This window comes from Podarcis melisellensis (genome assembly GCF_964234715.1).
Source record: "Podarcis melisellensis genome assembly, chromosome: 18".
NCBI classification, from domain to species: Eukaryota; Metazoa; Chordata; class Lepidosauria; order Squamata; family Lacertidae; genus Podarcis; species Podarcis melisellensis.
The window spans coordinates 8,042,440-8,155,203 of NC_138536.1; the positions used below are offsets into that span (position 1 = coordinate 8,042,440).

The following is a 112,764-nucleotide window of genomic DNA, read 5'->3' on the forward strand; positions in this document are numbered from 1 at the left end:
GCTACAGAGATTTGAAGTCCCACATGACCAAAAGCTGCAACACTGGAAGATTGAATTTGGAGAGTGTCTGCAAGATTTTGGAGTTAAGGAAGTTCTTAGCTCTGGTGGGACTGTGAAACAAGTTGATAACTATTTCTGGAACAACTAGCTTTTGGATTACAAAATTAACACAGGGGAGTGGGTTAGTGGGGAATGGGACAATCTGAGGAAAGAAAATGGAGATTATTACTGTATGGAATTCCCCGGAGACTCACTCCCCAAGGAGAAAGGGAAGAAACTACGGAAAAATCCAACAAGGGACAAGGAAGTGTGCAAGTGCAAACAGGAACAAGAAAATATGCAGAGGGGGCATAGAAGAGACCTGAGAGCCTCGGAGATTAGAACACCAGATTGATGGACAGGATATAATGGTTAGAAAGGACTGAAATAATAATAATAATAATAATAATAATAATAATAATAATAATAATAATAATAATAATTTATTATTTATACCCCGCCCATGTGGCTGAGTTTCCCCAGCCACTCTGGGCGGATCCCAATCAGTGTTAAAAACAGTACAGCATTACATATTAAAAACTTCCCTGAACAGGGCTGCCTTAAGATGTCTTCTGAACGTCAGGTAATTCTTTATCTCTTTGACATCTGATGGGAGGGCGTTCCACAGGGCAGGCGCCACTACCGAGAAGGCCCTCTGTCTGGTTCCCTGTAGCCTCACTTCTCGCAATGAGGGAACCGCCAGAAGGCCCTCGGCGCTGGATCTCAGTGTCCGGGCTGAACGATGGGGGTGGACACGCTCCTTCAGGTATACAGGACCGGACCAACCAGACCCAGACTGCCAACCAGACCCAGTCCCCCACCCGGATGTCCTCCCCAACTCTCCTGTGTCTGTCTGCCTGCACTTTGTAAGCTTGTTTTGCTAGCTCTAACTGCCTCCTGAGCTGCTCGTGGACCTCCTGTAACTCCGCTGCCACAGCGTCTGCTCCCTGCGGCTCCCCCTCCCTCACTTTCTCTAAACCCGGGAAGGTTCTGGGGTGCCGCCCATTGTTGGCGAAAAACGGTGTCACCCCCGTGGACACGTGCTTCGTGTTGTTGTAGGCAAACTCGGCCAGCGGTAGATAGTCCACCCAGGTCGAGGGCTGCTGGTTCGCGTAGCATCTCAGGTACTGCTGCATGACGCCGTTGACCCTCTCCGCTTGTCCGTTGGTCTGTGGGTGTCTCGCCGACGACAGGTTGACTTTGACGTTCAGGATGCCCATCAGCTTCTGCCAGAAACTCGAAATGAACTGGCGCCCCCGGTCGGACAGGATGGACCGTGGCAGGCCGTGCACCTTGAACACGTGGTCTATGAACAGTTTGGCCGTCTGTTCCGCCATGGCCACCTTCGCGCAAGGAATGAAGTGGGCCATCTTGGTGAACAGATCTACTACCACGAGTACTGCTGTCTTTCCCCTCGAGCTGGGCAGATCAGTGACAAAGTCCAGAGCCACCCTCTCCCACGGTTCGAACGGTGTCTGTAGTGGTTCCAACAGTCCCGCCGGTGGCCTGTGTACCGGCTTGGCCCTTTGGCAGGTGTCGCACCTATTGACATAATCCGCGACCTCCCCTCTCATCTTGGGCCACCAAAAGTCTCTGGCTACTAATTCCACCGTCTTCTCTTTGCCGAAGTGCCCAGCGCTGGGTGCGTCGTGCAACTGTTGCAGTACTCTCGCTCGTAGGTCGTCTCCCGGCACGTAGAGGGCCCCTTTGCGTATGAGCAGTCCGTCACGTACTTGGAACTTGTCGCCCCCCACCGTGCTGCTGCGCACCTCCTCCATCTTGGCTTGAGCGAAGGGGTCCGTCTGCAGCGCGTGACGTACCGCCTCCAGGTCCACCATGACTGAGGCGCAGGCCCACGCTTCTGGTGCGAAAATGTGCTTGGCCGCCGCCGGTGCCTCTTCCTCTAGATACTGCGGCTTCCTGGATAGCGCATCCGCCATGGTGTTGCTGTCTCCCGGGATGTATTCTATCCTGAAGTCAAAATCCGCAAAGAACTCCGCCCAGCGGATGTGCCTCTGGTTCAGGAACCTCGCCGTGCGCCAGTACTCCAAGTTCTTATGGTCCGTGCGGACCTGCACCGTGTGTTTGGCTCCGATGAGGAAGTGCCGCCACGCCTTGAAGGCTGCATGAATGGCCAGCAACTCCCTGTCCCAGATGGTGTAGTTCTGTTCCGACTTGCTTAGCTTCCTGGAGTAGAAAGCGCACGGCCTCCAGTCCCCCTGGTGGTCTTGCTGCAACAGGACGGCCCCCACGGCCCTGTCTGAGGCATCCGTCTCCACCCTTATGGGCCTGCTGGGGTTCACATGCAGTAGTTGTTCTTCGGACGCGAAGAGACGCTTGAGTTTCTGAAAGGACTGCTCCGCCTGCTCCGTCCAGATGAACTTCTTCTTCTTGGAGCTGAGGGTGTCGGTGATGGCCGCCGTCTGCATAGCGAAACCCTTGATGAACTTGCGATAAAAGTTGGCAAAGCCGACAAACCTCTGGACCTCCTTCCGATTGCGCGGGCTTTTCCAGTCCAGCACCGAATGGACCTTGGCGCTGTCCATGGCGAGTCCCTTGTCGGACAGCTTGTACCCCAGGAAATCCACCTCCGTCTTGTCGAACTGGCACTTCTCCAGCTTGGCGTAAAGCCTGTGGTCCCTCAGCCGCTGCAGGACTTCCTTGACATCGCCCTCGTGAGCCTCCTTCGACTCCGAGAAGATCAGGATGTCGTCCAGGAAGCAGACGCACTTCTTGTAGAGGAGACCCACTAAGACGTGGTGCACGAAGGCTTGAAAACAGTGGGAACCATTCTGTAATCCAAAAGGCATAACTCTATATTCATAGGTGCCTAGCGGCGTAAACATGGCCGTTTTCCACTCGTCGCCTTCCCTCACGCGTATGAGATTGTACGCTCCGCGTAGATCCAACTTGGTAAAGATGCGACCCTTCCTCACCGTCGCCAGCAGGTCGTCGATCTTGGGCATGGGGAAGGCTGAGGGCGTGGTTTTCGAGTTCAAGATTCTGTAATCAACTACCAGCCTCTTCTGGGGCGTGTCCCGCTTCTTCACAAAAAACACGGGACTGCCCCCTACCGCCTTGGATTCTCGGATGAATCCCCGCTTCAAATTGTGATCTATGAACTCTCTGAGTTCCTGCAGTTCATCCTCAGACATGGAATACAGTTTCCCCGTTGGCAGCGTCGCCCCCGGCAGGAGATCAATTTTGCAGTCGTAGGGCCTGTGGGGAGGCAGCTTGTCTGCTTCCTTCTCGCAGAAAACCTCCAAAAACTCTTTGTACTTATTGGGTACTGCTTGCAACATGCCTAAGTTCAGCTGTGGTCCATCCTCTTGCCCCTCCTCTTCCGGGTTAGCGAGGATGCAGTGTTTTGCACAGTAGGAGGAGCCGAAGGTCAGTTGGCGCTGGTACCATGCTAATGCCGGGCTGTGCCTGTCCAGCCAACTCATGCCCAACACTATGGGCGTGTCTGACAGGTGGGTGACATTGAAGCTGATGACTTCGCGGTGATTTCCAATTCGCATCACCATTGGCGGTGTGTGCTGCAGCACTTGCCCCCCCAGTAGCTCTCTGCCGTCCACTGTGACTACGTTCAGGGGCATCGTGGCCGGTAGGAGCGCCACGTTGTGTTGCTTGAGAAAATCCACTCCGATAAAGTCTGCATTGCTCCCAGAGTCAATGGTGATCGGGACTTCCATGGTGAGCCCATGGGGAAGCTGGAGAGATGCGGTGAGTTGCACCACTGGTTTGGGTGGGAGGGGGTCTTTGGGTTGTAAGATCCCTGGGGACTGCTTCATTGACTTGTCTGGCTGGGCCCCAGTGCCTCCGATTCCAGCCAGACCATTCCGTTTCCCTGCTGTGGTGCACTCTGCTGAACTGATTCTGTTACTGTTGCTGAGGCTGCAGTGTGCTTGCGGATCATCTGGGGACACTCTTTCGCCATGTGCTGAGCACTGTCGCAGATGTAACATTTCCTGTTCCCTCTAGGAGGCTTCGTTTTGACTGCTCCCGGCGTTAGGGCTCCGGCTGCTGACCGAGCCTTAGCACCACCTATCTCCATTGGCTCTTCTCCCCCTCCCAGCGGAGGCGTGGATTGAGCGCGCACCGTTTCCCTGGGAAAGGAGGGCGGTGCTCTTGCTGGCGTGCGTCCCCAACGCCCTTCCTCCTTGCTCCAAGGGCGTTCTTCCAGGCGCACCCCAATCGTTAGCGCCCTCTGCACTACATCTTTGGTTGTTTGGGGCCTCTCCCCCCTTGCAATTTCGTCTTTCACAGCCCCGTTCAGCCCCTCCCAGAACAGGTCTCTGACGGCAGCTGACTCTTTCTCCCACCCTAATGCGTTGACCAATGCAAAAAAACGGGAGTGATATTGCCTCACAGTGGCTTTGCCTTGTCTCAGTCCATGAATCTCTCTCCTGGCGATATCTACATCAATCTCTGACAAAAAAACACGCATCCATCGCTTTAATGAAGGCATCCGCATTCCGGAGGGCTGGATCCTTATCTCTCCAGAGATTGCGCAACCATGCTTTAGCTTCTCCATAGAGATGACTGACTATGAAGCCCACTTTCTCCTCCTGATCTCTAAAGTCCTTCTCCAGCAACTTTAGCGCATAAATTACGTCTGTTCTGAAGTTAGGATACTGCTGCAGATTCCCATCGAAATGAGACACAAGGCTCCCTCCTCTCTTCCCCAGCCCAATCCCCTCTGGTCTGGGTCCCGGCAGCCCCTGTGTAGTCAACGCTTCTAACCTGGCTCGCAGATCCTGGCAGGCAGCCGCTGCTTCCGCCTCCTTTTTCCTGGATGCCAAAATCTCCGCGTTAAGTTGCGTCACTGCTTCCCGCAGGCTTGCTATGTGTTCTTCGGTAGTCATTTTGCCCCGTTTTTGTGAGCTTGCGAAGCACCAATCTTCGCCCCTCGCTGCGTTCCCTCACGTCGCGAGGTTTCAAAAAGATCAAGAGGGGACTTACTGTCAGGACTGCCTCCAGGTCCCAGCTCACAGAGGACCAACGCCCAGTTGATTTAATGTACAAAAGTCTTTATTGAAGTTTAGTTTCCATTTCAAACCCCAGAGCGTGCAGCCCTACGTCTTGACTTCAGATCGGCGAAGTCCCCTCTGAATCACTACCCCTTCCACACCAGTTTAAGATCCTGGCCCGGCTCCACCTCCTCCGCTGTTCTTTCCTCCTCTGGGTCCTTCTGCCCCCTGGGGTTTCCTCCCTTCTGGACTCTTCTGACGCTGACCCTCCTGAGTCTTGCCCTTCCTTCCGGCGGGCTTTAGGACCTGGCTCCCCATCCGGGCTACCTGCTGTGCCGCTCGCCTGTACATTTGAACTTGGCGCGCGCGCCCAGCCGGTAACCTTCCTCCTGACCGTTCCCCCGCTCTCCGATGTGGCCGTGGTCAACCCTGACTCATCTCCTCTCGCTGGTGGCGAGAACACTGTTCCCGATTCCTGGGACTCCTCCCCCCTACTGTGCTCTGGTGGGGAAGCTGGTCCTGATTTCCAGCTGCTGCTCAAGGAGTCCCCGCTGGCCCCTTCCTTCTGGGGCTTCCCCTTTGGCACCCCCCTCGCCCTGGCCATGGGCGCTCCCTTCTGTGAGTCTTCCGATTCGCTGGTGAGACTTGTGGAATCTCTCTGACCATTGTCACTGCCTACTCCCCCCTCAGATTCCTCCTCCTCGCTCTCCATTTGCTCCCTCTCCTGTGTCTCTGCTCCTGAACCCCTGACAGCAGCCATCCAACCTCCAACCGCCTCCAGACACTCACACAGGACCTTCACCGCCTTCACTGGTTCTGATTTAAAAGAGAGGTAGAGCTGGGTGTCATCTGCATACTGATGAACACCAAGCCCAAACCGCCTGATGATCTCTCCCAGCGGCTTCATATAGATATTAAAAAGCATGGGGGAGAGGACAGAACCCTGAGTCACCCCACAAGTGAGAGCCCAGGGGTCTGAACACTCACCCCCCACCACCACTTTCTGGACACGGCCCAGGAGGAAGGAGCGGAACCACTGTATGACAGTGCCCCCAGTTCACATAACCTGAAACCAGGAAGAAGGGACGTTGGATAAAACCAGAATGAGAATTTCTTTTTATATATCTTTTTATGTTTGGAATTAGTGTAATAATAATGAAATATAAGAACGTGCTGGAAAGGAATTAATTGGCTTTAGCAGAAAGGTTTGGTAAAACAAGAATATGCAAGAATGGACTGATATCAGACGAAAATTTGAAAATATAATATGTGAGGATTAATAATTAAGGGTAAATTAAGAGAGTATGAATTTGCTGAACAAATTTTTAAATGAAATACAAAAACGGAAGGTATGAGGAAGTCATGAAAATAAGTTAATGAGTGGTAAGATATTAGAAAGAGGGATTTTTGTTTTCTTTTTTCTTTTTTCTACTTTTTATGTTAAATTCTGGTTTTTGTATTTTGTATCTTGTGGTTGTTGTTTTTTTGTTTACTGTTTTGTAACTCTTTTTCTTGTTAAAAATTAATAAATATCATTTTAAAAAATAGAGAAGGGAGGGTGGGGAGTCAAGAAGAAATCGAGTGGGGGTTTTTGTTTGTTTTTTTAAACTGTATACGAAGACAAGTGATTGGAATATCTGTGGAGACTTAATAATTTATTTATTTTTAATCTAATAAAGAAAGCATCCACCCAGATTCTTAGGAAGTCGAGGTAATTTGATTCTTTTTTATTATTTTAACTTTTGGAATGTTCTAAAGTAAGACTGTAAACTTTGTTATGATCATCCTGACTTATCCTGACGTAAAGCTCTCTAGGGGTGATTGGCCAAAATAGTGCATGGGATTTATGAAAGATTAAATAATTAAGTAAGAAAGTAAATAAATAGTAATAAATAAATTCATAAAGAATAACAAAGCTGCTAGAATGCTAACCTGGCTTCTGCGCACCAAATTTGTTTATGAGTAGAGAAGCTTCTGCTCAAAGTTGAGGAGCAAGAAGCTCTCCTTCGGCAGAACATGTCAAAGGGGAAGGGAGAGCCTAAGGCTCAGAGCAAACTTTCTCCCCTCATCCAACCCCAGAGAGCCACCTCTGTTAGAAAAGCTTTTCAAAGAGGGGGTGGAAATTCACTTGAAGTGGCTTCAAAACCACCAACATGCTACTTCCCTTCAGGGGCAGAACCAGAAGAGATTGGCAGGAATCAAATCCACCTAATGTGGCCAACTAGAAGAGGAAGAAGAGTTTGGATTTCATATCCCGCTTTATCACTACCCTAAGGCGTCTCAAAGCGGCTCACGATCTCCTTTTCCTTCCTTCCCCACCACAAACACTCTGTGAGGTGAGTGGGGCTGAGAGACTTCAGAGAAGGGTTACTGCCCAAGGTCACCCAGCAGCTGCATGTGGAGGAGCGGGGAAGTGAACCCGATTCACCAGATTACGAGTCCACCGCTCTTAACCACTACACCACACTGGCTCTCTAAAGCATCCCTAACAGATAGCCATCCAAACTCTGCTTTAAAAACCTCCAAGGAAGGAGAGTCCATGGTCAGATCCAGCTCCTTCTTTGGTCCTTGTGAGCAAAGTTCAGGCCAAACTTCCAATTCCCCAAAACACCTTTTGACTTTTCTCCATTATGTTTTTCTCCAGCTCTGCGCCTGCCACTTGAGCCATTCAAGACTTCGGAAAGTTAATGTGATGTAATTTATTCCACTTGGAATAATCAAAATTATAGTCATCTCATCTTCTAAATGCTCAGGAGATATTTCTGGAGGTTACATCAGCCTCAGAAAGTAGCATGACAATATTAATTGCGCTGTGTCTGGGAAAGAAAAAGTTAGTGCAGAGAATATTTCCTGTGCTAGAGACAGACTGAGTGAAGATGCAGAGCTGGCGAAAGAGGGGTGTGCCTGCCTTGTGCTTCCTAGCTCTGAAGGTATAGTTGAAAACTACCCAGATTGGGAAAGCCCAGGCAGTTTGGTCTTTCAAGAGTCTTTGGGTTCTTCTGCTTTGCCTCCTTGGCAGGTAAGAGGAGGAGGAGGAGGCAGAGCCAGAATGGGATCCCTGCTCCTCCTGTTGCAGCTTCTGCTGCTCACGATGCCCTTTGGAGTCTGCAAGAACCACAAGGCGAAATGCCCCTTGAATCTGGTCAGGGATGAAACGGAAGCTCGCAATTACTACCGGCCTGGACACTTTCTCATCAGTGGGATCATCTCTCCAAAACGCATTTATAAGGAAACTCCATACGTCTTTTCTCAGACACCCTTCGCCAGCACTGAAGAGTATGTACTTCACAGTTTCATGGTCCTTCTAGCAGTTCCTATTTATCAAGGAAAGAGCCCCTTTCTCAGGGCTGGGGAGCCAAGGCCTGATGTTGCAGGAGTACCCTGCCCTGACCATTGGTCTTGCTGGCAGGCCTCATTTGTAACTAAAAGAGGACTGAGGTATTTGGTGCTTCCCCTCCTTCAATAAAAAGGTCTCTTACCTACCTATAGTCTAGCCCCTTGGAAGAAGCCAAAGACCAATGCAGGAAAAGCAGCCTTTGCAGCAACTTCCCAGTATAGCACACATTTTGAGGGGCGCCTTCATTTCTTACTCATAAAACCATAGTAGAAAAGAATCCATGACACATGGTCACCTTCGGAGAGAGTCTGTTCCACTGTTGAACAGCTCTGTGTGCTGTTTGCATCAAAGCTCCGGTCAGGGAGCAGAGATCTCCAAATTTTTGTTCTATGCTAGACAGGAAAAGGTTTGATATTAATGTAAAAGGATAAATAAATACTAATCTTTGTGGATCATTTAATGCTTTCTCCCTCCCATTCATATGAATATCAGTTTCACTCTTTTTAAATAATTCATTTATTGCAGGGACGGAACTAGGTCCTACTGGTACATGTTGTCTTTCCTGTTCACCATCCAAGAGATCAACCAGGATCTCAGGCTCTTACCCAACATCACCCTGGGCTACAGCCTCTATGAGAACTATTGCGATGCAAGGATGACTTCGGACGCCATGCTAGAGCTGCTTGCAGGCAGTGGATGCAATATTCCCAATTATCACTGTGGAGATCAGAATCACCTGCTGGCTGTTCTTGAAAGAAGCAACACTGTCATCTCAAGAGTGATTTCAGCCTTGTCAGGCATCTACAAAATCCCACAGGTAAGTAGTGGGAGAGCATGGAGGGAAAGAGAATTTCAACTGCGTAAAATACCACTAAGCAGGGATATTTTTAAAAATGGGAAAATCCTGAGCTATGGATTCAACATCCCTTTTTCAAAACTGAGCCTTCACCAACTTGACACCTCCAGATGTTTCAGACTAAAACTCCCATCAGCCTCAGCCAGCAGAGATTTAGATATCAGGCATTTCAGATGATTAAATACCCATTATGATGAAAGCAAACTAAATTGCTGATCTTTTGCTTTCCTTGCTAGATCAGTTATGGCTTCACTGCCCAGGTTCTCGAAGATAAAACCCTGTTCCCTTTTGTCTACCGGATGACTCCCAAAGAGGAAAGTCAGTACCAGGGGATTGTTGAATTGCTCCTGCATTTTGGATGGACGTGGATTGGCCTCTTCACTCCAGACAATGACAGTGGAGAAAGATTTGTGAGCGCAGTGAAACCTCTGATGCTCAGCAAAGGGATCTGCATTGCTTTCTCAAAAATTATACCAGAAAATGATCTAGATCAATCTATCAGGCCTGGGGAACCTTTTTTACTATGGAGACAAGTTGGGGTATTTGTTTCCTATATAACCAATGCAATGAGTATCATAATACTCATGGTAATACACGATTCCTGTGAGAAGGAAATAGGGGCGAAAGTCTGGATCACAACAGCTTTGCTAGAAATCAGAATTGGCTTTTACATCCCTCCAAATTTATTCCAGCACCTCCATGGTTCTCTGTCCTTTGCAATTCAGACCGGAATAAAGAGCAGCAAAGGTGACAAATTGCAGACCAATCTTCTGGATTACTTGAATCAAGCATTTCCGTGTTCATATTCAAAGCATCTGTTGTCCGTGAAAGGCAGGGTAAGATGCAGAGAGGAAGAGAAACTGGAGCCGTTGCCCCAAGAGGAGCGTGAGAGAACCCTGTCTCTAGACAGCTATGGCACTCACATCAATGTTCAAGCTGTGGCTCAGGCCTTGCATGCTTCGCTTTCATCTAGATCCCAGAGGAGGCTGAGGGTGGAGGAAGGAGAGCAATGGGGACCCCAAAGGCTACAGCCGTGGCAGGTATTTCCTTCCCCTTTTTGCAAACTGCACTCCACACAGATGCTGATCTTGACTGGGGATAGACCTGTAAAATATCATAGTTGGTATTAGTATTAGTAATAGTAGCATACCGCCCAACATTTCTCTGATGAAAATAGGGACATACCATTCCATAATGAAAATTTTACTGTTGATACCTAGGGCTTTTTTCTGGGGGGTCGGGACTCACTCAAACTCAGTTCTGGCACCTCTCAGGCGGGTACCATTGCCATTCTCAGAGGGAGGTGTTCCAGGTGATTTCCGGCACCCTTTTTGCTAGAAATATATCACTGTTTATATCCCACACATCTTTTTGGCTTGCCTTCAGCACTCTGGGCAGCTCCCAAAATAAAGAAATTCATACTAAAATATAAAACATATTAATATTCCAGATACAGGATTGGATAGCTTGTGGGTTGGATAACTCCACATCTGCCAACTTTTCTCCAATGAAGAAAAGGACAACTGGGACATTCCGGGATCAAATGAAAAACTGTCTCTAATCCAGGGACATCCCTGGAAAATTGGGGCACTTGCAGGGTCTGTAGTAATAAAAATGGCTGAATAGGAAATCCAGTCTACATGAGATACACGCAGGCCCCAAATCAGAAGAGGTTGAAGTGAGTAGGACTGAGATATCCATCTTGGCTTCCCAGTTTCTCAGTGCTGGTGTTTCCCCTGTCATTCCAGCTTCACCCTTTCTTAAGAGAAATCCGGTGTCTGAATACTTCCAGAGGCAGGCTGTGCTTGGATGAGAACTGGGAGCTGCCAGCGGACTTCGATATTATGAACTGGGTGATGTCTCCCAATAAGTCTCATGTCTTTGTGAAAATTGGGAATATAAGGAGAGAGACATCTGCTAGCATAAAGTTCACCATTACCCCAGAAGCCATTGAGTGGCCCAAGAAATTCAACAAGGTAAGGGGAATCACAGAGAGGGGAGGCTAGGAGATCCTGAATATGCTTTTCCTTGAACAACTGCTGCAAAATGACTATATCAGGTTGATCAATGATGTCTTGACCGTCCAATAACAGCTGCAACCACCACTCCTTCTTTCCACAGCAGCTCAGATAGGAGGGGATTTGGGAAGCTCAGAGAAAAGATAGAGCCCAGAGGTCCTCAGAGAAGACACCATCTATTTCCAAGCCAGACAGAGAATTTAAAAATTCTGGACAGAATCTTCGACAGAAAGGACTACGTAGATAAGAAGAAAAAGGAAAACAGCTAGGGAAAAGGGAAAATACCTAGTAAAAGTGAACTATTGGGTTTTCATACATGCAGAAGGATGGAAAGTAATTTATTTTAGAAATGATAATTACTAATTTATTGTGGATTTTTTAATTTGTGGTTTAAGCTCACTTGTAGATGTTGCAAACGTTAAACTATTGTACGTGCAGGAATTGAGAAGTGCACAGCTGTTGGTGAAGAATGAGAAGTTAAAAACAAACAAACCCTATTGTAATATAAGGTTAATGTTAAGAAATGGCACATGAACTAGAAATAACTAGGGAAATAGATCAGCGACAAGAGGAAACCTTGCTTGCCTCAAGAACAGAGTGAGGGAAACCAATATTTGGAAAAGTCATATTAAATGTGTCTTAATTAGCGGTTAAGAGATTATCAGAATCCTGAAATTTGGGGAAATCACATTTCAGACTCTATTGCCACTTTCTTTGAAGATTTATTAAGCAGGGAAGCAGGTAAACGGAGAAGAGGAAACAGAGTACTGTGGTGCAAACTTCAGTTGTCCTGAACGAATTATGAAGAACAAGATATTCTGGTCACCCGAATGGTCAGTGGGGGTTTGAAAGAACCCTGATAAGGGGGTCAAAGGCTGCAGTCCAGAGATCAGTTTAAACTCATCCTATGTGTGAATTGCATACGCACAAATACTCCCAATTGTTCCTCTTTGTTGCACCTTCTTGTCTTCCTGGTTAGGCCGTACCTCGTTCCAGGTGTACAGAAAGATGTCAACCTGGATATGCCAAGATGGTTCTAGAAGGAAAGCCCATTTGCTGCTATGCTTGTGCTGGGTGTGCGGAAGGGACCTTCTCCGCCCAGGAAGGTGGGTGACTCCAAGGAGAGAGTAAACACAGGGCAGAAATCCAGTCTCACCCACTTTTTGTGAGATTTCTGCAGACATTGGGGAATGTGGATTCTTTCTTGACATCCATAGGATTAATCAACTTTATTACATCCAGGAAGGGAGTTGAAAGGAATGATCATAAGGAAGAAATCTCTAGGGTTGAAAGTGGGCAGCTGTGAGAGGAATGCCCATAAAGCATTCTTTCTTTATTTTTTATACCAAGTCACACCAAAAAGGAAATCATGTTGACATTTATAAAGAGTAATGGACAGGTGATGCAAACCAGCAAATTTTTAATAGCAAAAGCACAATAAAAAATGAACAATACTTCATATGAAAATTATTACAATATAATCAATGGACTGTTTTGATCTCACTACTATGAACATTGCATGGAAGCAACAGAAAACTGCATTTCAAATGTCAAGTTAAAGAGCTGTTTCTTCAGGATTAGGCAGGACCAAACAATGCAGTTAACAGAAGTGGAGTGCTCATTGCTACTCAGTTTATCCTACATCTCACAATTTTGCTTTACCTATTTTAACATTCTTATTTCCTGAGGTCCACCACAGAGTTTTTCAATATGTAGCAGAGCACTGATCATTAGGGATGTAACTGATGCTGCAGCCACTCTTTTTCCTCTTCCCCAGATGCAGAACATTGCACCAAATGCTCAGAAGATCAGTATCCAAACAAGGACAGAGATCATTGCGTCCCCAAGATTATCGTCTTCCTGGCTTATGAAGAATATTTGGGAATGGTGTTAGCTTCCGTTGCCCTCTTCTTGTCCTTAACAGCAGGCATTGTGTTGGGAATCTTCATTAAATACAAGGAAACTCCCATAGTCAAAGCCAACAACCGGGACCTCTCCTACATCCTGCTCGTCTCCCTCCTGCTTTCCTTTTTAACCTCCTTCCTCTTCATCGGGCGCCCAAGGAAAGAGACCTGCCTTCTCCGACAAACGGCCTTCAGCATCATCTTCTCAGCTGCTGTTTCTTCTGTCTTGGCAAAGACCATCACGGTGGTGCTGGCCTTCCTGGCCACAAAGCCCGGGAACGGGGTGAGGAGATGGCTGGGCAAGAGTCTGGCCAACTCCATTGTCATCTCCTGTTCTGGGGGGCAAGTTCTCATCTGCACCATCTGGCTGGGCTCTTCTCCCCCATTCCCAGAGCCCGACATGCGCTCCCAGGTGGAAGAGATCATCCTGCAATGCAACGAAGGGTCTGTGGCCATGTTCTACGTTGCCCTCTGCTACCTGGGCTTCTTGGCTGCCACCTGCTTCATGGTGGCTTTCCTAGCCAGGAAGCTGCCCGGCTCCTTCAACGAAGCCAAGCTGATCACCTTCAGCATGCTGGTCTTCTGCAGTGTTTGGGTGTCTTTTGTGCCCACCTACCTGAGCACCAAGGGCAAGTACATGGTGGCCGTGCAGATCTTCTCTATGTTGGCCTCCAGTGCTGGGCTTCTGGGCTGCATCTTCCTTCCCAAGTGCTACATGATTGTGCTGAGACCTGATCTGAACACAAAGGAGCACCTGACAACCAGAAATTAAGGGGACATCTAATTCTTAAAATAGTCCATGTTCCCGATGCCCAGAAGTGCATAAAGGAAACACAGCTACTCCTCCATGTTCCTCCTTTTCCACCTCTGAAAGAGATTGTGTTCATTCTTAGCCCAGGTTTTAGGAAGTCCTGTTGACATGAACCGTAAGATGGGATGAAATGTTTTGCTACCTTGCTTTGCCAATGACTACAATGAGTCCTGATCTATTGCCCTTAGTTTGTAAAGTTTTATCATTTAATCATTTTTTGCTTTGAGAAGTTATATTTATCTCACAACAAGATAGGCTGGAGGGAGAGAGGAGTTAGGTCTTTGAGTGTGATTCCTTTGTCCTAACTACCTATTAACCATATCAATTCTGATATTCAACAATAGTTTCTAGTTATGTCATTTCTATTTATTGAATTTTCTCCATTTTCTACATGCATGCTGTATCATTCATAAGTACGCTTCATCTCATTTTGTTCTCCTAAGCTTTGTATATCAATAAACTGAGAAATTCATTTAAGACCTCTTCCGTAGTTTGTTGGTTTAATTTCTGTATTGTGTTAGCTCTGCTCCCTGTTCCAAAAAGTAGCAACTGACCTTAGCCAAGCCTTGACTGGAGTACAATGGATTTTATTGCGTTGTCCAGGATATGACACACTGTGCACTGATGTTGAGTGGATCACCAGATTATGATTGAGCCAGCAACAAGTTTAGCATTGGAGGAAAGCAATGAGACGATGCCAGATAGTTGTATTCCCTGCCTGCCAAACCTTTTAAGAGGAGGCATCTTATGCTCAGTCAGGAAGGAAGAGCGAGAGGCCTCCTCCTCCTCCAACTCAGGTTCCTCCCATTCAGGTCCCCATTTATAGAGCAAAACCAAGATCAGATGGGAGGTGAAAATAATTGGCAGAACAGCCACTGATAAAGCATTTATATTAAGGATTGCATCCTACTTAATCTTTCATCACTCCAAAATAGTGGAAAGCTTACTAAGCTTTCAGTCTTATAGCAATTCAATATGTAGCATTCCAATGAAGGGTACTTTTGTTGTTCTTTAGTCGTTTAGTCGTGTCCAACTCTTCGTGACCCCCTGGACCAGAGCACACCAGGCCCTCCTGTCTTCCACTGCCTCCTGCAGTTTGGTCAAACTCATGCTGGTAGCTTCAAGAACACTGTCCCACCATCTCATCCTCTGTCTATTCTTCTCATGAGGTGGCCAAAGTACTGGAGCCTCTGCTTCAGGATCTATCCTTCCATCGAGCACTCAGGGCTGATTTCCTTCAGAATGGAGAGGTTTGATCTTCTTGCAGTCCATGGGACTCTCAAGTCTCCTCCAGCACCAGAATTCAAAAGCATCCATTCTTCGGCCATCAGCCTTCTTTATGGTCCAGCTTTCACTTCCATACATCACTACTGGGAAAACCATAGCTTTTACTATACTTTAATAAACAAAGGTCCCGAGGAGAAGAAGAGTTTGGATTTGATACCCCACTTTATCACTACCCTAAGGAGTCTCAAAGCGGCTAACATTCTCCTTTCCCTTCCTCCCCCACAACAAACACTAAACCCAACGCAGCCCTGTCGCAAACCCTAACCCATCCCGAACTTTAACCCTAACCCTAACTCGAACCCAAACCTAAGCCGAACCCGAACCCTAAACCTAATCCTTTCCCTTGCGCACCCTTCCCCTCCCTCTTGACTGGCCCAGGAGAACCATAAGGTGGAGCCACTGCCACCACCACTGTCGAGGGCATAGCGCCCCTCAATCAGGGAGCCTGTCCATGGGGGGGGCTGATTGCGCCCCCTAGAAAAAGGTGCCCGGCACTGCAACCTCACCCATGCTATTCTATTTCTTCTTCTGGGTGGGTGCCTGGGGGGAAGGGCATCACCATCTCATTCCCCAGGCATGGCCAAACGTGGCCCTCCAGTTCTTTTGGGACTACAATTCCCATCATCCCTGACCACTGGTCCTGTTGGCTAGGGATGATGGGAGTTGTAGTCCCAAAAACAGCTGGAGGGCCACGTTTGGCAGTGCCTGCCATTCCCAAAACACAACATTCAGCATCCACCATGGAAACTGCATCGTAGCAAACAGATGGCAATGGCCGCTGGGCACCACTCCCGCCCAAAATGTTGTAGAATTGTCATGCGGGAAGGTTTTATGCGGGAAAGTTTTTCTGTGTCTGGCAGCATTTGTGGGAGTCAGCAGCTAATTGGTATCCAAAGTATTGAAATTAATGTAGTGATAATTAGTATAACTATAAGGTTCATTACTTTTTCTCAGGCTGGATGATTGGAAGTCATCTATATTAGCTATATTAAACAAGTAAGAGGCTCATCAGTAGACTGATACGTACAGGAATAGTCATACGACATCTACAGAATGTCAATATCAGGCGGGGGCTTCAAATCCGAAGTGGTGACTTGTTGTAAAGTGAAATAGGGTTTGTCGAATAAGACAAATAAGGAGAAGAGTTGACCACGGCTGAAGGACCCATGCCGCCCAACCTCTGCTTTAAAACCTTCAAGGAAGGTGAAGTGTAGGTGGGTTCCCACGAGGCAAGACACAGTGATAACAGCAAGAACCTTTATTGAACTGTAGGAGTGCAAATATCCAGAATGTGGGGTCAGGTGGGATTAGTATGAGGAATTAAATTCAAAATCAAAATCCTTTATTAGGCATAGCACACCACACATACATATCATAATACAATATAATATAAAATAATAATACAATGCAACATCATCAGCTACCATTGACACCACTAAGTCTCCTTATCATGGCCCATTCTTTCTTCATGGGCAGCTCTTAGAAATTCGGCCGCTAGTAAAGTAATTTGATTGTCGCTGTCCGCCAGCATGTCCTGAACAGTTGGTTGGATAAAAGTCTGTTTATTGAATTTTAGGGCCTCATACAATTGTATTCTGGCATAACTGCCAAAATCACAGGAGAAGACAATATGTTCTAGAGTATCTAGTTCTTTTTTACTGCATTTGCAGAGACGCTCTGATTCTGGGATAGCTAAATATCTTCCTCCCACTACCGCCGAGGGAAACATGTTAAATCTGGCCAACATAAACAGCCTACATAATTCATGTTTCTTCAGATTTGTCATGTATCCCTTTTGGAAATCTCTACACAAAGGGAGATTTAAGTGGATAGGAGAGCAGGTGCTATGCTTTGCAACTTCAAGCATGGCGAGAACACTTTTTTCTGTGAAGGTCTTCCTAATAATTTCCCATGTATCTTTGGGATCAGAGATTTCAAAATCAGTTAGATTGAGCCCTATAGAATCTAGTTTTCTCTTACATATCAAAGATAGATTGTAAATTGCATTATCACTTAAAACATCGTAAAGTAGAGAATTAGGGGATAGGGCTCTATAATGGAGGAAGATCCAATATTTCAAGGTTCTCAGCCATGCTCTTACTGATAAAGGCAGTATTCCCAGCTCACAACATATTGTTTCATATTTTACTGAGTTTGCAAGTCCTAATAATGACCTCAAAAGGGAAGCGTGAAATTTATCCAACCTCTTGAGGTCGCCTGAAATCCACACTGGTGTGCCGTATAAAAGTTGGGCACAAAGTTTATGAGGAATTATAAAATATGCATCAAGCCATTGTGTCCACGAAGAATGCATTGTGTTGACTGGGTTTGATACATTGACAATAATTTCTGATCAAATCCCACAACCCTCTGCATCTCTGGCCATTTCCTCTACTGCCCATTCCTCTCTCTTCACAAGTCACCTACACAGGCCAACTTCCGGAGGCGGCGCAAAACGGCAATGGCGGTCCTCTTTACTCAGTGAAGAGGGGCTCCGCGAAAAAGGGTCCTCCGCTACGGCGAAGCGGAGACCCATCCAGATAAACCGCAGGCAGAGCGAGCCTGTGGCCGTGGGACTCGGCGGGTGCCAGAAGCCCCCCCAGAAGCGAGGAAGGGACCTCGTAAGAGGCTCCGGATCGTGAACGGGGGAGCGGCGCTGTGAGTTCATCGCTCTTTTCGCGGAAGTGAAGCCGCGCTGCTGTTGCTGATGAGCGCCGACCTTTCTTCTTGAAAAACATCGAGATTGGCTGCAAACTACCCGTGAGTAAGGGGTACCAAAGAACTGATTAAGGATTAACTTAAATTTGTCTATTTCGGCTGAAAACGGGAGGCGAGTAACAGGAAGTCCGCCTTCCGGTCCTGCTAATCGGAGCAAAGCAAAGAACCCGATGCGGGCTGAAGCGTTAAAAAGAGATCTTGAAAGAAGTAAGAAGGGGCATTAATAGACTGTGTGTTTCTAGAAATCGAAAAAGAGTGAAGAAATAAATGTTTTGGTTCAGTGTGCTAGAGAATCTTCCTCCTATCGTGAAGAGATGTGGAATTGAAGGGGATAACCGAGTTATTGGACTGCCAGTGTTGCAAATGAGTACTGTCAGGCTGCTGAAACTTTTCTCTTAACATAAACTGTTGCATTGATGGATACACTATCGCTTTAATACTGTCATCGAAACCTCTCCGTTACCTTGTGGCACTAATTTGAAACAGAACTTTCTGAAATCCTCCTTTCTGAACTTGGGGATTTCAGCTGAAGTAGGAGCTTTGATGGTGGAAAAGAAACTTTCTTTCCTTTGAAAACCCCCCCTAGTGGATTTACGGAGGCATAGTGGCCTGGGAACTGTATCTTATTGGGATTTTTTGTGGTTTAATTGTTTATACTCTGGACTTGCCTTTCTCATGGATTGAAAGACTATTTGACCTTGAACAGCAGCTGGGGAATGAGTGGCCCAGCGAAAACAAGAGCAGCTAAAGCTAAGGAAGCTTTAGCTGAGGAAGCTAAAGAAAAGAAAAAAGACAAGAGAGCTGGACAGCTTGTCCAAACAACCTTGATTCATCATCGTAGATCCTCGGTGCCAACTGTGTTGACGGCGCAGGAGGAGGAAGTTGAAACGCCTGCTACAGAAGAAATGGCAGCTGGAGGAACTGATCCAGTCTTGAAACAAATTTTGGAACAATTGGCACTTTTGAATAAGAAGGTGGACGATCAGTCATCTAAAATTGATAGAGCTACATCTACTATCAGCAAGTTAACAGATCAGGTTTCGCAGCACACTCAGGCTATTGAGAAACTGCAAGGAGCTATGGCGGAGAACTACAAATTAGCTGCGGAAGCCAATCAAAAAGCTGAGCAAGCGTGCAAGAAGGTGGAAGAGATCAAAGGGGAAGTAAGACCTCTGAAAAGACAGGTAGGAGAACAGCAAGCCTACCTGTCAATGGTGGAACTGAAAAGTAAGGAATGTAATCTTAGGCTGAGGGCTGTCCCAGAGTTGGAACAGGGCAACCTAGAGAAATTCTTGACGGAGCTGTTTTCTAAATTTTGGGGGGTTGAAGAAGATAAAGATTTCAAGATTGTGACGGCCTTCAGACTGGGAAGATCGGTTAAAAAAGATAAGTCCAGAGACTGTTTGGTTTGTTTGAGAACAAGAGAGGAAAGAGACAAGATATTAGGCCAACACTTTAAAAAATCCCTGGAAGTCGAAGGTAAAAGGGCAGAAATTTATAGAGACATTCCTAAATATTTGCTGGACCTTAGAGCCACATACACAGACTTGGCCAAATTGTTAAGATACAACGCAATCCCTTATAGGTGGGAATTTCCTCAAGGTCTGTCATTCACCTATAAAGGAAAGAAGGTAAGAATTAAAACACCAGAAGACCACCAGAAGTTCCTACACGACAACGAGGAGGACCTCCAAAAGAGAGCCGTAGATTCTTGGCCTCCACCACCGGGATTACCACCAGGATCCATACCATCTGGAGGCGGCCCGGCACCACAGCTTCCGGAAAAGGACGACAAATTAGATACCCAACTGTGATACCCAAGAAGTAGACCGGGATGTCTCTACAGCTTCTTAGTTGGAATATAAATGGCGGGAATTCTCCAGAAAAACGCAGAAAAGTATTTCATATTTTGAAAAAAGAACAATTGGACATTATTTGCCTGCAAGAAACACATGTGACAAGACTCCATAGAAAAGTGCTAATCAATAAAAGGTTAGGCCAAGAATTTATTTCATCGGATAAAGTTAAGAAAAGAGGAGTGGTGATTTATGCAAAGGAGAACTTGTCCCCAAAATTTGTATTTAAAGACGAACAGGGCAGAATTTTGGCAATTGAAATCCAGACACAAGGAGAAAAGTTTTTAATTCTAGGAATTTACGCCCCAAATGATGGAAAATCGGAATTTTTTAAGAAGCTGCACGAGATTATGCTGGACTATTTGGACTATAACAACATTATCATGTTGGGAGATATGAACGGTGTCGCCTCAGTGAATATGGATAAGTCACAAAGTGCTAATATAACGAAAGATGGCAGACTTCCAAAAACCTTTTTTGAAATGACTGACAATTTGGATTTGATTGACATATGGAGGATCAAGAACCCTCTAGGGAAAGAAGGAACTTTCTTTTCTGAGGCCCATATGACATGGACGCGAATCGACCAAATATGGATAACTAGAGGGCTGGCACCTAAGACCAGAAAAGTGGAAATCTGCCCAAAAACCTGCTCCGACCACAACGCCTTGAGAATGGAATTGAGACTAAATACAACCGGATCGTTCAGATGGAGAATGAATGACGCCTTGTTAAGAGATCAGGAGATTGTTAAGAAGGCCCAAAAAGTTTTAAAGGACTATTTCGAAATAAACTTAAAGACAAATGTGGAAAAAAGAATAATCTGGGACGCAAGCAAAGCAGTGATAAGAGGGTTTCTAATACAACAGAACACGATTAAAAAAAGACTCTGGAATGAAAAGAAGGAGAAGATCTTGGAGAAAATAAGAGAAGGAGAGAGAAAACTGAGATCCAGGCCTAAATCAAAGGAAGTATTGAGAGAAGTGAAGTTTTTCCAGGCACAATATTCGAAACTGATAAATCAAGAGGTGGAATGGAAAATTAAACAAATGAAACAAAGATCCTTTGAATCCGCAAACAAATGTGGAAAATTGTTAGCCTGGCAGCTGAAAAAGAGACAAAAACTTAACACAGTTACAAATCTAGAGATTGAAGGGAGAATGGTTCAGAAACCCGATGAAATTAGAAGGTCCTTCCAGAGATATTTCAAAGAACTCTATTCTCAAAGGCCACAAAAAAGCTCAGAGGTGGACCAATTTGTTATAACTAATGGATTACAAAAAATACCCCAGGAAATGAGAGCAACCCTGAACTGTAATATTACAACCCAAGAAATTGAATGCGCCATTCAGAACCTCCAACTGGGCAAATCTCCGGGACCTGATGGGCTTACTTCCAAATATTATAAGGTACTGAAGGACTCATTGACACAACCATTGCTGGAAGTTTGCAACCAGATTATGGAGGGGAGGAAGGCACCGGAAATGTGGAAAGAAGCCTTCATCACGTTGATCCCAAAACTAGAATCTGAAAAAACTCAACTTAAAAACTACCGTCCTATCTCACTCCTAAATGTGGATTATAAAATTTTTGCAGACATTTTGGCAAGTAGGTTTAAGAAAGTCTTAAATGAAGTGATTCATAAGGACCAAGCAGGCTTTCTCCCTGGTAGGCATTTATTTGACAACACAAGAAACATCATTGACATTTTGGAGTTTTTACAGATTAATTCAAACACAAGAGCGGTGTTGATTTTTATTGATGCGGAGAAGGCCTTTGACAACATTTCTTGGCTGTTTATGAAGAAAAATTTGGAAAGGATGGGAGTAGGGCGGGGGTTTGAAAATGGAATAGAAGCAATTTATTCAGAACAAAAGGCCAAATTGATAGTAAACAACGTGGTGACAGAGGAGTTTAAAATTGAAAAAGGGACACGACAGGGGTGCCCTCTATCTCCTCTGTTGTTTATTTCAGTCCTGGAGGTGCTACTGAACATGATTAGAAATGACCGGTTGACACAGGGAATTGTGGTCGGAGAGAAACAATATAAACTGAAAGCTTTCGCAGACGACTTGGTATTAACATTACAGGAGCCAGCCTCTAGTACTAAAAGAGCGTTAGAATTAATTTCTGATTTTGGTCGGGTGGCGGGATTCAAGCTGAATAAACAAAAAACTAAAGTTTTAGCAAAAAACTTGACAACTACTGAAATAGAGGAGTTCAGAAAAGAAACAGAACTAAATGTGGTTAAAAAAGTAAAGTACCTAGGGGTGCACTTGACCTCCAAAAATTTGAATTTATTTAAGGACAACTATGAGAAATGTTGGTCAGAGATAAAAAGAGATCTGGAAACATGGTCAAGATTAAAACTTTCCTTGTTGGGCAGAATAGCTGCTATAAAGATGAATGTATTGCCGAAAATGCTATTTTTGTTTCAGTCCCTCCAGATCGTGGATAAGGTGGAATGTTTTGGAAAATGGCAGAGGGATTTATCTAAATTTGTCTGGCAGGGCAAAAAGCCCCGAATAAAGTTTAAAATACTAACAGATGCGAAAGAAAGAGGGGGGTTTGCCCTGCCGGACTTGAGGTTATATTACGAAGCTGCAGCCCTCTGCTGGTTGAAGGATTGGATCCTATTGGAGAACACCGACGTCCTTGACCTGGAGGGATTTGATAATGCTTTTGGGTGGCATGCATATTTGTGGTATGACAAGGTTAAAGTTCATAAATTGTTCAAAAACCATATTGTCAGAAGGGCAATTTTCATGGTCTGGTCAAAATACAAAGACTTATTGGAGAGTAAAACTCCGAGGTGGCTCTCACCGATGGAGGCCAAAGCACGTAAAAGACTCAATATGGAGGCCCACTGGCCTAAATATTGGGAAATAATTGAAAAAATTGGAGATAAATGGAGGTTACAGAGTATGGAAAAGTTAAAAAACAAGGTGCGAGATTGGTTGCATTATGCTCAAATCCAGGAAGTTTTTAAAGCAGACAAAAAAGTGGGTTTTCAGGAGGAAAAATCGAAACTAGAAACAGAGTTGCTTGAGCCAAAATCCAAGCTAATTTCGAGAATGTATAACTTGCTGCTTAAATGGAACACACAGGATGAGATTGTCAAATCCTCTATGATAAAGTGGGCACAGGACTTGGGGCATAACATTATGTTTGAAGACTGGGAAAGGTTATGGAACACCGGAATGAAATTCACGGCATGTACTGCCTTGAAGGAAAACATTATGAAAATGATATACCGGTGGTACATGACCCCAGTCAAGCTTGCAAAGATATATCACCTGTCCGATAATAAATGTTGGAAATGTAAGGAAGAGGAAGGGACATTTTTACACCTCTGGTGGACCTGCCCGAAAGTGAAGGCCTTCTGGGAAATGATACATAATGAACTAAAAAAGGTGCTGAGATTCACCTTACCTAAGAAACCGGAGGCCTTCCTTCTGGGCATGGTAGACCAGAGGATGGTCAAGAAAGATAGAACTTTCTTTATGTACGCTACTACAGCAGCGAGGATTCTGTTGGCAAAGCACTGGAAGACACAAAATCTACCCACATTGGAAGAATGGCAGACGCAGCTGATGGACTATATGGAGTTGGCTGAAATGACTGGCAGAATTCGAGACTCGGGAGAAGAAGAAACGGAGGAAGTTTGGAAAAATTTTAAGGACTATTTGAAAAAGCATTATAAGTTGTATGAATGTTAAAAAATGCTCCTTTCTAGGAAGGTATACCTTCAGTATCGGCAAATTTCTGAATTGATAAATAAGACACTATAAGACAGAAGTGAGGTAACGAAATATTTTTATTGTGTGGAAATTAAAAATTAATGTAATTGTATCGAAATGTTTACATCAGATAACACGATAAAATGGAAGATATATTGTTATGTATAAAACAAGTCAACAAATTGCTGAGGTTTTGGTTACACAGGGAATGCAGTGCTCGGGAGATGGGGGAAGTCCACTGGATTCATGGAAGTATGTATTTGAAAGTGGAAATTTGTTTATTAAAAACCTAATAAAATATTTATAAAAAAAAAAAGTCACCTACACAGGCCAGTTGCTTAGACAGGCAGGCGTCCTGGGTCATCAAAGATAGTGCGCAAGTTTCTTTGCTGTAGCTTTTCTGATATGTTAATCCTAGGATGTTAATCTTAGGGCCAGGAAACAGATCTCACATGAAGGTGATAATGATTGCTGTCCTCCTGGCCATCCTTCTTATCATATGTATTGATTGTTTATCACCTCCCAGGGTTGCCAAATGTCCTCCTTTGTAGTTCTGTTATTTGTTTACCCCAGAAATATGTGCGCTTAATTAGTTTAACTTGTCCCCACGTGGGTTTGTTGAAATGCTCAGAAGAAATCTGATTGGTTCTTATGAACACTCTGTAAAAAGTTCTTTTGTGAATAAAACGACCTGGGCCAGGGGCTGGAGGCAGACAGACAGAGAGAATATTATATGCACCCTTCCGGAGTCTTGCTGGTTCAAGTCTCTGTGTGTATTCTTATTAATCAGAGTTCAATCCTTCCTTTACTTTGTGAACGCCTCATTGAACAACATAACTGGGAAACAGGGGCAAAGCAACTGCTCCTATACATTTATGAAAGCCTGGGCCACTCCCACTCCCAACGTGATTGGCTGTTTAAACTTCCAAGCTGCGAATCACGGCTCAAAGTACAAAGGCCAATGGCAGAGACCCAAATCCTGAAATGTTCTGTGATTGGACAACACGTACCAAATCAGAACACAGGAGCTCAGAATCCTTAGTCCAGACTCCAGCTCAGGCAAACACAGATCACTGAATACATAACAGGAGAGTCCAACACCTTTAGGGATGTGTATAGATGCTTTATTAGATATAGCCTTCCTTCCTCATGTTTGTGAGTTCAGCAGGGAAGCTTAGATAGGCTAGTTTTAGCCTTTTAGTTTAAGTTAAACAGGATGCTATAAGGAAAGACTGGGGTCTCCTGGTATTCCCCACCGCTTTTTCCCTCCCTCTTAATATAACAATTGCACACAAAATAGCCTTGTAAAAGGTAAAAAATAGTCTTGCAAAAGGTAAAAAAACCACACATTTACTCACTCGCAATACTTGTTGAAGAGGGACAGATAACAGCAGCTTTCTTCAGGCAGGCTTAAAACGGTAACCCCATTACAAAGACATACTTTAATCCATGGGCAGGCAAACTAAGGCCTGGGGACCGGATCTGGTCCAATCGCCTTCTAAATCCGGTCCACGGACGGTCTGGGAATCAGCGTGTTTTTACATTAGAATGTGTCCTTTTATTTAAAATGCATCTCTGGTTTATTTGTGGGGCATAGGAATTCATTCATTCCCCCCCCCCCCCAATATAGTCCGGCCCTCCACAAGGTCTGAGGGACAGTGGACCCTGCTGAAAAAGTTTGCTGACCCCTGCTTTAATCTATTTTAAGATGGAGGCTCAGGCATAGGTGGTGTTCTACATTGCCGGAATGAGGGCAAAGCGTCCAGGAAGGTGAGATTGTCTTGTTGGTTCGACTGCATTGTAAATATCCTGCAGTCCCTCCCACTGTCCAATAGCGCTTACCTCCAGCAGGGTTCCTCCTAAGATTTTGTTGCAATCTTGCAATTTTCAACCTTTGGATTGGGTTTAAAGCCCTCCCCACCCCGGAACAGCAGCAGCAAACCAGCTTGCTCATCTTCCATGTGACAATGGCCCTTCAGAAATTTGAAAGTGGCTCTCGTCATTGTTTGGTCTCATCTCCAAGGCCCACAACTGTTCCTTGCAAGGCTTCGTTCCCACAACTCTGAAAGCATCGCCAAGACCCCATAAAACGGAGGTGGGGAGAGGGGTTTCCAAGATGCTGTGTCCTTGCCATCCCCATATGGACGAGATGTACGTCATGGTGCGACTCTGGTGCAGATGCTTTGTGTAGGCAGGACTCAGAAACGCCCCACTAAACTCACCAGCTGTCCGACTCTGGGTCTAGCTAAGCCTAATATCATTGATTTCAATGTTGTGTATTTCCACCCTCTTGCCCTTGGATGAACGATGGGCTAGAAATGTGGTAAGTAGATGCATGTGGCAAAACTTTCTCTTCTCCATTTCTTTCCAAGGAAAATACTGACAGTAAAAGGTAAAGGGACCCCTGACCGTTAGGTCCAGTCGCAGACGACTCTGGGGTTGCGGCGCTCATCTCGCTTTATTGGCCGAGGGAGCCAGCGTACAGCTTCCGGGTCATGTGGCCAGCAGGACTAAGCCGCTTCTGGCGAACCAGAGCAGCGCACGGAAATGTCGTTTACCTTCCCACCGGAGCGGTACCTATTTATCTACTTGCACTTTGATGTGCTTTTGAACTGTTAGGTTGGCAGGAGCAGGGACCGAGCAACGGGAGCTCACAAGGACAGAAATCCATGTTTTGAGGGCCCCCCATTTTGGGGGTTGTCGATTTCCTGCTTTCACTGCTGTCAATTTTCCCTGTATTTCTTGCTATTTGTAAAAGGTGTTTTGCATATCTGTGTTTTGGTTGCCTTTAAAAAAAACACCACCCTCATTCTATTGTGTCTGCTACAGTGGTACCTCAGGTTACATACACTTCAGGTTACAAAGTCCGCTAACCCAGAAATAGTGCTTCAGGTTAAGAACTTTGCTTCGGGATGAGAACAGAAATCGTGCGCTGGCGGCACAGCAGCAGCAGGAGGCCCCATTAGCTAAAGTGGTGCTTCAGGTTAAGAACAGTTTCAGGTTAAGTACGAACCTCTGGAACGAATTAAGTACTTAACCTGAGGTTCCACTGTACTAGTTTATATGAATATATTTTTATTGCAATTTGTCTTCTTCTTCTCCTTCTCCTTCTCCTTCATACCCCAACCATCTCTAGCTAGGTTGTCCCCAACACATATAAAAACAATTTTGTACTTGAAATGGGAATGAACAAAGTTAACATGGCTTGCCTATTAGGGTAAGAACTGTGGAGCTTTTAGAAATCCTAGGTATTGTCACTGCTTCTATCCTTTGGTGATGAAGGATGTAAAGTGTGGGGTCCTTTTTTAAAAAAAAAAGAAGAGGGAAAGGTAAAGGAGCAAAGGATGTTTGGGGGACAGAAGTCAGGGAGATAATCTGCCTTGCAAGCAGAAGGTGCCAGGTTCAAATCCTGACGGCATTGCCAGGTAAGGTTGGGAATGTCTCATGCCTGAACTGCCGGAGAGCTGCTTCCAGTCAGTGCAAACACCACTGGGGGGGGGGGCACATCTTTAAAGTTAAATATTACAAATATTATGCCTGAATATATCCTTTCAACTTGACAGCTCAGGGAAGTTACCTAGCTTTAAAAAATAATATAAAATCATCTCCTTTCCCAGTTTCCTCCATTCCAAAGCTATTTTCCCCTTGCAAAAGGACTCCAGGAAGTTCCCAGAGGTGACAATTTCTGGGCTCATTGTTAGCCAAGGGAAGCCAAATCTCATCCCCGGACTCGCCTCAGGCTCCAGACATGCAAAGGAACTTCTATTGTACTTTTGGGTGGTGGGTACTTAAGACATATTTGTCTATGCTCATCTTACACCTGAGTCTTGCCCTGCCATGTCTGCTTATGCTAATCGTGTACCAAGGACTTGTCTGGACATGTTTGCCAAGGTTAACCCCTCTCCTTTTGTGACATGTCAGTGATGTAGCAACGATGCTGTATTAAATGTATTCTGGGATACGGTGGGAGAGTTTTAAAAGTCTTTGTCACCCCATCCTCGGGGTTCAAAATTTGCTCTTTGAACCTATTGCGCAATAAACTTTGGTCTACAGCTATTTGCTCCGGTTGGCTAGACTCCTTCCTTTATTCCGCAGGGACCCACGGGCTCTGCCCGACCAGCTGGGTGACTGAGGAGTCTCGCCCCCAAGATTTTTCCCTAACACCACTGCGCTAGATGGAGCAATGGCCTGGCTTCGTATGGGGCGGCTTGCAATGTTTCTATGTCCCAGAGAAAGAAGCGCAATGTTCAAAAGCCAGAAATGCTACTGGCAGGCTGCCACTTTGCCTGCGGCCAACGGGGGAGGGGGGGACGGACGGGGGACAAAACCACGCCGGGAGAGAAGCGCTGCGCCAATTTCCAATATTTTAATGAGTAACTACATGTTACACCTCATAATTATAAAAGAATAAGAATCCATAAAAATATTTTCTTTTCATAATACGCACTTAAAGATACTTGGGGGGCAAGTTGTTTGTGGTTCGTGGGTTTTTCGTTTCGTTTTAGGCATGTTTCTCCTTGCTTGAAATTCTGCCCCACCCCTGAGAGGCAAGAATGTGTGTTTGGGGGGGGGGAGAGCCCAGAGGGTGTGAGCAAGCAGGCGAGGGGGGGTGTTTCCTCCCACGAGGCGTAAGTTGCGGCGAAGCCTGGCGCACGGGCGCCCCCGCCTTTCTTTACAAACCACCCCAAATCGCGGTTCAGGCTGTGTTGCGGGGATGCCCTAAGACCAGAAGAGGTGGGTCGTGGGGCAGGGGGAAGAGAACCAATCAACGGGCAAGAGGTGTTGCTAGAACAGGGGATGGGTGGGGGGATACAGTCGCTGACCCGCAGAGAACTGAGCATGCCTGTGGGGCTGGAGGCTGGAAGCTCAGGGCTTGGGAGGCGGAGACGAAGGGTTGGCGAGACAGGGGGGCAGTGCCTATAAGCCAGGGAGAGTGGACAGAGGGAGGCGTATTTGCATAAATAAATCTGGCTGCAAAAAAAACCCCCTAAACACCCCTAACCCCCCCCCCCATTTTATATCCAGAAGTGACTGCAGTTTCTGGACATGGTTGCCTTAGGGGAAAGAAGGGAAGGGTGTGTTTCAGACAGGGGAATGACGCAAGGGTTACGGAGAGAGAAGTCAAAACAGCGAAGCCTTCCAAGCGGGGAGCCCAAACACACAAACACCTGCCCAAATCCTTCAGAGAGCCTGGATTTGACAGAGGACACAGCCAGGAAGCCACAGCACCAAGGACAGAGGCATCGTCACCCCCCCTCCACCAGCCTAAGACATCTTGGCAGCACAGCACCAAGTGCTGGTCTGTTTCCGAGCCCCAGAAAAGCTCTCTCGCAGGACTCAGTGGGGAGAGGAAAGGCAAGGAGAGATGGGGGGGGAGTTTAAGAGGGACACAAGACAGTACTGGAGATGTAGGGGGCGGGACACGAGGGCAGAGGAGCGCTTGACTTTTATTCCCGGCCCAAAAAGTAGCAGCAAAACAGAGAAGGGGTCCTGGGGAGGAGAGAGAGAGAGAGAGAGAGGGAGAGAGAGAAGGAAAACTTTAAAAGAGAAGCTGGAGGGACAAGGCAGAGCAGTGCCAATCCAGCTGGGCAGGGGGTGAGGGGTCTCAGTGCCCCTCGTGAATTCAGGGCCCAGGGAGGGCAACACGGAACAGTGCTCTCTGGGTATCGGGAGGCTGCTGGAGGGCAGGGGGAGAAGTTGGGGCAAAAAAGGAGGCCAGAGGAGGAGTGAGTCTTCAGCGTCTACGTCGAGTTGCGGGTGGGCAGGGAGACAGCAGCCCCTGTCCACGCCCCACACCGTGCCGTTCCCCACCCCCCCAGCCCTGTCCTCAGAGGTATTCTTGAAGAAAGTGCAGCAGCGTGATTTCGTAGTGCTCCCCAGACTCAGGGCAGCGAATACTGTGTCGCTCGTTGGGGTAGATCTGCACACAAGAAAGGGGAGAGGGGGGTGGGAAACAGGAAGAGATGAGACACTTCCAGACCTCAGTAGGCAAAATGTAGGTTGAGTGGTCATTGTGAGTTGCTCACATTCACCGGGCCTCGTGGAAAAAGCACATATAATCACAGCATTGTGGGGGTGCAATGCAGGAATCGTTCCTCAAAGAGGAAATCTGCGCAACCTGGAGAACCCAGGAGGGAGGGCCAGCATCTCCACCAGCACATCATCACTACCTGGCAGCCCTGCTGACCTTGAGGCCCGGATTTTGCTAAACTGGAAACACACGCCAGGTCTCATTCACCAAACACAGTGCATTCCCCTAGAACAGTGTTTCCCAACCTTGGGCCTCCAGCTGTTTTTGGACTACAACTCCCATCATCCCTAGCTAGCAAGACCAGTGGTCAGGGATGATGGGAATTGTAGTTCAAAAACAGCTGGAGGCCCAAGGTTGGGAAACACTGCCCTAGAAAATCGTCCCATTAGGCAAGTGTTCGCACGACGAGCCCACAATTTCCACCGATTCCCGTGGGAACGTTTCCAACCTGCAATCTGTCCAGTTGCTTCTGCCCTCTGATGAAAATGGCTGCCGCCAACCAGCAAAGCGCAAAGAAGTAAGGAAGTGGGCGAACTCTGGCTGTTCCCGATATCTAAATCCGAATCCCCATGTGAACAGACCTGGACTGTTCATCATCTGAGGCCCTTCTCCGTGTGGCTCATTCGCAACAGGGCCTTTTCTCCAGTGGCTCCCCCTTTGTGGAATGCTCTCTTCCAAGGAGGCTCGCCTGGCGCCTTTGTTACATATCTTTATCCGCCAAGCAAAAACAAACAACCTATGGCCTTTTAAACTCAGGGGGCATTGCTTTTGTTTATTGTGGTATGAATTTTGTGTTTTTAAAATTGTAAATCACCTTGTGCATGAAGGTGTTATATATATATATATAGAGAGAGAGAGAGAGAGAGTGCAAGGTATGGGCATAATTCTTTATGTTTGGATAACCGAACGGGTGGGTAGCTGGATTTATGCTGTTGTAATTTTTGCTTGTTTATCTTGAGACAGAATCATTCCGTTGTTTCTCGGTCCTGTTACTATGATTTTGTGTATTAATTTCCCCCTTATTTATTTTTATCAGTCTATCCCCCACTCTGGGGTTGAAAATGGACTGAACACAATAAAAAAAACTGATTTTCCCACCAATATGCATAACCTCCGACAGGCCTCCGGGGAATATGCATGCATCAGCTGAAATCTGCACATTCCAGGTATCCAATAAATAAACTTCCCAGAGCAGAATTGGAAATACAGTGGAACCTCGGCTTTTGAATGTAATCCGTTTTGGAAGACAGTTTGACTTCCGAAACGTTCGAAAACTGAAAGCGCAAAGCCGAGAGAAGCCGAAGGAAGTCTAAAAAGAATCAAATTTGTGAAAATTTGGCATAATTGAATTTTTGTGTTGGAAAATAATAAAAATTATTGAAAAAGAAAGCGCAAGCCTCAATACAAAAGGGAAACTCAAAATGGAAGCTGCGTAGCATGTTTGGCTTCCGAAAATAATTTGAAAACGGGAGCAGGTACTTCCGGGTTTTCAGCGTTCAGCTTCCGAATCATTCGGCAGCCAAGATGTTCGAAAAGAGAGGTTCCACTGTACCATTTACTAAATTTAGACCCCACCTTCCCTCTAAGTTTAGAGGTCCCAGGCCCTAAGGAAGTCAAACTATCCTCCACCAGGGCCAGGGCCTTCTCAGTGATGGCTCCGACCTGGTGGAATGCTCTGTCCCAGGAGACCAGGGCCCTGCAGGATTTAACCTCCTTCCATTGGGCCTGTAAGACAGAGCTATTCCGCCTGGCCTTTAATTTGAATTCAACCTGATCTTTTATTTCCCTTCTCTTCCTTCCCCCTCCCCTTTTATGAAGATCACCCGCTCTGAGACCCCACAGCTAATTCTCCCCTGGGCTCCTCGCTGGCCCAAGTAGGACCAATTCAGCCAGCTAGCCCTGGGGATTATCTAACTGATTTTTGATTTTGTTATTCAAGTTTTTATAGTGTATGTTATGCTGCTTTTATAATTAAGCATTTTAAAGTGTTTTAAATTTGTTGTTAGCCACCCTCAGCCCGGTTTTTGAACCAGGAAGGGCGGGGTATAAATATAAATTTATTATTATTCTTAAGGAGCTCAAGGGGGCAAAGAGTGCCCTGCCCTGCCCACGTCTCCACCCTCCTCCCACACTTTATTCAAAGCACCCTGCAAGGTAGGCCAGGCCAGGAGAGAACGACCCCACCTGAAGCCCAGCCCAAGAGGAAAGGGATGGGCTGGATAGTTCGCCAGCTCGACCCACCTGTAGTTGATAAGGTTTCCCAGCTCGGATCAGCTGGGAGATCAGGAAATTGGTGTGGAAAAAGTGCACGTTTTCATCCAGAAATCCATGGAGGATCAGCAGGCGATTGGGCCTAGAAGGAAGGCAAGGAAAGTACCAAACGTGAGAGCCAAGCTGGGCACCAGTGTTTGCGGCTGTTCATGGCAGAGAGGGGTTTGGACCACTTGGGTGTTCAATGACCAGGGCAATGGACACAAAGTGACCAGCAAGCAAAAATCATGCCGTGATTTTTTGAACCCTTGCCCCACTTCAGACAATCTACCTCACCCCACCCACCGCTATTAAAAAATAAATAAAAATCAATCCTCAAACTCTTCAGCTTTCCCAAAATTCCCCAGACAAGTGGTTGACGTGGCAGGCCAGAAGAAGAAAGTCTGGAATTCTTTTCCATACAGTCCAATATTCCTCAGATGAAAATAAGGACACTCTACTACAGGGACGTGGGTGGCGCTGTGAGTTAAACCACAGAGCCTAGGACTTGCCGATCAAAAGGTTGGCAGTTCAAATCCCTGTGACGGGGTGAGCTCCCGTTGCTCAGTCCCTGCTCCCGCCAAGCTAGCAGTTCGAAAGCACGTCAAAGTGCAAGTAGATAAATAGGTACCACATCGGCGGGAAGGTAAACGGCGTTTCCGTGCACTGTTCTGGTTCGCTAGAAGCAGCTTAGTCATGCTGGCCACATGACCCGGAAGCTGTATGCCGGCTCCCTCGGCCAGTAAAGCGAGATGAGCACTGCAACCCCAGAGTCGGCAACGACTGGACCTAACGGTCAGGGGTCCCTTTACTACAGGGGCATCCCAAGAGACTGCAATCTACTCACATAATACAAAATGGGGGGTTTCAAGTCAAAGTTAAAGCAGAAAAGTAAAGCAGAAAAGTCGATCACTAAGAAAACAATCTGCCTCACAGTGAAAACTCCCATCTTCCGTTCCAGCGATTATGCTGAGATGGAGGACGGTTCCAGGGGCCAGGGCTGGATGCTGTTATGCCACAGCAAAGGAGCCCACCTCCCGATCGACCTGCTGGACACCCCTGCTCTGCTCTATTACTGATGTAGAATATAACGTCCCTATTTCCACCTGAGGAATGTCGAGAGAGCATGTATTTCTCTAGTACTCGCATAGTGCATTTAAGGCCCCCTACGCTGCCTCGCTGACCTTGGGGACATCCCATCGATCCCTCCAGAACACACGAAACCGCACGGCCAACTGCTGCTTCCCCTCTCAGCCAGGGAGGGTCTGTGCTAGGTGGGACCAGGCTGCTGGGACAACACACCCTGCTCTGCCCCCACCGCCCACCAGCACCACTGCCCCATAACCCAACCATTTCCATACAACTAATCCAGAATGTGGCAGCTAGACTGGTGACTGGGAGCAGCCACAGAGACCACATAACACCCGTCTTGAAAGACCTCTACTGGCTCCCAGTACGTTTCCGAGCACAATTCAAAGTGTGGGTGCTGACCTTGAAAGCCCTAAATGGCCTTGGTCCAGTATACCTGAAGGAACGTCTCCACCCCCATCATTTTGCCCGAACACTGAGGTCCAGCGCCGAGGGCCTTCTGGCAGTTCCCTCGCTGTGAGAAGCCATGTTACAGGGAAGCAGGCAGAGGGCCTTCTCGGTGGTGGCGCCCGCCCTGCAGAACGCCCTCCCACCAGATGTCAAAGAGAAAAACAACTACCAGACTTTTAGAAGACATCTGAAGGCTGTTTAGGGAAGCTTTTAATGTTTGATGTATTACTGTATTTTAATATTCTGTTGGAAGCTGCCCAGAGTGGCTGGGGAAGCCCAGCCAGATGGGTGGGGTATAAATAATAAATTATTCTTATTATTATTCTTAGAACCCTTACTCATTGGGGAGTTTCTCTACATGCAGCGCCACAGAGCCTGCTTCGTAGCCTTGCTGGTTGTTCTCTGGGACATCCATGTACCGTTCGGTGTATCCAGTATCGTACGCCATCCAGACCGTGACGGGGGCCCCTGCGATAGCAACCTGGAGGGATATTGAAGGCTGCCATTACGCTCAGGGCTGAGAGGAAATCCATGCTTCTCTCTCTCCCTCCCTCCCCCCGCATTAAGTTGCCTGAGGAAGCCAGATTCTGCAACCTGCAAAATTCATTCTGCAACTTGCACAATTTATTGATTTTATATAAAGATCCGAGAATCATAGGGTGGTTTATATTATAAAATCACAGAATACGTAACCCCATAACTAAACAAATCAATACCAGCAGCAGCAGCAGCCCTGTTTAAAAGGCCACAGTTCACTGAATCAGCCAAAGGCCTGGGAGAAATGTTTTCAGCCGGTGCCTAAAGATTTGTTTGCTTTTTTAATTTTTTATTTGCATTTTCAAAAACAGGAACAGATTGCAAATTTAGCCCTCCCCCCTTCTGCTCTTACAACTTCATACCAAATACAGCATGTATATACGTACCACATGACTTCCCTTCCACCCTTTTCCTGGTTCCTTTGCTTTTCTACTACTCAGCGTAATCCACATCTTTTTAATCATCCAATTTGTTATCTATTAAAAACTCTACTTCAACTCTGCTGGATTTGAACGAGACCTGCTAAGCTATGCATCTGTCTATACCGGTTCTTGAAATAGTCAATAGACGCTATACATTCCTCCTTATATTCCTTATTTTCGTTTTCTCTTATCCTGTTCATCAGACCAGCCAGTTCAGCATATTCCAACATTTTAATCTTCCTTTGTGACTGCAGCACAGGCATATACTAGTCAACTTCTGGTTTTTTTGGGACCTCTATTGTTAATAATAATAATAAATTTTATTTATATCCCGCCCTCCCCAGCCGAAGCCGGGCTCAGGGCGCCTAACAACAATAAAACAGTACAACATTCTAAAATCATTTCATTATAAAATTAATTCAAATCAAATTGATGGCAACCATTAGGCTAAAGTTCTGTGAAGATTGCCAAAGGAGGCAAACTGATTGCCAAAGGAGGCAAGACAGAGCTGGAACAGCTCTGTCTTGCAGGCCCTGCAGAAAGATGTCAAGTCCCGCAGGGCCCTAGTCTCTTGTGACAGAGCGTTCCACCAGATTGGAGCCACAGCCAAAAAAGCCCTGGCTCTAGTTGAGGCCAGCCTAACCTCTCTGTGGCCTGGGACCTTCAGGATGTTTTTGTTTGAAGACCATAAGTTCCTCTGTGGGACATACCAGGAGATACCTATAGGTACGAGGGTCCTAGGCCGTATAGGGCTTTAAAGGTTACCATCCCCAAGAGGAAAATCTCAGGTGATTTGGGGAAAGCTTTTTAAAGCATCTTCTTCAATTCATTATATATAGTTTCCCAATATTCCTTAATTATTTTACAGGACCACCAAGTGCCTAAAAATTTGTAATGAAGACACCAAGCGAGTCTCCATGGGGAGAGCGTATCTCTGCATGCATACAGCTGTATTTCACAAGAAGACAAGTCCTGTGCAGACTCCTGGGTTGTTACTTTTTTTGTTGGCAAGCTTTCTGTGATCTCGTGGAATCACACAAGGTTGGCTTCTTTATTTTAAAAAACTAAAGGAGTTGACTGTACAGTGAGATCTATTCCCCTGCAGAGCTGGGAGCGTATCATTTGGTTCCGAGTCTTCACTCTACCTTCAGCACAGAGAGGGAACCCCTGGCTCTCCAGACGTTGATACTTCCACCCTCCCTGATGGGAGCAGGGATTCCAAAAGACACAGGCTTCCCAACACGCTACCTAGCGACTGGCAGGGACGGCGGGGAGTTGCAGCGCAACCGTCTCTGGAGCGCAACGTATCGGCTGCCCACCCCACCCGCCCTGGGACAGACAAACTCCAAACTTGCCTTGAAGATGTGAGGTTTGCAGATGAGCCCCATGAGGGAGAGGAAGCCCCCGTAAGACCAGCCGTGGATGGCGACGCGGCTGAGGTCGACGAACCCGTATTTCTCCGCTACGTAATGCAAGCCTTCCACCTGGTCCTCGATCTCCACCTGGCCCTAGAAGCGGGTGGCAAAGGCATAGCTGTCAACTTACAGATTTGAAAATAAGGGGCCAGCAGCCTCGGAAATAAGGGATCAGCAGCCAAAATAAGGGATTTTCCCGGCACAGGTATGTTCAACTTCTGAGCCCCTCCGAGCCAAAGGCAGAAAGCCCAGCCAGCAGCCAAACGAAGCCTCAAGCGGTGGTTCCCACAGCGCAGCAACCCGGCAAAGGGGATGCAGCAAGGAAAACCACCGTCACCTCTCCGCTGGGAAGCGCTGAGCAAAGGAGAGTCCCCAGGCAACGTGGCCGATTTGATTGGCACAAGGCATGCAAGCTCCACCCCCCAGTCGTTCTTCAACTCCTTATTAGATGAGCAACGCAGTCAAGCAACACTGTTGGAGCCTCCCTCCTCCCTGACCGGCAGGGAGGGAGGGAGAGGAGCTGCTTCCTTTGAAACCCAGAAAATTAAGGGACATCATCAATAAGGGACAGCAGCAGGACACAGCGATGGGATAAGGGACTTTCCCACCAAATAAGGGACGGTTGACAGTTGTGGGCAAAGGAGGGACATGAGAGCTACCTGCTCATTTGGGGATAGCTGGCTCATTTATGCACTCCAGTCACGCTCTGTAAATTCATTCATTGCATTTAAGTCAGACATGTCCAAAGTCCATTTTAGGGGCCTAATCCGTCCCCTATGGCAGTTTATTTCCTGGGGTAAAATCCTAAAAAAAAAACCTCAACAACTTAAACCCTAAAAAAACCCAGTGACTTCAACCCTCACGGCCCTCCACTTCATCAAATCTGGCCCTCTTTGAAAAAGGTTTGGACATCACTGATCTAGGTACATTATAATGTAACATCAATAACATAAAGCAGTGGTTAAAAAGTGGGGGGGGGGCATTGGCATTACTTGGGGGAGACAAGGGGGTGGCAAGGAGGCGTAAGAGGTGATAATGACCCTCAGACTTTGGAAAGCTGGTATCACTGAATCAGGTTTTTCAGTTTTGCTGAATTAAACTAAAGGCTTCTAATTGGATGCTGAATAAATGTGCAATAAATTGTTACTGTTTTGAGTGTTATTACCTTCTTTAGTGGGTTCTACAAACCGCAGTTCTGAACAATGCTTTTTTTATATATATAGCGTAGGGGGCACAGGGGATGAGTTTATGGATCCAAGGGGGCAAGAGCTTGAAAAGGTTTGGGAAGCACTGACAGAAGAACCAGGAAGGGGAAAAAATGTGACTTCTAATTAAACCTCTGAGTTGCCAAAACAATTCGCAGCAGTATTTTTCTAACTCACCCTTCACTCATCGTTTTCACGGCAAGTGTAAAGAGGGCCACTTTATGTGCCACAAAGGCCATTAGTGTCGCTCAGAAGAAACTGAACCATTTCTACCAGGGCATTCCTGCTTCCGTATGTCAACAAGGCTTGTTAGAAATCTCTCCCTCCCTCAGACCACCCTATAAAGGGCAGACTGACAGGAAGTGAATCACGTCTTTCACATAGCGGCCACAAGCACAGAATTTTGCGTTCACACGTGACCATTATTAACATATATCAAATTAATGATTTGTGGCAAGTGGCCTTTCCTATGTTGAAACACAACAATGGACTTTCGCTGCATCAATTATTTTTTCCTATTTCCTAGCTTCTGCTAGATCACACACCTCCACTATACAGTGGTACCTCAGGTTACATACGCTTCAGGTTACAGACTCCGTTAACCCAGAAATAGTGCTTCAGGTTAAGAACTTTGCTTCAGGATGAGAACAGAGGCCCTATTAACTAAAGTGGTGCTTCAGGTTAAGAACCGTTTCAGGTTACGAATGGACCTCTGGAACGAATTAAGTACCATATTTTTTGCTCTATAAGACTCACTTTTTCCCTCCTAAAAAGTAAGGGGAAATGTGTGTGCGTCTTATGGAGCGAATGCAGGCTGCGCAGCTATCCCAGAATCCAGAACAGCAAGAGGGATTGTTGCTTTCACTGCGCAGCGATCCCTCTTGCTGTTCTGGCTTCTGAGATTCAGAATATTTATTTTCTTGTTTTCCTCCTCCAAAAACTAGGTGCGTCTTATAGAGCGAAAAATGCGGTACTTAACCCGAGGGACCACTGTAGACAAAAAAAAATGTCCTGCCTGCTTTTGGCATATCCAACAGCGTTTTCAGTAATCCCTATTAATTTTTAGGTATCTGAAGTGGGGTGTCACCCCAAACCCCCAGCTGCTTATTGCTTCGTAATGGTTTTCTCGCGTACAAGGCAAACCGAGGACTTACCATCTGGTTCTTCAGGGCCCCCTCAAATTTAAGGCCTCTCTGGCATGACCCCCGGCCGTCTATCACCACCACGGCATAGCCGAGAGAAGCAAGCGTGTTGAGCCTCAGATACTTGATGCCTTTGAAGGAGTTATTCACTAGCTGGACCTGGGAGGTGGGGAAAGTTAGGAAAGGGGTGGGGAAAACTGTTACAATATGAGAACATCGCAGCTACAGACAGACAGCTTGCTGACATCATGTGACATGGCTAGCTGTGGGAAAGTAAATTCCCGGAAGTTCACAGGCTTTGTGAGTCTGTGTCCAGTGTTCCAGTTACATAGTCAAAACAAAAAAATTTTTTTCTTCCAGTAGCACCTTAAAGACCAACTAAGTTAGTTCTTGGTATGAGCTTTCGTGTGCATGCACACTTCTTCAGATACACTGAAGAATAAGAAGTGTGCATGCACACGAAAGCTCATACCAAGAACTAACTTAGTTGGTCTTTAAGGTGCTACTGGAAGAAAAAAATTTTTTTGTTGTGTCCAGTGTGTAATTTGAGACCTTCCTCTTGCGTATGTACAGGAAGTCTTTGTCACTTGCTGGATGGAAACTGAAGTGATCGGACACGTTTTCTGTAGTGCTGCAAAGTCAGAAATCATAGAATCGTAGAGTTGGGAGAGACCCCAAGGGCCATCGAGTCCAACCCCCTGCCAAGCAGGAAACACCTGACATATGGTTGTCAAGCCTCTGCTTCAAGACCTCCAAAGAAGGAGACTCCACCACACTCCTTGGCAGCAAATTCCACTGTCCAACAGCTCTTACTGTCAGGAAGTTCTTCCTAATGTTTAGGTGGAATCTTCTTTCCTGCAGTTTGGATCCATTGCTCCGTGTCCGCTTCTCTGGAGCAGCAGAAAACAACCTTTCTCCCTCCTCTATGTGGCATCCTTTTATATGTTTGAACATGGCTATCATATCCCCCCTGAACCTCCTCTTCTCCAGGCTAAACATGCCCAGCTCCCTTAGCCGTTCCTCATAAGGCATCGTTTCCAGGCCTTTGACCATTTTGGTTGCCCTCCTCTGGACACCTTCCAGTTTGTCAGTGTCTATGTAAGTAGATTTCTGGCTATCTCCTTTCCCTGCTGGGAAGCAAGGAGGGAGGGGGTGTGCATTTTCCCACGCTGGGAGATGTCGCCTATTGAGACTTATCCTGGACTTGCGGGGATTGCAGCCAGGGAGGTCACCGGTAACCAGCTCCGGGAGCCTGGGAGAGGAGCCAGCCTCTCCAGATGGGGTTAGTTTTCCAACAAAAACGCCTCTGCACATGACTCACGCTCATCATTCCACAGCTGCATTTGTGAGTGCCAGGAGTGCCGCCCCGCTTTTCCTTCCGCCCATGAGAACCTACCCTGCCCGCAATGCATCACTGAGAGCCTTGGTCTGGTTCAAGGCCTGTCTCGTCGGGGCGTTGTGGTTGACGCAGCAGCCACAGCTAGATGGCCCCAAGCAGGTCACGTAAAGCCACAGCGCCATCCCCACTTAAGCATTGCCAGTTACTGGTCCACAAGGGATAGCTGGATAGCTCAGTTGGTTAGAGCGTGGTTCTGACAACGCCAAGGTTGCAGGTTCGATCCCTGTATGGAACAACTGCACTGCAGGAGGTTAAGACTACCAGGGGTCAGCAAACTTTTTCAGCAGGGTCCACTGACCCTCAGACCTTGTGGGGAGCCAGACTATATGGGGGGGGGGATAAACGAATTCCTATGCCCCCCAATAACCCAGAGGTGCATTTTAAATAAAAGCAAACATTCTACTCATGTGAAAATACGCTGATTCCCAAAACCGTCTGCCGGCCAGACTTAGAAAGCGATTGGGCCGGGCCCTTAGTTTGCCTACCCATGGACTAGATGAGTGTTTCTCAACCTGTGGGTCCCCAGATGTTGTTGGACTACAACTCCCATCATTCCTAGCCAGCATGACCAGTGGTCAGGGATGATGGGAGTTGTAGTCCAACATCATCTGGGGACCCACAAGTTGAGAACCGCTGGACTAAACCATGAGTAGGCAAACTAAGGCCCGGGGCCAGATCCGGCCCAATCGCCTTCTCAATCCGGCCCACGGACGGTCCGGGAATCAGCGTGCTTTTACATGAGTAGAATGTGTTATTTTATTTAAAATGCATCTCTGGTTATTTGTGGGGACTGCCTGGTATTTTTACATGGGTAGAATGTGTGCTTTTATTTAAAATGCATCTCTGGGTTATTTGTGGGGCATAGGAATTCCTTCATTTCCCCCCAAAGTATAGCCCGGCCCCCACAAGGTCTGAGGGACGGTGGACCGGCCCCCTGCTGAAAAAATTTCTGACCCCTCGACTTGACGGTCCTCAAGGTCCCTCCCACCACCTCAATTCTATGATGCTAGGACCACGGCTAGGAAGCGTCTCGTTCCTCCATGAAGTCCCTCGCTTGAGAAAAGCCACTGAGGTCCTTCCTGGATAGCATTCCGTGCTAAGCTGAAGACCTCCTCGTCCCGGGAAGGTCCCTGGCCAGGTGGAAAGTGCGAGCTTGCTACTGGAGACCTGATTTTGCTCTCTGGTGGCTGGAGGTATGTCTTATTGGCTACTTTATCTGCCTTCTGTGTTCAGTATTTTTTATTGTGCTTAAGGGTTGTTTTAATCCATTGCCTTGGCTCCCCCTCTCCCGCGTCTGCCAGATGTTCCACCCACCTACAGCACCCACAGAGAGAAGAGACAGCAGGCCCCGCTCCACCGTCCTAGCTAAAAGACCACCCTCCATTTAGCCTCTCCTCTCTCGGAAATGTCTGCATTCGAGCGAGAACTTTGTCACTCTCCAAGGTACTGCTGTTGCTTGCTTTCCTCCTCCCTCCCCTCCCCCTTTTCCTTTTGTGCCATGTCTCTTAAGACTGTAAGCCTGCCAGCAGAGACTGCTATCTTTTCAATCTGCACGCAGCACTTGGGAAACTTTAGGCGCTTTATAAAGATGGGCATTCTGCTTTTAAACGGGTTGTACGTAGAGATGGGAAGGCCTGGGGGGGGGGACGAAAAATTTTCTTGCAAAGCCATTTTTTTCCGGGAAAACTGAAAAAAAAAGTGTGCGTGGAATATTCAAACTACCGTATATCAAACTGAGTTGTGTTTTTCCCCCAGTTTTTTTTTTGGGGGGGCGGCTTTGGAAAGAAATAGAAAATAAACTACCCCCGCCCACCTTTTTCTGGGTATTTTCCAGGCCTTCCCATCTCTAGTTGTATGCCACTCTGGGCACCTGGGCTGGAAAAAGGCATATTCTGAGAGCCAGAAATGGCCAGCGTCTCTGAAGTAAGTGTGAGCATAATCGGCGGCGAAGCTCTGTGTGCAAACAGTGCTCAACCCCCAAGCCCCTCTAAGCCTCACTTTGCTCTATGTCAAAAGATGCAACTTGCAACTCAAAACATGCTTTCTGACTTTGGGGAAGCGGTAGCTCAGTGAATATACAGCGTCTATCTGCTGCTATGCAAGCAGAAAGTCCCAGATTCAATCCCTGGGAGAGAAAAGCCAGTTTGAAACCCTGGTGGACAGCTGCTAGCCGGTGTGGACAGCACTCGGCTCGATCGCTCAGGGGCGGCTTCTGATGCCGCCCCATCTGTGCTCCTTGGCTCCAGCTCAGCAGCCAGCCTACCTGAGGCCCTCCGTAGACAAAAAGCACAGTGGGATGCTTCTTCCCAGGCTGGAGGTCGTGAGGTTTGTACACCATCCCATACAACTCGACGTCCGACTGTGTGCGGAAGTGGAAGATCTCTGGGGGGATGTAATCAGTGGGGCAGCCTGCAGAAAAGCCAAGGGGAGAGGAGAGTCACCTAAGATATGGGTGACGCACTGTTCATGGAATCTTGCCACACACTCATTTTGATTGCATAAATGCATTTTTTTTAAAAGTAATGACAATACTAATAACTGAAAAATCAAATTTTGTGTTCTGCAGTGGAGAAAATACAAACCACCAAGGGTACCCCATGAGAGTGATTTTACTGGGTCTCCAAGCCACAGTGGTATGCGGGTGGCGCTGTGGGTTAAACCACAGAGCCTAGGACTTGCCGATCAGAAGGTTGGCGGTTCGAATCCCTGCGACGGGGTGAGCTCCCGTTGCTCGGTCTCTGCTCCTGCCAACCTAGCAGCTCAAAAGCACGTTAAAGTGCAAGTAGATAAATAGGTACCGCACGCTCCGACGGGAAGGTAAACGGCGTTTCCGTGCGCTGCTCTGGTTTGCTAGAAGCAGCTTAGTCATGCTGGCCACATGACCCAGAAGCTGTACGCCGGCTCTCTCAGCCAATAAAGCGAGATGAGCGCCGCAACCCCAGAGTCGGCCACGACTGGACCTAATGGTCAAGGGTCCCTTTACCTCTTATTTCACAGAAAAGGCCACTCAAAAGTGAAATGGGAAGGGCAGGCTTGGGAGGGGTCCAGCTTTGGGCCAAGCTCTGACTCCATCCATGTCCCAAAAAACTTAACACAGCTTCACTGTGAGACATTGGAGTGCGCCTCCAGGGGTGAAGTCAAACTGCTGTGTGAGCAGCACTGAAGTGACCGGGCCATAAAGCCAAGCCTGGGCAGTGTGTCTGGTGGTCCTGGACTGCCCAGACAACAAGAGCCACCACCCCAGCCTTGCTGAAGCGGTCCAAAGGAAAGCAGAGCGAAAGGTTTCGGCACCAGCTTGGCTGCAGGAGTTGCCCAAAAGGCGCCGCCCAGATTTGTGCAGAGTTTCCTCTTTGGCCTTTTCTTATCCCAAGATATCCTGCGAGGCAGCGGGTAGATTTTCCCTCCAGATTTACTCCCAAAGCCTTTCTCACAAATGACTACAGAGGCAAGTGCAGCGGAGGTTTGGGATCAGAGTTTTCCTTCTCCTAGATGGGCTCCCTTCCCAGGTTCACGAGCCCCACCTGCCCCTCACTACCTTCTACGGCACAGGCAGAAACCGCCTTCTTGAGCACTGGACCCACTCTTGGTCTCATCCACTACATCTGCGGAGGCTATCTTTGCACACAGAAGTCCCTAACTCAGTGAGGGTTTGAGACCCATCAGCTCCCCTCGCCTGGTTCAGTCGGCCAGGATTGTGGCCGCTGTCGCCTACTTATAGCTTCCAGGAGCCACGGGTGAGAGCTGAGTGCAGGGTGGGGACCAAAGTTGAGCAAACTGCCCCCGAAGGAGCAGGACATGTCCCCCACCAGAGATACCAGGGGTCAGCAAAGTTTTTGTGGCTTGGGCTGGTTCATGATCCCAGTGGTGGGCCGGAGTGTGTGTTTGCACACATGCACAAACGCTATTTCTGGCACTCCATCCGGCGCGGAGGAGGCATGCACAGCTTCCCATTGGCTGCAGGAGCGGTTTAGCGCGGCGCACGGGAGCTGACTGAACGGCCGGCGGGGGTCCATGGGCCAGTTAAACGACCCCCAGGGGCTGCTTGTGGCCCATGGGCCTTAGGTTGCCGACCCCTGATGCATACACACAATTATACATACATACTTTTCAATAAAAGGCTATACAGTGGAACCTCGGTTTTCGAGCGCCTCGGAAGCCGAACGAGCCAGAACCCGAATGCCGAAAACCTGGAAGTGAATGCTTCCGTTTCTGAACGTGCCTTGGAAGTCAAACAACTTCTGAGGCACATTTCTCCATTTTCTCCATTGAGATTGCTGACCAGCAATTGCGCTTCAGTTGTCAAACGTTTCGGAAGTTGAACGGTCTTCCGGAACAGATTGCGTTCGACAACCAAGGCTCTGCTGTACAAGATTCTGCAAAATGTGGTATCATCAATACTCTGGGCTGTTCGACAGGTTTGCTGGTCTTTTTTTTCACTTTTAAGATTTATAGTTCCAACAACGAAGCCCAATGTAAAATGTGGAACGACGCAGAAAAAGCCATCAGTGCAACTGCAACAGATAAAATCGAAACCAGGCTCGAACTCCCTTGAATGAGACAGGAAGCCAAGGGAAATCTACTCACTGGCTGCTTCCATCATGCTGGCCCAGAATTTCGGCTGCTTGTGGAGGGGGTCTTCGTCTTGGCCGCTAAGCTTGTAAACGTGGACGCAGGGAGGGGTGCTCACACTGCTGTAGTGACTAATGAACATGTCGAAATTCTGCAGGGAGGCAAGGAAGAGCGGCAAGGTGGGTCGGGAGACACTCCAACCAGCCCCACAGTTTTACAGAACAAATTATTATTTTTGTTGTCGTCATCCTGGCGAGGAGAATTATGGACCCCACTGCCCTCACAGTTGCCTCCTCCTTAATAAGAGATTGGCCTCCTTTTAAAAAAAAGGGAAACCAACCACACAAAGGGGAATTCTGTGAACCAGAGGGACAGACCTGGCTCATGGAACAGCTGTGGGAGAAGCCCAGGGTGGTGAGCCGCACAACTTCCCCGGGGGACTCGTAGCTGACCACGTAGAGGTGATGCTCCAGAGGGGTATCCTTCGTGCCCTGGAAGTAGACAAGCTTGGTTTCTTCATTCACCCAAATCTGTAGGGGGAGAGAGAGGGAGACACTACAATGGAAAATTGCTTTAAGGGCTGGATACAACTGGCCAGTTGGTTTGTTTTTAATTTATATTCCCCTCGCCCCCCCGCTTCCTCCAAGGAGGTCAAGGTGGAGCTCAAAACAGTTCTCCCGGGTTATCCACACAACAAACCTGTGAGGTGGTTTGGGCTGAGAGTGAGCAGCCAGCCCAAGGTCACCCAGTGAGTTTCACAGCTAAATGGGGACCTGGTCTCTCAGGTCTTATTCCAACCCTCGAACCACTACATCGCACTACTTCATGTTATGCATAGGATCACTCATTCACTCTTCAACCTTTATTGGCATAATTTAAACAAATTCAAAGCCCTAAATGGTCTCAGTCCAGTATATCTGGACACTGAGGTCCAGCGCTGAGGGTCTTCTGGCAGTTCCCTCATTGCAAGAAGTGAGATTACAGGGAACCAGGCAGGGGGCCTTCTTGGTGGTGGCGCCCGCCCTGTGGAACGCCCTCTCACCAGATGTCAAAGAGGAAAAACAACTAGCAGACCTTTAGAAGACATCTGAAGGCAGCCATGTTTAGGGAAGCTTTTAATGATTAATGTATTACTGTACAGTGGTACCTCGCAAGACGAATGCCTCGCAAGATGAAAAACGCGCAAGACAAAAGAGTTTTCCGTTTTTTGAGTCGTTCCGCAAGACGAATTTCCCTATGGGCTTGCTTCGCAAGACGAAACGTCTTGCGAGTTCTTGCGAGTTTGTTTCCTTTTTCTTAAAAGCCGCTAAGCCGTTAATAGCCGCTAAGCCGCTAATAGCCGTGCTTCGCAAGACGAAAAAAACGCAAGACGAAGAGACTCATGGAACGGATCAATTTTGTCTTGGGAGGCACCACTGTATTTTAAAATTTGGTTGGAAGCCAGCCAGATGGGCGGGGTAAAAATAAATTATTATTATTATTATTATTATTATTATTATTATTATTATTATTATTATATCACAAAGAGAGAGAAAAATCCACAAAACATTGGTAATCCAGACATATTACATGAAACGTATAAAAGACTCAGTAACCACCTTAAGTAGTTTTTAAATTGCCTCTTAAAATCTCAGCTAAATCTCCTGAAACAATCTCACTAGTTTCAGGTCTATCGTTCCTCAACGGATATTGGATTACGAATTCTTTGCAAGTAGATACTTTAAGCTTCAAAGGAGTCAACAGTAGGTCTCTCCAAACAATGTCGAACGCAGGGAAGTCCAAAATAATATTGTATATTATATCTGGTGTATTCATACCAAAAGAGCAAAGTCTATTCTAGATGGGCATTTTTTGGAACCTTCCAGACAGTACAAATGAGGGGAATCCATTCAAGTGGGCTAACATAAAAACTCTACGATATAAAAAGCTATCTAAATTATAAAAATAGTTGCATGTCATTTCATGACGAGGCTACAAACCTAAGTGAGCAGATGAGCATAGAGAGAGCTGAACAGGATAAAGGTTTTGAAATTCATGATGACCTAACTTCTGCTTAATGAGAGAGAAAATATCCAACTCATCCAGGAAGAGGAGAGAATCTATTGCAATCCCTATTTGTTTGAGTTTGCTTTGCAGAAAACCATGTAAAATTATGCAAATGTCTCAGTAAACAAGTTAGCAGGCTTTCTGAGACTGTACTAAAATAATTTTTTAACCAGTACAGCTGTACCTTGGATCCCAAATGCCTTGCGAGTCAAACGTTTTGGCTCCCGAACGCCACAAAGCCGGAAGTGTGTGTTCTGGTTTCCGAACGTTCTTTTGGAAGCTGAACGTCCGACGGGGCTAATGTGGCTTCTGATTGGCTGCAGGACCTTCCTGCAGCGAATCAGAAGCTGCACTTTGGTTTCCGAATGTTTTGGAAGTCGAATGGACTTCCAGAATGTATTCTGTTTGACTTCCAAGGTACACTGTGTTTAAGTGTCATGATCCAACCCCTAGATTCTAAGAGGTGCTGACCTGGCTCGGCATATATAGCCAAATAAGAGAATGCTTTTAGGAACTTTTTTAGGGGGGAAAAGGATGTCTGAGGCTAATTCCCAGCTTTGGGGAGGGGGTGGGAGGGCACCTGGACCCCCTTAGAGCCTCACACCCCCTTCCCAAAGCCTGGCGCCTCACCAAGCTGGCTTTGGAAAGGCATCCTCAGATTTTGGCCTTGCTCCACCCCCACGCGACAAGGGAGCGCAGCAGCCTGGGGGTTCCATGTTGCAGTCCACTTGCCCTAGACAAAGGCGTGGGGTGAACACTTTCCCAGTGCTCTGTTGTTCTGCTTTGGGGAGCGGGGCAGGAAAACCCACTTCTAAAGATGCACTATAAAATCAACTCCTGGCCTAGGACCGCTCTGACTGGGCAGTCCCAAAATTTCAAAAGTTTGTTCAATTATCCGTCATAAAAGTTATTGCATTACATTCTTCATTAAATTATCTTTCCACTGATATATAATTTTATGGTATTACTCCAAAAAAACTGATGTTATGAGCCATCATTGCCAAAACAAAATGACACCTGATTGGCTCAATAAACTCCTTTTTCCTGGTTATTTGGCTATAACTTTCGATAGAATACAGATAATTGAATAAACTTTGTTGCATTACATTTTTCATTGAATTATCTTTCCATTGATATATAATTTTATGGTATTACTCCAAAAAAATTGGTGTTATGAGCCATCATTGCCAAAACAAAATGACACCTGATTGGCTCAATAAACTCCTTTTTTCTGGTTATTTGGCTATAACTTTCGATAGAATACAGATAATTGAATAAACTTTGTTGCATTACATTCTTCATTGAATTATCTTTCCATTGATATATAATTTTATGGTATTACTCAAAAAAAATTGGTGTTATGAGCCATCATTTCCAAAACAAAATGACACCTGATTGGCTCAATAAACTCCTTTTTTCTGGTTATTTGGCTATAACTTCCGATAGGATACAGATAATTGAATAAACTTCGTTGCATTACATTCTTCATTAAATTATCTTTCGATTGATATATAATTTTATGGTATTACTCCAGAAAAAAAGGTGGTGTTATGAGCCACCAAACCTCGGAATTACACTTTTCCCAAAAGGTTTCCACATTTTTGGCCACTGGTGTATGCGGAGGCCGACAGCTGCATGTGGGCATCCTGCTCCCGGGGAGGCCATCACCAGAGAGAGAGACTCGCCTGGCGACTCCTTTGCCACCCCTTTATTTTGAGGGCGAAGATGGAAATCAAAACGCGAGGCAGGCTGCGGATTTCGAAGTTTCAATTCCGTGCTGCCGAATCCACGGGGACTCCTTGTACCTTGTATCCGTGCCTGGCCAGGACCTCCCATTCACCGCTGGTGAGCGCCACCTCCTTCCTGAGAGGGCATTTGAAGTCCTCTGGGGCGAAAAAGAGACAGAGAGCGTGTCTGTCCAATGCAGAATGCTGCGGTCACCTTCATTTATTTAACCTACTTGGTAAGTAAACATGAAAGCAATACTATGTGCACATAGATAACGGCGTAGGGGAGCTAAAATACACACATGTCCTGCTGTCTGCCTGCTCACTATGTAGAAATTCACTTATCCGCACGTAAAGAATTATGCCCAAACCTTGCTGCAAACAACCACAGATTCAGCCTGGAATTTGCCCACTTCCGTATTTTCTTGTTTGTTTCTGCTTAGCCGGTTAGAAGTACCTGTTTTCGGACATCAAACACGCAGGGACAGAAGGACTGTTTCTGGGGAACCGCAGGGAGGGGGGAATCCCTGGTCCTGAATGGGGTAACTGTGTCCCTAAAGGACCAGGTGTGCAGCCTTGAGGTCGTTTTGGACTCACAGCTGTCCATGGAGGTGCAGGTTAATTCTGCGCCCAGGGCAGCTGTCTACTATCTGGTACAATGGCTGAGACCCTGCCTTCCTGCTCACTTTCTCTCCAGAGTGGTAAAGGTTTTACCTGTTTTTGCAGTTATCCTGGACTACTGCTCCTGCCTTGCTGTTGGGGGTGGGGCAGAAACCTGCCCAAAGACCACTTGAAGATTTGCTAGCAGGCCAAGTTCAAGGTGTTACTATTCGTATGCAGAGCCCTTAACAACGTGGGACAAGTTACAGGTAAGTGGCCGTGTTGGTCCGCCGTAGTCGAAACAAAATTAAAAAAAATTCCTTCCGGTAGCACCTTATAGACCAACTAGGTTTGTTCTTGGTATGAGCTTTCGTGTGCATGCACACTTCCTTCAGATACACCAGTGTTTCCCAACCTTGGGCCTCCAGCTGTTTTGGAACTACAATTCCCATCATCCCTGACCACTGGTCTTGCTAGCTAGGGATGATGGGAATTGTAGTCCCAAAACAGCTGGAGGCCCAAGGTTGGGAAACCCTGAGATAGACTGAAACAGAAGTCCCCAGACCCTTATATATAGTGAGAGGGTGGGGAGGGGCATTACTCAGAAGGATGGTGAGAATGGGTGATTGGCTGATAGGTGTGGTAAACCTGTTAACGACTGCAATTGGTCTTACGGGAAAAAGCAAGGGGTGAGATGGCTAAAAATAGCTTTATCCTGTATAATGAGATAAGAATCCAATGTCTCTATTCAGACCAGGTCTCTCCATGGTTTTAAGTTTGGTAATAAGTTGCAACTCAGCAACTTCTCTTCCCAGTCTATTTCTGAAATTCTTTGGTAATAAGACAGCTGCTTTGAGATTTTGTATAGAATGCCCTGGGAGACTAAAGTGTTCTCCTACTGGTTTCTCTGTCTTGTGATTCCTGATGTCAGATTTATGTCTATTTATCCTTTGGCGTAGGGTTTGGTCTGTTTGTCCAATATAGAGGGCTGAAGGGCACTGTTGGCATTCGGGACAAGTTTGCCTTACCCCGTACACAGCCAGTCGCCCGCTTCAATTTGCAGAACTGGCACAGTTACAGGTGCCACGTAATACTTGCACAAAACCAATCTTTTAGTGTGGCAGCATACGCACTTTGGAACTCAATGCCTCTTGACACCAAGCAGAGACCTTTGCTACACCCTTCTGGACATCAGGAAGCACTTTCTGACAGTAAGAGCTGTTTGACAGTGGAATGTACGCCCCTGGCAGGTTGCAGGCTCTCCTTCCTTGGAGGTTTCTAAGCTAAAGTTGGATGGCCATCTGTCATGGATGCTTTAGTCGAGATTCCTGTGTTGCAAGAAGCTGGACTGAATGACCCTTGGGGGCCCTTCCCTTCTACAATTCTAAGATTCTTATCAGCCCCTGCTAAAAACTTGTTTGTTCAGCCTAGCCAGGCATGTCAATACGTTTTAATCGGGTTTTTAGATTACTTCTGGTTTCAATTATTTTCTGAACGTGTCAAAAAGTTGCTTTTAACTGTTTTGATTTATTCTTCTTCTATTCTGTTTGTAAACCTCTTCTGGGGTTCCTTTGAACTATCAAACCGCACATTAATTTTTTTGACATATACAAATCAATACTAGATTAGAGACCAGAGATCTGGCAAATTAAACAAAAGGCCAGAGACCAACTGGGATTGGTTGGGAGCAAAGCCCTATGAGCAATGGCTGAAAAAGTGGGTGAAGCCCAAAAAAGGCTTTTTAACTGGTGCGTGTGGGTGTGTTTGGGGGAACATTTGAACCCCTAGGATGGCAATCTTTGTGCCATTACTCAATGGACACGTCCGTGTTAAAATTCAAAAGACAGAACTACAAATGCATTTTTCACTCTCACTTTCTCTACCAGTACTTTTCCGAGCACAATTCAAAGTGTTGGTGCTGACCTTTAAAGCCCTAAACAGCCTCGGCCCAGTAGACCTGAAGGATCATCTTCACCCCCATCGTCCAGCCCGGACACGGAGGTCCAGCGCCGAGGGCCTTCTGGCGGTTCCCTCACTGGGAGAAGCAAGGTTACAGGGAACCAGGGAGAGGGCCTTCTCGGTGGTGGCGCCCGCCCGCCCTGTGGAATGCCCTCCCATCAGATGTCAAGGAAATAAACAACTATCTGACTTTTAGAAGACATCTGAATGCAGCCCTGTTTAGGGAATTTTTAAATGTTTGATGTTCTATCTTTTTAATATTCTGTTGGGAGCCGCCCAAAGTGGCTTGGGAAACCCAGCCAGATGTGCAGCATATACCGTATTTTTTGCTCTATAAGACTCACTTTTTCCCTCCTAAAAAGCAAGGGGAAATGTGTGTGCGTCTTATGGAGCGAATGCAGGCTACGCAGCTATCCCAGAAGCCAGAACAGCAAGAGGGATTGCTGCTTTCACTGCGCAGCGATCCCTCTTGCTGTTCTGCCTTCTGAGATTCAGAATATTTTTTTTCTTGTTTTCCTCCTCCAAAAGCTAGGTGTGTCTTGTGGTCTGGTGCGTCTTATAGAGCGAAAAAATACCGTATATAAATTATTATTATTATTAACCAGATTTGCCCCTTCAACTGCTCTTGGCTACTGGGAAAGCAGTCAAGGTGAACCATGGGAGAACGTTTTTCCGGAAGACCAGCACTGCAGGCAGGCAGTCAGCTCTTGGGATCGCACCTTGGCTAGGGACGTACGGCTGCGTCCAGTCAAAGCTGCCCCGCCGGAGGACGACCGTGACTTTGTACAGATGGCAGAAGCCCGTCTTGCACTCGTTGGCTCGGATGAAGCAAAGCTCCTCCTCTTCCCCCTCTGGCTGGACAAAAGGGTAAAAGATGTCGTGGACCTGCCCGGAAGAGAGGGGAGGTATGCTAGCAAGATCACAGGAGAGGCATTTCCCGCTGCCCCACCCTCCACGTTTGAGAGCCTTGCAAGTTTTGGCAAGAGAAGGACTGCGAGCAACACCATGGCAGGCATCTTTCCCGGAAGAAGGTGGAAGTGCTAAGCTCCCTTGTTATTTTGGCTACTGCCCGGAGGTGTAACATGGTTGAATGCTAAATTTACAGTACAGTGTAAATTTGGGACACAGGTGGCGCTGTGGTCTAAACCACAGAGCCTAGGGCTTGCCAATCAGAAGGTTGGCGGTTCGAATCCCTGCGATGGGGTGAGCTCCCATTGCTTGGTCCCTGCTCCTGCCAACCTAGCAGTCAAAAGCACGTCAAGTGCAAGTAGATGAATAGGTACCACTCCGGCAGGAAGGTAAATGGTATTTCCGTGCGCTGCTCTGGTTCACCAGAAGCGGCTTAGTCCTGCTGGCCACATGACCCGGAAGCTGTACGCCGGCTCCCTCAGCCAATAAAGCGAGATGAGCACCGCAACCCCAGAGTCGTCTGCGACTGGACCTAATGGTCAGGGGTCCCTTTACCTTTACTTCAGTTTAAGAACTGTCCGGTTTAAGAATGATTCATTTTACGAACTCCGCAATACCGCAAATAGTGTCCCTGTTTGAGAGCTTTACCTCAGTCTAAAGAACGGAATCTGAATGGTGGAAGGGCACTGACAGCAGGAGGCCTCATTAGGGAAAGCGCGCTTTGGTTTAAGAACAGTTTTGGTTTAAGAACGGACATCTGGAACGGATTAATTTCGTAAACTGAGGTACCACTGTACTGAAAAGTTTGGGGGGTGTTGTACGTTATTTAATTTTTTTCCTGTTGCTTTATGATGGAAGTGTTCCTGTGATAGCTGATTTTGAGATGCATTCCTGTTTTGTCTGCTACAGACTGCTTTGAACAGGATTCTCTCTTTTTTGGGCGGAAAAACAAGTGTGCAAATAAAATTAGGAATGGATGATTATTGAAGCGCTTCAAAAACACAGGGGGTGACTTGGGCTCCCAGCTAAGAGAACAGAGCCATTAACACAAACCATCATCTGGTATAAACTCTCCACACAGGCCAAACTAGCCTCCTGCTGAGTGGCCACTGCCTATGGATTCCAGACATTCACAGGGCAAACTAGCCTCCAGGCCAGGGGCTGCCAGACCAAAGCTCCACAAACTTCATTCACATGGCCTGTGGCGTGTCTGTGGGTTTCGAACTGCTAGGTTGGCAGGAGCAGGGACCGAGCAACGGGAGCTCACCCTGTCGCGGGGATTCGAACCGCTGACCTTCTGATCGGCAAGTCCTAGGCTCTGTGGTTTAACCCACAGCGCCACCCGCGTCCCTGTCCCAGTTTTTCCTCCAAATGAAAGGCTCTCATTCTGGCACTTGTCAGGAGGTTTTTGCCAGAGCGTCTTCCCACCCAGCGCTCTGGCGTGACCCTGCTGACGAGTGCCAGAGCATCTTCCAGACCTTTTCTGATTCAGGACAGAGCAGCCAGATTGGAAAGGCACTCTGGTGCAACCTTACCAACAACCTGATTTGGGGGGATGCAAAATGAGGGGACGCGGGTGGCGCTGTGGGTAAAAGCCTCAGCACCTAGGGCTTGCTGATCGAAAGGTCGGCGGTTCGAATCCCCGTGGCGGGGTGCGCTCCCGTTGCTCGGTCCCAGCGCCTGCCAACCTAGCAGTTCGAAAGCACCTCCGGGTGCAAGTAGATAAATAGGGACCGCTTACCAGCGGGAAGGTAAACGGCGTTTCCGTGTGCGGCTCTGGCTCGCCAGAGCAGCGATGTCACGCTGGCCACGTGACCCGGAAGTGTCTTCGGACAGCGCTGGCCCCTGGCCTCTTGAGTGAGATGGGCGCACAACCCCAGAGTCTGGCAAGACTGGCCCGTACGGGCAGGGGTACCTTTACCTTTACCCTTTACCTTAAAAAGGTCCATGGGAGAATAAACCCCTCTGCTTCACCGCTGCTACCCCAGTTAGGAGCGCATAAACCCATCTCTCGCAGGACTGCCCACACTGATTGGCAGCTTCAGACGGGAGCCTTGTCTGCACCATACCTGGAGATGTTGGGCACTGAATGTAGGACCTTCTGCATGCAAAGCCTAGTGATTCGCCTCTCTGTGCAGGGATCCGCGTTGGCAGGGCGTGTGTGTGTGTGTGTTCAATAAAAGTGTAGGGGAGGAATCTTTACTTTCCTAAAACAGCAGCGAAAGGCAGGGGGAAGAGGTAGGGGGGCTAGGCCCTTCCTACCCAACTCCAGTCATTCCAGCCCACGCCGCCCCCTTACGTTTATCCAGACATCGGTGACTTCTTCGTAAATAATGAAGGGGTGGACGTTCCCCGGCACAGCTTTGGCAAACTCCTGGCGCTGCTCCTCGCTCTCTGGAACCGGGATAAAAAGGGCAGGGGGGAACAGGACGAGCTGGAGCTGGTGTTGAGGCCGGTCGAGGAACATGGCCCATGCACTGAGCAGAGAGACACAGAGAGGAAGAGAGTGGGAGAATCAATATTTCGTAACTGGGAGACCCAAAAAACGGACAGCCTCACAAGGTGGTAGCCTCTCCTTCGGGGTGGATTTGATTGGCAGTGCCAGTCCTGGATGTATAGGATTTGTGACCATTATGCTCATTGCCTTCAGTAGCAGTAAAGCTCTGCTGGATGAAATGTTAATTGCCTCTGGTCTATTTTGTTTGGGAATCCTGCAATGTGTTTATAGGTTGTTTACTCTGCTAACTAAGGGAGCTGGGCATGTTTAGCCTGGAGAAGAGGAGGTTAAGGGGTGATATGATAGCCATGTTCAAATATAGAAAAGGATGTCACATAGAGGAGGGAGAAAGGTGGTTTTCTGCTGCTCCAGAGAAGCGGACACGGAGCAATGGATCCAAACTACAAGAAAGAAGATTCCACCTAAACATTAGGAAGAACTTCCTGACAGTAAGAGCTGTTCAACAGTGGAATTTGCTGCCAAGGAGTGTGGCGGAGTCTCCTTCTTTGGAGGTCTTTAAGCAGAGGCTTGACAACCATATGTCAGGAGTGCTCTGATGGTGTTTCCTGCTTGGCAGGGGGTTGGACTCGATGGCCCTTGTGGTCTCTCTCTTCCAACTCTATGATTCTATGATTCTATATGCTCTGGATCAATACTGAGAAGAATTCCATGACATGCTTCTGACTATATCAGGGGTCAGCAAACCTTTTTCAGCAGGGGGCCGGTCCACTGTCCCCCAGACCTTGTTGGGGAGCCGGACCATATTTTGGGGGAAAACAAAACAAAACAAAAACCTGAATTCCTATGCTCCGCAAATAACATGCATTTTAAATAAAAGGACACATTCTACTCATGTAAAAACACGCTGATTCCCGGACCGTCCGCGGGCCAGATTTAGAAGGCAATTGGGCCAGATATGGCCCCCGGGCCTCAGTTTGCCTACCCATGGACCATGTCTTCATTATGTTTTTATCACTGGTGTTTTGTGACGTTTCTAATGTTGCACACTGCCCTGAGATCTTTCAAAAAAGGGCTGTATATAAATTGAAGTAACAACAACAACATCAACAATGTATTAAATTTGTACACTGCCCTTCATTCGCAGATCTCAGGCCGGTTCCCAACATAAAACCACCATATAAAACCACAAAACAACATAGCAAAAAATAAAGAACAGCAGCAAACCAAGAACCCCTCCTCGTGATTCAGTTTTGTTCCGATTGAATGGAAGTGCGGATGAGCCCTAAATCTGCGAGAACGTCTCAGGCAGGAGGCTGGACACAAGACACACAAGGAGAGGAACCACAGCGGGAAGCTGCAAGACATCCATGCAGAAAGCCCCCAGGGTCAACCCCCAGTTAAAAAAGAACAGAGAAGCCTAGCGGTGAGGAAAACCTCTTTCTCCCGCTGCTGAGACCTTAGAGACACTGGCCGTAAGGGCACACAACACTGGGCGAGATGGACAAAGGGTCTGGCCAGGGGTAAGGAGCTCCCTGCTTTCCCCACTGAACTTACTATTTACCATCCTGAGTCCACCCGGCCCGTGCGATGTACTCCACCCGTGGGAACATCGTTGAGAAGGGGTGCACCAGCTCCTTGTCCTGGGAAGATACTATCTGCAAAGAGGAAAGAGGAGAGGGGAGAAGTTGCCACTCGTTTTACTTTTACTTTTTAAAAAGGTAAAGGGTAAAGGGACGCCTGACCATTAGGTCCAGTCGTGGCCGACTCTGGGGTCATCTCGCTTTATTGGCCGAGGGAGCCAGCATACAGCTTCTGGGTCATGTGGCCAGCATGATTAAGCCACTTCTGGAGAACCAGAGCAGCGCGCGGAAACGCCGTTTACCTTCCCGCCGGAGTGGTACCTATTTATCTACTTGCACTTTGACTTGCTTTCGAACTGCTAGGCGGGCAGGAGCAAGGACCGAGCAACGGGAGCTCACCCCGTCGCAGGGATTCGAACGTCGCAGGGTTTCCCACCCCCACATGGGGCAAAAGGTTCCTGCGTGGCAGGGACTTAAGGCAAGATGACCCCTGGTGGTCCCTTCCATCTCTATGATGCCAGTGCTGTAAAGCGGCCTTCGTATCTACGCGCCCAGGGGATTTCTGGAACCGGAACCCCAGAGTCGGTCACGACTGGACCTAATGGTCAGGGGTCCCTTTACCTTGACCTGTTGGGAAGTTCCAAGTGTGGCTGAATGCATGCAGGTGTCAGTGGACTGAAGCAGAGGTGTGAATGCTGAGCGAGCGGAATTCTACGTTATGAGCTTTGGTGCCTTATAGATTGCACTGTTTATACGAAAGTTGATTTATTTTACAGGCAGCTCCATGTTTACGCAGGGGTTGCGTTTTGAGGCACCGCATTTGTCTGTGAAATCGTGCATAATCGAAAGCCGCTGGAAAAGCATGCAAGCACCCTTTTAGTGACATCTTTGCCATGCTTCCAGGTCACTTCTGGGTTTGATGCAATGCACATATATACTGAACCTGAGGAAACAGGAAGCTGCCTACATTTATTTATTACATTTATGAGTGCTGCCTTTTTCTTCTAGGGGAGCCCAAGGTGGTCACAAGGTTCTCATCCTTCCTCATTTCATCTTCACAACAACCTTGGGAGGTAGGTTAGGCTAAGAGACGGTGACTGGTTGCCGACACGAGTCTTGCTGGCACAAAACGGCTGTGCTCAGAGATTCGCACCAGCTGCCGATTTGCTACTGTTAAAGTTAAAGTTAAAGGCATTACGGATTTAATTCGTTTTGGGGTGCCGTGCTATTAATACCTTGAGCTGCTTTTGAGTTTGCTTTGCGAAGGAAAGCCCGAGAGAGGAAAGAAGTCAAAGACAATTAGCAAACTGCAACCCAGCTCCCTTACCTTCCCTTGGCTATCCACTTGAACTTCAGCAAGCTTCAGCGAGATTTTGGGGTTCTTGCTGCCTGGAATGGAGGGGAAGAAGGACATGAGGAGGCAGCTAAGATGAACGCTTTTAACACTCACTGCCCTCCCGAGATTTCTCTTCATGTAGGTTGTGTTAGTATTTCACGCATCTGATGCTGCAGATGAGATTGGTGTCAATCACATTCCTGTCTGGGAACAGAATACAGCCTTATCTCTCTTCCACTGTCTGTACTGTTGGACTGTACTTTTGGCATTTAGTTCATTCTGTTTTCTCTCGTAGCTGGTGAGAGACGCCATAATGCTTTGCCTGTACAAAGTGTGTAAATAAATACCGTATTTTTTGGTCTATAAGACTCAATTTTTCCCTCCTAAAAAGTAAGGGGAAATGTGTGTGCGTCTTATGGAGCGAATGCAGGCTGCGCAGCTATCCCGGAAGCCAGAACAGCAAGAGGGATTGCTGCTTTCACTGCACAGCGATCCCTCTTGCTGTTCTGGCTTCTGAGATTCAGAATATTTTTTCCCTTGTTTTCCTCCTCCAAAAACTAGGTGCGTCTTGTGGTCTGGTGCGTCTCATAGAGCAAAAAATACGGTACGTAGATTAGCTCTACGATATCTCACGCTTCTTCCTGTGTAATGCCAGAAGTGTAGTGTGCATATACCATCTGGCATATGTTGCTGAGCGCACTGGAGAAGAAGGAAAATGCCTTTTCCAGAGCTGCGCATACCGGAGGATGTTCGGACAGCGAGGGCTGCAGGAGCACCCACAGGTTGAAGAGGGCAAGCCCAGTTTTTGGCTGGTCAATAGCACAGGACGATTGCCATCTCTACCATTATTACCCTAAGATTACAACACTAAAACCTGCTATTGGACTGCCTTGCATTTCTTTTTCTTGTGAGTAACAACCGTGGCAGCCACTGGGCGGCAAAAATTTAAATGATCTGGCTTTCCTAGAAGAAAATTCAGAATCCAAGGAGAAATACAAGAAAGTGGAGGTGCCGCCTAAGGAATTCTGTGAGTTCCGGGTTCACCTCCGGCCACCTCTGGTTAAAAGGATCAGAGGCAGAAGGCGATGTCGTCTGCCAGGTGGGGTCTTCCAAGCCCCCTTCATCCTCACCCCACAGCTCCCCCACTGACCTGTCCTGGGGTAGCGGTACGAGTCCGTCTTCCTTTCTTCCAGGGCGGGAGAAGGAACATGGATGATCTCCACCTCCGACTCGTCCACCTCCTCATAGAGGATTCGTAATGTGTTCCAGCCCTCGGGACCTAGGTTGAGGAGGCGAGATGGGGAGGTGAATTCTGAGGCAGCTCCTCCCAGCACTCTCTTCCTGCACACACTGACCTCGGAGCGTGGGCCATTCAACAAGAGGACTGTGCAACACAGACTTCTTCTGCATTCAGCAATGCGCGGCAGGAAACTGCTGTTGTATTTCTCCAAGGAAAACACTCCTGCTCACATGTCTAGAAGCTTGTGGTCCAAGGCTGCATTTGCAGAGCAGTTTATCCCATTTTCCCTAACTGCTAATTTCTGCACTGTGTTTTGAGCTTTCACACGACACAAAGGCCACTTCCAGAAATGCAGCAGAATATGGTGCAAGCTTAGCGGTCATTTCCATGTTGTTTGCTTCCAGGGGTGGGCGTGGGATTTTCATTTGCAAAATATCACAAAAATAAGTGCTAAACGTGTGCTCTATTCTGCTATATTTCTGGTAGTGGCTTCTATGCCACATGTAAGCTCAATGTGGAAACCGATGACAGGTAAAAGTACTTATTCACGCAGTACACAATTAGCCTATGGAACTCGCTGACCTCCAAAGGGATACTGTAGAGCTGGAAAAGGTTCAGAAAAATGGGCCATACCTCAAGGGCTGCCCTTCCCCATATAAACCAACCCAGACTCTGTGCCCAAAATCCTCTCTTTAAAAATGAAGTTGAGACTGCAGCCCTCGTTGCTCTGAGCAAAAGGCTGGACTGAACACAAACACAGGAAGCCGTCAAACAGCCAGGCCCTTCTTTGTGTGCCTCCTCCACGAGAGGTCCAGAGAGCGGAAACACAAGAACCAGCCTTCTCTGTGGTGGCTCCCTGTTTGTGGAAAGCTCTCCCAAAGGTTTGTCTGGGTGCCTTCATTGTACATCTTTAAGCGAAAAAGTTCCTCTTCCACCAGGCCTTTGGCCGATTAATATTTTAAGGTAAAGGTAAAGGTACCCCTGCCCGTACGGGCCAGTCGTGTCCGACTCTGGGGTTGCGCGCCCATCTCGCTTAAGAGGCCGGGGGCCAGCGCTGTCCGGAGACACTTCCGGGTCACGTGGCCAGCGTGACGAAGCTGCTCTGGCGAGCCAGCACAGCACACGGAAACGCCGTTTACCTTCCCGCTATAAAGCGGTACCTATTTATCTACTTGCACTTAAGGGTGCTTTCGAACTGCTAGGTGGGCAGGAGCTGGGACCGAACGACGGGAGCTCACCCCGCCGCGGGGATTCGAACTGCTGACCATGCGATCGGCAAGACCTAGGTGCTGAGGTTTTACCCACAGCGCCACCCGTGTCCCTAGATTAATATTTTAAGACCTTTAAAATTTGTTGGGGGGCGTGTATTATTTTGCTTTGTTTTTCTTTTAACTATTTATTTTGTGCTTTTATGCTGTATTTTTATATAGTGAACAGTCTTGAGATTTTCAGATGAAGGGTGGTATATGAATTTGAATAATAATAATAGTGATGATGATGATGATGATGTAAAGGACCCCTGGATGGTTATGTCCAATCAAAGGTGACTATGAGGTTGCGGCGCTCATCTCGCTTTCAGGCCGAGGGAGCCGGCGTTTGTCCGCAGACTGCTTTCCGGGTCATGTGGCCAGCAGGACTAAACCACTTCTGGTGCAACGGGACACTGTGATGGAAACCTGAGCGCATGGAAATGCCGCTTACCTTCCCGCCACAGTGGTGCCTATTTATCTACTTGCACTGGCGTGCTTTCAAACTGCTAGATTGGCAGGAGCTGAGATAGAGCAACGGGAGCTCACTCCGTCGCGGGGATTCGAACCGCTGACCTTCCGACTGGCAAGCCCAAAAGGCTCCGTAGTTTAGACCACAGCGCCACCTGCGTAATGGGGATGGAGTGGCTCCCCTATAAGAAAAGGTTGCTGTGTTTGGGGCTTTGAGAGAAAAGGCAACTCATGCTCCCTGATAGCTGTCCATGCTGTCAAGGACTGATCTGAGTTGTAGTCCAACAACCCTTGGGAACAAAAGATGGGGGAAAGCTGATCTAAGTGCTGGTAGGATCGTTGCGTGGCCTAGGTGCCCTGAGCACTCACCTTCTTGGCAAGATGTGGGACACCACCAGTACCCCGTAAAACGGTCAAACTCCTCCTGAATGACGAACGTGGCTACGCCTGCAGATTTGGGGTCATCTAGCACGCTGGATAAGCCTGCAGTGGGGAGAAAGGAGACAGAGTTTGGGCCAGGGAACTGAACCTAGCACAGCTGGCTATGATCACCTAGCTCTGAGTGGTTTTCTCCGATGGGCTGCAACGCCCCTAAGAAAAAGGGAAGCTGCCTTGCTCATAAAGGGTAAAGGGACCCTGACCATTAGGTCCAATCGTGGCCAACTCTGGGGTTGTGGCGCTCATCTCGCTTTACTGGCCGAGGGAGCCAGCGTACAGCTTCCGGGTCATGTGGCCAGCAGGACTAAGCCGCTTCTGGCGAACCAGAGCAGCGTACAGAAACGCCGTTTACCTTCCCGCCAGAGCGGTACCTATTTATCTACTTGCACTTTGACGTGCTTTCAAACTGCTAGGTTGGCAGGAGCAGGGACCAAGCAACGGGAGCTCACCCCGTTGCAGGGATTCGAACCGCCGACCTTCTGATCGGCAAGTCCTAGGCTCTGTGGTTTAACCCACAGCGCCACCTGTGTCCCTATGCCTTGCTCGTGGTCAAGGCCATTTTATGATATAAATAAAATGACAGAGCCAGGTCCTCTCTTCCATGTCCTTCTGCAGACAAGGCCCACGTGTGAAGAGGTGTGTGAGTCAAGATGACTGTGTTCCCTTCTCTCCAGAGCAAGTCACCCTCTGCTTCTGAGGTTGCAGGGAGCTGCAGGAGGACTTTTTACATTCCTCGTTTCATGTCACCTGCCCAGCCCTGGCAGAGGAGTAAGGGCTTAGTCCAATGGTCTTACAGGGAGTCCTAGCATGCCATCTAGAAAATGGTTGTGCCCCCCAACAGCATCATCTCACTGCCCCCGAGGAATTATCGTAAGAAGGGAAGGAACAGATGTGTCTCTGCTTTTGGGGTGGCCACGAACTTAAATGTCAACTCACCTTGTCTTCAAATTATTCACCTGACTAGCCTACAGGGTTCTGAACAAATATTTATAACCCTACAAAAAGCTCTAAGGATTGTAATTCTGATTTACAGGATACAGTGGTACCTCGGGTTACATACGCTTCAGGTTACAGACACTTCAGGTTACAGCCTCCGCTAACCCAGAAATAGTACCTCGGGTTAAGAACTTTGCTTCAGGATGAGAACAGAAATCGTGCTCCGGCAGCGGGAGGCCCCATTAGCTAAAGTGGTGCTTCAGGTTAAGAACAGTTTCAGGTTAAGAACGGACCTCCAGAACGAATTAAGTACTTAACCCGAGGTACCACTGTACATGGGAATCGGTTACACAAGACTTCCCTTTCTCTTCAGCTATCATATCGGATTACTTGAATACAAGGGACAGAAAGACTAGGCTTGGGCCCCAAGGTCAATGTACACCCTCCCATTTAGGAAATTTATGGACAAGACCATTAACCATGCTGGTATTTGCAAACAAGACTTGAAGGATTGGCAGCATCAATCCAAATGACCACAGTGCCTGGAGACAGAAAGTCAGGTCGCGCATCCACAGCAGTGATCAGAGGAGGAAGGGTTGCTGGGAGGAGCACAGAGAGAGGAAACGCCATGGGGCTTCTGCAGCAGCCCAACAGGACACCTTCATCTGTCCCAACTGCAACAAAACATGTCTCTCCTGCATCGGTTTCAAAGCAGGCGCTGCAGCCTTCCAACAGTTTGACTTCATCTCCAAAGGTGCACTCCTGCATTGCCTCCCAAGACAGATGCCAAGAACAATCGCCTTAACTTACAAGCTAAGTTAATTTACTACCGTATTTTTCGCTCTGTAAGACGCACCCGACCATAAGGCGCACCTAGTTTTAGAGGAGAACAAGAAAAAAAATGTTCTCTCCCTCTCTGCTCAGCGCCTCTCCAGCAAAGCGGGAGGAGAAACGGAAGGGGCTCAATTTCTCCTGCTGCTTCGCTGAATGGGCGCTGTGCAGAGAGGGAAAGCTGCGCAGCGGCTCTCCAGCGAAGCGAAGCCAGGAGAGCAAGAGGGATCGATCCCTCCTGCTCTCCTGGCTTCAGGGATAGCCTCCCAAAGCCTCCTGAGAGCAGCAGGAGCGTTCCTGCTGTGCTCCGGAGGCTTCGCGTTGCTTTCGCGAAAGCTGCGCAGCCTGCATTCGCCCCATAAGACGCACACACATTTCCCCCTACTTTTTAAGGGGGGTTGTGTCTTATAGAGCGAAAAATACGGTAATTTAGAGGCTGATCTGGCACCAGGCAGGGATATTTATTTCCCCTCCACACAAGACGGGAGTGTTATAGACAGCGCTCACCTTTCTGGCAATACGTCAGCCTCCGCTCCTCCCCCGTCTCGATGCTGGCAACCCAAAGGTCGTTGTTGTTGATGAACGAGAAGAAAGACGGATTGGCGGAGCAGATCTTGGGATCCATTCTGGGGCCTGAGCACTGCGTCTTGATTTCCAGCGGCTTCATCGGAGACACCTGCGGACAAGCAGCGCACACACCTGTGAACTCTCCACGGCGCAGAGAGAGAAAAAGTTTCCCTCCCTTGTTTGAAAGTACTAGAATTCGTGCACAACCCATGAAGCTGAACGTTCAGAGGTTCAAGGTAGACAAAACGGAAAGGTTCAGAAAGGAGAAACCGAAAGAGGGACACGTAAGCGGAGGTACGACTGTATACTGACCATTACTAAGCGCTGTGGATAAGCACAGGAGAGCAAAGAGAACCTCCATAGCCAAGGGCACTTTACCAACAATTACCAAGCGCTGTGGATCAGAGCAGCGTGCTGTGACTGCTGCCTTTAACGCATGCTCACCATAAAGCCGTTCTTGCCTCCGTCCCGGCAGTGGAAAAGGCTGTTGCTGGCCTGGAACAGGAAGAGGCCGCTCTCGCTGTGGAAGTCGTAGGAAGTGATCCCAAAGACCCCTAGCCGCTTGCGTTCCCTCAGCAGCTCTTCCTCCCTGGAATACATCCCGTGGTGGGGGGTGGCCTGGCGGAAAACAGGGGAGGGGGCCCCCAAAAAAGGTCATGAAGGTACACGCGGAGAAAACACGAGAAAGTTCTGCCACCAAGCTACTGTGCAAATCTGATTTGTTTACTTAGGGGGATTTGTACCCCCCCAAAAAACCCCAGCCTCTCAGAGCGGCTTCCGTATAATCAGTTGGAACAAGACAGTCCCTGCCTGCAGGCTTAGAATCGAAAAATACACAACGCATAAGGAAGTGCTGGTTTTGACCTACAAAGCCTTAAAACAGCTGAGGAACACAGTACCTCAAGGACCGCCTCTTTCCATATGAAGCTACCCAGACCCTGAGATCATCTTTTGAGGCCCTCCTTCGTGTGCCTCCTCCTCAAGAGGTGCGAAGGGTGGCAACACGAGAACGGGGCCTTTTCTGCGATGGCTCCCCTTCTGTGGAATGCTCTCCCCAGGGAAGTTCTCCTGGCGCCTTCATTATACAATCTTTAAGCACCAGGCAAAAGCGTTCCCTTTTAACCAGGCCTTTGGTTGATCTGATTTACATCCTATGCCCTTTTAAAATGCGATGGGGAGGGGAGCTACTGGGTTGTTGTTTTCATTTTTATTATGTGTTTTGTGTTTTTCTATCTTGATTTTATTCTGTGAACCGTCCTGATACCCCAGGTATAGGGCGGTATATACTGCAATGCGCTCTACGTGGGGCTACCTTTGAAGGTGACCTGGAAACTGGAATTAATCCAGAATGCGGCAGCTAGACTCCTGACTGGGAGTGGCCACGGGGACCATATAACACCGGTCCTGAGAGATCTGCATTGGCTTCCACTACGTTTCTGAGAACAATTCAAAGTGTTGGTGCTGACCTTGAAAGCCCTAAACGGCCTTGGTCCTGTATACCTGAAGGAGCATCTTCACCCCCATCATTCAGCCCGGACCCTGAGATCCAGCGCCGAGGGCCTTTTGGCAGTTCCCGCATTGCAAGAAGTGAGGTTACAGGGAACCAGGCAGAGGGCCTTCTCGGTAGTGGCACCCGCCCTGTGGAACGCCCTCCCTTCAGATGTGAAGGAAATAAGCAGCTATCTTATCTTTATAAGACATCTGAAGGGAGCCCTGTTTAGGGAAGTTTTTAATATTTAATGCTGTATTGTTTTTAACACTTGATTGGAAGCCGCCCAGAGTGGCTGGGGAAACTCAGCCAGATGGGTGGGGTATAAATAAATTTATTATTATTATTATTATTATTATTATTATTATTATTTAAGAAAAAAGGGACGGTGGGGGGAGGGAATCAAACTCAGGCTCTGGTTTTTAAAACAGCTGTTCTTATGACCAGCTTGCATAGTTTTAGGGACAGGAGGTGCCTGGGGGGAGCTGGTCTTTCAACAAAGCTGATGGAGCGAGTCTTCTGCTTCCCATCTCTCTCACTTAGGCAGCCTGATGGAAAAGGAGCTGAGGCCTGATGGAGCTGCCCCAATAGAGTGGGTGGAGCGAGAATCTTGGGCAGTGCCAGCTTCTGCTGTGGGAGAGGGAGTGAGCCTCCATCGCGGAAAAAGATTCCCTGCCTCCGATTTACTCTAGATGTGGAATCAGAATTATTATTTTTTGTTCTGGTTCCCCCCCCCCCCCGAACAGTTCCCGAGTCCACCGAGCACAGTGAAGCCACAGCCCACCTTCCAACACGCCTCACCTGGAAATGGTCCAGCATCTGTTTCCACGACAACAGGAGCAAGGCTTCCTTCCGTACCTTTTTGGGAATCTCAGAGTAGAGGAGGGAGTTCTCCCTGCTTCCGTACGGCATTCCTGTTGAAATGGGAACCAATTCAAGCTCGTGCTTTTACTTTTTTTAAAAAAAAAATTATTAAAGATTTTATAAATACAATAGAAAAGATAACAGAAAAAACAGAAAACAGAACAAGAAAAAAGAAAATAGAATTAACATCTTTTGGACTGTTTTCTTCGCTTTTTGGACTTCCTCACATCTCTCGCTCCTGCGTTCCAAATTTATATAATTTTAACCAGCAATTTATCACCTTGTTTCAATTCTTATTCTATAAATTTCCAATATTGTGTCCCTAACTTTGAATACTTTTATCTAAGTCTTAAATCCCTGATTTAAGCATGATATTTATTCAAAATTTATCTTTCTCTTAAAATTCACTCATTCTCATATTCTTTTCAACTAGCTTGATGGTGCCGTGATATTTTCAATCTCGCATCCTTCTTAGCACTCATACAATTTACAATGTTTTTGTAAATAGTCCTTAAATTTCTTCCAATCCTCTTCCACTGCTTCCTCTCCCAGGTCTCGGATTCTGCCGGTCATTTCTGCTAGTTCCATATAGTCCATCAGTTGCATCTGCCATTCTTCCACAAGCTCGTGCTTTTACAGTACAGTCATATCTCGGGTTACAGACGGTTCAGGTTCTGCGCTTTCGCAAACCAATTGTTAGGTGAACGTTCGCATAACAAGCCGACGATTTCCATCGATTCCCATGGGGAATTTTCTAACGCACAAACACGTGATCCCAAAATAACAGGGAAAGCCAGGGAAATCCCCTGAATCCTTGCAAAAGGCAAACAATGAAGGGAAAATGCAATCTCTCCCTGTCCCTCTCTCCCACCAGTTTCTGGCAAAATGACTGCCGCTGACCAGCAAAAGACAAGGAAGACCACTTATTTGTTTACAGTACAACAGACAGGTTGGGATATCTGAATCTGCAGTATGGATAAGCGAGGTTTGGGTCCTAACTCATTGTGTTTGGATAAGTGAATTTTCATATAATGAGAATTTGGATAACAGGACATGAGTGTTTCTTGTTGGCTTTTTGGTTTTAATACTGTTTTTCAATCTGCCTTATGCATTTACGTTCTTATTTCTGAATTTCTTTCTTTCTTTCTTTTACTGCTTTATTAGTTTTTAAAACAAAACAAACACAAAACAAGGCACTACGCAACCATCAGCGAATGGCAATCCAAAACTAACACTCCGTACACACAAAAAAGAAAAGATTGAGTTCATCCGTCACTAATTCTAACATGACTTCCGATCCCTGCACCCATTGTGCTTTCTAAGTTTCATTACAGCTACACTCTCCTAAGTTATTCTGTTATGTTAATTCTGTGGCGATCTCTTTATTTCATGAAGAAATCAGTCCAGACTTGCCAAAGAATTTATGTTGTTACGATGTTCTTTTAAATATTCTCTGCAAATATTCCACTCTCCATTAAATATTTGATTTGTATGGTCTCGGAATCTTGCTATTAAATACTGCTAGTTCTGCATATTCTAACATTTTATTTTGCCAATCTAATTTTGAGGGAGTAGACTCTCCTTTCCGTACCTTAGCAATTAAAATTCTTGCTCTTGCAAGAGTATTTCTGAATTTCTTTCAAAATGCTGGTTTATTGTTTAGCTGTCCTGCACAGTACGATCGCATCTTAGGTGGGGGTCTGGTTCCAAGGCTCCCACACATAAATGAAAATTGTCTATTTCCAAACCATTAGATCAGGACTCAGCAAACTTTTACAGCAGGGGGCTGGTCCACTGTCCCTCAGACCTTGTTGGGAGGCGGACTATATTTTGAATGGAAAAAATGAACTAATTCCTATGCCCCACAAATATCCCAGAGATGCATCTTAAATAAAAGCACACATTTTATTCATGTAAAAACACGCTGATTCCCGGACAGTCTGTGGGCCGAATTCAGAGGGTGATTGGGCCAGATCCGGCCCCCAGGCCTTAGTTTGCCTACCCATGCCTTAAATCCACCCTCTATCAAGAGAGTTAGGGAGAGGGAGGGAGAAAGTCATAGAATCATAGAGTTGGAAGAGACCACAAGGGCCATCGAGTCCAACCCCCTGCCAACAGGAAACACCATCAGAGCACTCCTGACATATGGTTGTCAAGCCTCTGCTTAAAGACCTCCAAAGAAGGAGACTCCACCACACTCCTTGGCAGCAAATTCCACTGTCAAACAGCTCTTACTGTCAGGAAGTTCTTCCTAATGTTGAGGTGGAATCTTCTTTCTTGTAGTTTGGATCCATTGCTCCATGTCCGCTTCTCTGGAGCAGCAGAAAACAACCTTTCTCCCTCCTCTATGTGTCATCCTTTTATATATTTGAACATGGCTATCATATCACCCCTTAACCTCCTCTTCTCCAGGCTAAACATGCCCAGCTCCCTTAGCTGTTCCTCATAAGGCATCGTTTCCAGGCCTTTGACCATTTTGGTTGCCCTCCTCTGGACACCTTCCAGTTTGTCAGTGTCCTTCTTGAACTGTGGTGCCCAGAACTGGACACAGTGTTCCAGGTTAGGTCTGACCAGAGCAGAATACAGTGGCACTATTACTTCCCTTGATCTAGATGCTATACTCCTATTGATGCAGCCCAGAATTGCATTGGCTTTTTTAGCTGCCGCGTCACACTGTTGGCTCATGTCAAGTTTGTGGTCAACCAAGACTCCTAGATCCTTTTCACATGTACTGCTCTCAAGCCAGGTGTCACCCATCTTGTATTTGTGCCTCTCATTTTTTTTTGGCCCAAGTGCAATACTTTACATTTCTCCCTGTTAAAATTCATCTTGTTTGTTTTGGCCCAGTTCTCTAATCTGTCAAGGTCGTTTTGAAGTGTGATCCTGTCCTCTGGGGTGTTAGCCACCCCTCCCAGTTTGGTGTCAGCTGCAAATTTCATCAGGATGCCCTTGAGTCCATCATCCAAGTCGTTGATAAAGAACTCCTAGAACTCACGTCCGTCAGGTGGAGTTGGGTTTTGCTTTTAAGATTGTAAGCTGCTCCATGGAAGAAGCTCCTCGAAAAGGAACGATGCACATTTTAAAATAAATATAAAATAAATAAATACAGGCAGCCCTCCGTTTACACACGTTCAACATGTGCATGCGTATACACACATCACACTGAACCCAGAAGTAACCTGGAACCATCATAAAGGCGTAACTGAAATGTCACTAAAAAGGTGGAACAGGGGTTGGGACAGAACAGGGTGTTTACAGGTTTTTTCAATGGTTTTCAATTATATGCAATTCCGCGGAGCCACAAGGTGCCTCCGACTCTTTGGTTCCCAACCCAACCCAATCTTACCCAGGTAATACAGCCGATGGGAGTGAGGGCTCGACTCTTCGGTCTTCCGCACGAACTGGAAGTCATGGGGCGCCTTGTTCACGATCATCCCCGTGTACTTCCGGCTGCTGTGAATGATGTCACGCAGCCCCTCCCACGAATGCTTCTCCACCTGGAAGTGGGAAGCGGACGTGTCCTCCATCTCCACGGCGTCTGAGCTGTCGGACAGAGCATCCACCGCTGTCATCTTCAGCCTTCCTCCTGAATTGGTTAGGCAGCTGGGGGAGGGCAGGTGGGCAGAGAAAATTGGCGGATTGGGGAAACGGATACAGAAAGAGAGAAAGAAAGGGGAGAGGGTGCATCAATGCCATACAGAGTCAGGGTTCATCCATACAGTTTATCTCAGGCTCCCTCAACCTCGGCCCTCCAGATGTTTTGGGACTACAATTCCCAGCATCCCTGACCACTGGTCCTGCTAGCTAGGGATCATGGGAGTTGTAGGCCAAAAACAACATCTGGAGGGGCGAGGCTGAGGAAGCCTGGTTTATCTGATAGTAAAGGTCCTCCTGAACTGTTATCAGTCCAGTCTGAGACCGCACAGCTAAAGAACAGCACACTCAGATAAATGCTGGGGATGCAAAGAGGCGGAAGAACATTCTTTCATATGTGGTGGACTTGTAAACTGGTAAAAGGGTATTGGGAAATGATCCATAATGAACTGGGGGGAAATGTTTAAAAGTACACCGCGCGCCCCAAACCAGAGTCCTTTCTGTTGTAGATAATTTAGACTGAAATCCCCAGGTGTCAAAAAAACTTATTTATGTATGCTACTACTGCGGCCCGGGTTTTGTTAGCCTCCCAATGGAAAACGATTGAGGTCCAAAATAAAGAAGAATTGCAACTTAAGTTGACAGAATATGCGCAACTTGAAGATTTAACTTATAGAACAAGAGAACAAGAAGAACATACGTTTAGAGAAGATTGGAAAACATTCATTGAATATATGGGAAATAACTGTTTAAGGCTGAGAATGCTGGCAATATTAAGAAAAAAATCAACAGTATAGTAGTAGTAGTAGTAGTAGTAATAATGATAATAATAATAATTTATTTATACCCCGCCCATCTGGCTGAGTTTTCCCAGCCACTCTGGGCAGCTTCCAAAAGAATATTAAAATACAATAGTCTATTAAACATTTAAAGCTTCCCTAAACAGGGATGCCTTCAGATGTCTTCCAAATTATATAAAGTATAAATTAAGATGGTTGAAATAATGGAATTTTGACCAAACTGCAGGAGGCAGTGGAAGACAGGAGTGCCTGGCGTGCTCTGGTCCAGGGGGTCACAAAGAGTCGGACACGACTGAACGACTAAACAACAACAATAATGAAATACTGAATGGTATTGTTTTTGTAAAATATGCAGGGATCAAAGGTAAAGGACCCCTGACAGTTAAGTCCAGTCGCTAATGTCTCTGGGATTGCGGCGCTCATCTCGCTTTACTGGCCGAGGGAGCCGATGTTTGTCCACAGACAGTTCTTCCGGGTCATGTGGTTTTGCTGCTGGCAAAGCCAGAGCTGTACACAGAAACGCTGATTACCTTCCCGCCGTAGCAGTACCTATTCATCTACTTGCACTTTGGCGTGCTTTCGAACTGCTAGGTTGGCAGGAGCAGGGACCGAGCAACAGGAGCTCACCCCGTCACGGGGATTCGAACCGCCGACCTTCCAATCAGAAAGCCCAAGGCTCAGTGGTTTAGACCAGAGCGCCAACCGCAGGGATTAATGATATGTAAAATGAACCATGGAAAGAGAAGGGAAGTCATCGATATCTTAGGATGTAGAAATGAATATTTTAAACTGTAAAACAGAAAATTTAATTATATATATGACTCCCTCCTTCCTATCAGAATGAAATAATTACCGTATTTTTCGCTCTATAAGACGCACCAGACCATAAGACGCACCTAGTTTTTGGAGGAGGAAAACGGGAAAAAAATATTCTGAATCTCAGAAGGCAGAACAGCAAGAGGGATCGCTGCACAGAGAAAGCAGCAATCCCTCTTGCTGTTCTGGCTTCTGGGATAGCTGCGCAGCCTGCATTCGCTCCATAAGACGCACACACATTTCCCCTTACTTTTGAGGAGGGAAAAAGTGAGTCTTATAGAGCAAAAAATATGGTATACAAACTCCAAAAAGTACTGCCTGTGCTGGTTTTTCTTTCCTCCTCTCCACCAACCCCATTGTCTTTTGGACTGTAAGCCTGTGGGGCAGGGAACTCATGTTACTGATTGTTGCAAACCGATCTGAGAACCGTAATTTTGGCTTTTAGCTGCTTGCCAGCATGGTTTAAGCATGGTCCGTAAAACAAATGTTCCCCATACGTCTTCAAAATAGCTCCCACCATTAAAAAAAAAACCTAGCACATCAGACGTCTTAGCCTTCTCAAAGATATTCTGCTTTGCTGGGTTCAGGAAGGCCTTTTGAAAGGGGAAGGTTAAATATCAAATACAGTGGTGCCCCGCAAGACGAACGCCTCGCAAGACGAAAAACCCGCTAGACGAAAGGGTTTTCCGTTTTGGAGGCGCTTCGTAAAACGAATTCCCCTATGGGGTTGCTTCGCAAGACGAAAAAAATCTTGCATCCCCCAGCGGTTTTTTCGCGCTTTTTCCGCCCTTTTCTTAAGCCGCTAAGCCGCTTATCAGCTGTTCCGCTGATAAGCCGCTTAACAGCTGATCGCTGGAAGCCGCTTGACAGCTGTAGCGCTAATCCGCTAAGCTGTCAATGGGCTTGCTTCGCTAGACGAAAAAACCGCTAGACGAAGAGAATCACTGAACGGATTCTTTTCGTCTTGCGAGGCACCACTGTACTCTACCTGCTGCCCAAAACAACACAGGACAGAAGACTGGGGCCACATCCACACCATACATTCAATGCAGATGGCTTACCCCTCAAAAGAATCCTGGGAACTGTAGTTTACCACTCCCACTGCCGCCAGTCCCAGCACCCTGAACAAACTACAGTGGTACCTCGGGTTACATATGCTTCAGGTTACAGACGCTTCAGGTTGCAGACTCCGCTAACCCAGAAATCGTGCTTCAGGTTAAGAACTTTGCTTCAGGATGAGAACAGAAATCATGCTCTTCCGGCGCAGTGGCAGCAGGAGGCCCCATTAGCTAAAGTGGTGCTTCAGGTTAAGAAGAGTTTCAGGTTAAGTATGGACCTCCGGAATGAATTACTGTATTTTTTGCTCTATAACTCACTTTTTCCCTCCTAAAAAGGGGAAATGTCTGTGTGTCTTATGGAGCAAATGCAGGCTGCGCAGCTATGCCAGAAGCTAGAACAGCAAGAGGGATTGCTGCTTTCACTGCGCAGCGATCCCTCTTGCTGTTCTGGCTTCTGAGATTCAGAATATTTTTTTTCTTGTTTTCCTCCTCCAAAAACTAGGTGCGTCTTATGGTCTGGTGCGTCTTATAGAGCGAAAAATACGGTAAGTGCTTAACCCGAGGTACCACTGTACAGTTTGCAGAATTTTTTTGGGGGGGGGAGCCCATCTGCTTTAAATGTAGATGGCATGGATATGGCCTAGTTCACAGGAAGATGCTGTACTCAACTAGCTCAGCCACTCTCCGGGGTTTCAGAAGAGGGGACCTAAACAGCCTTGCCTGGAGACGGACTTCTTACCCTTTTCCTACTTGGTTATCATGCTTTCTCTCTCCAAAACAAAGAGAGAGCAGTATTCCAGTCCTCATAGTTCTTGTTTAGACAGGATCATAGACGGCTGTCTCATACAGAGGCCACGATTCACACCACAGCTAAAGGACTATGATTCTACTTTAAACAGCCAGGGCTCCCTCCCACAGTGGTACCTCGGCTTAAGTACTTAATTCATTCTGGAGGTCCATACTTAACCTAAATCTGTTCTTAACCTGAAGCACCACTTTAGCTAATGGGGCCTCCTGCTGCTGCCGTGCCGCCGGAGCCCAATTTCTGTTCTTATCCTGAAGCAAAGTTCTTAACCTGAAGCACTATTTCTGGGTTAGCGGAGTCTGTAACCTGAGGTACCACTGTATATGGGAAATGTAGTTTTAGCAGCCCCTTCCTATCCCCCTCATGGAGCTACAATTCCCAGAGCTCCCTGTGAAGAGGAACCGAGGCCTCCTAACAACTCTCAGTGCCCTTAATAAACTACAGCTCCCAGAATTTTTTTTGGGGGGGAGGCAGAAGCTACAACCTGCTACCGCAGCACTCTAAATGTGTGGGTGCGAATGTGGCCAGAGTCAAGGCCACTGTAATTCGCTCTACACGGGGCTGCCCTTGAAGTTATCCCTGAAACTCCAGCGGGTGCATAATGCTGCAGCGAGGCTCCTCACGGGGTCTCTGCCGTGGGAGCATATTCACCCAGTGCTTTTCCAGCAGCACTGGCTCCCAGTGGAGTACAGGGTCAGATTTAAGGTGCTGCTTTTGACCTTTAAAGCCCTTCACGGCCTAGGACCCTCGTACCTACGGGACCGCCTCTCCTGGTATGCCCCACGGAGAGCCTCAAAGTCCATAAATAGCAACACCCTAGTGGTCCCGGGCCCTAAGGAAGTCAGATTAGCCTCAACCACAGCCAGGGCCTTTTCAGCACTGGCTCCGGCCTGGTGGAACGCTCTGTCTCATAAGACCAGGACCCTGCGGGATCTGATTTCTTTCTGCAGGGCCTGTAAGACAGAGTTGTTCCGCCTGGCCTTTGGCTCAGAATCAGTTTGATTCCCTCCCCCTTTCTTTTTCCTTTCTCCTCCTATGAAGAGATTGCTCCCTAATTGTTTTAATGTTGTATCTTAATCTTTTAAATTGTATTTTAATCAACTTGTTTTTATTATTGGTTGTTAGCCGCCCTGAGCCCGGTCTTGGCTGGGGAGGGCGGAGTATAAATAAAAAATTATTATTATTATTATTATTATTATTATTATTATTATTATTATTATTAAGGCCTCAGTCTAGCTATCTCCGTTGTTTCTGCACTGAGGGCGGAGGCATCCCTACAGGGGTTAAAAAACAAGCATGGTTCCCCAATCCTACCTGGAGACGGCGGGGTTTGCACCCGGGACCTTCTGCATGCAAAGCAGATGCTCTGCTACTGAGCAACAGCTCCCCCTGTAGGAAAGGAAGGGAAACTTCTCCTGAAAACGCATGATGGTCCCAGCATCTTTCGTAACACTGTGGGGCAGCTATAAAAAGAGTTCATTTGGATTGCCCCGTAGGAGCACTGATAAGGCTAGAGACCTGCCCAACCCCCAAGCCCAGCTCCTGTGTGATCCTAAGGTAAAGGTAAAGGGACCCCTGACCATTAGGTCCAGTCGCGGACGACTCTGGGGTTGCGCGCTCATCTCGCTTTACTGGCCGAGGGAGCCGGCGTACAGCTTCCGGGTCATGTGGCCAGCATGACTAAGCCACTTCTGGCGAACCAGAGCAGCGCACGGAAACGCCGTTTACCTTCCCGCCAGAGCAGTACCTATTTATCTACTTGCACTTTGAGGTGCTTTCGAACTGCTAGGTGGGCAGGAGCAGGGACCGAGCCACGGGTGCTCACCCCGTCGCGGGGATTCGAACCGCTGACCTTCTGATTGGCAAGTCCTAGGCTCTGTGGTTTAACCCACAGCGCCACCCACGTCCCTTGTGTGATTCTGGGACTCAATTATTTATGTACACAAAATACATTATAGGCAACTCCCCATTCACAGGTGCTGAAGGCACACACAACTGCTCACGTGCGCACTGCCACAAACCCGGAAGCAGCATGGAAAAGCCCTAAAAGAGCGTGAAAACTGCAAAAACAGTGCCCAGCAATCCCATAAGCCTTTGCAAGTGCAATCCCAGGAGTCCTTGCACTGAACTTTTGAGGACTGCGGAGAGTTGGGAGTTGCCAGCTTTTTCCAATGGTGTTCCCAAATACCGTATTTATTCAAGTTTAATGTGCCACCGTATCTAATACGCACCTTAATTTTCAGAACCTTGAAACCAAAAAAGTATTTCCTGGCGAATGTAAATGTGCCATTGAATCTAATGCGCACCTTAGTTTTCGCAACGTAATTTGGCGAAAAAGGTGAGCATTAGATTCGAGTAAATGCGGTATAAGAGATTTTTAGAGGTGCCATGCCTTGGAAAGTAGTCCCCCATGAAAAATAAGAAGAAGAAGAAATTGGATTTGATATCCCGCTTTATCACTAAAATAAGGAATATCAAAGTGGCTAACAATCTCCTTTCCCACAAGAAACACTCTGTGAGGTGAGTGGGGCTGAGAGACTTCAGAGACGTGTGACTGGCCCAGGGTCACCCAGCAGCTGCAGGTGGAGGAGCGGGGAAGCGAACCCGGTTCACCAGATTACGAGTCCACTGCTCTTAACCACTACACCACACTGGCTCTCTACACCACACTGTAAATGTGGGGTAGCCTGTATAGATTTCAGAATCAGACTTGTCTGTATGGCGGTAGAGTATAAGGAACCACACTCCAAGTGGTACACTAGGGTAATTTTAATAGAGGGAGGGGGAAACTAGACTATTTGTCCCTGGCCACATCCCAATTGTACATCTGAAGCGCTAATGTACCCCTTCAAACACTCATAGCTCCCCACAAAGAATTCTGGGAACTGTAGTCTGTTAAGGGTGCTGAAAGTTGCTAGGAGACCCTATGTCCCCCACCACAGCTACAATTCCCAGAGTTTTCCTGTGAAGAGGGATTGACTTTTAAACCACTCTGGGAATTGTAGTTACGAAAGGAGTAGGGGCCAATGGGCCACATAAAGTGAGGCTGCGGGCGAGTTTCCCACCTTTATCATACAACAATACACCAATGTTTGAGACCACCAGCCAAAATATAGGGGTGGGAAGACCATAGATCTGGATCTGCTGGTGGAATGCGAGGTGGTCTCTGCTATTTAGCAAGAATTCTTGACTCGCAGTTATTCAATAACAGCAATTAGCACTGATAAGGTACTTCAGGTCACCCAAGCCATGTAATTTTCCTACCTCCCTGTACAAACCTACCCAGGTGTAAAAAACCTCACGTGAGCACCTTGTCTCAGTATCACCAACATCAGATGCGTGGTTGGTGGTGACAGGAAAGTTCTTTCTGTATCTGCTCCCATATTGCGGAATTCCCTTACAGAAGAAGTTTGACTGGTTCCCTCCACTAGGAAGTCAGGTTAGGACCTTCTTGTTCAGACAGGCCTTTGGAAACTAAGGGGCAGACGATGCTGACCACTGGGGCTGCTGTCTGGGCAAACTGTATTTTATTTTCTGGCTCTAAATGTGTCACAACAGGGAAGTGGAAACCTGCTGCACACGATATGATCCTGAGATTGCAAGTTCAGCCAGCACAGCTAACAGAAAGGGATGGTCGGAATCTGAGAGGAGTTGCCATTCAGAAAACAAACCCCTTGTTTTTAACCTCCTGAGTCCCCAACGCTTCCTGCTTCTCCAAAAGCTACTCAAGTCAACTTCAGAAAGTTACCTTCTCCAACTTCCTGCACTTTCGTTTTCCAGCCGAGCCCTCTTGACTTTCTGCATCAACTGCTAAGCGAGCCTTGGACGAAGTAAGAAACTAGACGGCGGAAAGAAACAGAGGGCATGTGATCACTCTGAAGTAAACTGGCAGAGATACACACATGTTTTGGGGGTGAAGCATAGAGAGACCTTTTGCCAAACCACAAAAACTCCCAGCTGCAATGTTGCAGTCTTTGAAACTGCATCTTCACACTGCTTTTAGAGCTCGAGACTTTTCCCAGAGAATCCTGGGAACTGTAGGCTGTTAAAAGTTGTGGGAGTTATAGCTCTGGGAAGTGGGAACTACATTTCCCAGGATTCTTTGGGGTGGAAGTCATGTGCTTTGGATGTGCAGCAGATTTAAATATAGGGTGTGGATCTGCCCCTACTTTCACTTTTACGGGGGGGGGATCTAAAGCCCCCCTTAGGATCCTCAGCACAGAATAAGAATAAAGGGTACCACCAGTTGTCTGGCCTCTTCTCTAACATTTGTGCAATGAGTCGTACAATGGCGCGGCGCCAGAGACATCGCCAGGAACATCGGGTGAAAGCTGACTTATACGGAGTCAGCCCATCAATCAATTTAGATCTCTGACTGCAGTTTCAGACAAAGCTCTTCCTAGACCAGGCTTCCTCAACCTCGGCCCTTCAGATGTTTTGAGACTACAATTCCCAGCATCCCTGACCACTGGTCCTGCTAGCTAGGGATCATGGGAGTTGTAAGCCAAAAACATGAGAAGGGCTGAGGTTGAGGAAGTCTGTCCTAGACCTACCTGAAAACGGGGAGGGAAGGGGAGACATACTTGGTGGACCTTCTGCATTCAAAGTGAGGTACATTCATTTCCCCAAATTCTCCCCTTTTAATATTCAGCCTTTAATAAGGATATGGGGTAACCTGGAAAAGGGAGAGAAAGAATGAAGGTTGTGGCAATGTCAGGAATGGGGCTGACATTCAAAATAGAATTCTGTGGAAAGCCTCAAATCCACAGCCGTGAATGAAAGTATTTAATATCCACATTCCACCCCCAAAGAGGAACCAGAGTTTAATCCCAGTTTCCAAGAGGAGTCTTAGAATTATTTGGACGAAATCAAAGCTTACAAGCCTTTACTCCTGGGACCCCTTCTAAATTGCTATGTTTATTAAAACATTATATTCTTATTACAAAATAAAGCACCTACAACATATAAAAGACATATTAACATATAGACTATGGTTTTTTTTTTTGAGCCCTTGCTCAATCAGTCAGTGATCCTAATACAATATAGTAATAATATAGCAATACTTGTGTTCTTAGTTATCTTAGTGGCAAAGACACAGCCCCATCTCCGCTGTTTCATTATCGCTGCTTACGGAGGGTCCATGTCTCAGGAAAAGAATTCAAAGGTCCCCCTTAACACATTTCACAGAAACAGGTAAGAACAGGGAACAGAGTTTTGCCATGAAAGGTGAAGCTTTTCAGCCCCTGCAGTTCCAGAGAACCACAAACAAGAGGCCAGAAAAATCTTGGAGAAAGTGGGGCTTACATTTTTATTCCACCCTTCCTCCAAACCTACATGGTTGTTCTCCCCAACTTTATCCTCAAAACAACCCTGTGAGGTACGTTAGGCTGAGAGGCAGCAACTGGGCCAAGATCAGAAGAATGTAACAAGGCATGTTGGAAGTTCCCCAGGTGCGTTTTGCGACTGACGAAGGTCGGATCGCAACCATGTGGAGATCTCTGGATGCCCAGGCTGGCGACTGACATCTCCATCTGGTTGGCTCCTCCAGCTTTCTTAAGCAGATCAGCAGAAAAGCTTATTTATTGCATTTATCTCCCCACCTTTTTCTCCAAGGAGTCCATGGTTCACACCCATCTCAGTTAATCCGCACAACACCCCTGTGAGGTAGGTTAAGAGGCTGTGACTGACTACAAGATCAGTCAGTGAGATTCCTAACTGAGTGGGGATTTGAACCCTGATCTCCCAGGTCCTAGTCCAACACTCTAACCTGCTACACCACACTACCTTCCTGGAGTCCTCCTTCTAGGGGGCAGCTCTATAAATTAAGCAGGTAAATAAAAATGGGAAAAGCCAAATGTCACTTAGGGAAGGCTCAGAAATATTTTACTTGATGCTTGAATTTGTTTTATTCTGGATTGTTTTATTTGGTGTTTTAAAGAAAAAAATCTCAAAAGTGGTTTGCAACACATTAAGATACAAAACAGTACAGTGGAGGCTGCAGGTTTCGAATATGATCCGTGCAGGATGCACGTTCGCAACCCGCAGCATTCACAACCTGCGTCTGCGCACGTGCAGGTTGCAATTCGGTGCTTCTGCACATGCGCAAAGTGCGATTTAGCACTTCTGGACATGCATGACCGATAAAACCCAGAAGTAACCCGTCCCGGTACTTCCGGGTTTCGACAGTCCCTAACCCAAAAAAACGCAACCTGAAGCGGCTGTAACCCAAGGTATGATTGTATATAAATGAAATTAATAATAAAAATAATTCCTCCCTTCATTGAGGGGAAATGGAGTCTAGCCATTCTGCTGCGGCAACTGTAACCTAGGTTTAAGGTGCTTTTTGGCAATATGCTTATATACCAGTTTCTAACACTGGTAACAAGAACCTGGCTGCTGAATCCGGCCAAGGCAGGGCCCATCTAGTCCACTCTCCTATTCTCACTGTGGCTGAACAGATGCCCTCACGGAAGGTCAGCAAGCAGGACCTAAGCCCAACAACAGCTCTCCTAACTTGTGATTCCCAGCGACAAACTGGCTCCGACAGAGGAGGCAGAATAACACCTGCAGATTCATTTTGGTGCAACTTACACAGATAGATGTGTAAGCTTTCTTATTATCATACCACCTTGTTTGATCTTAAATATCTGGCGGTATTCCGATCCAGCCAGAATAGCCCACAGAATCCAAGGAGGCACAGGCTGCCTACACGACGTCAGGTTAAGTCATAGTAACACAAGGAAAACCTGCTGGATCAAGCCAATGTCCCTTCATCCAGAATCCTGTCCTCACAGTGACCAACCAGATAATAATAATAATAATTTATTATTTGTACCTCGCCCATCTGGCTGGGTTTCCCCAGCCACTCTGGGTGGCTTCCACAAAGACCAAAAATACACTAAGATGTCACACATTAAAAACTTCGCTGAACAGGGCTCCCATCAGATGTCTACAAGAAGGAAGATTCCACCTAAACCTTAGGAAGAACTTCCTGACAGTAAGAGCTGCTTGACAGTGGAATTTGCTGCCAAGGAGTGTGGTGGAGTCTCCTTCTTTGGAGGTCTTTAAGCAGAGGCTTGACAACCATATGTCAGGAGTGCTCTGATGGTGTTTCCTGCTTGGCAGGGGGTTGGACTCGATGGCCCTTGTGGTCTCTTCCAACTCTGTGATTCTATGATTCTATGAATGTCAGGTACAGTGGTACCTCAGGTTAAGTACCGTATTTTTTGCTCTATAAGACTCACTTTTCCCCTCCTAAAAAGTAAGGGGAAATGTGTGTGCGTCTTATGGAGCGAATGCAAGCTGCACAGCTATCCCAGAAGCCAGAACAGCAAGAGGGATTGCTGCTTTCACTGCGCAGCGATCCCTCTTGCTGTTCTGGCTTCTGAGATTCAGAATATTTTTTTTCTTGTTTTCCTCCTCCAAAAACTAGGTGCGTCTTGTGGTCTGGTGCGTTTTATAGAGCGAAAAATACGGTAATTAATTCGTTCTGTTCTTAACCTGAAACTGTTCTTAACCTGAAGCACCACTTTAGCTAATAGGGTCTCCCGCTGCCGCCACGCCGCCAAAGCACGATTTCTGTTCTCATCCTGAAGCAAAGTTCTTAACCTGAAGCACTATTTCTGGGTTAGTGGAGTGTGTAACCTGAAGCATATGTACCACTGTAGTTGTTTATCTCTTTGACATCCCCATAAATAAAAGATAAAAGTTGTTTATCTCTTTGACATCCCCACAGGGCGGATGCCACCACCGAGAAGGCCCTGGTTCCCTGTAGCTTTGTTTCTCGCAATAAGGGAACCGCCAGAAGGCCCTCAGAACTGGACCTCAGTGTCTGGGCAGAATGATGGGGGTGGGGACGCTCCTTCAGGTATACTGGGCCGAGGCCATTTAGATGCCTTTAAGAACACAGGCCACTGAAACTCACCACACAAAACTACCCCCCCACCCTGTGGAGGCAAAAAGTCCAAAACACTTTATTCTATAGGGATGGGGGTCTCCCAAGTTCTGAAGCTGGGATGGGAGGGAGCAGGCCTGAAGAAGCACCCCTTCCAAAAGGGGCTCTGATGGGGAAGGCATGGGGGCCAACAAGCCCCTTTCTTCCTACCCCTCCAGGGAGGCAAGACCCAAACCCCCTCCCATGGATGATCCACAGCAAGGGTGTTCCCTCCATCCAGGAGCATGGGCATTCCGCTGGAGCCTGGCACAAGGGAAGCATATTTGGGGTGTGGTCCGCAGAGAAACCCCCCCCAAAGCAGGAGAGGGCGTGGCCAGCAGCGGGGGCGTGGCCAAAAACCCCTCCCATGGATGATCCACAGCAAGGGCGTTCCCTCCATCCAGGAGCATGGGCATTCCGCTGGAGCCTGGCACAAGGGAACCTTATTTGGGTTGTGGTCCGCAGAGAAACCCCCCCCAAAGCAGGAGAGGGCATGGCCAGCAGCGGGGGCGTGGCCAAAAACCCCTCCCATGGATGATCCACAGCAAGGGCGTTCCCTCCATCCAGGAGCATGGGCATTCCGCTGGAGCCTGGCACAAGGGAACCATATTTGGGGTGTGGTCCGCAGAACCCCCCCCCCAAAGCAGGAGAGGGCGTGGCCAGAAGCCCCCTTCCGGGGGGCGTGGCCAAAAACCCCTCCCATGGATGATCCACAGCAAGGGCGCTCCCTCCATCCAGGAGCATGGGCATTCAGCTGGAGCCTGGCACAAGGGAACCTTATTTGGGTTGTGGTCCGCAGAACCCCCCCCCCCAAAGCAGGAGAGGGCGTGGCCAGAAGCCCCCTTCCGAGGGGGCGTGGCCAAAAACCCCTCCCATGGATGATCCACAGCAAGGGCGCTCCCTCCATCCAGGAGCATGGGCATTCAGCTGGAGCCTGGCACAAGGGAACCTTATTTGGGTTGTGGTCCGCAGAACCCCCCCCCAAAGCAGGAGAGGGCGTGGCCAGAAGCCCCCTTCCGAGGGGGCGTGGCCAAAACCCCCTGCCTGTTTCAACTCAGGCGCCAAGGCGTGGCCTTGCGCGATGGAGGCGTGGCCTAAGAGGGGCGGGGTCTTCAGGACCCTCTCTCCAGGGGGCGTGGCCACCGGGCTGAGGGCGTGGCCACGGGAAAGCCTATTCGGAGCGTGGTCGGGACCCCCCCACCGCACGCCTTGCTTGGAAAGGGGGCGGGGCCTCTTCCCTTCGGCCCCTCCCCTCCCTCCCCTCAGAGGCCCCGCCCGCCAGCCGGCTCCTCACTCACTGCTTGGCTCCTCGGCCTCCCCCAGGCCGGGCTTCCTCCGCTGCGGGGTGAGGGGGGTAGGGGAGGGTTGGGTTCCGCGGAGGCTTCACTCCCGCTCCATTTCCTTTCCTGGAGACGCCGGAGCTCCGGGGGAGGGGGGGAGGGACACCGCCGGCCTCCGCGAGCCTCCCGCCGCGACCTTTCTCCCGGAACCGGAAGCCCGCTCTCTGGCCGTCTCCCAACTCTCGCTCACCTTCTCGCGAGAGTGAAGCGGGGGGACCCGAACGAGAAGGGGGCGGGGTCTCGAACTGACTTCTTTCCCCGCTGCTCTCGTCGTCGTCCAAGGCGCGGTTATTCTCGCGAGAGTAAGCGGAAGGAGGGCGGGGCCTCTTGCGAACGCGGAAGGAACCATAGAGCATGAAACGGGAGGTTGCCTCTGACGGTTGGGAGAGACCACCCTGGGAAATTATGGAGGGGTGGCGTGGAATGTTCGTGAGGAGAATTTTTTTATTAAAGGATTTGGATGACGGCGAACTGGGCGGAACCATTCGATAGGAGCACGGGGGGAGATTTTGGGGGGGGTTGAAAACATAAATAAAATCTTATAATTCTTTTGTAAAAGAAAATCCAACAACCCATGCCTAGATTTTTAATTATATCTAATGTTTTTATTGAAATAATAATAATAATACATAACAAAATTTAATAAACGATTGCAAAATAAAAAAAATCATTTAAATATGCACATATATTTTGGTATATACGTGAAAGCGTTCATATATATTGTATAAATGGACATAAATTTAAAATAAAGAGCACAAATTAAACGGTCTCTGACGTAATTGTTTGGAAGGAACCATTAGCATTAAAAAGGGGAGGGAGACGTTGCTATGGGAACGGGTAGTGACCACTTTTGCATAGTGGGGGGGGTTTGGGATTTTCCACGTTCGGACGGAAACCGTTTTCTGAAACGGAGGGGTGGGAGGATCAATTCCATCGAGGGAGTAGGGGTCAGCGAAAGAGGGCGGCCTAACATTCTTTTCGGCAGATTCACATACGTGGTTAGGAGGTATTTTTGAAACAATCGTTCCCTCACCCGGTTAAATTGTCGGATGGTACAGTCCAAGAGCGGTGTTTCATAGGCTAAGAAAATGGAGACAGGCGCATCTGCCGCGTTGGTGGTATAGTGGTTAGCATAGCTGCCTTCCAAGCAGTTGACCCGGGTTCGATTCCCGGCCAACGCAGTATTTTCTCTCCCCTTCTTTTCATTCTTATATAACTTACAATTATTTAAACAGTAACTTGCAATTATTTAAACAGTTCCTTGCAAGTAAGACCAAAGGCTACATCTCATAACTGAAACAAAATTTATCACTGACTTACCTGGGAATGTTTTATCATCCTTTACATGTGTGCATTCATTAATTCCTCCTGCTAATTTATGGGGAAATTATACAGTATATATGATTATACATGTTCAAGAGGTGGGGATATTTTTTTGAAAAGAAAGAAAGGAAATAAAAACCAGATTGCCATGCAATTAGTTTTATTCAGTTTTGTAAAAGGAAAAAAATTTCTAAACTATCAGCCTGAGTTTATTTGAGGTTTTCAAATAGTATTGCTAAACTAAACTAGCTTCTGGAAAGAGGTGGCTGCCCTGCTTAAAAAATAAATGCAAAAATAAAAATCCCAGAAATTAAATGCATTTAATTTTAACCAACTAAGCTGGGGGACTCATAATTCTAAAGTTAAACATTTTTTAAAAAAACAAATCCTAGAAATTCAATAAATGCATTTAATTTTAATCAGCTATGCTGGAGAACTCACCATTCTAAAGCAAATTATTAACAAAAACCCAGAAATTCAATAAATGCATTTAATTTTAATCAACTAAGCTGGGGAACTCATCATTCTAAAGTGAAATATTAACAAAAACCCAGAAATTCAATAAATGCATTTGATTTTAATTTGTTAAACTGGTAGGGTTATAATTATAAATTAAAATAAAAACCGGAAGGGGTTTTTCCAAGAAAAAGGCAAGAATGTTTCCGCCCGGGATCGAACCGGGGACTTTTCGCGTGTGAGGCGAACGTGATAACCGCTACACTACGGAAACCGACATGGAAGGCTTCGTCGTGCTGCTTGATATTAACTCAAGTGCTTCCACTTTATGGTCTATCCATCTCTGCTAGTTATTGATGCTTTTGGAAATATTCTCGTGCACTGTGCTGAATGTTGCAGTTTTGCACCTGCCTCGAACCAAGGATCGCCCTTTGCAATCGGGTGGCCTGATTGCAATGCACTTTGCTAAAAAATTATGGATGCCACTGTCTCCATTAGAGGTCAGGAGAGATTCATCCAAGCAGCAAAACATGAGCTGCTAGTTGTTGTTGTTTAGTCGTTTAGTCGTGTCCGCCTCTTCGTGACCCCCTGGACCAGAGCACGCCAGGCACAACTTTATCAACAACCTCAGATATGCAGATGACACAACCTTGATGGCAGAAAGTGAGGAGGAATTAAAGAACCTTTTAATGAGGGTGAAAGAGGAGAGCGCAAACAGTGGCGTAGCGTTGGGGGGTGCAGGGGGGCCGGCCGCACCGGGCGCAACATCTGGGGGTTAGGGGGCGCAAATCCACAGGTTAGGGGGTGCAAATCCACGGGTTAGGGGGCGCAAATCCACGGGTTAGGGGGCGCAAATCCACGGGTTAGGGGGTGGCAAATTACTTGCCTTGCCCCGGGTGCTGACAACCCACGCTACGCCACTGAGCGCAAAATATGGTCTGAAGCTCAACATAAAAAAAAAACCGAAGATCATGGCCGCTGGCCCCATCACCTCCTGGCAAATAGAAGGGGAAGAAATGGAGGCAGTGAGAGATTTCACTTTCTTGGGCTCTGTGATCACTGCAGATGGTGACAGCAGCCGCGAAATTAAAAGACGCCTGCTTCTTGGGAGAAAAGCAATGACAAACCTGGAAAGCATCTTAAAAGAGTCTTGTCCGACTCTTGGTGACCCCCTGGACCAGAGCACGCCAGGCACTCCTGTCTTCCACTGCCTCCTGCAGTTTGGTCAAACTCATGTTCGTAGCTTTGAGAACACTGTCCCACCATCTCGTCCTCTGTCCTCCCCTTCTCCTTGTGCCCTCCAACTTTCCCAACATCAGGGTCTTTTCCAGGGAGTCTTCTCTTCTCCTGAGGTGGCCAAAGTCTTGGAGCCTCATCTTCAGGATCTGTCCTTCCAGTGAGCTCTCAGGGCTGATTTCCTTCAGAATGGAGAGGTTTGATCTTCTTGCCCTCCATGGGACTCTCAAGAGTCTCCTCCAGCACCAGAATTCAAAAGCATCCATTCTTTGGCCATCAGCCTTCTTTGTGGTCCAGCTCTCACTTCCATACATCACTACTGGGAAAACCATAGTTTTAACTATACACACCTTTGTCGGCAAGGTGATGTCTCTGCTTTTTAAGATGCTGTCTAGGTTTGTCATTGCTTTTCTCCCAAGAAGCAGGCGTCTCTTAATTTCGTGGCTGCTGTCACCATCTGCAGTGATCATGGAGCCCAAGAAAGTAAAATCTCTCACTGCCTCCAATTCTTCCCCTTCTATAGTCGTACCTCGGGTTACATACACTTCAGGTTACAGACTCCACTAACCCAGAAATAGTACCTCGGATTAAGAACTTTCCTTCAGGATGAGAACAGAAATTGTGCTCCGGCGGCACGGCAGCAGCAGGAGGCCCTATGAGCTAAAGTGGTGCTTCTGGTTAAGAACAGTTTCAGGTTAAGAACGGACCTCCAGAACGAATTAAGTACTTAACCTGAGGTACCACTGTATTTGCCAGGAGGTGATGGGACCAGTGGCCATGATCTTCGTTTTTCTGATATTGAGCTTCAGACCATATTTTGCGCTCTCCTCTTTCACCCTCATTAAAAGTTTCTTTAATTCCTCCTCACTTTCTACCATCTGCATATCTGAGGTTGTTGATATTTCTTCCGGCAATCTTAATTCCGGATTGGGATTCATCCAGCCCAGCCTTTCGCATGATGAATTCTGCTAGTTCTCTTGGATAATTTGAAGTTCCCCGTTCGGATGAACACCTGGTGAGAAAGGAATGCAACTCACAGATTGCTGGGGGTGGGAAAATCAGTCACTGGTTTCTTTTTTCCCCCTTTTTAAATTTTTATTGATACAGCAATAAAAAAGAAAAAAACACAAATACCAAATTACACACAGGAAGAACCATAGACACATAATTTTCTTAACAAACAATAAAACATATATTGGTCTTAACACTAAAGACCCAACCTCCCGTCTATTCCCTATTTCATTTTCATATTACTTATTGCCAATACACACTTTTATCATAATTAAACTTTTCCTTAATATATCTAATTTCTTATATTTGCCTTGCAACTATTACTGAGGTTCCTCAAATGCTGCAACAGAATTTAAATTTCTATATTTATTTTTCAAATATTCTTTGAAAACCTCCCATTTTGAAAAAAAAATCCTGTTTTGATTTATTCTTTGTTTTTTCTGATAGACCGTCTAATTCGGCATATTCTGTCACCTTTTGGATCCAATCTTATATAGCAGGGATTTCATTACTCTTCCATTTTGCAGTGAACTCTTGCTGCCGCCGTCGCATATAAAAAGATACCCTTCCTCTTTTGCGGAATATCCAAATCTGTTATTCCCAGGAGGTAGGCCTCTGGTTTTTTATTGAAAGAGATCTTTAGCATTTTTTGCAGTTCTGCATGGATACTCTCCCAGAATACCTGTATTTTCCTACATAGCCACCACATATGGTAGAAAGTTCCCAGTCACTGGTTTCAAGGGGAAGGTTGCCAAATTGCAAACCTGAAAATACAGCCACTGATTTCTTTTTCTTCTTTTTTAAAACTTTATTCCAAAACCGAAAAAGAATCACAAACATCAAACTCAAAATCCATATTCGTTTTGTAACATAAGCCTATTACATAGCTGACTAAATTAAAATATACCTCATTGCTATAGACTTCCCTTTGCTGTATATAAATGCAAAGCACTTAGAAATATTCTATTAGAATTTTTTATAAGTTCCCCTATACCCCCCACTTCCCTTCACCCATGTGCGATCTCAATCTTTTTTTACTTCTTCCATCTTCTTGTGTCGTTGTAATTTAATAATTATTCAGTTCATTCTTTTATTATTTCCTTGCTTACCCCTGCGTGTTTTACACATTATCTATTAATATTCCAGTTCCGGAGCCATATTTTTTCATGTATTCCTTCACTCCATCCCACTCTTTAATTATTCTCTGATTTGAATGGCCTCTAATGATTGCCGTCAATTTTGCCGTTTCCACAAACTCACAGAGCTTGCTTTGCCATTCTAATAACGGTGGTATTTTCTGCCCCTTCCAATTCTTTGCGATCAATATTCTGGCTGCTGCTGTTGCGTAAAGGAATACACTTTTCTCAGAGGGGTGAAAAAAAAGAGAAAAACAGCCACTGATTTCAAGGGAGCAGCTGATAGATTGCAGCCTTGAAAACCAGCCACTGCTTTCTTTTTTTGAAAAAAAAGTTTCTATTGGATTTTACATTTTAAACATATTGCAACATATCAAATCATCAAAATAAAAGAAATATATTCCCCCAATTACCCCCATCCCACCCCCTGACTTCCCTCAACTTCTGGGTTTTTTTATATTCCCCTGATTGCTTTATTATATATGACTTATCTATATTAATTGTTGTTATCTCTTATCATTTTAACATCATCTTTATAGTTTATAAATTTAGTTTTGTTAATTGTAAGTGTTTCTTCAAACCCTGCTAGTGAGTCCATTTCTTCACATTGTTTCTGTAAATGCAACATGAATGGTTCCCAATCTTTTTTAAAAAAATCTCTATTGCCTTTTTTCTGAGCCTAAAAACCAGCCACTGATTTCAAGGCGAAATGTAAATTGCAACATGGAAATTGCTTTGGGGGGGCAGTCACTGATTTCAAGGCGAAATGTTATGTACTGAGTGGAATAGGATCCAGAATGCAGCAGTTTGATTGGTCCTAGAACGATAGGATCCAGAATGCAGCAGTCTGATTGGTCCTAGAACGATAGGATCCAGAATGCAGCAGTCTGATTGGTCCTAGAACAATAGGATGCAGAATGCAGCAGTCTGATTGGTCCTAGAACGATAGGATCCAGAATGCAGCAGTCTGATTGGTCCTAGAACGATAGGATCCAGAATGCAGCAGTCTGATTGGTTCTAGAACAATAGGATCCAGAATGCAGCAGTCTGATTGGTTCTAGAACAATAGGATCCAGAACGCAGCAGTCTGATTGGTCCTAGAACAATAGGATGCAGAATGCAGCAGTCTGATTGGTCCACAGGAGCCACCCAACCCAGCTCCAGGTGGAAGGGAATCTTCAACCTGATTGGCCTACAGGAGAATCCCGGAATTAGCCAATCCCGTGAGGCCCATTGTGTAAACAATGTATATAAGGCAGACATTCTGGGGGAACTTCCATTCCTCCTCACCACTATGAGCTGAATAAAGAGCATGAGATCCACTCTCGACTCCAAGTATATTTCAAGCATGTTGGGAATGGATGGCACATGGGCCTGATCCAGCGCCAGGCTTTTCTAATGTCAAGGTCAAGATGACTTGGCAAGTTCCTAGTCCTTCGGGTGTCACACACACGCGCCCCCTCTGCTCCCTTGCGACTATTTAATGAAATAATCCGTCAAGCCCCTCAGAAGTCTCTTTTGGGCTTTAGGGATTAATGGTATCGACGCAGCAAGAATAGCAAGGGCTCTTTCTCGGCAGATAGGTATCCCTGGGGGAGAGGCTGCCTCGCCATGCATGCCCCAAACCTGCCAACTAATATTAGCAGCCCTGAAAATCTCACTCACAAGGGCTGGACATGCATCATGGAAAAAGCCCAAGCAGTCCGGCATCGGAGTCCACCTGCCTGGCGTCATCTTTTGAGGGCCAGGTAAAAACTTCTCTTTTTTATAATTTATTCAAAATTATAACAAGACATATTATCCAAAAACATATCATCCTTGTTCCCCCCCCCATTTTTTCTCCCTCCCCCCTCCCACACAACCCCCCACCCCCACCCCACCCCAACTTCCCTCAGTTCCAGTCTTTGGTTTCTCTAAAAATGCTGTTTTCTGCATGTTACAAAGTTGTATAGATCCTCAAACTGTTTAACTGATTATTGTCAATAAAAAGTTTGTGAATGTTTATTCAAAACCTGCCAAGGAGTCCAGTTCGCTTGGTTGCGTCTTCAGATACTTTGTAAAAGGTTGCCATTCATCCTTAAAGTCACAGTTATCCTTGTCCCATAGCTTATATGTCAGTTTGGCCAGTTCTGCATAGTCCATCATTTTTTCTTGCCATGATTCTTTAGTTGGGGTTTCTTCAGTCTTCCATCCTTGTGCTACCAGAACTCTCGCGGCCGTTGTCACATACATGAAGATGTTTTTCAACTTTTTTGGCAGGTCTTTCCCTACAATCCCCAACAAAAATGCCTCGGGTTTTTTAACAAATGTTAAATGGAACTTGCCAACAAAGGTTCGTATAGTTAAAGCTATGGTTTTCCCAGTAGTGATGTATGGAAGTGAGAGCTGGACCATAAAGAAGGCTGATCGCCGAAGAATTGATGCTTTTGAATTCTGGTGCTGGAGGAGACTCTTGAGAGTCCCATGGACTGCAAGAAGATCAAACCTCTCCATACTGAAGGAAATCAACCCTGAGTGCTCACTGGAAGGACAGATTGTGAAGCTGAGGCTCCAAGACTTTGGCCACCTCATGAGAAAAGAAGACTCCCTGGAGAAGACCCTGATGTTGGGAAAGATGGAGGGCACAAGGAGAAGGGGGCGACAGAGGACGAGATGGTTGGATAGTGTTTTCGAGGTTACCAGCATGAGTTTGACCAAACTGCGGGAGGCAGTGGAAGACAGGAGGGCCTGGCGTGCTCTGGTCCAGGGGGTCACGAAGAGTCGGACACGACTAAACGACTAAACAACAACAACAACAGATGGTGCATTTTCTTCAATTTGTTGTATATCATTTCCCAAAAAAATTTAATTACCTTACAATCCCACCAAATATGATAAAATGTCCCCTCCTTTTCCTTACACTTCCAACATATATTTGAACTGGTTTTGTACATTTTCCCTAACTGCACTGGTGTAATGTACCATCTGTACATCATCTTCATGTAACTCTCCTTCAATAGGGAACTATGTAAATTTTAAGTCACTTCTCTTTCCTCCAGGGTGACTGACAGATTGGGATGATTCCAACTGATTAGGTCGGTGGTTCTCAAAGGCCATACCTTCAGAATGGAAAATGGCTGGCGGGACACGGAACGTTGTATCAATAATTGGAAAACAAAAGGAAGCAATTGCTGGCAGTGCTTGATTTGCAACACAGAACACAGCTACTTTATAATACAATTGTGGGATGTCCAGAAATTAGCAACAAGGCATAGGAACATGAATCATGCTGGTAGCTTCGAGAACACTGTCCCACCATCTCGTCCTCTGTCATCCCCTTCTCCTTGTGCCCTCCATCTTTCCCAGCATCAGGGTCTTTTCCAGAGAGTCTTCTCTTCTCATGAGGTGGCCAAAGTATTGGAGCCTCAGCTTCACGATCTGTCCTTCCAGTGAGCACTCAGGGCTGATTTCCTTCAGAATGGATATGATCTTCTTGCAGTCCATGGGACTCTCAAGAGTCTCCTCCAGCACCAGAATTCAAAAGAATCAATTCTTCGGCGATCAGCCTTCTTTATGGTCCAGCTCTCACTTCCATACATCACTACTGGGAAAACCATGGCTTTAACTATACGGACCTTTGTCGGCAAGGTGATGTCTCTGCTTTTTAAGATACTGTCTAGGTTTGTCATTGCTTTTCTCCCAAGGAGCAGGCGTCTTTTAATTTCGTGGCTGCTGTCACCATCTGCAGTGATCATGGAGCCCAAGAAAGTAAAATCTCTCACTGCCTCCATTTCTTCCCCTTCTGTTTGCCATGAGGTGATGGGACCAGTGGCCAGGATCTTCTTTTTTTGATGTTGAGCTCCAGACCATATTTTGCGCTCTCCTCTTTCACCCTCATTAAAAGGTTCTTTAATTCCTCCTCATTCATTCATTCATTCATTCATTTTATCCACCATTTTCCTGATGAGTTCAAGGTGTAAAAGGGTATCCTCTGAAAACAGGCATTTATTAAGCATATACGTAATGTTTTTCTCTTTGAGCTGGGCAGCTGCCAACAGAACACTCGCCAAGTATACAAGGCAGTGGATGACCCAGTTCTGATCTACATGTTTCTTCTTTTGTTTATTTCTTGCACTTAGATCCCACCTTTTTAAATTTTTCCTCCAGGGAGCTCAAAGTGACATGTGCGTGGTTCTTCCCCCCCTCCTCATTTTTAAAACCCACAACAAACCTGAGAGGCAGTGACTGCCCCCAAGATCATAATGGCCGAGGGGAATTTGAACCCAGGTTTCTCCCAGATTCTAATCTGACATTGTAACTGCGACACTATCACTGGCAAGCAACAAGCTGTTTGGGGCTGATGTGACTTAGCAGAGACACTTAGTAAAACAGAAAAGCATTAGTAAAATTGTGTGTGTGTGTGTACTGTTGTGGTATTTTTTTAAAAAAAATATATTATCACCATCATTCTTTGCATTTGTTAGGTGCTTTAAATGAAAAAAAAAAAGAAATCTCAAAGCATCTTAACTACAAACTAAACTACAAACAGAGAAAAAGTTGATTTTATCTGTTTCCAAGCAGCCCTGGTAAAGTTGTTGCTGTTTTGAAATTCCCCGCACATAACAAGCTAGCGTTGTGATGTTGTAGGGGAATAAACCAACGCAGAAGCCACTACCAAGGATTCCAACGCAATACAAGCATGGATAACATAATAACTGAATGGTTTAACTCAGTGGTGGCTAAACTTGGCCCTCCAGATGTTTTTGGACTACAACTCCCATCATCCCTAGCTAAAAGGACCAGTGGTCAGGGATAATGGGAATTGTAGTCCCAAAACAGATGGAGGGCCAAGTTTGGCCACCACTGGTTTAACTACTTCAACCTCTTCAACATCATGTGGCCCTGACTCTTGAATCTCAGGGTTTGGGAAACTGGAGACTCCTAGTGTACCTAGTCCATTCCAGGTGGTGGGTGGACCAGGGCTAAACCTCCAGGTAGATGAAAGCACCTTTATTTATTTTATTTTAAAAAAATTAGGAAGCTGGTGTGTGCAGCTTGTGATCTTCAGCCAAGCACAGTGTTTCTCAAACCTTGGGTCCACAGCTGTTGTTGGACTACAACTCCCGTCGTCCCTGACCACCAGTCTTGCTACCTAGGGATGATTGGAGACACCCAATCATCCTCTTTTGCGGGTGATTAAGGATGTAACCTTATTGGAGTTCATCAATTGGGTCTGCGTTGCTCCGGGACAGGAGGAAGGAAGGAAGGAAGGAAGAAGAAGAAGAAGAAGAAGAAGAAGAAGAAGAAGAAGAGGAAGAGGAAGAGTTTGGATTTGATATCCCGCCTTTCACTCCCCTTCAGGAGTCTCAAAGCGGCTAACAATCTCCTTTCCCTTCCTCCCCCACAATCTGTGAGGTGAGTGGGGCTGAGAGACTTCAAAGAAGTGTGACTAGCCCAAGGTCAGCCAGCAGCTGCATGTGGAGGAGCGGAGACGCGAACCCGGTTCCCCAGATTATGTGACTACCGCTCTTAACCACTACACCACACTGGCTCTCAAGGAAGTCAAATGATACCGAGGTTGGTTCAAATAAAGAGTTTATTCTGCTCTCCGGATAGCAGAAGGCACTTGCATGATCAAGTCCACAGCAAGTCCAAAGAAATGACAAGTTTCACGCAGTATATATATCCTCCAGGCACCCTTTCCCTCCTTCCCATGTAAATCCAACCACATCAGCCTATGTACGCAGGTTGACATCACATATGTTCTGGCTCTGGTATTCTTAACCATAAAAGGATCTTCCTCTTCCTACTCTTATCTTGGAGGAAGAGGTGTCATCTCCGAGAACACGCTTTTGGCGTTTTTCTGGACCTAGGTCTGTGCGTCTTTTGTGGTCAGCACATGAGATAAGGCACGGACGTGTCTTCTCTGTTCTCCTGGTACAGTTAAGGTCATCCCTGCCGTCACAAACTGATAAAGGAGAGGGCTCTGGGCACAGCCGGGTTTTTGTTTATACATTGACTCAGAGCTCAAGTTAATGGATTTTAGCTAAGGAAAAATAGGGATTTTGGTGCAGTTTCAAACTGCCTTCACAGTCAGTTTTGGGTTTGGGAAACCCATTCCTTCAAGGAGATAACAGAAATCACTGGGTTAAAGCTGACCGAAAGTTGAGAGGTAGCATTGTTATCGATTTACGATGGGATGGAAGGTCCGCAGGCTACGAAGGAGTCGCTCACAAATTTATTCACAGTTGCACGAATTATGATAGCTGGGAAGGGGCAAGGTGGATATAAAATGGAAGAATGGCATAAAGGTGTTGGGGATCTAGCTATTAATGATAAATTAACACGTGCCGTTAAAGTTAGGACGGGGAATATGCAAGAGAAATGATTTGGAGGAGACATGGAAGGTCTTTGCAGAATTTGTACTGTTAAAACAGAAAGGGGTCAAACCGTCGCAAGAGGTGCTGAAATTTTGGGAGGCTGGATAGTTACAATGGCATGGTCTCGGTGGTGGGGTGCGCATTTTTATTCTTATTTATTTGTGATTATTCAGGTAAATGAAAGGTTCAAAATGGACCTCAAAGAGAGGGGATTTATAGAGAAAGAATCGAAATTTCAAACGGAGATAATTGATAATGATGTTAAGACAATGTCAAAAATGTATAAAATACTTTTGGAATGGCAAACAAAAGATGAGGAGATAAAGTCGGTTAAGATGTTTAAATATACAATTGTTAAAAAACCAGAAGCCTTTTTGTTAGGAATAACAGGAAGAGAGATAAAAAGAAGTGATTATAAACTGTTTCAATATGCAGTAACAGCGGCAAGAATATTAATGGCCCAAAAATGGAAACAAGAGGAATTACCGACTTTGAGCGAGTGGAGAATGAAACTTATGGATTATGCAGAATTGGACAAAATGACTGGAAAAATTAGATATCAGAAAGATCACAAATTCATTGAGGGCAAGGAAAGTTTACGGAATATCTGAAAACTGTATGTGATGAACAGACAACGCTAGTGGGTTTTAAAGTGGCTTTGTGATAATATAGTAAGAATGGAACTGAGACGGAAGGTTAATTTCAAATCGGCAATATTACATAGAAAATGCGTAAAGATATGAAAAATGGATGATTGAGGGAAGTGCTGGTGGTGGAAGTTCAAAAAATTGTAAATTTGCAAACACGGTTGTCAAAATTATTTGTAAAAGAAAACTTAATAAAAATTTATTACTTTGAAATAAATAAATAAATAAATACGGGGGAGGCGGGTTTTACAGCTAAACTCACACCTCTCCGCTTCCTTTCTCCATAGCTTAGTGAGCTGGGCTCAAGAGGAAGACAGGGTTATGGGTGTCTGCTGCAGGGCCTGCCCTGTGCGACATCGCAGGGGTCCCCCCTAAATCTCAGCTTCGCACCCTAAAATCTCAGGGTCCGGGATGCTCCTGACATGGCAGCCCTATTTTTTTTCAATTTGCATTTTATTTATTTGTTAACATTCTTATATTACATCGGTAAACATTACCATATTACATTACAGGACTTACTATAATATAATTTCCAACATGTATACAATTATTATTATTATTATTATTATTATTATTATTATTATTATTATTTATATCCCGCCCTCCCCAGCCGAAGCCGGGCTCAGAGTGGCTAAGATCAAATGTATAACACATTAACATAAAATCAGACAATCAATTAAAACACATCCTCAAATCAGATCAGGATCAGAATAAAATCCAATCAGATGGCAAATAAATAATAAATTTTTATACGCATTATATAGAAAATGAAACAAAAAGAAAAAAGAAAATAATTTTTTTCCAAAAATCATATACATACCAACACACTAGACTTCCTGTCTTTCCCGTTGTATATTCCTTTTTTATAAATGAATGTACTCTTATTATTGTATATTTCTTTACATATTATCTAATACATTCCTATACCAATATGTGCTCTTAGTCTTATTTCTCAACTCAGTCTCGCTCCAACGTCAATCAAACGTTGACCACAAACTTGACATGAGCCAACAGTGTGACGCGGCAGCTAAAAAAGCCAATGCAATTCTGGGCTGCATCAATAGGAGTATAGCATCTAGATCAAGGGAAGTAATAGTGCCACTGTATTCTGCTCTGGTCAGACCTCACCTGGAGTACTGTGTCCAGTTCTGGGCACCACAGTTCAAGAAGGACACTGACAAACTGGAACATGTCCAGAGGAGGGCAACCAAAATGGTCAAAGGCCTGGAAACGATGCCTTATGAGGAATGGCTAAGGGAGCTGGGCATGTTTAGCCTGGAGAAGAGGAGGTTAAGGGGTGATATGATAGCCATGTTCAAATATATAAAAGGATGTCACATAGAGGAGGGAGAAAGGTTGTTTTCTGCTGCTCCAGAGAAGCGGACACGGAGCAATGGATCCAAACTACAAGAAAGAAGATTCTACCTAAACATTAGGAAGAACTTCCTGACAGTAAGAGCTGTTTGACAGTGGAATTTGCTGCCAAGGAGTGTGGTGGAGTCTCCTTCTTTGGAGGTCTTTAAGCAGAGGCTTGACAACCATATGTCAGGAGTGCTCTGATGGTGTTTCCTGCTTGGCAGGGGGTTGGACTCGATGGCCCTTGTGGTCTCTCCCAACTCTATGATTCTGTGATTCTATGATTCTATGAAATGCTAGCATAGATAGAGAACCTTTACTGTATTTGTGAACATATGTTTTATATCGATCCCACCATTCCATAAATTTTCGTTTTGAATTTGTGAACTGTGCCATTTCAGCGAATTCTTGTCGCTTGTAATGCCAGTCCGTTATTGTCGGGGCTTCCTGTTCCTTCCACCCCTTTGTCCCCAAAATCCGAGTTGCGGTTGTTGCATATAAGCCCCAGTCAGCTGTTGGTTAGGGGGCACAAGCGATGCCCACAAATCTTAGCGAAAACTTCATTTCCCCCTCCACTCCCTCCACAACATTGGGACTACAGCTGAACCCTGGCTTTTGCATCATGCAGACCCCACGTCCGCTCCAGTGGACGAAAGCTATCTGCCTGGCTGGCCTTCTCTCCTATTAGAATCCATTTGTTTCACCTTATTCCCCCTCTCTGCCCCCATCTCTCTGCATTTCTGCAGCACCGCCAGATCAAATGAATGTCTAATTGAGAGTTATTATGAAAGAGCTTTTTGTCTGCCAGGGCTCAGAGCCTATTCGTCAAGCAACAAGAGGCACTGACATGCCGCCCCCCCCCCAGCCCCTGATCAACCCTTCATCAGTGACGACTTGACTTTGGTGGGGAGAGGGCGCCAGCAGAGGTTTTGCAACACTGGCACAAGCAAGGCAAGACTACAAATGCTTGAGACCTGGGTGCGAAAGGCGGCAGTGGGCAGCTTGTTGATCAGAGATACAGATGAGGGGCACTGGACGGATGGCGGCTAACAGACTGAGGTTGAATCCTGACAAGACTAAAGTACTGTTTTGGGGGGACAGGGGGCGGGTAGGTGTGGCGGACTTCCTGGTCCTGAATGGGGTAACTGTGCCCCTGAAGGACCAGGTGCACAGCCTGGGAGTCATTTTGGACTCACAGCTGTCCATGGAGGCGCAGGTTAATTCTGTTTTTTTTTTTAAAAAAAAAATTTATTCATTTTTCAAACACATAATAAAAAACAAACACAACACAAAACAAAAACATACACAACATTAAACATATACCGACTTCCCCATACCTCCCTTTCGCTGCATCCTTATTCCACAATTCTTTAGCAACCCTTTAGTCAATTTGTCTATTAGTTCCCTTTCATTAAATTTCCTTAAACTTATTAGTTACAGCTGTAATTCTCTACTTCTTACCCCTTGACATCTTAACACTCCTCAATTTTACAACAGTTTTTAAGATATATTTTAAATTTCTTCCAGTCCTCTTCCACTGTCTCTTTCCCCTGGTCTCGGATTCTGCCGGTCATCTCTGCTAGTCCCATGAAGTCTGTCACCTTTGTCTGCCATTCTTCCAGACAGGTTAATTCTGTGTCCAGGGCGGCTGTCTACCAACTCCACCTGGTATTGTACTACTTTGGCTATGTGTTTAATAAAATTTTGAATTCTTGCATTGTGAAAAACAAAGTTTATGGTGAAAAGTGAAAAACACGAATTGCAAAAAAAACTGGAGCTTACAGAACAAAACCAACTTCAGATATGAAATCAGCACGTCGAAATTAGGTTAGAACAACTAGGTGTCAATGCAACAAAATTTTTGTTTCCCAGTGCAATCTAAGTACTAGGATACTCTTTAAACACTCTTTAAAGCCCCACAGGACTATAGTTTGTTCAGGGTGCGGAGAGCCAATAGAATACCTCCAAGAGCTACAATTCCCAGGGTGCTCTGGAAAAATTGTAGTTCTGTGAAAGGGAACAACTCTCCGCGTCCTTAGCAAACTATAGCTCCCAGAAATATTTGGAGGAAACCATTATGTTTCAAAGTGGTGTGTTAAATGCATGGTGTGGAATGGGATCAGTGCACATTTAAAGGCAAAACGTGCTTTCCAAAACAATACATGAACCAAGCCACTGTTTAATATTCACACTTCTCCGAATTTTGCAATGCAGCTTTCCAGAGAATACCCATCTGCATGGGTAGAATGCATATAAAAAGGAATCTGTTAGTGAACAAGAACATTAAAGAATGCGTTATATTATAGGGAAGTGATTTGCAAAAAATAAAATAATAATGTGTATATTGGGGAAATAGCATACAATAAGGTGTGTATTAGGAGAAATTCGCAATTGAATGCTGGTGAAAATTCATGAGTACTTTTTTAATCATTAATTCCTGGATTGCAGGGGGTTGGTCTAGATGACCCCTGGTATCCCTTCCAACCCTACAATTCTGCATTGTGGAAATGTGGAGAACCATGTTAGCCAATGTTAGCCCTACTGAGAGAAGAACCATTGAAACTATTATAATTATTTATTGACTTTATATACCGCCCTATATACCGCAGGCTCAGGGCAGTTCACAGGATAAAATCGGAATATAAAACCACAAAGTACATAATCAAAACCCAAGTTTTGTTATTTCCATTGGGTCTAGCCTGTGCAGAATTTAGCTGGATACAACCCCAAGGTTTGAAAAACTGAGGCCATTTGAAGCTCTGTCTGGAATTAGATGCCTAATTTGGCCATACAGTGGTACCTTGGTTCTCAAACACCTTGGTACTTCAAACGCCTTGGTTACCAAACACCGAAAACCCGGAAGGGAGTGTTTCGGTTTTCAAACATTTTTTGGAAGCCGAACGTCCGAGGCAGCTGTTGGCTATTGTTCCCAGGGCAGCTGCACCAATCAGAAGCTGCGCCTTGGTTTTCAAACATTTGGGAAGTCAAACGGACTTCCGGAACAGATTAAGTTTGGCGCTTTTGTTTTTGCTATTTATTTTGCGTTTTGTTTTTGAGGCTTTTTCAGTTCATTTGTTTTTGTGACTGTGGGGAACCCAGTTCAGTTGTTGATTGATTGATTGATTGATTGATTGTGTGACTGCGGAAATGGATAAAAGCCCCCCATCCAAACAGTTACTATCATCAGTGCAGGTAAGAAAAAAATAATTTTAATTTTTATCATCTACAATACTGTCATTTATTTTATAGTACAGTACATTGATGATTGCTTTTATTTTATGGATCATTGGTCTTGTTAGATAGTAAAATTCATGTTAAATTGCTGTTTTAGGGGTTGTTTTTAAAGTCTGTAAGGGGTTAATCTGTTCTGCATGACTTTCTATGGGAAAGCGCACCTTGGTTTTGGAACGCTTTGGTTTTGGAACGGACTTCCGGTACGGGTTAAGTTTGAGAACCAAGGTACCACTGTACTGCAAAGGCATTAGAGAAAGCCTAGAATGGTTTGGGGCAGATTTCCTCCCTCAATGCTACATGAGATATCTACTTTGACCAGGGGTAGGCAACCTAAGGCCTGGGGGGCTGGATGTGGCCCAATAACCTTCTAAATCCAGCCCCTGGATGGTCTGGGAATCAGCGTGTTTTCACATGAGTAGAATGTGTCCTTTTATTTAAAATGCACCTCTGGGTTATTTATGGGGCCTGTCTGGTGTTTTTACATGAGTAGAATGTGTGCTTTTATTTAAAGTGCATCTCTGGGTTATTTGGGGGGGCATAGGAATTCCCCCCCCAAATATAGTCCGCCCCCCCCATGATCTGAGGGACGGTGGACCGGCCCACGGCTGAAAAAGGTTGGTGATCCCAGAGTCGGTCATAACTGGACCTAATGGTCAGGGGTCCCCTTTACCCTTTACCTATTGTGTCTATACCAGGGGTCGGCAACCTAAGGCCCATGGGCCCCAAGCAGCCCACGGGGGTCGTTTAACCGGCCCACAAGCCACCCCCGAACCAAGCTGCTCACTTAGCAAGTCCCCGCACGCTGCGCTAAACTGGCGCAGCACAGGGACTTGCTTTCGCAGCGCCAGAAATCACGTCTGCGCAGGCGCCGGAAATCACAGGCGCAGGCGCGATCCAGCCCACAGAGGGATCTCCGCTGGAGTGAACCGGCCCAGGCGAGGTAAACCTTGCTGACCCCTGGTATAGACACAATAGGTAAAGGGTAAAGGGGACCCCTGACCATTAGGTCCAGTTATGACCGACTCTGGGGCTGCGGCGCTCATCTTGCTTTACTGGCCGAGGGAGCCAGCATACAGCTTCCGGGTCATGTGGCCAGCAGGACTAAGCCACTTCTGGCGAACCAGAGGAGCGCACAGAAACACCATTTACCTTCCCGCCAGAGTGGTACCTATTTATCTACTTGCACTTTGACATGCTTTCGAACTGCTAGGTTGGCAGGAGCAGGGACCGAGCAACGGGAGCTCACCCCGCCGTGGGGATTCGAACCGCCGACCTTCTGATCGGCAAGCCCTAGGCTCTGTGGTTTAACCCACAGCACCACCCGCGTCCCTTTATAGACACAATAAGAGGAAGCCTAATTTGCATCCGAAAACTTCAGTGTCTGAGGCAAGCTGAGGGCTTTTCTCCAGGAAGCGTTGTTCACCGGTAATTGGATTGTGTCTAAACTTACGTTTCCTGAGAAACCACCTTTCCACGTGTTGTGACCTCCAGAGTCAAGCAGCAGGCAAGACTCAGAACCAGAGGCTCAGGAGCCAGACCGGGTGCAGGGGTCTGATCCTGATCCTGAGGGACACAATCAATGGCTACTAGCTATGATGGCTGTGCAACAGGTCAGAGGCAGCAATGCTTCTTTTTAAAAGATTTTTTATTGATACAACAAGAAAAAAGAAAAAACACAAATACCAAATTACACACAGGAATAACTATAGACATATAATTTTCTTAACAAACAATATAACATAAATTGGTCTTAACACTAAAGACCCAAATATGGAGTCTACTCCATATTTCGATTTCATCATAATTATTGCCAATACACACTTTTATCATAATTAAACTTTTTCTTAATATATCTAATTTCTTATATTATCTACCTTGCAACTATCACTGAAGTTCCTCGAATGCTGCAACAGAATTTAAACTTCTATATTTATTTTGAAGATATTCTTTGAAAACCTCCCATTTTGAAACAAATTCCTGTTTTGATTTATTCTTTGTTTTTTCTGATAGACCATCTAATTCGGCATATTCTGTTAGCTTTTGGATCCAATCTTATATAGAGGGGATTTCATTACTCTTCCATTCTGCGGTGAACTCTTGCTGCCGCCGTCGCATATAAAAAGATACCCTTCCTCTTTTGCGGAATATCCAAATCCGTTATTCCCAGGAGGTAAGGCCTCTGGTTTTTTATTGAAAGAGATCTTTAGCATTTTTTGCAGTTCTGCATGGATACTCTCCCAGAATACCTGTATTTTCCTACATATCCACCATATATGGTAGAAGGTTTCTGAGTCTCCGCATCTCCAACAATTACCTGACACATTTTTGTAAATTTTCGAAAGTTTCCATGGTGTTAGATACCATCGGTGTTGCATTTTTTTGAAGTTCTCTCTAATCGTGTAACAATTTGTGAATTTCCAATTGATCTTCCATAAGTTTTCCCATTGGGCCACGGTTATTGAATGGCCAAAATCCTGGGACCACCTAGAAGCAATGCTTCTGAATACGAGTCCTGAAATGCAGGTGTCTTGGAATGAGGGGGGCACCAGCCAGTGAACCCCAAATGGAAGGAGACTCAGAGCCTGGGGATTGGTGGTTAGATGACACTGAGTGGTCGGAGGAGAAGACTCAGAGTTTGGATTTTTTTGGATTTGATATCCCGCCTTTCACTCCCCTTCAGGAGTCTCAAAGCTGCTAACATTCTCCTTTCCCTTCCTCCCCCACAACAAACACTCTGTGAGGTGAGTGGGGCTGAGAGACCTCAGAGAAGTGTGACTGGCCCAAGGTCACCCAGCAGCTGCAGGTGGAGGAGCGGGGAAGCGAACTGAGGAAGAGGCGTTGGAAGCTGAAGGGGCAACAGGGCTTAGTGAGCAGGGAGATTCTGTGACAGAAGAAAGTGCAGAAGCAGAAGTGGAAGCGGGAGAGGAGGGAGGCCAAGAGGCAGAGGTGGGTCCGGCTGGTGAAGAGGTCAAGGTGTCCTCCTCTCCTGCTATGACAAGTTCCCTTCCCCTCTGTCTCCCAGTGACAGAGAGTCATGAAGTGGGAGGAGCAAAGGCAGACACACTGGTGTAGTCTCAGATTGCTTTGGAAAGACCTAGGGAGAGGAGGAGACTTAGGCAGCTGTCATAAGGCAGGGACCTGAAGTCTCCACAACTGCTTCATAGGGGCAAGACCTACCAGGAAGAGTCGCTGTGCTCATTAGGCCTAGCATTCCTGAGCAGATCCTGGTTTGTTTGTTTTCCTAATAAAGAGTGAACTTCACTTAAAGGTAAAGGGACCCCTGACCATTAGGTCCAGTCGTGGCCGATTCTGGGGTTGCAGCACTCATCTTGCTTTACTCATCTTGCTTAAGCCGCTTCTGGCGAACCAGAGCAGCGCACGGAAACGCCGTTTACCTTCCCGCCGGAGCGGTACCTATTTATCTACTTGCACTTCGTGCTTTCGAACTGCTAGGTTGGCAGGAGCAGGGACTGAGCAATGGGAGCTCACCCTGTTGTGGGGATTCGAACCGCCGACCTTCTGATCGGCAAGTCCTAGGCTCTGTGGTTTAACCCACAGCGCCACCCGTGTCACTTTAACTACACTTACTCTGTGTAATTTATTGCTGGTTTGCTGCTAGCCGCAGGTTTCCCACGGGTATCCGGCTGGCCACTGCAAAAAGAGGCTGCTAGTCTAGATGGGCCATTGGCCTGCTAAGTCACTGATGGCCTAATCCTGCAAAGGCCATGATGGCAATGTTCAGCCACCATGGTTGGAGGTTGTCACGCTTCTGAGTATCAATTGCTGGAAACCACGGGAAGGGAGATCTTGCAGGTTTCCTGCAGGAATCTTGTTGGCCACTGGGAAAACAGACTGGGAGATGGCCTGATCCAGCAACCAAGCTCTTCTTACATATTTCTTACATATTTATCCCCCGCCCCCGCCTTTGCCCTGATGGGACTCAACACAGCTGATTCCCTCTGCTCCATCTTCACAGCCGGGGCCGGCCCTATCCTTAGGCAGCATCCGGCCAGCCGCTGTGAGAACCGAGGAGTGTCTCGCCAGAGTGTTGCATGCTCTAGTGGTATCTCCCGCTTGGACTACTGCAATGCGCTCTATGTGGGGCTACCTTTGAAGGTGACCCGGAAACTACAACTAATCCAGAATGCGGCAGCTAGACTGGGGACTGGGAGCGGCCGCCAAGACCACATAACACCAGTCCTGAAAGACCTACATTGGCTCCCAGTACGTTTTCGAGCACAATTCAAAGTGTTGGTGTTGACCTTTAAAGCCCTAAACGGCCTCAGCCCAGTATACCTGAAGGAGCATCTCCACCCCCATCGTTCTGCCCGGACGCTGAGGTCCAGTGCTGAGGGCCTTCTGGCGGTTCCCTCATTGCAAGAAGCCAATTTACAGGGAAGCAGGCAGAGGGCCTTCTCGGTAGTGGCGCCCACCCTGTGGAACGCCCTCCCATCAGATGTCAAAGCGATGAACAACTACCTGACATTCAGAAGACATATTCAGGGAAGTTTTTAATGTGTGACATTTTTGTGTATTTTGGTCTCTGTGGAAGCCGCCCAGAGTGGCTGGGGAAACCCAACCAGATGGGCGGGGTACAAATAATAAAGAAGAACAGATTTTGGAGTAGATTTTACCTATTTATTGAATTTATATACCACCCTATACCCGCAGGTCTCAGGGCGGTTCACAGGATCAACCCTCTGGCCTGAAGAGGGGAGTAAGAAGATCCCTCTTGGGATCTATGCCAACATCCTGTTCTCACTGTGCCCAACCAGATGCCACATCTGGGAAACGCACAAACAGGATCCGAGCACAAGAACAACTCTCCCCTCCTGCGGTTTCCAGCAACTGCGATCCAGAAGCGTCACTGCCTCCAGGGAGAGTTGCTCTGGGTGACTTTTGCAGCCCTTGGGAAGGGAGGGCTGGGACCAGCTGTGGGGGGGAGCGCTGGGGGAGGGAGAAGCAAATGTCCCCCCTCTTCGCCTCTTCTATTTTATATTTTTTAGTAGAGCTCTTCATTTTAGACAAAGCACACCTGCGCCCCCCCTTATTTTTGCAGGCAAGATGCTCAGCGATAATGGATTTGTAGTACAGGAGCTGCAATCTGTGGGGAGACTGGGGGTGGGGAAGAAAGGGGAGCCGGTTTTTCCATTTTCTTCAAGAGCTCTCTCAAGGAGGGTCTCTTTGTACTTGTCAGGAATTAATTTGACCAACATCTAAACTTTTTAATTGGCTTCCCCCGCTTCTTGCATCCTCCGCTCCAGGGTTAGGAGACTTGGTCCTGGGTGAGTTGCAACCGGCTGCCGCCTCCGTCCCTGCTTCTTTCAACATTCAGGCTGCAAGTGCCAGTCTTCCCATAGGCAGAACAGTGCTCTCTGCTCCCAAGAGAATAATAATCATAATATTAATAATAATAATTTATTATTTATACCCTGCCCATCTGGCTGGGTTTCCCCAGCCACTCTGGGCGGCTTCAAACACAATATTAAAATACAGTAATGCATCAAACATTCAAAGCTTCCCTAAACAGGGCTGCCTTTAGATGTCGTCTAAAAGCCTGGCAGTTGTTGTTCTCTTCGACATCTGGTGGGAGGGCGTTCCACAGGGCGGGGGCCACTACCAAGAAGGCCCTCTGCCTGCTTCCCTGTAACTTGGCGTCTTGCAGCGAGGGAACCACCAGAAGGCCCTCAGAGCTGGACCTCAGTGTCCGGGCAGAACAATGGGGCTGGAGACGCTCCTTCACATATACTGGACCGAGGCCGTTTAGGGCTTTAAAGGTCAGCATCAACACTTTGAATTGTGCTCGGAAACGTACTGGGAGCCAATGTAGGTCTTTCAGGACCGGTGTTATGTGGTCCTGGCGGCCGCTCCCAGTCCCCAGTCTAGCTGCTGCATTCTGGATTAGTTGCAGTTTCCCGGTCACCTTCAAAGGTGAGCGCATTGCAGTAGTCCAAGTGGGAGATAACCAGAGCATGTACCACTCTGGCAAGAAGGGATGCACAAAATGGCTCTCTCTGGGTACTGTCTAGGCATGTAGTTCAACTCCCAGGAGCCTCAGCCCAAATGGCCAGTGGTCAAGGATGTTAAAACTGTAGTCCAGCAACGTCCAGAAGGAACCACGTTTCCTTAATTCGTTATATTGTAACGTTCAGCGTCAAATATTGTTATCTTGAATATTAGGTGCCATCTCTGGTGTCTTTTTTCATGGGCTACTGAGCACCTTCCACTTTCAAAAAGACTTTCAAGCTGAGATCTTTCCCAGCCTGTGTTAGAATGGTCTCTTTTATTATTCCTGGGATTCTGTTTTAAATAAACGTCTGTTGTTTGATCACTTGCTGTCTGCCAACCTGGGCGAGACGAGGCAGGTGGTGCTGTGGTCTAAACCACTGAGCCTCTTGGGCTTGCTGATCAGAAGGTCGGCGGTTCGAATCACTGCAACGGGGTGAGCTCCCATTGCTCAGTCCCTGCTCCTGCCCACCTAGCAGTCCGAAAGCATGTCAAAGTGCAAGTAGATAAATAGGTACCGCTCCGGCAGGAAGGTAAACGGCGTTTCCGTGCGCTGCTCTGGTTCGCCAGAAGCGGCTTAGTCATGCTGGCCACATGACCCGGAAGCTGTACGCCAGCTCCCTCGGCCAGTAATAATAGTAATAATGATAATGATAATGATAATAATAATAATAATAATAATAATAATAATAATAATTTATTATTTATACCCCGCCCATCTGGCTGGGCTTTCTCAGCCACTCTGGGCAGCTTCCAAAAAAATATTAAAATACTGTAATACATCAAACATTAAAAACTTCCCTAAACAGGGCCGCCTTCAGATGTCTTCTAAATGTCTGGTAGTTGTTGTTCTCTTTGACATCTGGTGGGAGGGCGTTCCACAGGGCGGGTGCCACCACCGAGAAGGCCCTCTGCTTGGTTCCCTGTAACTTGGCTTCTCGCAGGGAGGGAACCGCCAGAAGGCCCTTGGCGCTGGACCTCAGTGTCCGGATAGAATGATGGGGGTGGAGACGCTCCTTCGGATATACTGGAGAGATATATCGAGATGAGCGCCGCAACCCCAGAGTCAGCCACGACTGGACCTAATGGTCAGGGGTCCCTTTACCTTTGACGGGGTCAACTTCTTGTGCCATGTTTGGAAGAAGTGATTTGTTTCAATGTCTGACGCTTGAACTATGATGACTGAATCTTGATAACAAGTGTCTGCATGTAACTAAAGAAACTTTATTTTAACAAAACAAAACGGAGAGAGGGCACAAGCGCACAGAGGAGAGGGGAGATTTTCATTTTCACCCCGGCTTCGTGCTCTAGGCCCCTGGTCTCTCCCTCTCCACCAAAGTCCTTTTTGTCTCTGCCAAGAATAGGACCGGTGGAGCGTTAATGAGAAGCTTGCTGCTAATGCACGAGGCTCCTTTGAGGCTCCTGTTATTAGCACCTGCCTGGGTTGGGGGATAAAATAACCCAGGATGCCAGGCAAATGAAGAAGAGAGATAATAGTTTAAAGCAGATGCCATTTCCCATTTGGAGTGTTAGAGATAGCAGAATCAAATGGAGGTGAGGAGAGGCAGGAGTCCATTACCATAATGAAAAGAGGGGATCCATCTCTGGCAGGAAAAAATGTTGGAGAGAGAGAGAGAGAGAGAGAGAGAGAGAGAGAGAGAGAGAGAGAGAGAGAGAGAGAGAGATTAACCGGCTGGTTTTGAATGGAGGCTTCTAGGCCAGCTCAAGCTATGTTTGCATTACAGTGGTACCTCAGGTTACATACGCTTCAGGTTAGAGACGCTTCAGGTTACAGACTCCGCTAACCCAGAAATAGTACCTCAGGTTAAGAACTTTGCTTCAGGATGAGAACAGAAATCGTGCTCCGGCGGTGCGGCAGCAGCAGGAGGCCCCATTAGCTAAAGTGGTGCTTCAGGTTAAGAACGGACCTCCGGAACGTATTAAGTACTTAACCCGAGGTACCACTGTATTGTGATTTATTACCCTTCCCTCACCCTAAGGTGCCAGGTGTTATCAGAAAAAAAACAGTTCCTTTTCCCTTATAGCAGGCATGGCCAGACTTGGCCTTCCAGATGTTTCGGGACTACAACTCCCATCAACCCTAGCTAACAGGACCAGTGGTCAGGGATGATGGGAACTGTAGTCCCAAAACATCTGGAGGGCCCAGCATGGCCATGCCTGCCGTAAACTGCTGGCCAGGACAGGATGCCGTTCTGCAAGGCCTGTCAATCAAGAGGGAGACACCTCATCTCCATCAGATTAAGCTCTTGACCGCCACATTTTTTTTCTCTTCCAAAGGAAGGAAAGTCACCCGTAGGATTCGCACCTGCAAACCTGCGAGATCCGTGACTGCCTGAGCGTGTTGTGGATGTTTGAGAGAGATGTCAGTCAATCAGCGGCGAGGGCAAGGCACCACTCTGGCCACGATTTAGCAAAGCGCACGGTGAACTCTGGACGTGCAGGGGAGCAGATGGCTTTGATTGCCTTCGGAGCACAGAGCAATCTCTGCTCTGGGGGGGAAACAGCCCCCCTCTTATCCCTGCAGCCCCTTTATTCTGCACGATTCCCCACCAACCGCAAAATGACCAGTTTTCTGCTCCCGCTACAGATGCAGACGTGGAACTTGGGAACAGGGAGGAGAGAGTATGGCGGGGCAGCAGAGGTTTGAAAACAGAAGGTGGAAGAAGGCAGCACATTTTCCTGATTGCTGGAGAGACGCATTAGCGGCGTCCCTTTCCATGTGTAAAAGAAACGAGCTCAGGCCGGGGGAAGGGGCTTCTTTAGGGCTGGGGAAAGGTTGCGAAGCCCTTTGAGAAAATATTTCTATTGGGGAATAAGATATCTAAGAGCGATTACTATGGTGCAGTGCTTTTTTTCGGGGACGGGCGGACTCAGGGGTACGCATACCCCTAAACATTTTGTGAATTTAAGTTTGGTCCCATTGAGGGGGAATATTTCAATATGAATAGGAAAATGAGAGTACCCCTAAACAAAAAAGCACTGCTATTATTTATTTGCAGTGCTTTTATTCTAAAAAACAAAAATGTTTAGGGCTACACTCATTTTAACACAAGACAACCATCATTTTGTAGTTTAAATCGGGGGAAATAAATACAGTAAATGGACAAAAGTACAAAGATTTGCAAAATGTTTAGGGGTATGCATACCCCTGTTTACCCCCTGGAAAAAAAGCACTGTGTATTTGTTGCATTTATACCTTAACTTTTTATCCAACGAGCGCATGGCGGTGTTTTCCCTGCCTGAAACCCTGAGCTTCCTAAGTCTCTATTTAAGCCAGCCTTCTATTCAGAACAATGAGGACTATAATCTTGCTTTATTTTTTAGGGGGAGGGATGCTGCCGGAAGAAATATCAACAACCTCAGATATGCAGATGACACAACCTTGATGGCAGAAAGTGAGGAGGAATTAAAGAACCTTTTATTGAGGGTGAAAGAGGAGAGCGCAAAATATGGTCTGAAGCTCAACATCAAAAAAACGAAGATCATGGCCACTGGTCCCGTCACCTCCTGGCAAATAGAAGGGGAAGAAATGGAAGCAGCGAGAGATTTTACTTTCTTGGGCTCCATGATCACTGCAGATGGTGACAGCAGTCACGAAATTAAAAGACGCCTGCTTCTTGGGAGAAAGGCGATGGCAAACCTAGACAGCATCTTAAAAAGCAGAGACATCACCTTGCCAGCAAATGTCCGTATAGTTAAAGCTATGGTTTTCCCAGTAGTGATGTATGGAAGTGAGAGCTGGACCATAAAGAAGGCTGATCGCTGAAGAATTGAGACTTTTGAATTCTGGTGCTGGAGGAGACTCTTGAGAGTCCCATGGACTGCAAGAAGATCAAACCTATCCATTCTGAAGGAAATCAGCCCTGAGTGCTCACTGGAAGGGCAGATCCTGAAGCTGAGGCTCCAAGACTTTGGCCACCTCATGAGACGAGAAGACTCCCTGGAAAAGACCCTGATGTTGGCAAAGATGGAGGGCACAAGGAGAAGGGGATGACAGAGGACAAGATGGTGGGACAGGGTTCTCAAAGCTACCAGCATGAGTTTGACCAAACTGCGGGAGGCAGTGGAAGACAGAAGTGCCTGGCGTGCTCTGGTCCAGGGGGTCATGAAGAGGCGGACACGACTAAACAGCAACACCAACAAAATGTAGCTAGGTGTAGAGCCCAGGAGGTCCCTGGTTCAAATCCCCGCCGTCCCTAGGTAGGACTTGGAATGTCACCATCTGGAACCCTGGACCCAGAGTTGACAATATTGAACTGAATGGCCCATTGGTCTAACTCAGGACTTAGGCCACTGTTATATATTCAGTGGCCTGTGTTTGCCTGAGCTGGAGTCTGGACGAAGGATTCTGATCCCATGTATTCTGATTTGATGCATTCTGTCCAATCACAGAACATTTCAGGATCTGGGCTACTGCCCATTGGCTCTTAAAGTTATGACTCGCAGCTTGGGAGTTTAGATAGCCAATAACGTTGGGAGCGGGAGTGGCCCAGGCCTTCAGAAATGTATATAAGCAGTTGCTTTGCCCTGTCGTTCAGTTCTGTTAGCTCAATAAAGGTTCTTGCAGGCTTCCTTAAACTCGGCCCTCCAGATGTTTTGAGGCTGCAATTCCCATCATCCTTGACCACTGGTCCTGCTAGCTAGGGATCATGGGAGTTGTAGGCCAAAAACATCTGGAGGGCCGAGTTTGAGAAAGCCTGGGTTATTGCTTTTATCATTGTGTCTCGCTTCGTGAGAACCCATGTACCCTTCAGCAGCTTCCTGTCATAGCTCAAAACCGTCCCTTATTTGGCGGGAAAGTCCCTTATCCCAGCGCCGTGTCTCGCTGCTGTCCCTTATTGATGATGTCCCTTAAATTTCTCGGGTTTCAAAGGAAGCGGCTCCTCTCCCTCCCTCCCTGCCGGCCAGGGAGGAGGGAGGCTCCAACAGTGTTGCTTGGCTGTGTTGCTCATCCAATAAGGAGTCTAAGAACGACTGGGGGGTGGAGCTTGCATGCCTTGTGCCGATCAAATCAGCCGCGTTGCCTGGGGACTCGCCTTTGCTCAGCGCTTCCCAGCGGAGAGGTGACGGTGGTTTTCCTTGCTGCATCCCCTTTGCCGGGTTGCTGCGCTGTGGGAACCACCGCTTGAGGCTTCGTTTGGCTGCTGGCTGGGCTTTCTGCCTTTGGCTCGGAGGGGCTCAGATGTTGAACATACCTCTGCTCCGAAAATCCCTTATTTTGGCTGCTGATCCCTTCTTTTCGAGGCTGCTGGTCCCTTATTTTCAAATCTGTAAGTTGACAGCTATGCTTCCTGTGTTCCTGTTTTGTTCAGCCTTGTATTCAGAAGTATGAGGATTAGAACTTTGTTTTAGCTTAAGGGGGAGGATCCATCTCCAGTTCAGTCACTGACATCTCCAGATAGGGCTGGCAATGTTCCCATGATCTTTAGGAGGAAGGACCCTGGCTGAATGGTAGAGAAGGTGCTCTGCGTGTACCCGTGGTCCATTTCTTGGTGCCTCTAAGAAAGTGTCTGGAGAGCTACTGCCAGTCTGTGTAGACAATACTGTGCTCTATGGAGCAAAGATCTGACTTTGTATAAAGCAACTGACCCCAATGAACATGCATTTTCTGGGTAGTAACACTTTTGCCTATAGAAGCTGTTGTGTCACAGGAGTGTGCCTTTGAACACACAGTTCAAAGTCGGAGTTAACTCTCTCTCTTTTTAGCAAAAACATGATCTCCACAGACTGGGTTGAGTGTTAGGCCTAACAAACAAAGCAGCTCATTCTTCTCCTTTTTTTTAATAGAATATTTATTAAGATTTTACAAAGACATAAATACAAAAATACATAAAAAAAGAAAAAAGAAAAAGATAAATACAAAAGACAAAAAGATAAGAAAAAATTAAAAACAAACCCATATTTTATAACTTTAAACTCATTAGCTTGTTTCCTTGACCTCCTCACACCTCCCCTTTTTGTAATCCCATTTACATAATCAAATCAGCAAATCCTTGCCCTCTTTCATTTATCTTAACTCTATATCTTAACATATTATAACTCTATATTTCCATCTATTATCAATTCCTTTTTGCATATTCTTATTAACTTTGTTGCTAATGCCACTTATTTTTAATCCAACATCCTTTTAACATTCATTAATTTTACAGTGTTTCTGCAAGTAGTCTTTAAATTTCTTCCAGTCTTCTTCCACCAACTCTTCTCCCAGGTCTCGGATTCTGCCAGTCATTTCCGCCAGTTCCGTATAGTCCACCACCTTCATCTGCCACTCTTCCCGGGTGGGTAGATCTTGTGTCTTCCAATACTTTGCAATAAGTATTCTTGCTGCTGTTGTTGCATACATGAAGAAAGCTCTATCCTTCTTTGGCACCAATTGGCCGACTATGCCCAGGAGGAAGGCCTCTGGTTTCTTCAGAAAGGTATATTTAAATACCTTTTTCATTTCATTATAGATCATCTCCCAGAAAGCCTTGATCTTTGGGCACGTCCACCAAAGGTGAAAGAATGTACCTTCATTTTCTTTACACTTCCAACATTTATTATCGGGCAAATGATATATTTTTGCAAGCTTGAATGGTGTCATGTACCACCTGTATATCATTTTCATAATATTCTCTCTTAGGGCAAAGCAGCTCATTCATGGTGGTCTTACTCCATGAAAATCAGTTGCCAAGAGAGCTCTCTCCAGGGCTTTCCCCAAGCAATCGGAGACTGTGCCTGAGTGTGGCCTACCACTGCTCTGCCCTTTTCATGCCTCCTCTTCTGGTTCTGGGAGAGCTTGTCACAACAACAGGAGAGGGGGACAGCTGTGGTTCTTCACCGGCTAGACTCCTCTCTGCCTATTGGCCTCCCTCATCGCACTATCCTGCTTCAGCTTCTGTTTTTTTAAAATATTTTTTATTAATTTTCCAACACAAATTAAAAACAAAACAACACACACACATAAACAAACAAAAAAACATATAAACATGTATAATTTCAAAAACTCTTTTTCCTAAGCCTTGCTTCTCGGACTTCCCCTTTGTACCTCCCCTTTTCTGCATCCCTGTTTTAAATTTCTTCAGCAACTCTTCACACCAATTAATTAATTGCTTATTTTCTTTTGACGCTTCTTCTCATACATAATCAATTACAGCTGTAATTCTATATTTTCCTTTCCTCTGACATTTTAGCACTCATCAATTTTACAACAATTTTTAAGGTATACTTTAAATTTCTTCCAGTCTTCTTCCACCGTCTCTTTTTCTTGGTCACGGATTCTGCCAGTCATCTCCGCCAATCCCATATGATCAATCACCTTTGTCTGCCATTCTTCCAGTGTGGGTAGTTCTTGTGTCTTCCAATACTTTGCTAAAAGGATCCTTGCTGCTGTGGTGGCATACATAAAAAATGTTCTATCCTTCTTTGGCACCAATTGGCCGACCATGCCCAGGAGAAATGCCTCTGGTTTCTTATGGAAAGTACATTTAAGTACTTTCTTAATTTCATTATAGATCATTTCCTGTTGTTGTTGTTTAGTCGTTTAGTCGTGTCCGACTCTTCGTGACCCCATGGACCAGAGAACGCCAGGCACCTCTGTCCTCTACTGCCTCCCGCAGTTTGGTCAAACTCATGCTGGTAGCCTCGAAAACACTATTCAACCATCTCGTCCTCTGTCGCCCCCTTCTCCTTGTGCCCTCCATCTTTCCCAACATCAGGGTCTTCTCCAGGGAGTCTTCTCTTCTCATGAGGTGGCCAAAGTACTGGAGCCTCAGCTTCACAATCTGTCCTTCCAGTGAGCACTCAGGGTTGATTTCCTTCAGTATGGAGAGGTTTGATCTTCTTGCAGTCCATGGGACTCTCAAGAGTCTCCTCCAGCACCATAATTCAAAAGCATCAATTCTTCGGCGATCAGCCTTCTTTATGGTCCAGCTCTCACTTCCATACATCACTACTGGGAAAACCATAGCTTTAACTATACGAACCTTTGTATCATTTCCTAGAAGCTTTAACTATACGAACCTTTGATCATTTCCTAGAAGGCTTTAATCTTCGTCCTGCTTCAGCTTCTGGACTCTCCCTTCTCACTAAGCCTTGTAACCCCTCCAGCTTCCAACATTTCCACCTCCCAGGAGCCTCTCTCGTGTCCAACCCATCCATGACACACTTCCTCAACGCCGAGACCACGAAGTGAGCACCATGGCCAAGCGAGGATTTGAACCCAGACCTTCCCAGGTCCTACTTCTGGTTCAGAAAGGGAAACCCGTCTCCCCGAGCAAACGTTCAGGACGTAGCAAGCTGGCTTGTACCCTTGGCCCAACTGCTCCTATGCCCGCAACTGGCACTGGTATAAACCTCAATATTTATTGCATTCTATGCTGGGGACGCAGGTGGCACTGTGGGTTAAAGCCTCAGCGTCTAGGACTTGCCGATTGAAAGGTCGGCGGTTCGAATCCCTGCGGCAGGGTGCGCTCCCGCTGCTCGGTCCCAGCGCCTGCCAACCTAGCAGTTCGAAAGCACCTCCGGGTGCAAGTAGATAAATAGGGACCGCTTACCAGCGGGAAGGTAAACGGCGTTTCCGTGTGCGGCTCTGGCTCGCCAGAGCAGCGATGTCACGCTGGCCACGTGACCCGGAAGTGTCTTCGGACAGCGCTGGCCCCTGGCCTCTTGAGTGAGATGGGCGCACAACCCCAGAGTCTGTCAAGACTGGCCCGTACGGGCAGGGGTACCTTTACCTTTACCTTTATGGTTTTTCTTTCCTGCGGAAAGGAGGGCCTTGTGTGTTTTGCAGTGAAGGGCGAAAGCAAATCTCCTCTGAGGTGCATCTTGCTGGCCGTTGTAACAGAGAAAGCTGCACTTTCTCACCTGGGAGGTGAAGCGTTTCCCTTGGAAACGTCGGAATCCAGGT

At 46.7% G+C, this 112,764-nt stretch overlaps 2 protein-coding genes across 7 annotated transcripts; one reads left to right on the forward strand and one right to left on the reverse strand.

The window, feature by feature from the left end:
• Nucleotides 1–7,711: 7,711 nt before the first annotated feature.
• On the forward strand, nucleotides 7,712–14,415 carry LOC309360706 (vomeronasal type-2 receptor 26-like). 3 transcript variants are annotated; one of them, XM_081895470.1, is made up of 7 exons: nucleotides 7,712–8,288; nucleotides 8,875–9,166; nucleotides 9,442–10,245; nucleotides 10,954–11,181; nucleotides 12,203–12,329; nucleotides 13,001–13,373; nucleotides 13,410–14,415. In XM_081895470.1, exons 1-7 carry the CDS (start codon nucleotides 8,062–8,064, stop codon nucleotides 13,897–13,899), a joined length of 2,541 nt encoding a protein of 846 aa, XP_081751596.1. In that variant the 5' UTR covers nucleotides 7,712–8,061; the 3' UTR covers nucleotides 13,900–14,415. The 3 variants fall into 3 exon arrangements, with proteins under 3 accessions (XP_081751596.1, XP_081751595.1, XP_081751597.1); XM_081895469.1 differs by having other exon boundaries at nucleotides 13,001–14,415; XM_081895471.1 differs by having other exon boundaries at nucleotides 9,442–9,615; nucleotides 13,001–14,415.
• A 13,471-nt stretch (nucleotides 14,416–27,886) lies between these two features.
• On the reverse strand, nucleotides 27,887–81,218 carry DPP9 (dipeptidyl peptidase 9; the record flags this gene model as incomplete). Of its 4 annotated transcripts, none has more annotated exons than XM_081895451.1 (22): nucleotides 81,051–81,216; nucleotides 75,568–75,657; nucleotides 73,134–73,208; nucleotides 68,093–68,349; nucleotides 64,684–64,796; nucleotides 62,838–63,011; nucleotides 62,334–62,502; nucleotides 59,991–60,104; nucleotides 57,814–57,942; nucleotides 56,655–56,716; nucleotides 55,302–55,402; nucleotides 53,589–53,766; nucleotides 51,100–51,265; nucleotides 47,900–47,979; nucleotides 44,426–44,578; nucleotides 44,064–44,199; nucleotides 41,743–41,888; nucleotides 38,093–38,239; nucleotides 35,674–35,826; nucleotides 33,698–33,840; nucleotides 31,812–31,923; nucleotides 27,887–29,459 (listed from the first exon to the last, which is right to left on the reverse strand). In XM_081895451.1, the coding sequence occupies exons 2-22, from the start codon at nucleotides 75,621–75,623 to the stop codon at nucleotides 29,367–29,369; spliced, it is 2,757 nt and encodes a 918-aa protein (XP_081751577.1). In that variant the 5' UTR covers nucleotides 75,624–75,657; nucleotides 81,051–81,216. The 4 variants fall into 4 exon arrangements, with proteins under 4 accessions (XP_081751577.1, XP_081751578.1, XP_081751579.1 ...); XM_081895452.1 differs by having other exon boundaries at nucleotides 81,047–81,216; XM_081895453.1 differs by lacking the exon at nucleotides 73,134–73,208 and having other exon boundaries at nucleotides 81,051–81,217.
• Between the last annotated feature and the right edge of the window lie 31,546 nt (nucleotides 81,219–112,764).

Excerpts from the sequence above, each read along its gene's own strand:
- LOC309360706 (XM_081895469.1), top strand. The coding sequence starts at position 8,062 with ATGGGATCCCTGCTCCTCCTGTTGCAGCTTCTGCTGCTCACGATGCCC. Across the intron at positions 9,167-9,441 it reads GCATCTACAAAATCCCACAG|ATCAGTTATGGCTTCACTGC; the intron begins GTAAGTAGTGGG and ends TTTCCTTGCTAG. Across the intron at positions 10,246-10,953 it reads AAAGGCTACAGCCGTGGCAG|CTTCACCCTTTCTTAAGAGA; the intron begins GTATTTCCTTCC and ends CTGTCATTCCAG.